Source organism: Plectropomus leopardus, chromosome 5 (assembly GCF_008729295.1).
Source record: "Plectropomus leopardus isolate mb chromosome 5, YSFRI_Pleo_2.0, whole genome shotgun sequence".
Taxonomy (NCBI): Eukaryota; Metazoa; Chordata; class Actinopteri; order Perciformes; family Serranidae; genus Plectropomus; species Plectropomus leopardus.
The window spans coordinates 18815796-18959974 of record NC_056467.1 but is presented as its reverse complement, the minus strand read 5'-3'; the positions used below and the strand labels follow the sequence as shown (position 1 = coordinate 18959974).

The window sequence follows — 144179 nt, the reverse complement described above, 5'->3', positions numbered from 1 at the left end:
TTGTTGGGTTTCATCACCTTCATGAATGCGCTGCCTGGCTGGGGATGGCCTGTCAGAGAATTTTCTTCACCCCATTATCTTTCTGCCTCTCCCCCTTTAGCCCTCCTTTCCACCTCGTCTTTACCTGGAGTGGTTACAGCCTTTTGTGCTGTCAAACTCATTCTCCTCACTGTGTCCATGAGGCAAATGTAAACACTGGACGAACCTTTGGAATCAGAATTACCTTTAGCAGCTTATCAGCTGCAAAAGCTAGGTAATATTATCTCGTTTGTTCTACTCAACCTTTTCTGTCTTCCTATCCTCCTCATGTGACACACCTCTCCCCTCCAGTGCTGCCCCATATCATGGAGGTGTTGAGTGGATGTGAGGGCTGCTGCATTCTGGTCTTGCTTGATTAGCCAGCGTGTGATGCTTTGGGCAGCTTTGTTTTGCTGCTGAATGGGCTGTTCCACTGAGAGCGCAGGAGACGACAAGGAGGGGATGGAGAGGAGAAGGGTGGAGTGGAAAAAAAGAAAAGCTGGAAAACGCTGGAGAAGAAAAGATAAAAGCAAAAGGGAAAGGATATGAAAGGAGAGGTGGGGAGTAGATAAATGAGATGGGAGAAAAGGCTGGAGCAGAAGGGGTAAGCAGAAATGAGGAGAGGATGGTGGTGCAGAGGCAAAAAAGAAATGACCTCTACTCCTGTGGAGAGGGAAGATAACTGTGAGTGTTTAGAAATGCTGAGGTGGACAGAAGCCATATCTTCCACCAACACAGCACCTGCTAGCATGCCTGCCCCCTCCCATTCATTGACCGACTTTCTGTTGTGGGTTTTTGTGTGCTTATGCGTGTCTTTGCACCTCTGGAAGTGTGTATCTGTGCACACACATTATTATGCATACAGTCAGTATACCATTTTTGTTTCAGCCCATGAGATAGCAGCCTGAGATTTTGTGCTGGAAACATGTTAATACTCAGACACGACAAACCCCTGAATCCCTGCACTGCACCACCTTAATACATGCATGCATTAATAGCTTTTTTTGTAAAATATGGAAAGAGGTCTGTGCGGTAGTTTCTCCCTTGGTGTCTGCACTTTCATACAGTTACAGATTTCTACATCAAATACAGCTTTTCTATAAACCTGTAGGACCTGTAGAAACTCTGATGGTCACAATGCAGGTACACTGAGTCATGGGCGTGGTTTGACAATAACAAACAGTGGTGACCACATAGTGAGGCTGAAAGATTTGACAAAGAACTAATTGAGATATTTCTGATCAACATTTAGATTCTTTAAATTGCGATTGCTCACCTTTTTTAGTTGGGCGATATGGAGAGAGTTAAATATCACAATATCTTTGACCAAATACCGCAATATCGATATTGACTATTGGTGCTTTCTTATAATATTTATTCGGTGAGATTTTTTAATAAATAATCACAGGTAATGTTGATATAATGACTAAACATGTGCTCAGACTACAGGAGTTGTGTGTCAATTTATCCCTGATTCACTTCACCTGACAGTCAAAGGAGAAATCCAGTCTGGGATTTAGGTCAGTACGGATGATCGGCTCAGATTATCTGGTCAAGTTAGAGGTTTACAGATCCTCTCTTAAACCTCCTAAACTGTTTACAGACAAATCAAGGCTCCCCTGATCATTTCAAACGTGTGATATTTAGGATTTAAAATCTGGATAATTAAGGTTATGATGATCATGATTATGGAGCGGCTAATGGTGTTGCCAAGCAACAGTAAACATTCTAGCCCTTGAGACTAACATTAGCTAGCATACTACTGTTAGATATTAAATATGAGTTAAAATCTCACCTCCAATTCTCACTTAAGAATAGACAATCCGTGTTTTTTCGCTGCAAAGCCACATTACCATTACAAGTAACAAGCAAGTTGTAACACCACACCGATCGCTGTTTTGTTTACATCAGATTCTCCATCAGACCACGCAAGGTCCTCCCTCTGGCATGATAATCCTAATAATATCCTTTAGTGTGTGTGGAGCTGGACTGTTTGTTAGGAGCGCTATTGGAGAATATATACCATTTGGGGCGGTTTTCACCACTGTAGGAGCAGAGAAGGAGCAGAAGAACTTCAGGAGTTTTGAAAGTACACTCTACACTCTCAACACTGAATATGAATATAATAATATAATTATATTTATATATTACCCAGCCCTTTATCCTAAAAATTAAACTCCAGGCCCATGGCCTACATAATAATATACCACAACTACTGCATCCGTTAACAGCCCTGCACCATAGCTGCTTCAGCTAACATCAGCTTCATAGACTGACAGGACGAGCTGCTCACAGCTTTGAATTCCTGTGAACTTTAAACTCTGATGACACAACCTTTGGCCAAGCTGAAATAGAACAGAGCTACACATTTTCTTGTTTCTCCAACTCACACAATTAGCAGTAACTGGCTGCAGCTGAGGAAACTTGCAAGTGAGTTTGTAGCCTCCGAAATAGCTGGCTTCAACTTTCACTTGCTTTTTAAGTCACAGTTAATTATAAAAGTTATAATTAAAGTTGCGGCTCTTGCTACATGAACATTGCACTCTTTCAATTTGTGATTTCGATATAAAACTAATCATTCAGCTTTACCATATTGTCTCTATTGGACCCAAGATGAAAGGTTACCAGCTTCAGGCCACCTAGTACATTAAATACCTCTCACATCCTCTGTCTGCCGCTGATGACCAGACTCCATGTTTATCTGTGTGGAGGCGGATGGAGTATGATGAGAGAGCCCAGAAAATGTGGGTTATTTTTTCATTTTAGTAGAAAAGAATGATTTTATTTTTGCTGTCTAGGCCTTTTTTCCAGAGATGTTTTCTGTATCAGAGTGTGTGTGTAATTCTGTCTGCCTGAGCCTGCATGTGTGTTATGTTTTCTGGAAACGGACTGCGTTGTAGATGGAATAAAGCCCACTGTGAGTGCTGACAGTATTGGCTTGTTAGCGCTGATGGGGTGGATGAATGCTGAGTACTGTGGGCTCGAATGGGATGGCAGATCTGCAGTGTTTTCTGGTACTGGATGTGCCTGAATTCCGCAAATCTCTCTTGATAAATTCAAGGTTTTACGCTAAAATGAAAATATGACAACGATAAGCCGCCTTTGAGCTCTCCTCTGCTATCTCCGTGCCTGACTTCCTCTTTCATTGCCTCTCTCTTTCTCTTGTTCCTTCTTCCTATATGTGATTTCTCTTTTTTGCCTCCTCTTATTTTTCCTTGTCCTAGAAACCCTCCTGCTGCCGTTATTGGTATCTCCTATATGTTTCCACTCCTCCCTTTAACAAATGGTCTGTTTAAAAGACGATTGGAGGAACACACACATGCACACATTCATCCACACACAAGCAAAGGACTGAAATAAAGAAGCCCCTTATCTCTCCTACCAGAGACACTTCGTTCATGTGCTTGCATGCAGATGAATAATATATGTGGACACAAGCGCACACACACTTGCACACACCACACAAGTAACCGATTGGTAGTGGTGGTGGTGATGCTGACATGGGCTGTTGTGTTCTGTGCTTTTTGTAACACGACTTGCATGCACGTGTAAGTGTGTGCTTTGCTGACTGCTGTCACTGTGGAGCGATGTAGAGTCTCCAAGGGCATGGTGATGAATGGGAGTGTTGTCGTCAGTCAGGTCCAGATGCCTTTGTGCTGTCTTTATGCTGCATGTTCTCCTATTATACCACAAGCCCTGGAGGAGCGGTGAGTCGGCGCATAGAGTTAGTAGTGATGTGTTAACATTGCTTAAATGAAACAATCCTTGCGTGTATGTGTGTGTGAACAAGGCTTTAACACGTAGGACATTTGATCGATGTTAAAAGCACCTCATCTTTGTCTACACCATGTGTGGACACCTGTGTGGATGTCACATCAGACACACAACTCATGCCTAAAAGCTTCATCTGCATGCATAATTATTTAGTGTGTGTGTCTTTAGCTTGCAGTAAAAGTGTGTCGCCTGTGCAAGCATGTAGACACGTCAAGTGTGTGAACAGCGGGCTCCAAGAAAACGCTGTCAAAGCAGAAGCTGAATAATTTGCCTTCAGACACATTCATGATACAGTGACGTGTGTGCATAAATTTGCCTTCCAGTAGACTTAGCTGTATGTTTTACAGATAGTGTGTTATATCAGAAAACCTATACCTGACTGTGGAGGTCTTTTTTTTTGTCCTACATGGATATTTGGTCCTACTGGGATTTCTTTCTTTTTTTCTTTTTTAGCAGACGAGGAGAGTGTGCACACCACACACACATACCACATCACACACGTGTATGTGGAGAGTTTTAGAGGATTTATGCCTTCCTCTGTGGTTTAAGCAGATGAATCAGGTTGTGTTCAGAGGGGGTGGAAGCAGGTAGTTCTTGGATGAAAGAAGTTAATGAAAGAGCCTTTTGGGAGCATTGTGGCTCCATTTTGACCAAACACTTATGATGGCAGGTGTGACTCCTTGATAACTCCTAGAGCATACACAGTTTTACACATATTCAATGTAGCGCCTACGTCATTTTCTTTCATATATAAAAAAGTAGAAGGAATTCCAGGACTACACTATAAAAGCTAAATGTAAATCTGAGTCCTCAACCATGCAATATGTCACTTGAGCAGCAGGATATTGGGGAAAAAAACCTGACATTGCAACTTTTTTATTTCTGTGATATATATTCCAATATGAAAAAAATATGTGAATTTTCCCGAGATGACTTAAATAGATCTATTTGGAAATAAAAATAATAATAGAGCTGAAAAAATTCTGAGGACTTTTCTAAGGGGGAGAAGGGGGAAATTAGGTAGTTAAACACACTAGTCAACTCAATATGTCATATTAATAATGCATGTTGTTGACCCTAGGCTCCCTTATATTGCTCCCGTTCTGTTTCTTGCTCATTTTCAGGTTGTGGTCGACTACTAGCATGGTGTGCTTTGGTTGTTTACCACACAGACTTCTCTTGTAGATTAAGGTTAGTGTCAACATTACCGAAACGACCTGACAGCTCCGAACTGTAGTTGGGAGACCTCTGGTTTGTTTAGGCAAACTCAATTAGCTTTAGCCCAGCTCCTGGCCAGTAATTTTACTCATTTAAAAAGAGCACCATGCTAATTTCCCTGTAGTGTTAAGCAGCAAAAAAGCACATCCTTTGATGCAGCTATTGCACATGTGCACATTTCATTGTCGATGCTGATCCGATACATCATGTAGCCCTAGGTTGTGTATGATGGTTGAGCTGAAAGGAAACTCTGTTCATGTTTTATCCAAATGTATGGATTCTGAAAATGGCTCAAGAAAACCTCCAATTGCTTGTAATTACTTCAGCAGTTGGACACAAAAGCCATGGCTAACCAGCAGACACTCAGAGGGACAAATAAAGTATAATTTGGTTGTTGGTTGGGTTTGACTGATCCCTAAATGTTTGCTTTGTTGGCCACAGTTTGCACAGTCAAAATTGGGATGGCACCATTTTGGCTTGGTATGTTTCCTCTGTCTCAGCAGTAAGGTGATGTGGTCAGAGCTGTTGGGTTCTGCATCTGTGGAAATAAATACAGTTGCCTGTAACACCACTTACAACATTTTATATGGAAGCTTATGTGGACAGCTCTAAAGGACACTGTGTCCCGGTAATGGGCTCTGGTTTCTAGCAGAGCCAATGAGAGTAAAGCACGACTGTGCATTAATGGTTGGGTTTATGGTCTGGGAGGCATTGCTCTGAGTGTCTAGGAGCAGAGCTGGGTATGTTTTGAATGATGTGTGTTGAGTCCAGTTTATTGAAACTTCTTATCGATGTAGATTCATGCCCTTTAGAAGTATTCTTAATAGAGTTTGCCATTCACTTTCTGCAAAGCCTACACTTTCTGTCTTGCTGTGATGGAAGTGTTAGCGAGCACTGTAGACCTTGAAAATGTAAAAGTATTGTGAAACCAAGAATACAGAGCCTCCAAACTGTGGTGGGGTTAAGTGCTTCGATGCAGACCTTTTTGCTCTTCATTCATATGGCAGACAAGAAAGTCCTCTGTGCAGCAGCCCGCATTCAAAACCATCTCTGGAAATCCGGTGGGTCTTAATTGTGTATCTTCATATATTTTGCTTCCAGTGCAGCTTTACCTTGTTGAGGTTGCAGAGCAAGGAAGGCTTGTCAAACACAGCTAAGAAGACACTGCATTTCTACTACACCAAATCCCAAGATATAGTGTGCTCACCATGCTCCAGCTTCCACATCCTGTCATTGTCCTTGGAATTAAATTCACTGGTGTCCTTGTAGCAGGCGCAGGGTAGCTTGAGACACAATTTGCATGTTGTACATAGTAGCCTGAAGTGGTGGGAATCTCTCGGCACCTCACATTTGATCACGTTTCAGAGGGCTATGATCCGAGTCTAAAACTATTATCGGTGCAGCTTGTTGCATCAAAATGTTTGATTTCTATGATACATTGTTTTCTTGCTGTATAAGTATTTGCTTCTTTTAAATCATAGTGTATTTGTGATGATCCATAACAATTAAAAAAAGATGAATTCACTTTTATTATCTTTTAGTACTATAATAGCAGTAACAAATGGAAGAGATGTGTCAAGAGTAAAGGCTCAGGCACACCAAACTGACATTAAAGAACTAGTGGTGACAAAGGCAGGCTTTTGCCTCGCTTTACATCGCCAGTTAGAGTTTTAACAAAGCAACCGAATGTTGAAAGAACAAAATATATTTACCATGCACTAGCAAAAAATATCACCAACAATTATGAGCTATTCCCGCCAAAGAGCTCAATGGCTAAAAAACAACTAAGAAAAATAACTTATAGAACAAGTTTGTTTGATCCCATGCCCTCTTGAGCCATTTGTTTGCTTTCCTCTCTTCTCTTCTCATACACTGAGCTGACCTGCTGAAGCTGACAAGGGCCAACTAGTGCCAACAATGAGGGACACACAGCAAAAACAAGGTTGACAGATGCTCACAGACGGCACGACAATGACCAGCAGTTGTTGATTTGGTGTGTCAGGGTCCTAAGTTTACATTTGCCAACATATTTCTCAGCATTGCAAAAATCCAATAAGCAAAGAAATAAAAGTGTGCCTGTAGTAGCATCCTTGTATCCCTCTGTGGTTGCTCACGCTCAGCCATCCTCACCAAAACTCAAGAAGTAGCCTAGAACGTAAACATGATGCAGGTTTATGTGTTACGCTTCAAAATCCATTTGGTACTTAAAGCAGCTGTAAGAAACTAAGCCTAACCCTAACCCCTAACCCTACAGCCGAGCCCCACAACATTTTTACAGTTGATCATAATGTCACAAATTAGGTTTTAAATTTTCGTTTGTTGGCTTTTCTGCATTGAGACATCTCTCAAGAGAGAACTGCATCTAGAAGCCCTCAATACTCTGTGTGAACACCCCACACCTGCCTGCCACATTACAGCACAGGATAACTGTCATTTTAAATCACTGACGGTTTCATTACCTTGTTAATTTCCGAGGATGATACTCTGCTGAGAGACAAAAGTCACACTAAACTCATTTAGTAGCACGGGTGATAATAACAAAATAACATCAAGGCTTTATGTTATTATTGGACACACACACAGACACACAGACACACGCACACACACTCTCACCTCCCTGTGCTTCTTCAGGGATCTAAATGGGAATCTGACTGGAGGTAAACATGTCATTGTGTAGAGCAGCCCAGCAAACAGACAGCCTGACAGGCCAGTTAATGGGGAGATGAAGGGATAGGGTTTAATAGGCAGCGCAGTAAGAATAGTAGATTTATTTAAACGGGGCAATATTTACCAGCCTGGACAATGTCAGATTGTGTTTAAATTGGCCTTACCGCTCCTCGCCGTGTCATTTATCTTTAATTTCTTCTTATTTAATTCCTCTCATTCATTACCATACTCCCCTGATTATGCCAAGACTTTGATTTAGCTTCTATCATATGTTGTTTCTACTGAGGCAAGAGCCTCACTTAAAAACCTAAACATCAGAGTGGATTGTGGGAGGGTAGCCAGGAGCAATCTGCTGCTACTGCCACTGATGGATTTTAAAGGTTATTGGATGCTATGAGCTAATATGTAGGTACATTGTTTTTAAATCAATGTTTATGAATAGAAAACGCTGAGAAATGCTTCTGGCCATTGTGTAGACTTCTCTAAATGAATCTTTCCTCAGTAATAAAGTTGTGAATTGCTGTAGTAGCAGGTTTCAGTTTGTGATTCAACTTGCCACTTTCTTTTTCTTTCACTTCCAAGGTCCTTTTAAAGCTTTCTCTTCCTCTCTTTCCATTCTGCCACCATAACAGCGAGTCTCCAGAGTGTAGTAGGAACAAGGCTTTATCTGGCTAAATTCGTTTATTCCTTTCTTTCCGGTCTTTCCCCTCTCCCAGTAGATTTTATCTTATTTGGATGTTTGGTTGTGCCCCACTGCTTTGTAGGTTGGCTTTATGAATGAGCCCACTCAAGGTCATTTGGTCACTGTGCCTGTCGAGACTTTGCACATGCAGCTCACACATACTTCCTTTATCTCTTGATATTAAAAAAAAAAAACTTGTTGACTGGCTTACACTTCCTCCCCCCACACTCCCCTCTCTCTGCTCAAATCCCCTTGGAGACAGAAGAGAAAGAAACAGAAGTGAGCCAGAGAGATTGTAAGCGAAAGAGAGAGATAAAGACAAAAGAGACAACCGTAATTCCCCCGATGTCTGTTGAGTGGACGCTGGAAAAATAATCCCTTTTTACTTTCACACGACAATTACGCTAATGACCTTAGGCTGCGATCATCAATAGACAGACTTGCATCTTCAGGGGGGACAGGTGAGTGTGTGAGGTGGTGTGTTTGTGTCTGTATGTGTGTGTGTGTGTGTGTGTGTGTGTGTGTGTGTGTGTGAGTGAGTGGCCCCCTCCTTTGTCTGAGATCAAGGATTAGAAAGGCTTAAAGATGGTGCGCATAGCTGGGTGTGTGTATTCGTGTGTCTTTGTGAGGTTAGTGTTATCTAAGGTGACGTCAGCACTTAAAGAGACTGGGGTTGCATTTGAAACACTCATCCCTGTGCTGTGAATGGGAAGTTTTAGGGACAGAAATGTATTCTTTGGTTTCATTTCTGCAAGTCATGATAGTCTCAAGGGGTCATTACGGACTTTAAAACAGCAGCACTTTAATTGAATCCCCTGTTTGCCATTATAGCAATATATTAAAACATAATATTTTCTATAAAGCATCAATTACTTGTTAATGTAATAGCTAATGAATAATTGACAATATCTTGGTCCCACAGAAAAACAAAACGGATCAGTGATCAAGTAATATGTTGAAAAGTTTATAGTTATAACAAGATTTTTTTTTAATGTTTTGATAAGATGTATCATGTTTTAACAAAAAAAATGTATTTTTACATTATTATGTTTATAATATTGTGACCATAGACTGTAAAAATACTTGATGTAGCTACCACGACGTCACACATTGGTTTGTGGACTCCAGCCTCTAGTAGCCGGTCAATGCGCTGCAGGTGTAAACTTTTCAGGTTATTATGCCATTCTCCTGCTTTCTCTTGGATGACAGCAGGACTCTTCTATATAACCTAGCTGTCATTATATTTAAGGATGATTATGAGCCAAACCTTGAAGTGCATTGTAATGTCCATTCATAGTTCAATTTACGAAAACTTTATTGTCCACGAATGTGAAAATTTGCCTTCAGTTTCATAATAAAGTATGTAAAAGACATATCATAAGAACATAAAAACATTTTAAAAAATAACCACAATTCATACACATGCACACTTTATTTACAGGCAGCATTGTTGGTTTGAATTCCATTAAGATATGCAGAGCTTGATGAATACAGCAATCTGGAAAGGTTCACTCAAGGTCTAGCAACAAGATTTCCTCCAGGAAATGTTCAGCAGCTTTCTTAATATAGAATATGGAGACATTTTATATGATTATTAGTGTCTTATGTGTTTATTGTGTATAACGTTGTTCATCATTGTCTGTTTTTTACACCAGTCGCAGAAGGTTATAGTTATAGTTGTAATCAAATATATTCATGAACACTTAAAAATGTCCTTATATCTGCTTACAACAACATTTTAGTTTTTTATTAACCATGTATTATCTGTTTACATGCTTAGTCAGGGATCTGTGTTTTGTCTTCCTCTGGTCTGTGATGTCAGAGAGAATTTGGAGCCATTTCAGCGAGCCTGATTGGCCAGTGCGCTCATATGAGAACCCTGGGACATGAGGTAGTGAGGAGCAACAGTACCAATCAAAGGCTTTGTTGGCTGCTTTGTAGAGGAATGAATTTAAGGGGTTAACAATTGGATTAAGGCCAGGAGAGCTGCCTTAAAATCAAACCCGATGCTTTCCTGTTTCAGCAGAGAGAATGGTCGAAATCTCACCCCCTGCCTTTTCCTGATACTTTCTCTTCCTCCAGGCCTGGAGAGGGAGCAGGGCAGGCACGGCATAGAAACAAGTTTGAAAAAGAATAAATAATATGGTACATATGTAACTTTTAGAAATGAGGAGGAGGAGGTCAACTAAGGTCAAAATCGATTATTTTTCCATATGGCTGCATCTGTGCTTGTGGTCTGCTGCTATATTTTTCACATTTACAAACTGTACAGCATCGCAGAGTACAGTGGCTTCAGACGTCTCTTCTAGTGTGTAGTCTCTCAGTCTCCATTGTGCTCCACAGCCTCTTGTTACAAATCCAGACCTCCAGTCCAGACTCTTGTGCCCGCTGATGGCCTCCAGCTGCCACTCTCCACACAGGCAAAGGTGTCTGGGAGGTGACAGACCTTCTTATTCCAGAAAGGATAAACCTGAGGCTGAACTCACTGATCATAAAGCATGGACAGCTGTTTTTATCGTCACATTTATCCTTACATAAGAGTCATCATATAAAGTTAAGAAAATTCAATAATTAGCCATCATTTTGGGAAATGCCCTTATTGGATATTGCCAAGACTTAGATGAGAAGATTGATGCCGCATGTGCTAATTGTGAAGCTTGAGACAGAGGAGGATCATCTTTAACAAATTTGAAAAACTGATAGCTCTAAAATTCTTGATTGTTTGTTTAATCTGTGAAGCAAGGAAAAATATAAAAACCACAAGTTGGTTTTTGAAATGAGCCAGGCTAACAGTCCTCACCCTGCTTCCAGTCTGGTATTAACATTGATATTTTGGCCTATTATAACACAAAACTATGAAAAACAAAATCATTTTTTGTCAGTAGAAAATACAAAAATAACTTATTGTTTTCATTTTGGTAATTCAGCCTTCATCAGGCAAATTTCCAAGCAATTTTGCATGATGAATGTCTAGTTACGTCACAATAAATTTGTTATTTTTGCCATTTAGACAGTGTGAAGGAGTTTGTCTGGAAGTTTTTAGCTCTCCTACACACCTGCTTTGAAATCAATGTGCAAAATTTTCTTTTGTTCTAAAGAATGCCGTCATGCTTTTTACAGTGGAAAAAAAATCTGTATGTTCTCATTTCTATTTCCCATAACACCAAAAGTGCATCTAACTTATTGTACAAATTTGATAAGCATATTCACAGTACTTCAGTTACCCCAGAATTACCATTTGTGAATGAAAATATTTAATAATACATCAAGACAAGAATTAAAAAGCAGTTTTGCATAAAGACACAATTACAGAACATCCTGCACCCGGCAAATTGCTTATCTCAGTGTGCTAAAAGCTGGACTCTTACCCTGAAAGGCTGCATTCCTCTGACTGTGATATAGACAGGACCAACAGGGCCGCAGACACCGCTAAGTGAGCCTCGGCAGGCAGAGCTCGGCCTTGGGCCCTAATACCGCTGCAGCTGCAGGCAGATCAGTGCAGAGCAGCAAAGTTTTGAGCTGTAATGGCGCTCCAGTGTCTATCTGGAGACTGATTTAAAATGGATGACCAAGCACAACCCCTGTAACCTCTGGACAAGCTGCTTCAGAGCCTGTCTGCTTCTTCCACTCAGACTGCAGAAGGAGCTCAGAGGCGACACTCCCACATGTGCGCACACATGCACTGCTTTGCGAGTGTTAAAAGGTGACGTATTTAGATATGCACACTTTGTTAGAGCTTACAACTGAGGGAGATATACTGTGTTTACTCACCATTTTCCCAACTCATTCAGTCATTCCTGCGCCTGAATTGGTTCTATTTCCTGTCACAGAAAGAGACGAATCAGAGTTAGCGGTTATTTAAGAATGGAAATGGTTTATTTGTTTGGCTTTCTAGTGCTTGTGCATGAATTGCACTTTGCTGGAGCTCATGGGAGGGCAGAAAGAGAGCTCTTGGAAAAAATGAAAGCAACGCAGGAAGGGGGGGGGGGGGTCTGCCGCCATCTGCCTTTGTGCCAACAGTTGGTTACTGTGGCAACCAGTAAAAAGTCATTATCTTTAATTTACACTGTGGCAGGTTCAGGTGTTTTCAATTGTATCATTAGGTTTTTTTCTCTCTCTGCAGTGACTCACCCATCTTTGGCAGCGGTCCTCCACTTCATTCTGGGGCTCTTCATTCTTTTTTCCTCTGTGTCATCCTTTTCCTTGTGTACCTTTCTTTTAGCTGCCTCACTGGCTGATTTAGGGCGTGTGTGTGGATCTAAAGCACTCGTTTCACTCTGTAAGGTTATCCTGTTCCTAGGGCATGCAGCATGATGCCACTGCGCTTTCTGATGGCGAGGGGTACTGACGGATGACACGATGACAGATAGAGCAAAAAGTGACGAGAGAACAGTTTGAAAAGTAAAATGACAGGAGCATAAAAATTTAATGGCAGCAGAGAGTGGGGAAGGTGGAGGGCAAAGAGGTAGAGAAAGTGGTTGTCTGTCCTTCTTAACAACGGCTTATTTCTTTCATGTTGAGGCTTGTCTGGGCGGCAGTGGCAAGAAGTGCAGATGAGCGATCGTAAAGTAGCCCTGTCTGTGTACCATTAGCCAACCGCAAGTACTAAGCACTTACCAGAAGCTGCTTGCGTTGACCTCCTCCTCTCCTCCTCTCCTCCCCCAGACACTCTCTCTCTCTCTTACCTCGCTTTGCTGGAAACTCTTCTTGTTCTCTCATAATATGTTCATTGCTTCGTTTATGATAACAAAGCCTCACTCCACACTCAATCCATCCAACAAACTTTGGTTCTTTTGTTTGGCTCATTTTTAATTCTCTTTCATGGCATGGGACGCCCCAAGTTTTTGAAAGGTTTCATTTACCGATGGAAAGTAATTTCTTTCTTTTTTTTTCTACCACTCAAAATAATAAAAAATAATTAACCCCCTCGCCCAACCTCACCCCGTAACGACGTCGGGTACCCCAACTCCCCCCCCCCCCCCCCCCCCCCCCCCCCCCCACCCCCCCACCCCCCCCCCCCCCCCACCCCCCTCCCCCCCACCCCCCCCCCCCCCTCCCCCCGATATTGCTCTGAAGCAATACAAACTTTCAAAAAACCATTTGTAGTTTTCAAATTCATTTTATTATAACGAGCTGTTTCTCGCCGCCATCACTAGCTCGGTCGATCAGTCTGTGGGTACAAAACGTCTCCAGTTCAATGAAAAAGTAATTACACCAACAAAGCCAGTACTGGGATGTTCTGTCTATAAGTATTGTTCGAAAGTAGCTCATGCCGTTAACTATTGAGAAGTCAGAAGCAGTTGGCAGCGTCCAGGCGTACCTTTTTATTACTGCTGGCTGCTTTATTAGCCGTCCACAGAGCGGGGAAAGATTGAGGGGATTGACTGGAGACGTGAGTGGAAGTGGCACCTATCGACAATTTGGCTTCTTGTGCTATACTGGCAGAATACAATGATGCTGTAAGGATACTGCCACTTAGGCCAGCCCATTAGCACCTAGGCTCCACAAATGAGAACATGACAAGAACAGACCACATACAGTGCAGCGATTTCACAGGCAGCATTGCAGTGATGCACCGTAGCTGCTGGAATACACAGTTTTCACAGCCAGCACTGTTTCTGAGCTTACACTTTCCAAGCATTTTATAAAAATTGGTTTATGTTATCTTCTATTTCCCTCTTGGCCCATCCTTGTCCCGTCATTTTTGTCATTTTCAGATTTAATTGGTCTCAAGATTCAGCAGCGCCTGAACATTTCTCTCGGCATAAAGGAGACGAAAAACACTGTTTGTTTAAACTTTTGCTATTTAAGAAGAGTGCAGCCGAGTTAGAAGGCATATGTATGTGTGAGATGAAAATTTGCCGAATCTGCGTTGGGGCATATGGCGTAGGTGTTGGGTGTGGGTGTTTTTGCGTGTGTTGATGACCATCTGTCACCTAGTAACAGTTCGGGTGATCTCTGGTAGATCTCCCTGTTGGGATCATAACACCTGATTATATACAAAGACAGGGGGTTACAAGCCCAGATGGAAAGACTTAACCAACATTATACTTATACTCTGTGCTGATCAGAAGGAAAGACATTTAAATGTAAGTCTTTCTTAATCTTGTGTATTTTCAGAGCAATGTTTCTTGGCTGTCATTTTTAGCAGATGGTGCAGTTTATTAGTGGCTCTCTAATTGATATATAACAATGCACACCTAGGTTAAGGCTATGGCTGATTGTGCTTGATCATAATTTTATTTATTTTGTCCTTTACAGCTAATTTCTCCAGAGGGTGAATTGTTACATAACTCACTCCTCTACATTTTATTAAGGCTTAAAATGTAGTATCTCTAAGGTCTGCAAGGTGTCACCATAGTCTGTGAGTCAGATACATCCCTCGCTCCTTCACATCTCAACCCTCCCATCCAAATTTGGTCACTTATTGCTTCAGAAACCAAGATTGCCAAAATTTCTAACTTGAGGCTTCAAAATGGGAGCCTACAAACCAATGATAGCCATTTTCCACCAACATGGAACTGGTTCCGTACCAGTTTACGCACCTAATTTCGAACTGTACTGAGCATTTTTACCAAAATTGTTTCAGAACCTGAAAAACTGGTTCTTAGTTGGAACCAAAAAATAACCATGTCTGTTTTCTTCTGTTGTGCTTTGTTTAGCATCCTCCATTGAGGACACATCCTTGGTCACAAAGGTTCTGCATAGAACTGATGGAAACTTGGGGTTGGGCTGGTTTGCTACAAAGCATCAAGTTTCCAAGAATCCTGAGCGTGTGAGCTAATTTGGTGGAAAAGGGGTATGGGTTAGTCCAAATAGAGAGTTTTAGAGAGTTTGAAGCTTCTTAGTGCCACCACATTAAAGTAAAAGCAAATGAAAATGATCGTGTATATTTTTGCAACTAGTTTGTGAAGTAAAATCCCAGCAGTAGCCATTTTGCATAAGCCATTCTCCCCTATCCCTCCACTACCCATCTAAAGCAGGAAGCTGGGGATGCGAAAAACGCATGTGAACACAGTCTTTATGCTGCATGATGGAAATTTTCTCTCATGGTAAGTCAAAACAATAGAAGCTTTGTGACTGCAATCAAGTAATTGTTGCAATCAAGACATTGCTGTGAATTTATTCTGGCCACCACAACCCTCGCAGCAGTAGATAAAGTGATAAAAATTAAACTCTGGTGGCAGCAGCAGCATCGCTTTGAGAGCATGCACAGCTTCTCTGTCTCGGTCACCATCTGGAAAACACACCCAGCACATCTATTAGACACCCACTCTAGCAAAGGATGAGCGCTCCACTGAAAATGGGTTAATAATGACGATTAAATTGAAGGTAATGTCAGCGGTTGATCTGTCGCTCACAAATCACAGTATTTTATGTGGATGGCTTTCTCTGCCTGGGTGTGGAATTGTGGTTTTGAATGAGTGCAAGTCACTGAGTCAAGTTATTGAAAATGTAAGAAATGTAGGATCAAGTTATTTGTTTTGTCAAGACACTCTCTCACTGCATGAAGCCTTTTCACCCAGAGGTCAGAGTGCAGATGTGTTTGCAGTACTAGCCAGAAAATAGAGATGAGAAAGTTTCTGTTCAGCAACTTTTCAGCCATACTCTCCCTTGAGCAGTATAAGAGAACAACTCCTTTTCTGGTTTACAAGCTCTTTTTTATTGAGGAAATCTATTATGCACAGTCTGATTTTATTTGTAAACAGAGAGGATGTGCTTGAAGCAATTTTCAGTTTACGTTAATGTACCAAGACATGAACACCTATATTAACACAGATAAATGTGGGTTTTTGTTTTGTTTGAAAAACCGGCGTAGGTATGAAAATATTCCTCAAATGATATACAGGGCTCGCTTTTGAAAGATGAAGGGCGTCCCCAGTTCTGAAATGAGAAAACACACACACACACACACACACACACACACACACACACACACACACACACACACACACACACACACACACACACACATACACACATCCCCTTGCTGTCAAACCAATTACTCTAGCAGTTAGAATTGGAGGCTCATTCAGGTGGAAGATTAGCAGCTGGGTCTGAAGACCGGCACCAAATCCCCCTCCACTAAGAAGCAGCAGAAATGCTGTCATATTTAACCACAAACTGGTTTGTGTGAGTGCGTGTGTTTGTGTGTATAGCATGCAAGCGCCCCCACCCCCCTCTTCTGCTGAGCGTATTGGACATATTTGCGTACCGTCTATAACTGTCTGCTTTGTAGCTGTTTGTTTATGCCGTTGCATTGAGTTTGGCTGGGAGGACAGGACAGCTGTATTGGATGTCTGAATGTGTGTATACAGTTGTGCTGATGCTGACAAGCCTTCGAGCAGGGGAGCAGGGATCAGATGTATGCTAATATCACCAGCAGACAGTCTGCTAGTCTGACAGGGGGCTGGGCCGCGAGGTTAGGTACTACTGCTGGAGAAGATGGAGCTGAGAGAGAGAGACGGAGCGCAGAAGAGACAGGCTAAGACGGAGGAAGACAGGAAATATAGGGAGAATTAGACAAGGGCCAGGGGGCACTAAAAGAAATGAGGAGTAAGGCAGTTCATGCCTAGCAGAGGGAATTAAGTGGGAGGGAGAGCAGAGGCCCACAGATGAGCTTTTGTGCCAAAGGAAAACACAGGCTTGTCTGTTTTTCTGACCGTGCATGTAAAGCAACACTTGTTGTTGTTCTTGTTGTTGATGTTGTGTAGCCCGTTGAACAGGGAATTTCTGGAGCAAATGTTACCAAAGTGCACATTGAGAGTGTTAAGTCTCCCAAATCCCAGGCATTTTTGCTTTCCAAGCCCAACATGACCTCTTTATATTACCTATTTTGTCTGACCAACAGTCCAAAACAGAAAGATATTAACTTTACAACTATATAGAAACGAGTATCACATTTGAGAAGCAGCAAATGGTCAGCACTTTTGCTTTATAAGTGCATTAAACAATGAATCAGCTGATTTTCTGTGCAAAACAATTAAAGGGAAACTTCACTGATATTCATCAGCTTTTTATCATTACAATGTGAGTCCACTGGGTAGTATGTGTCAGTGAACTGTGATAAACTTTCCTCCATCTAGCCAGTGCCTAGACACTCCCTCAGCGAAACACTGCCAGATGACGCAAACCATGTCATCCGGTGGAGTTTGGCTGGCTCCTACAGCTGTAGCTCTAATTACAAGCTGTATGTATCAGCTGGCCCCCAATGCCACTAGCGTGGACATAAAAACTACAGAAATGGACCGAGAGACAGACCCACCCCAATCTCATTAAAACGAGGTAGAGCTGATCTAAAGATTATATTACTGCATTGCCTATGGCTCGCCTAAAATGTCTTCAGAAACATATTTTCGGGCACTGTTTGGCTGTAATATGAGAATGTGTGAACAGGTGCCCATACTGTTTCCTCAGCTGCAAAAAAATGGAGGCAGGGAATACTGACATCAAACTGGAAAACTAAGCACCAAGATTCTGTCACTGTGTTGCGTATTTTACGTTTTTTAATTCGAGATTATTGGTTACCAGTTTGCTGCCTTTTTGTCAAATGGCTGAGTTTGCATTACGTCACCTACTAGCAGGAGGGTTTATGGGTCTGTTGCAGCACAGTTCATTCTGGTAGTTATATTTTTTTCCACCTCTTGAGCAAAAGCAGGTGCCACAGTCCTTTTTTTCTGTTTTCTCTGGTTGTATAGTACCAGTGTCAAAAGTATTTGCATCTTTCTGCAGCATAGACAGCCCAGTTTTACTAAAATACCATCTTTCCAGCAGTGAAATATCTCTTTAATTGACTGATGATTCCAGCTCCATCTGCATCCTATAGAAATTTGTTGTTATCACATATGAGCTTAAACAAATGAATGATGATGTTAGAATAAAGCTTAGTGACAGAAAATTACTACAAACTCGCATAAGGCCAGGGAGCTGTTGCAGTTGGCGAAACTGTTGCTGCAGAAACATTTCAGCCTCTCAATTTCACTCTCTTGCTTGTCAGCCTGGAGAGAAATGACCTTATCATTGGAGAAGGTACCTCACTGTGCGCACTTGTGCATGTGTGTGTTTGTAGGAACGACTTTATATGGCGGTAGTTCAAATTTATAGCTGTCACTGTCCATGTTTCCAGCACATTATATTTAGCTGTGCTATCAGTGAGGCCTTCTGGTGCAGTTGAAGAGGTTAAACCACAGCGAGACACTGCTCTTCTGCCCTTACCGCTCTCTCCCTCCACTCTCCAAATAGGCTGTCCATTCTTTCAAGATCCTCTCTTTATCTGACTTAAACCTTGCTCTCTCCTGTGTCTCCGTTACTTGAACTATTCAGTTATAGTCTTGAATTTCAGATTAGGCTGTATGGTCTTTACTGCCCTCTTCCTTTTGTCTTATTCCCAATATCTTGCATTTTCAGTTGTTGACTGAGTGTTTGTTTACAGTTTTTGTCGTTTTTTATCCTCTATTTTCTGCTCTTATCCTGCATCCTTCCTCCCTCTGTCTGCCCGTCCACCTCTCTCCTCAGGGGGTCCATCAGTAACTGGCCCTCTATCTCCGCAGTGCCAGGCGGAGGGAGGAAGTGGACATGAACTTATAGCCGAGAGCCTGGCTACATGGCAGTTAGGATACTGAAAACTGCAATACACAGATAACCTCCGCCATAACAGAAAAAAAACATACACTGTAACTAAAATGGAGCAATAGTAGAAGATATGGAATAGCTAATCATTTACTACTTGCACTTGTGTTTTTCTCAGTCAGTGCGTCTGCGTGCACATGAGTCAGTAGTGTGATAGAGCAGCCGGGGGGGAATTTTTTATCAGCGACTTTTTCATGCAGTTATATCACCATGCCATCGGATCATGCTAATGCACAGACAGCACAACTTGTGATCCCTCAGATGGAAAGATGCAAATAGCTCTAGCTAATCCACAGCATCCATAATCCTAGTCACAACTGACCAGCTCCCCTGGATCAGGACCTGGATATGTGATGGTCTGTTTGGTTGCAGCATTCACGTCCTTGTATGTTTGTGTGCCGATATGTATTATGCGTGACATAACACTTGGCAGAAAGCATCAGCTAAATGAATGTAATGACATGGGTTCAGGCCATGCTAACCTTTTTGTAGTTATCATTTTCCTATTCTAGTGATAATTCATTACTTATGGGTTTGCTGGTGTGATTTTGGTTATGTGTTTTGTGAACCTGACCACGTGTGAGATGCATTAGCAATGGGGCCATTGTTGTGTTTATGTTCTCTTTAGTTGCATGCACACAAACAGTAGATGGGGACTGATGGTTTTTCCTGTTTGGTGAGTCATACATGGATGTGTCGCATTTGTGGACAAGACAGATGACTTCTGTTTTAGTGGATAGACTGAATACACTGCACCACACAGTGCTAGTGTTAAATGTGGAGGCTAGTCTTTGGTGGTACACTATAATACATGGCTTCAACACAGCATCTCTATCAATTTAAAAGAAACCAAAAGATACCATCTGGATTTCTAAATACCCTGATATACCCTAATACCATGAGACTGCCTAAGTCTAGTGGAGGCAGATTATTACGTTTATTTTTTACATTTACTCTGTGAGTAATTTTTTGTGACTTACGTTGTTTTAAAAAAGGGTGTGTAGGATTCAGTGGTATCTACCTTTGGCCACTGCAGATTGCAACTAGCTGAAACTTCTTGCTTGTGCCAAGCATGAACTCCTAGTGAGGATTCCTTCAGCTGTACCTTGTTCAGGAGGTTTTTACCTGGAGCCGAATTATTTGCAGAAGTCTCCTCTTCTTCAAAACAAATGGACCAGGTTATTAAAACCAGTAAAAAAAAATAGAATAAAAAAAAAGCAATTGTAGAAGCACATTGAAGAAATCTGTGTTTTCCAATGCTGCTTGTTGCAGAGGGAGAGCTCATGACAATTACTGAAGCGAAAATGCGAATAGCTTTATCTAGAACCAGTGTTTGTTTTATACGTTCTCGGCCACCGTAAAAACGTGGCGGCGCAACATAATGGACTCCATAGACAACCTGGACCTTAGCCAATCTGCCATCTCCTGTATACAAATGACGTGACTTCCATTTTCCTTCATGCTCTGAAAAAGGCCGAGAGGCTGAAATGTGTTTGTTTGACATGGCCAGAATAAATAGGTGAAAATGAGATTAGTTAACTTCGTCCTTAAGATCTGTGTGTGGGCTACAGTTTTAACTTCGGGTATTCAACATTAGAGTTGTTTTTGATCCGTTTTCAACAGCATTCACATCTAAAATCCCCCTTTGATTCTGTACGCTCTGTGTGTTTATACCCTTGTTTAGCGAGGGAGCACTGCCTGAGCAGGAAGTAGTCTCGGTGTAAGGACAGCCTCAACCACACACACCCACACACAAGCCAATCCCCTGCCCACAGTCCTAGTTTTTCTCTATTGGACAACAACTCTCCAGAGAGGGGGAGAAAAAGGGGGGAGGAAGTGGGATAAAGTGAGGGAGGTGAAAAAGTAAGATGGGGAAAAAAAATCTTGACAGATGGAGATGGGAAATCTATATGATGATGATGATAATGTTGTGGGTGAGCACATGAGAGACAGGAAAATAATAAGTGAGAGCAGAGCGGAAGTGTGACTGGTTGCAGACTTACATCATGTAGAAGGAGTGAGAAACGGAGGGAAAACATGTTTGGGGACTAAAGCAAAGGGGAGGGCCAGCCAGCTCAGTGTCTTAGAGAATAAGAGCGAGAGAGAGTTTTTCCTTTCTGCCTCTCTGTCATCATCATCACCATCACACTGCTTCATAACTATTTCATGACCTTTGTTTCTGTCATCTCCCAGCCTTCCTGAGTGTATGGTACTGTACAACCAGAGGGCTTGCTGGGAAACTATGCAAACAGGTTTCTGTGTTAATCCTTTTTTTTTTTTTTTTTTGCAGTTTTCCATATGTACTGTAATGGGTTGAGTAAGAAATTTCATAATTCTTCAGTTCTGGAATTCTTTTGAATGAATTATTTATTTCCGTTTTTCACTTTCAAATATATTTTGGTCTATGAGGTCCAGAGTTCAAAGTAAAAACAAACAAACAAACTGAATCCCAAAATTAAGATTTGAAACTGCAAACAAATAAGGTCTGAAACTGAATGCATAAAATCTGCAACTAAAAATTTAAATAAAAAAAACCCCCAAAAAACCCAAATAGCAATATATATATATGAATGTGAAAAATGAAAATAAATATTTTATTCAAAAGAATTCCAGAAATGAATACAAATTATATTTAACCTGAAACAAAACTTTTCCTATAATTACTTTTTTTAGTTTGAATACATTTTTGGATTTTTCAAAATTCAAGATAAAAATTGTTCAAATTACCCAAACTTCTGGCATTGGTTTAGCTCCGTAATTGTCTACTTTGATCCAAAATTCCCTCAAAACTACTTTTCTTGACTTTGATTTTACAAGCATCTCATTTACTCCATGTGCACTCCTCATTTAGGCTAATATGTTTTGGTGTATCAAAACAGGCCTATCTTTTCTTCTGTGCTCTGTAATAAAAGGAACACGATGGTCTCTCCTCATGGGCAGTAAACACAGCCTCTTTCCTGCTACTTGCAGCACGTGTTATGATGAACTTCACGCCCTGCCACCCTAGCATTAGCTTCAGGCTGCACTCCAACACCCCACAGATGCATCCGATCTTCCTTCTTATTCTCGATCCATTCACTGACCTAGAAAGGGCTAGTTCAGTCAAGGCGGGATTTGCTGTCTCGAGTTTGTTTTGACAGTTTTAAACCAATAGATTGGTAAATTCTTGATAGAAAAAGTAAGGAGAAAAAGCAATGGGGAAATGAAGATGTGGTATTTGCTCTGCTTGTAATGCTTTTTGTGGTTAGGCAGGGCGAGAGTGATGCGACGGGTAAGACCCTGACCCTTAACTCATCCAGGCCTCGCCACGCCCTGCCCCTCTTCCCTGAGGGGATTCCAATGTGCTGCTCGCATGACCCAGGACACTGACCTCTCTCCCCTTCCCCTCATACCCATTCTTCTCCAGTATACCCCCACCCTCTCTATGTGCACTAACTTCTAACCCTCGGTCTCCTCCCCCCCAGTGCCTTGCACTTCTTCCTGCATCTCCTCCTACTCTCTCCCCCTCTCCGTTTCTGCTTACCCTCATGTTTCAGGGTCAGAGGCAGATGCAGTGCAGGCCCTAACCTATCTCTGCCTCAGCCCTAAACAGCCCTGGGCCTCGAGGCAGTGGTATGTGACTGGACATGCGCACCAGACACCAGCCCTTAGGGTGAACTGGGAGACTGGCTGTCTGAGTGCTCTGCAACTGGACTGCTGCACTGTAAGGCTAGTTTAGCCCAGGCAGTGGTGTCTTTATAGGTCTGCAAAAAGAGGAAATGTATTCCCTGAATGACTAGATCTATTGTGTATGAAATGCTGCACTTGGACTGGCAGTAGCCAGGTTGTTGAAACAAGCTGAATTGTTCAGTTCTTGTGTCATATATATTCTGCGTTTCTGTCAGTCATGAGGCATTTTATTTTCTTCCATTATACGCTGCTATTGTGTTTTAAACCAGTGCATTCTCACATCTCTTAAAATTGAATTCTGAGCTGTCTGTTTGCCTCTTGCTCTGACACGTCACTTGGACACATCAGGAGAAAAAGACAACTGCATTATTTCTCTTTTGTTTGCCATTTCCTTTGTGGTTATTGCAAAAATGCCCCACTTGTTTGTCACATACATACACACACATGCCTAACCTGCACTCTATCACAATGAGTGAAAGTGTCACAAAATGTTCATAAACTTGTAGAATTGAATACACATAGGAGCACTCTTAGAAAAAGATAGGTGGGGTCAGTGAAGCAGATGTTTACAATGCATCTGTGAGAGTCAGTGTTGAGCCTGGCTCGCCTCCAGGTCCATAGGGACTTTAGGAGCGCTTGACTTTATTTAATCCAGACACTCTCACAACCGGTCACAAACATGACCTACTTCACACATGACATGCTCATCAGCAGGATGTAATAAAGGATAAACAAGTCCTCCGTGTTTGTGTGTGTGCACTGTGCACATTCATGTGTGCACTTTTATGTGTTAGCTCATATAGGTCATTTGTGCTAATGTGATTCTGCACCAAGACCTCCGTACTTATCTGTATGTAACACCCTCTGTCAGCTCAGTAGGCAGCTACTTCGAGCATGTCATAACAGTTCAGTCTGTGCAGAGATGCAGTTCACAGCAACCTTTGCAATTGCAGAGCTCACAAACCTACCTGAAATTCCTGTTGGTTGACCCTCAGAAGGAAATATATACGTATTTAAATGCAGTAAACTGAATGTAAATGGTTTGCTTTACATGATTGTAATAGAACAAAATTAAAATGATTGAAATTAGTAAGGAACTATTGATAAATTTGCACACATATATTCTATTTCTAACTCTACATACTAGTTTTACACACTGTATCCTAGCATAAGTTACATAATTTTATATTTTACACACATAACATACAGTACTTCATGTTACATATTAACTTACTAGTGCTTAATGTATTTTCAAAATTATTTCTGTATTTATATTTTAATATATTTTGTGCTAGTACTTATTTATACTTTCTATAATTCTCTATGCTTGGCATAAGAGTGACTGTAACGAATCTCAATTTCCCCTTGGGGATCAATAAAATATTTCTGATCACATTATATTCGATGCCTCTGAACATGGTCAGTGTAGCACAGGAGGGACCATGCAGATAAAGTATAAAAAATTGTGATTATCAGGCTGGATAAAAGTTCTGTTTAGCCAGTGGAGCATGTCCATGGGGCAGCAGGTCATGTTTTTGTGGCTGATTGTAGTTGAAGCTGTCTGCTCTGTAATGCGAACATGACTAGGTCAGGACACAGGTGTGTTTTTAACCTGCTGACTCCGGCTGTATAGATCCCACACCTGCAGTTTTTCTCATCTGGTCAAGGCTATGCTCATCTTAGCTGTATATACTGTACTGTTTTCCAGCTGGATTTGTTCATATATTAGCTGGTGCCCAGTACACACGCAGACAAGAACATATACAAGTATGCAGTATACACACTTGTAAGAGAGTCTGAAAGGAGAAGGCTATGAATTATCCATAATTCCCAGGTCATATACCTATTCGAAATGTATCGACCAGCAAGTCTGGCAGAGCACACAACATGCAACTTATTAAAACAGAGGCTGGGTCTATCTCTGGGTGCCTTGATCCATTTTTCATGCATGCTTCCTCTACAAATATCAAAACACCAGACATTCTTTTTGATATTGATTCCTTTTTCTTGTTGGCACTTGGCTATACACCTGGTGCAGCACAGGGGAGGTCTCGCCTCTGTAATGTTAATTCACAGACTGATTGGAATTTGCTTTAGTGAACGTCAGGGTTTCAAGGCTTGGCCATAACTGTCGGCTTTGAACTTCGATTAGTTACACTCAGCTTTCAAGAAAAACTCAGAAATGTACTGTGTATGCAGAAATCAATACATGGCAGGTGCAAGGCTGTTTTTTATCTACAGTGTGTTCCTCTGTAGTGACTTACTTACTCCTCCTACCATTTCCTTTTCATTGTCTCACCCTCTGGTGGGCAATGTTGGGCTTTGAAGTTCATCTTTGCACATCCACAGTTCTCTGTTGTCTGACAAACTCAATTCAGCAGCAATGAAGGCTTTGTCTGCTTTTGTGCTCTGTCAAAAGAGCTATTCATGATTAATAGTGGTTTTAATGTCTGTTTTACTACATTAACGCCTCAGTTATGACATGGAGGGGGCGGTCTCATACTGCAAGTCTGTGTGCTGGCTGTCTTGGAAGATTTTTGTTCCTTACAAATTATGCTGTCAGAGAGGGCCATTCCATAAAGAGCACCCCCTATCCCTCATCCTCTCTCGTTATTTTTAGGTCGGATCTACTATTGGAATAACTGATACTGAGATTGGCCAGCCAACTAAGTTTCTGTACATGTTTCTGTGTGCACAGCACCAGTTTGTTTCCTGTATTGTAGGTAAATATGTTGAGACATTAATGATGGTACGTCAGCCAACTCTTATCTGTTGCAGAGTGCTGTATAGTGAGAAACATAGGAAAAAACATGTTTTTGATGGAGATGAGTCAGCCAACAGGCAGTGCAGCCTTTTAAAATGCAGATGGCTTTCCCTAGTTGGCCAATTAGTAACTTTAGCTCTGGAACACTTATCTGCTTTCATCTTCTTGTGTGTGTCTTTCATTTGGGGTGCTGGGAGCTTACTGTGTCTGTTTTCACAAGTGTGTGGTGGTGCGTGTGTGCATGTGTTTGTGAGCACATTCATGTGTCTGTTTTCTGCGATAGTGAAAACCCCACATAACTTTGTTCTACTGCTGCTGGCAGTGAGACGACCAGCCATAGTGTTAGATGTTGGATAATAAGCCAAAACACATACTGAGGCCCAACAAACAGGAATGAAATGTGGAAGGCACCACTGTTAGCTGTGAAGCCCTGGCAGTATAAAAATTAAATGAGTTAAATGGGGAAAAATTGCCTTTTACTGAGCTACAGCTGGGTTAAGTAATGTGCAGCATTCTAGCAGCTTTGCCGCTGACCTCAATCTTTTCAGGAAACATTCAGTGGAGAAATAGGATCACAGATTAAACATTATTAACAGCACATAGGCACGCTGTAGGAATTTAGATGAGAGACACAATAGCTTTCTAATAATAAAGCCTGTCATTGGAATGTATTTTTTTGTATTTCTCTAGATTAATTATATCTCCCCATTCTCTCTTTCTGTCTCTCTCTATCATGCAGGACCAAACCCCAGTGCACTGAGCTCCTCTTGCATGGAAACCCTTCTTCCCTGGCAGCCTTCTCCTCTCCCTAGAGCTAGTGGCCAGCATGGCAGGATGAGCCTCTGCCAGCGATGATGATGGCCAAAAAGCAAGATGTCCGGGCACCCACCTACAACCTGGTCGTGGTTGGGCTGTCCGGCACGGAGAAGGAGAAAGGCCAGTGCGGTGTGGGCAAGTCTTGCCTGTGTAACCGTTTTGTCCGGCCAAGTGCAGATGACTTCCACCTAGACCACACCTCTGTTCTCAGCACCAGTGACTTTGGAGGCCGTGTGGTGAACAATGACCACTTCCTGTTCTGGGGAGAAGCAGGGCGAACGTTGGAGGAGGGGCCCGAATGCCGTATGAATGTGGTGGAGCAGACAGAGTTCATTGATGATCAGACATTCCAACCGCACAGAAGCACGGCGCTCCAGCCTTACATCAAGAGGGCAGCGTCCACTAAGCTGGCTTCGGCTGAGAAGCTGATGTACTTTTGCACAGATCAGCTGGGACTGGAGCAGGACTTTGAGCAGAAACAGATGCCTGAAGGCAAGCTAATGGTAGATGGCTTCTTACTCTGTGTGGATGTTAGCAGGGGAATGAACCGTAGTTTTGAGGACCAGATGAAGTTTGTTACCAACCTGTACAACCAGCTAGCCAAAACAAAGAAACCTGTGGTACTGGTTCTCACCAAATGTGATGAAGGAGTTGAGCGCTATATTAAAGACTCGCATACCTTTGCCCTAGCCAAGAAGAACTTGCAGGTGGTAGAAACGTCAGCACGCTCTAATGTCAACGTTGACCTAGCCTTTCTTACACTGGTTCAGCTAATAGACAAGAGTAGGGGAAAACCCAAAATCATCCCTTACTTTGAGGCACTGAAACAGCAGAGTCAACAGATTGCCTCAGCCAAAGACCGCTATGAGTGGCTGGTCAACCGAATTGTGAAGAACCACAATGAGACGTGGCCTGCAGTCAATCGCCGCATGCAGTCTGCCCCTGAGTACAAGGACTATGTTTTCCTTGAGGGGACAGCTAAAGCCAAGAAGCTCTTCCAGCAGCATGTGCATAGACTTAAACAAGAGCATATAGAGAAACGTAGGAAGGCCTATCTAAGTACTCTACCACAGGCCTTGTCTGCACTGTTGCCAGAGTTAGATGAGATAGACCACCTGAGCTGGTCAGGAGTTCAGAAAGTCCTGGAGACAAAACGAGATTTCTCCCAGTGGTTCGTAGTGCTAGATGACACCCCTTGGGAGACCACACCACACATTGACAACATGGAGGATGATCGAATCCCCCAGGACCTCCTGGAGACACCTGCAGCTGAAACTATCTATGAGACCCACCTGGAGCAGCTAAGGAATGAGCGTAAACGGGCTGAGATGAGATGGGAGTTCAAGGAAAAGCTAAGTATGTCTCCTTTCATCACACCAGGCAAACCCTGGGAGGAGGCCCGTAGCTTCATTATGAATGAAGACTTCTATCAGTGGCTGGATGAGGCTGAATATCTGGATATCTACAACAAACACCAGAAGGAGATCATTGACCGAGCCAAAGAGGACTTTCAGGAGCTGCTTCTTGAATACTCTGAGCTCTTTTATGAGTTGGAAGTGGATGCAAAGCCAAGTAAAGAGAAAATGGGAGCCATTCAGGAGGTGTTGGGTGAGGAGCAAAGGTTTAAAGCCCTGCAGAAGCTGCAGGCAGAAAGGGATGCTCTGGTATTGAAACATATCCACTTTGTCTACCATCCCACAAAGGACACCTGTCCCAACAGCCCGCACTGTGTGGACAGTAAGATAGAGCAGATACTGGCCTCTACATTTCCTACCCGCTACCCATCATCAGATAGTTCGAGGCTGGATTTGGGGAGGGCTGAACGGATAAATCTTGTCATCCTAGGGAAAGATGGTCTTGCCAGAGAGATGGCAAATGAGATAAGGGCCTTGTGCACCAGTGATGACCGGTACGTGTTAGATGGTAAAATGTACGAGTTAGCCCTCCGTCCCATAGAGGGCAATGTACGTCTGCCAGTCAATTCATTCCACACACCAACCTTTACACCCCATGGTTGCTTGTGTTTGTACAACTCGAAAGAATCCCTCTCCTATGTTGTTGAGAGTCTAGAGAAACTTAGGGAATCAACTATAAGCAGAAGGGAAAGGGAAAACAGCTTAGCCCAACTCCCGCTGTCCCTCCTTCTGGTCACCAAGCGGGGGGTGGGGTCCATTGGAGACATTGGAGGGGAGACAGCTCAGACTCTTATCCAACAAGGGCAGCAGGTGGCCGGAAAGCTCCAGTGTTCCTACCTAGACCCTGCCTCTCCAGGCATGGGTTACGGTCGCAGTGTCAGTGAGAGGCAGATCAACCAGATGCTGAAGGGCCTCTTAGAATCACGTAGAAGCATAGGGAGCAGCTCCCCTCCCTTACCTCCTCCATCCTCTGCCTTCAGAGACTCTCAGTCCCAGCCAATGCTAGAGGCAGACCTGAGGATAGTAATGTGCCTGATGTGCGGAGACACGTATGACATAGACCAGCTCCTCGCTCCCTTCCTGTTGCCCCAGCATTGTCGTCCTGCCGCCAGCCTCAGCAGTGGCACCTCCGTTTTGCTGGATCTCAGTGTAGGAGGTCAGAGGCAGAATATTGAGCTGTCACTGCTCTCCTTCCATTCCTCATTCTCGCTCCGCAAGACCAAACTGGTCCATGGCTACATTGCAGTTTACTCTGCTCGCCGCAAGGCCTCTATGGAGACACTATGTGCTTTCCTGTGTGAGGTCCAAGACATCATCCCAGTCCAGTTGCTAGCAGTAGGGGAGAGCCAGATGGAGCTGTCAGACTCAGAGTCAGCTAAGGAGCAGGTCAGTCAGGGAGAGGAACTGGCCCATGAAATAGAGGCCAGGTTCAACACAGTAATATGTGGACATGGTGGGGTAGTAGGGGGGCTTCATAAGATCGACCTTTTTCAATCCTTCCTCAAAGAGGTGGTAGAGAAGCACACAATTGTCGAGGCCACACATATGTATGATAATGTGGCTGAGGCATGTACCAATGAGAGCATCAGCCCTCGCTGTGGCTCTCCAAGTCCAGTAAACATTCTTATGGACTCAGAGGATGATATCGAACCATCGCCACCTTACCCGACCCTGAGGGAGGATGGCAGTCTCAGCTCTCACTTGGGAAGCTTCAAGCTGCCAGATCTGGATTCAAGTGATACATTCTCTGTCATTTCTGAGCTTAGCACCTTTGAGAGCAAGCTGAACAACAAGGTTCCGCCACAAGTGAAGCCCAAGCCGGTCCGTAAGGTCAACCTCGGCCCCTACATGGACCAGCAGGGTGGCACCAACCGCCGCTCCTTGCCCCAAGCTGTCACCTGGGCTCCAGGTAGCGATGGTGGCTATGATCCCTCAGACTATGCAGAGCCCATGGATGCTGTGAGCAAACCTCGACCCACGGAAGAGGAGAATATTTACTCTGTACCTCACGACAGCACACAGGGCAAGATTATCACTATCCGCAATGCCAACAAGGGTCACTCCAATGGGAGTGCTGGGGGAAATGGCTCAGACAGTGAGGCCGACAGCAGCTCACTGGAGCGCAGGAGAAAGTTGTCCGCCATTGGGGTGAAGCCTAAGCTTTACAGAGATCGATCCAAACGGCTGGGCAAGTTCAGCAGTTTCAGGACAAGCTTCTCTATAGGCAGTGATGATGAGATGGGGGGTCCACCCAAGGCTAGCCAGGATGACATCGGAGCCCAAAAGGACAACTCCATCGAGGAGAGTGAGGACCCCAAAAGGCGAAATATTCTTAAGAGCCTGCGCAGAAATGCAAAGGTTAGTGTTTTTGCATATCTGTTTTTATGGGATAAGAGTGATGCATAGGTTAAATACACAAATATATCTCAACTCTGTTTTGTCACCCAAAAAAAGTGACAAATCTTAAACTGAGATTTAATTGATTTAATTTTAATTAGTTGATTCAACTATTCCCAAACACACCAAGTGTTCCAAAATTATGCCTATTTATTTAGGAACATTGCCCAAGTAAATCACTGAAGTTATTTTGAAATATTGAAAGTTTTCCCAGCCAAAGCTTAAAATAACCTCTTAACTAAGAAGTGCTATGCCCTTGTGTTTTGGCAGCCAAGTGTCACATATTTTAATAGTGGAAATTAAATTTTTAAGCAAAACACTTACTGAAAATTGTAACTAATGAATGACTCAGGATGTTGTGCATTTATAGAGCTTTTTTGCAGTATACATGCATTGTATTTGTTTATGGATAAAATTTCTATAATGCTCAGTACTGTTCTTTGTCTTAGATTCAACATCTGTTTGTTTTGGTTGATAACTGTGTGTTAAAAGTCAAGGAATGACTAATGAGTTCAGCAAAATCTCTCTACTCTCTGCAGTTTAGCTCAGTGAAAACATGCCATACTGTCAGAGTTCCTCTGAAAGCATGTCTGCTATATTTTTTTCCTGACCACTTTGTGAGAACTCTCTAAAATAGCCAGATAATCAGAGGAAAAAGAGACAAACTCCACTCCCTGAACTTCTGTACCAGAAGGCAGAAACTCTCAATGAATATGGACAGTGCCACAGTATTCACTGTGCTGTTTTATTTGTTCGTGCTCATGTGTTTGTCTGCTTGGTTGCACCAGGTTTCCCATGATATTAAAGCTGGCATAATGATGTTTGACATTTATTAGAGCAAGATTTTGAAAGCATCAGCATCCGTCTTACAATTCTCGCTGCAATGATACATAAAGAGGAATTAAAGCTAAAGTTATTTCTCAGCAAATAAGCTGTAACACTCCTGCTGTTCAGGAAACAGAGTTTACAAGCAAAAAATATGTGTAAGGATTTCAGCACTGGAGTCCTTCACTCCATAATTATAATTTACAAAACTTGATTGTGCAGTCACCTTGCTTTCAGCCTTCCTTGTATAGCTTCGCATTTGTTTACAACTTAGTTGCTGAAAAGTGTGGTGCATTTGCCGTGAGTGATCTAGTGACTGACATCAGCATCATCTAGTTAAGGCAGTGTTGTTTACTGTTGTGCTACTGCAGTGAAGCGTGTGCCAAGCCTGAGACTCCAATCTTTTCCTGTCAGCTTGTCTTTCTCTGCTTCCTTCCCTTCATCCTCTCATATTCACAGTGTTTGTCTGCTCTTCTTGCTGATTCATACTTTGTGCTTCTCACATTCTTGTCGCACTCTTTCTCTCTCCATTACGTTCTCCTCATATCTCTACTCAGCCTCTCTCTGGCCCTCTAATGTCCATTTCTGTGCTTGTCTCTCACACGTGTTGTGACGATATAGTTTTGACCTAACCCTGTCAGGCTTATCAGCCTGGTATGCTGTTCATTCACACACATGGCGTGGCACAGAAGTGTCAGCTGAACAGGAGTTACAGCTGTGTATGTTGTGCGTCTTTGATAATTACCATGGCTGTCAGTAGGGTGGAACAGGAGGGGGATGATTAATGTTTTCACACACTCAGTTGTGATGTCCTAGTACCTGCGTGAAGGCTGTCCTCTCACATAACTTCCAACAGCCTAAACTACGCTCTTTCCTTAAGGCAATAACTGACGTAGCACAAATTGTATTCACTGTCATCTGTCCTTTTTGAGGACAGACTGCCAGTGAATTGGACAGCTCAGTTCAAGCCCCCTGTTCGCAAATAAGCTCCAGTAGCTCTGACTTTTACTGACCCTGTATTCTAACCCTGTCCTTTAAGGAGGTCAAGGGATCAATAAAGTATCATATGACACATTATTAGCCCTGTGTCAAAACAAATTCCCAAGAAAATTGAAGCTAGCAGAATTTAGATCGGTGTCATCACCATTACTCTAATTAGTGCCTCTGATTTGTACCCTAAAGCAGGTCTGGGATCTGGATATCCGCATTAAAGGCCATTATTGCTTAATTGTGGTTGTAACAATGTGATCAAGTTCCATCACCTGTTTTCTAAGCAGCTGCCTCAAAGATAAGAGTCCATTTTCAATCTGCTGCAGCCTGAAACCCCTCAGGATAACTGGCATGTTATTGAGTTATTTGGTCATCTTAGGGAGGCGTGTTGTAGCAGTGACTTTTTATAGAACCAGCCGTTCCTATTATGCTTCTTTTCCAGCAATACGGAACGGGTTCCGTTCCGCTTCCCACACCTAATTTTGAACTGTTCAGATCATTTCAACCAAAAAATAAATTAGGCCTGGAACCGAAAAGTTGGTTCCCAGCTGGATCCAAAAAATAGCAGATTTTTCTTGACCTGAAGGGTCGACCATGACAACAGCAGTGGGCATATTTTACAGGCTGTAAAAGAGAGGATGGATAATGCAAGAATACAGACATTAAGTGAGAAATAATCAGAAAAAAGACAGTTCCCCAACATTAATGTTTTTGTGGTGGCCTACCGTGTATTTATATACCGTTATATATACGATACACTTCTGGAGCTTAGACTGTACTCTGGGCACAGACAAAGCGGTAAAACGTCAGGCACAGTGAAAGTGAAACTTAACAGTTTAGTGCGCTGGTTCTAAAAAATCTGTCACTCACCTCTGCAGGAACTGATCCTCTAATTTATCATTCTGATCTGATCAGCTATGATCAGATAGACTGATCAATTATCCAGCCGAACTCAAACTAAAAAGAAAAAAGTAACTCATGAAGAATTTTGTCTGTGCTGCATGCAAAGACCTCTGAATTTAGAGAGGGGACATGGAATGCTACGAAGAGACACACAAACATGAAGAAAAAAGTGAAGTTTTCTGATATTACTGTTTACTTCTGTTGTGCATTGTGCAACGCCCTCTGTTGATGACACATCCTTGATTACAGTGGTTCTGATCAAAACTGGTAGAAACATGGACTCGCATTAGAAAACATCAAGAATCCATGAGTCCTGAACAAAATAGGTTCGAGAACCAGAGATGATTTCGGTGGAAAAGTGGAATTAGTGGTTTGTCAGGGTTAACAAAAGTCAGATATTCAGTTATGGGTAAATGTTTAGATTAGTGCAGTGTAAACACTTTCCTGGTCAGAGCTTTAGGGTACAGTCTACCATTCTGAGTCATGACGAGTAGGAACAAATAATTAAAACTAGACTCTGAGCCTGTTTTAAAAGCCCCTTACCTCAGGCAATGACCAACTGTGTCTCTGTCCCGCCCGCCCTCCCTTAGCGAGAGGCCGGAAACATTTCCTCTCTCTCTCTCTCTCCTTTAGATTTTTTTCAAACCCTCTCAGCCAGTAAGATGAATGCTTCAAATTCCTCAGTCACCTAGTTCCAGTCTAGTGTTCTCTATATGAGAAATAAGTGGGGGGGGCAGCAATCAAACGAAAAGGAGAAAACACAACCACAGAAAGAAAATGAAATGGAGCCTGAGAAATATAAGTGTTATGATAGAGCTAGTATTTTTATATATTTTTTTCTGTATTGCAGCTTTGTGTTTCGGCATCCTACAGCGCACTGTGAATGTAAACGCTCACAGTGGTGTCTGTATGTTATTATTAAGGATGTGTTTTGTTTGTCTTTTGTGGCAGAGGTCTGTTTTGTCTTCTCAGTGCTGGCAACACATCCTGTCTCAGTCAGCAACTAAAAGGAGTGGCCAGAAGGCAAAACTGCAGGGGGAGAAGACAGTGAGAGAGAAAAGTGGGTGGAAAAGAGAAGGGGGGGAGTATAGAGACAGTCTGCTAAACTAAGATAGGGCATAGATATACAACACAGTCAGTGTGATAGGACACAAATAAATTATGAGCTGCTACTTGGAACTAAAACCCAAACTGGCACTAAGTTATGACAGCATTGCTCTCGACCACCACGGAGGCTGCTGCCTTGTAGCATCACATTACTCCCACTTCAATTTAATGAAACCCTCATGTGAGCGTTTTGTGTACATGTTAATACACACCTCACATGTATGTTCGCAGATACTCAGCTTAATAGCCACCAGTATAATCAATATGTTGAGAAAAGGAGCATCACAGAAGCAATTAGGCAGTGGGGGAGTTAGCTGCGAGTGATAAGTGAAGGAATTCCAGTTAGGATCAGCTCATGTCGGGCTCGTAATAGAAAGATAACTGGGCAACAGTTACTGATTTGCTGAGAAAGTCTGCAGTTATTTAACCAAGATGTGTTTCAACACAGACCCTCCGTCAGCATCTTAGGGGCCTCGCTGAATATGCAGACTCTTCCAGTGAGCCATTCAGTGTTAACAAGTTATCTCTGACATTTTGTTTTGCCAACACTTAAGCACCCAGTTGACTGGTGAAATAGCCACAGTGCCCTTTTTCTAGAGTTTATCATAGAAAAGCACCCCAGATAGAGAAGCCTGGATAATACTGAATCTTTGAGGCCAATATGTGAGTCAGTACTTGAGAAGAATATAACAATATATGAACCAACATTCTTCTGGGTTTTTTTTTAAACATAAACATTATGTGAAAAAGAGTTTGACTATATTTTTTTGCATTTGACTGATAGGAGTCAGTGTTTCCCACAGAATTAGATTCCCACAGAACTGATTTATGTGTGGCGGTAGGGGGCTGGAGGTTAGAAAACGTCCAGTTGTTTCTTGTATCATTATGTGTCCCCTGTCTAATTTCAGATGTTTTTGAGGTTTTTTTTTCACTGCAGCAGTTCATGAAGTTTGAGTCATGGGGTGGATAATTTATCTGTCAGTCCAGTCAGAGCTGATCAGACCAATAGAGGAGAAGCCACGTTGGTAGTGAAAGGAAACTTTTAGACCCAGCACAAATTCACAGTCAAGTTTCACTTTTTGCCTGATGTTCTACTGCTCCATCTGTGCCCAGAATACATTCTGTGCTCCAAAAGTGTGATAAAACTAATAACCGATTGGTATAAGTATTCTAATAGCGCTCTTAATTACCACTAAAGCTCCAAAATATATAAAATTAATATCTGATAGCAGATGCTATAATCATGGTGGGCAGCCAAAAATAAATATGTGGCCAAAATAAATGAGTATGTGGGAAACCCTATGATTTACTAGAAAACTTGACCATAATAATAAATATTGAATTATAGACATCATTAAAGGTCCAGTGTGAAAGATTTAAGAGCATACGTTGGCAGAAATGGAATATAATATTCATATCTGTTTATTAGTGTATGATCACCTGTAAAAAAGAATTGTTGTGTTTCTTTTCCTTAGAATGAACTATATATTTTATAACTATATCGAGCAGGTCTTCTCCCACGAGGTCTGCGGTGTTGTTTCTATAGTAGCTCAAAACAGACAAATCAAACACTGGCTCTATATAGGTTTTTCACATTGGCCACCATTGTTCTTCTATATGCTTGGCATATGGAGAAGTATTAGTCCTGCAATCCTACACACTGGACCTTTAAAATAAAAGTAATTTTGAACTTTATTGGAACATTTAAGCTGAGAAAAATTCAAGATAAAATGTACATAGAAGTGCCACCAATAAAATATTTAGTTTACCTTTCCATCTCTTTCTGGTATCTCCCAGTGCATTTGCTGTTAATAATTAATCTGATAACCACATATTAGCCCATGATATGGGCCTACAGTTGTATCAGTCAGGCTCTTTGAGTTGGTAATGAAAGCCAGCTGATGGATAAGGAAGATTAACAACAAAATAATTCTCCAAATGTTCAAACAACATGCAGTGCAGAAAAAGTCCAGGTGAGCTTTGTTGATCTGCTCAGTCTTAATTAGTGTTTCCCTGCTTGTTTCCTTGAGTGCGGCTGTGAGTTAGTGTGAGTATATATGTGCCACCAAAAATGTTTGGTGGAGTGCAGTGAGGCCAGTATCTGGAGCAGAGGGCACGCCGGGCTCCTTCTCTCTAATGAGCACTCCTCTGCTCCTTTCCTGTGTCTGTCTGTCAGACCCACACTGCTCCAAAAGTCTGTGTGCCCAGCCAACCATGCATCCCTGCCTCACCACCCAGCCTGCCAGGGCAGAGCCTCAGGGGGCTGACAGACTTACTAGAGATCCAGGCCTCAGGGGCCTTCAAAACATTCCCACTGAACACCATTAAAACGCAGTACAATTACTGCTGATGCCATAGCCATATGGAGGCAGGCAGAAAATGTTGCAGGAGTGCATTAGAGGTCTCTTAACAGGAGAATAACAGGAGTTAGAAAGTAATTAAACAATGAATAAGAGAGTTTGATTATCTGTGAGCTGCAGTGCAGTAGTGAGAGAGAGAGAGAAGCACAAAAAGCCGAAGGAAGGAGGGCAAGGATGAAGAGACCAGTGACGAAGGAACTGATGTAAATCTCATTATGCACAAAGCAGTCAGGAATGTTTGACGACTTATCAGTTTCAGATTTGAAGGAATGTGCGGGATGGGTGTGTGTTGATCTTTTAACTCTAACACAAAAACACAGTCATTTAAATAAAAAAAGGGCCTCATTCACAAACAGTGCGTGCGCACAAATCTGTGCTTAAACCGTGTATATGAAAATTTCTGTAGAAATCAGGGATTCATCAATATTTTCTTCCGTGATTGTTTCTGTACTCCGTGAACGAATGTAGAACTGCCTCAGACCATGCAGATGCACATATGATTAAGGCCTGTCTGTCTTAGAAAATGTAAACCCACACCTATTAACTAAATGCAAAGCATATTAAAACTGCATTCTTAAAAAAATACTTAAATAGACAATATTTAAAACCATAAATTTACTAAAATATAGACTTATTTCATCCCTACCTTTTATCCTCATCAATTATTGTCATAATTAAAATATTCCACAAAAAACAGTGTTCCATTCCTAGTTTACATTGAACTATATGACAATTGAATCTGCCTGTAATGATGGCTTCGCCCACCAAGTTTTAGTGCCATAAATTCTTCTTCTTCTTCTTCTTCTTCTTCTTCTTCTTCTTCTTCTTCTTCCTCTTCTTCCTCTTCTTCCTCTTCTTCTTCTTCTTCCTCTTCTTCCTCTTCTTCTTCTTCTTCTTCTTCTTATATAGAGCAGCGTATAGAAAATTCTGATCTACCTCTAAGCAGGTGTTAAGATGTCAAATCTAACTGTGCTGGAAGATACTGCAGCCCATGCCTTCAGGAGACAAGCATGTTTGAACATGTTTAAAGAGAGCAATGAAAAGCCGATGAGCAGTTTGCCACCGCCGTCACATTCACAGACACTGACTGATGGTCCCATACTGGTGTGTGCGGCCTTAATATGTATGTAGAAACGTCAGCACTTTCTCCATGATACACCTCTGGGCAAACGTATTTCCTTATACAGAGAAATGGGGGCGTTCCAGTATGCTGATTGGAGGTGGCGCATGCTGGTAAGAACAAAATGCGCCCAAGTCATGAATCTGATAATAGTTTTGCAGGTGCACTCATTTATGCATAGAGTAAGCACGTTTAAAAACACGTTAGTAAATTAGGCCCAGTGTCTCTAGGTTTTTTTGTCACTTCGGAAGTGTGTGCTTAAGTCAGCAGTGTTTCAGCCAGTCAGGCTCAAATAAGGTGTCTGATTGCTTGCACTAATCTGCTCTTTTTTCTCTCGATTTGTTTTCAGAAACCACGACCCAAACCCAGGCATTCTATCTCAAAACCCATCGAGAGCAACTACTTTGGTATGCCACTGTCCACCGTCGTCACTCCTGAGAGGCCGATCCCCATCTTCATTGAGAAGTGCATCCGTTTCATTGAAACAACAGGTAAGAATCTGTTATAAATTACATGATAAGGACTAGAGGTGTGCAACAGCATCCGGTCAAACACAGATTAGGCTGTTTTTTTCAATCGTTGAAGTATTAGCTACTTTGAAATTATTTCAAAGGATCCAATCAGCCTCTCCGTACTCTATACCTGTTTTCTTTGAGCTCTATTTTTCTGTTTCCCTATATTTTCCTCTTATCTTAATCCACCTCCCTCGTGGGATTGCTATGAACTGTGGTCTTCATCACTAAGTGTGTGAATTTGCTGTTCTCAAATCACACGCAGCCTTTATGTATATGTGCATGTGTGCTTTCCTTTGTATCTCCCTCACTCTTTGTTCAGGTTTGATAAATGGTACTGCTTTGCTAAGGCTTCATAGGTAGGCACCTCCAGAGACGTGAACCAGGTTGGGGTGTTAACTTACTTTTTTGACAGCCTAATAAGTTGTTTCCTAAAATGAAGCAAAACGAGGTGCGCTAAGATGAACGAGTGAAGTAGATTCACTGTTTGTATTTGCATGTTTAATAAATACTGTTTCCAAACGTTTGTGTGGCGACTCCCAAACTGGTTCGAGTAAAAGCATCAAGCAGATCGTGCTGGCTTCTGTTTCCAGTGGTTACAGTCACAGTGCTGACTGTAAAATGAGTCATCAGAGCCTCAGTCAGATCAATGTGATGATGAGAAAAGCCATGGGGGATTTTAAGCAGCAAATAAGTTTGTCACGGAGTATAATGTTAGAGCGGCTACTAAAATACTTTCATCTGCTTAGATTAACCTTGAATCTGGTGTGTGGATTAGAGCCTGTGCACAACTGTGTTTAACAGGTTTTCAGTGTGTTGCCACCAATCATCCACACCCCCCCACACCTCCTCTCCTCTCCTCCCTGGGAGTACTGGGAGCACAGATGTGGATGAATAGCGTCTCGTAACCTTGCTACCCTTTTACCCAGATGCCGAACCCCCTGCCAGGCTGCTCTGGTGCTCCACGCCCCCAGGACTGCCAGCTTGCCTCTTAGTCTGCCACCAGCTGTTACACTAAACCAAAGGCGACTTAGTGCAGAGTGGATGCATATATATAGATATTTGTGCACATCTCTTGGCACGGCTGTAACCACGATATTGTCACATGATCTAAAGTCATGGGTTGTCTCTCACCCCACTCCCAAGTTAAGAAACAATGTGTTAAGTAAGCTGTTTAATTGTATTTTCTGCAAGTTTGATGTAAATCCCTGTGACATTCTCAGCACTACAAACTAATATCTAGCTAAACAATGACCTGTTTAAGAAAACAGTGTCTCTTTTTTAACTATACCTAGTATCAGATTACATACTGTATTTCAGGGTTGTACCCAACTCAGTCACTTACATCAGTCCAACTGGATTTGGTTGTTCCATACAAATATTTGACTATTCATCCCATTATTGCATTTTCGCTTAGGGCTTGACTGCAAAAATCTGCTTTTTAGAAAACATTTGATTTCCTTTTTACCATCAGTTTTATTTATATGTGTAGCTGCAACAAAGAGAGTAATTTGTCTTAGTTTAGCAGAGACATTACTGTTTCAAGTAGTGTTTAACAGCCAGTCAAAGTGCGTGATGCAAAGTGCTGCACTAAGAAAGCAAAGACTTGATTGATTTCATAGGTCTTTAAGAAAAAATGTAAAAAAAAAAAAAAGTTTGAAAGTTTGAACAGGGTTCAGCGGGACACTCAGGGTTACAGTGCTGTCCACGTAATAGAGTAAACAAGCCAAGTTAGCCCTAGCTAATGTGTGCTGAATATGCTCACGAATTGAACCTTGAAATGTGCAACATTTTTTTGCCAACAACAGATATCTAATAAAATCCAAGCATGTTATTGTATTAAGTTGCTATGAGGTGTAAATTTACCACTTCTAAGCAAAAGGCTTAGAGCTCAGAAGATAACGTTATCTCGCACCCTGAGCTTCTCTTTCTGTTAGCAGCTGCCTCCATCTCACTCAGACTCACCCTTGCTCTGGGTCTGCAGCCTTCTGTGCCACAGAGCAGGGTAAAAGTGTGGAGCGCTCGCTCTGCAGCTACATCTGGCCCAAAGGCCCCCAGACCGCTGCACACTGACTGACCGAAAATGTGTTAAATAATAATCATGAGAGTGAAAATTATGTTTCCTCAGTGAGAACTTAACTCTAGTGAGGAAATACAATGACTTCCAAGGGCATGTGGGTGGACTTTTAAATATTAATTTTAATTGTTTATTAAATCTAACTGATTTGAACTTTTTAATCTAATGATTTTCATCAGTCCCACTGAATTCTTACTCAGAAATGTATGTTTTCAACCATATTATAGATTTGAACATAACAAATCATGAACTTCCTAGGCGTTTTAGAAACAGGCTATAAGTATAATTTTTAGCTTGTCACACAAGACTTGAATACTCTCTGTCGACGGAGGCGTGTCCCACTGATGATTTGAATCCTCAACTTTCAGGGGGGCAGCCCTGCTGTTTTTATCAACATAATTATCAAGAAATTACGGACCTGTAAAATAAAGCACGACAGTTTTATTTTTCACCATTGAGATCTAAATGCTGTTTCAAAGCTCTCTCTACGTGCTGCCTGGAGTAAAAGTGTGGTAGAGTAATACTGAATTACTTATTCAGTAATTTATTCATTTGAACTGGTGGCAAAAAATATTGGGTCTAAAAATACTAGACAAAATGTTTTAAACTGTATAGTGTAAGTGCCCCCACAGTTGCTAAACCCTTTAAAATTTCCCAAAAAATGCAGACAACAATAGCAGTCAATCATGCAATTCAATTCAGTTTTATTTAAATAGCCCAATAGCACAAATCACAGTTCGCCATCATACAAAACCCTCTGTTATTGGACCCTCATGGTGGATAAGGAAAAATGAGAAATTACCAAAGCAACTTCATCTTTAAGTAATGTTTAATGAAAACTTCCACACTCATAGCTTAAAACAGTCTTTTCATTTGGGGTGCCTGGCGGCTCAGTAGGTAGAGCGTGCGCCCCATGTACAGAGGCTGTGTTCTCGCTGCAGCACCCACGGGTTCGATTCCAGCCTCAGCTCTTTGCTACATGTCAACCCCTCTCTCTCTTCCCCTTTCGCACTTGCACTGTCCTATTGAATAAAACTATTAAAAAGCCCTAAAAAATAATCTTAAAAAAATAGGCTTTTCATTACCTCCCTTTAAAAGAGTTGCATGTGTTTGTCAAAACACTGCTGTTGCTTACTGACATGCCAGTGCATTCCACTGTAATCTCTGTCCTGATTAAAGACTCTGTATTTGTGGATTACTGCAAACATCCACCGCCTCCCTCGGTGTAGGAGTATAGGGGCAGAGCTAGATAACAAGGCATCACGTTAGATTTCACCTCCCTCCGTTCAGGTGTTAACTGGAGCAGTCACAGCACTTAGTTCTGGCTGAAGGAGGACAAAAAATTGGTTGAATATGCGTTTATATACACTGGTGTGTGCATACAGGAGGATGTTTTCCACTTTTTACCCTCACTCACTCCTTTAGTATCTCTCTCCTAATCCTCTGTTTCCTTCTCTCCTCCTTTTGCCCTTGTTTCACTACTTCTTTCTCCTGATCCAGTCATCCTTTTCCCTCTGTCTCCACGAGTACCTTCGCTTGTCAGATTTGATTTCTCTCATCTTTTGCCTAGCCCATATTTCTATTTCTCCCCCTGTCCTATCGTCACCTCTCTCAATTCACTGCGTTTTTCCTTCTGCCATCCCCTCCATCTCTTCCTCCCCTCCTTCATTGCTTCTTCTTGTCAGCATGCTTTGAATGTGTGTGTGTGTGTGTGTGTGTGGCGGGTGTGTTATCGCCAGGGGTTTGCCAGGTCTGTTCTGCCCCGTAGCTCCTTCCGTCCGATCAATATGACAAGGTAGGAAATTGGAAGAATGTCTGGGCTCAGCTCTTTCCTGTGTTATTTGTGCATGTGTGAGAGCCTCAGTCAGAACCAATAAGAGTATGAAACGCTTGTGTACATACTAACACATGCAGTACAAATTGGCACACCCACACAGAGAATTACTGCGACTGTGAGGGGGGAAACAAGTTACAATGTGCTATTTAGCTTCGATTGTAGTTGCTGTAAGTCAGACTTTACTTATCCGGTATCTGTGTCTACAATCTGTAGGTATAATGGCACTCATGGGAAATTACCATACAGTGCTGACACTATGTTTGTAACTATAGAGTGAGTAAATGATGAGTGACGTCGTGTAGCTAACCCTGGACCGGCAGCTTTAACCTACATCCTTCCCCTCTTTCTCAAACAAAAGCACTCATAGAACAAACCCAGTCTTCCTGTTTTTATTCTTATCGGTTTAAATGTCATTGATAATCCTCTTACAGTGTCCATATTTTCGGAATGATGACCTTAGTCTATGTGATAAAAACATTTTTTTTTACCCTTGGAAAAAGCCGTATTGTTGATTCTTGAGTCAGAAAACTGTTATTATTTTTTAGTCTTTATACGTTTTAGAGGCATTTGTATGGCAAACGTGTTTTCTGTTTTTAATTTCTATTCAGACATCTTATTTCTTTGTTGCTTGTCTTAATTGTGCTCCCCAGCTCTCTCCCTTTGTCCTGCAGAATAATAGGAGTAGATGTGGTATTTTTTGTTATTTTCATGCATTCAGAGCTTGGTAGAAAAGCAGCTCTATAAAATCAATCCATTGTGACTGCTGTTATCTCTCCTCAGCTCTGGCTTTTGGTAGCCACAGTGTGTTTCTGCTCACGGGTGCCGGGGTGATGAATGTGTGTTAGCGTGTGCGGCATATCTGCTGGCCTTAGGAGCCTCCATAGCGACGTAAAGGGCAGCACCCAGCCACCGCCTGTTTTCATGGTGAACTATGAAATCAGCCGCTGGGTTTGGGCTGATGTGGGATCAGCTGGAGTGTTGTCAGACAGTAGCATTCTGCAGGAGCGCAGCCGCTAACTGCAGGGGCATTTATCAGGCTCTTAGAGTTTGTGTGATTGCAGGTTTAGGTGTGTTTTTGCCTTCTTGAATGTTGTTAGAACCTGTGAAGTGACCATAGATGGCTTGTATTGCAGTGTATAAGCACTGAAAACTGCAAATGTAATATGCTCTGAAGTATAGGTTCATAGCTTAAAATAGTAGGAAGTTATTAAACTTGAACTTTCTACCGGGGCTTAAGAAGACATTGGGCCTCATGCAAGAAGTCGTATACAAACAAATATTCTTATTTTTACTCTTCTCTCTTACTCTAATTTTCTGAGTTGGGAGCATGCTTACCAAAATAAGAGACATCTTATTTTCACAGTCCACAAATTGCAAAATAACAAAAGCACATTTGCATTTAAAAAAATATAAAATATCATAAAATCTAATTTTATGATAATTATTCCTTTTAAAGTCAAATTCAATGCCGGGCTTTTATAGTAACAGAGAATTTTTACAGTGTGGTATTAACACCTTTACTTCCCTCACCTATACTGCTGATATGGCGTTTACAGCATCACACAGTGTTTCTTAAAAGAAAAATTAAGAGAAAATATAAGTGAGATGTAAGAGAATGTTGCTGCATGTGGCCCATTGTTAGAGGCTGCAGAAAAAACAACATTTGCATGCCCCATGTGCTCATATATATATGTTGACCCCTTGAAGCGCTGGTGCTTTGTTTGACCCCAGAGGAAGAGGACACTGCTGTTTGTTTCGGAGAGCTCACCTTTCCTAGCTATCACTGCAAAAACTCCTCTATTCGCCTTCTTTATCCCCTCCCAATGCTTCGTGGCTCCTCTTCCAATCTCATGCAGCCTCCATCTTTGATGCATTTTGTTGTTTTGAACACATTTCCTATCCCTCTATATATCCCTCCTTATCTTAATCCCTTTATTTTTTCTCATTCTCTCTTTCATCAGTCCTGACCCTCACTCCTGTGCGTCCTCACCCCCCACTATCTTTCTCATACTTGGGTGCTTGTCCTGTCTGCCTCTATCTCTCACACCCTCTCCTCACCACCGCAGCTACACTACTCCCCTCTCCCTATCTGTCCTCCCATCCCTGTTTTCCGAGTGTCTGGCTAGAAAAGCTTTTGTGGATAATTGATTGGTAGAAGGAGGAGATCGATGCTGTATATGCCTTGACTGAGAGCTCTCTCATTTCCTCCCTGCCTCTCTCTCTCTCTATCTCACCCTCTTTTTTTCTGCCACTCCCAATCTCCCTCACTCCCTCTGGATTGCTCTTTGTCTCCCTGAATCTCCACCAAAGTGTGAACGGAGAGAGAATTTTTAGGGTGGGAGGTGGAACCTTATCTTATATATTGGAAAAAATTGTTAATGGAGGAAAATGAAGTAAGCTTTCACTCACACCAGCTATCTAAGTATATTTCCTTTCTGTCTCTGTCCTGCTGTGACCTGGTTGTTTGTCTTTTCTATGTTTGAGTACTTGGAGCTATTGCGAAAATTTAAGATTAAAGGCTGTATTTGCTTAGCCTACAAGGGTGGCACATGACTCAATAAGGACGGCCAGATGTTTCTCCATAGTGCTGCAACCAAGCAGCAGCCTCTGAGGCTGAAAAAATGAAGCCAATGAAGAAGTGCCAAAAACTGCAGTTCAGAGAATGACCACTCGAGGCTGGCTCCAAAAATGAGTCAATCCCCACAGACCCCCATGTTAAAATGACCAACTTTATGGCAGAAATTAACTTGTTTATAGCCCGGTACAGAAAACGGATTTGGTCTCTATATCTAAGTTCAACATTCATGACAACTGTGCGAGGGGTACATTTTTTTATAACTTCCAAGTATACACTTTTACGTATATTTAAGAGCAGGCTGCTTGAGTGAGAGTCACGGTAGCTACAGCCATTATTTATACATTCTATGGCTGTAAAACATGTTTTTCAGTTAAATTAAATGCATTCGTTTTTAAGGATTCTGTTATTCTACAGTATCGAAAAGTATATGTATATTATTTTCCAAATAATTTCATTTTCAGTTCCAGCTTTACAACTCTCTTAAATTCAGTTGAGGGAGTATTTAGAAAGAATAATATATGTGATATTATATGCTAAACAAGATCTGATGCTGGGCTGTGGAAGACATGTTTTCTATAAGTGTTTTCAGCTGCTGAGCTTAAAATATCTGAAGGGCGAACAGCTTTGAAACTGCTATTGTGCCTTTTTTCACCATAAAAAGAATATTATACAGCATCTGCGAAAATATTAGCTTGCTCAGTCAGTGGCTGTCAGCTCAACAATTGGAAAGGCCTCACAGGGTTATAAAAATCAATTTGGGAGATTTTTGTTAGTTGTTAAAACTTTGAAACTGTGGGCTATATTAGATTATTAGATTATAATAGGATGGATTATTACTGTAAACAGATAATAAAATCCAACAAGCTTTCTAAATAAGTATTAAATTGGCTCCTTCAATCATATCGCACTCGACTGCACCTGCTGTGAGCCATTAGAAGTCTGGAAAAATGCATATTCAAGCAGGAAGCGAGAGAGAAAACAGGAAAGCAGAATAGGATGAAAAACAGTACTGTTACACTCCTGCTCTTTGTCTTGTATTATTATAGTGATAAATGAAGACCTCTTGTTAAGTCACCTTTACATGCTTCTTTAATTTGCTGCTGTGTTTTTTATTGCTGCCTCTAAAGTGTTTATATTGTCTAAACTAGTAGATAGACCAGAGTTGTCTATAACCCTCTCAGTGTGCTGGCAGTCTCATTAAGTGTCTGTTCAATAAAACAGCCTCCTCTGCTTCATTGGTCACTGGGTATATTTTGCACCTCTGAATAGAAATAAATCTGGTATACAAGAACTAAAACATGCACATTTGAGCCTCCTTTTTCCACAAAACCTCAGTGCGGCCCTTTAGCAAATATAGACGCAATTTGTGTTTAGTGTCTAAAGAAAGGCAGCAAATCCTCAGTAAATATCCTCCTTAGAATTAAGTTAGTTGCAAGAGGAAAAGCGCATGACATCTGCAGTCATTTTCAATTGTGCGGCTTCTAAGGTAGCCTCAGCTTGTCACAGCGCACCAGTGGACTCTTAGCAGCCCTGTAGGAATGCTTTATGGGTTTAATAAATAGTGCTAATAGTGTGTCTAGATGGTAGGGGACATAGGGAGAAGCCATTAGAGCGGCCTGCACTAGCTCTTCTTTTTCAGCCCTTCAGAGTGCATCTATGCTCCTCATCGTGACATATCAAAAAGTTCTTGAGGGTGATTGACTAGCTACTATAAATAGTTGCAAGTTAAACATGAAGACAAGCTAACAATGTTCTTTTCCCGCTCTCTCTCCGACAGGGTTAAGCACAGAGGGAATCTACAGGGTCAGCGGGAACAAGGCTGAAATGGAGAGCATGCAGCGGCAATTTGACCAAGGTATGTGACTTCCTGCTGGCAGTGCTCACACGTACAAGCGTTCATGGGCTCGTTCTCACTTCAGCTGTACACTTACCGTACACTGTGAAGAAAAGGCCAAAAGTGTGCGTGTCTGCCTCTATCTATAACGAGCCTGGATCCCCTTAATTAACCAGGGAGTATTAATTCTACAGAGTGAATTGGCCTTCGCTTCCTTTTAGACTGCAGAGCTGCCTCCTCAATCTTCTACCTGCTCCTGAGTGCTTGTGCATGTTTCCCACATGTGCCTGCACAAGCTCTCTCAATGTGTGTCTCCATGCGTGTGTCTGTCTGCTGTGGGCAGTTAATTACCTCCAGATTGGTTTGGTTAATGAAGCATGTCGCTGCCGAGATAGATAGCAGAGCGAGATGGCCTGTGTATGAGAGTGTGTAAGTGTGCGTCCATGCCTGGTTGAGGTTAAATCCAACTCAGGTAATCAGAGTTGAAGCCCCACATTGAATCATTCGACGCCTCCGGCCAATGGGACAAGACAATTACAGGTGAAACTATGGCGTAGGTGTCTCATAGCCATACTGAAGATGGCACTTCATCAGCCCCCTGAAGATTCAGAGAACTCATTACAGCAGAAAGCAGCATCAGAAGCACAACACTTTGGAAACTCTCAAAATGGGAGCTCTTCTCAGACTGTTCAAGAACTCACTAACCGTATCTGTATTACTTTTTCTTGCCTCTCTTCTTTCTACACCTCTGTAAAGTAAAAAGTTATCAGAAAATGGCTTTTTTTTAATTAAGTCTCTTGCTCACACACACACACACACACACGCACACACACGCACGCAAACACACACCACGGTGCTCTAGTGGTTTTGCTGTCTGGCTGTCTAAGCTGTTTCTCTCTGCTCAAAACTACATTACAGTTGTCTACAGATCATACTACTTTTATTTAGGTACACTAATTAAAGTGGTACTGTGCCCGATTTTCAACCAGCTTTGTATCATAACAGTCTGGGTAGTATAAGTAAATTAATTCCGGTAAACTTTCTTCTCTCTTAACAGTGCCAAGATCTCCCTGCTCATCTGTCAGCTCAAATCCGCAGGATGATGATTTTCGCGGGCTATCGCTCAAACTACAGATTGTACTTCTACATTTTCAAATGCCCCCCACCACAGACACAAAGACTATAGAAACAGATCGACAGAGAAATCTGCCGCTCCCTCTCTCTCTCAAACTAGCTCAAATTAAACTGTGAAATTAGGCATTGATGATCAAATATAAACCAAGATTTTGCTACTGCAATGCATTTTTTTTAACCTAAAATGTCTTCAGAAACATATTTTAGTGCACTGTTTGGCTGTAATACAAGAATTTGTGAACAGTAAGTGGGTACCATACCATTTCCTGCAAAAACGGAGGCTAAAAATAATATCAAACAGGGATCAAACAGATATAGTAATGGTAGCTTCCTGTAGTAAAACACAAAAGCTTGTACTTTTCGCTGTTTTCTCTGGTCATATAGCACCAATGTCAAAAGTTTTTGTGTACTTTCTACTGCATAGACAACCTAGATCTTTGAAAAGACGCCTTTTCCCGCAGTAAAAGGCTTCTTGACTTTGATTAAATGATGAATTTAACAGACCTGTTTGTGCAGATTTGTGTACAAGTTGTGTGCACAATGCAAAACAACCACCAACAATAAATTATAAGCGGGCAATATGGATAAAACCCTATAACAAGAGTGTAATTTTACATTGTAATATCTCATTGTGATTTAGTACATTTTTTGGGAAATCAATAACCAGACGAGCGTGTCAGTTTTTGATCCGGAAAATTTAATATCAGAGATTAAATCACATTGATGCAAAACTCATATAAAACTCCATTATTTCAATAAAACACTCCTGTTCATTGATTGGTCAAGCCTCCATGCTGTCTTGTTGAATGTGTGCAGTTTTATTTCAATTAGACAGACAGACAGGCTGATAATAATAATAATAAAAATAATAATAATAGACCAGCTTTTCATTGTATTCAAGGATATTTTACAACTCAAAAAAGCACAGGAAATATGAAATTGAAAGTCTCAGGCATGGAGAAGAGGTGAATTTTGAGACATCTTTTCACCTTTTTTTTCAACCCTCCTTTTATGTTTGTAATGGCAATATTCCAGACAGCTACCCTTGTGAAAAAATCAGCACAGTATAGCATAATCTCTTGACAGTTATATTGCCTCATGCTATGTTTGATTTCATAGCCCAGTCTATGGCTGAGTCAGCATTTCCAAAGCATTCATCTCTCTTATTTACTGTATGCATATAAATTGTGATATATATATATATATGTGTGTGTGTGTGTGATTTTGTGTTTTGTACTTTACTTTTCATTTCATTTATTTCCAGACCATAACCTGGACCTGGTGGAGAAAGACTTCACCATGAACACAGTAGCCGGAGCCATGAAGGCCTTCTTCTCTGAGCTACCTGATCCTCTGGTGCCCTACAGCATGCAGGGAGAGCTGGTGGAGGCCTTCAGTAAGTCCCGGGGCTCTGGTGTGAGGGCATGTGGGGGCACGGGGATGTGGGGGAGAGTTCTTCACAAAAACCCGAGGTGTATTGGATTCTGCCTTAAATCCTTTTCCCGTCTTTGTAACTTTTCTTTAACCTAACAAGCAAAACTCTTGCAATCCAAATCCATCCATGGGGAGAATTGGATTTGCCACTCAGTGAGGAAATGGAGGAAAAAAGGGATGGAGGAGAGAATATTTAAGGCTTCAGGAAGGAGGATGTGGGGATGATTGCATATGATGGAGGGATGCAGGAGCACTATGGGTAACGGGCTCTGGATGAAGTCATGAGAAAACAGTCATATGTTAGATAAACGAGGGTGCTCCTGCGCTCCCCACGGCCTCTCTTTTTCTCTTTGTGTCCTGTAATCTGTCGGAATGGAGATTTAAGGCATAGCTTAGTCTTGCATCGCGCCAGAGAGATTTACCCCCGGGCCGCGAGGCTGCTGTCACTCACCGAGCTGTGTGTGTGTGGGTTTTTTTTTTTTTTTACGGCCCCAGCGAGACCCTTCAGCCGTGACAGAGACCTGATAAAGCTCCTGCAGTCTGTGCCACAATAGAGGAAAAGAGAGTGAAAACAGAAAAGTGAGGTGGAGTTTAGAGACAAGAAAGCGTTCATTGGGTTGAAAATGGCATTTCTCAGAATTTTAGCTTTCTTGCTGACACCCAGACTGAGAGCTGGAGAGACAGAGGGATACAGAAAAAGCTGGGCGTGTGTATTTTAGCGCATATTGTCATGGTGACGTTACTTTAAATAAGCTGTAGGAAGTTAAGTTTTGATTATAGATGATGGATGTACAGCAGGAGGAACCAGGGCTGTGTTAAGTCATTACGCCTCCAATGTGTTTTTGATCCACACTGACCTCATTGTGGGAATACAAACTCAAATTCTCTGATTGTAAATCATGTTTGCGATGTGGACGAGAACATCTGCTGTTCCCACTGCTGCTCTCTGCCTCGCTCACATACACACAGGATGAACTGTGTTAGCTGGTGATGTCAGCTTTTCTGACTCACTCGCTGCCATCAGGCTTAACACGCCCAGTGTATGTGTGTGTGTGTGTGTGTGTGTGGGTGGGTGTGTGTGTGTGTGAGTTGCTGCAATCTGTAGGACATTGTGATGGGTGTATTTTTCTCCTCTGGAATGTGTGTGTGGTCTTTGTAAGGAGATTGTTGTTTTTTTTGTTGTTTTTTTTTTTTGAGAACTGTAGTTTGGAGTCTGTGCATGTCTTTGTGACAGCAATGTGTGAAACTTGTACTGTTGTAGGATGAAATCACTGTGTCCTGCACAGATTTTTTGAGAGCTGAGTCCAATTGCTTTCACTATGCTCTTCAAACTCTCCTCTTCTCCATTGTACTCTCCCCTCCTCCCCTCCTCATCTTAACTCTCACTCCCCTGACATCTTTTCCAGAGATTCCCCTAATCTTTTCTTTCAGCCACTTTCCTCCCTCCTCTAACCTCTTTCGTCTCTCTGCCACCATTCAGAGATCAACGATAGGGAGCAGCGCTTCCAGACGATGAAGGACATACTGCGCCGCTTCCCCAAGGAGAATTACGAGGTCTTCAAATATGTCATCAGCCACTTGAACAAGTGAGTGAGTGACGGGGTCAGAGTCAGCCTCTGACAGCCCTGCTGACTACACCGCTGGTCACCCAGTCAAGTGACCTAGTGGTGACATCACTGAAACTAGCACACTGACAGAACAGAGGTTGTTTTACGCAGGTTGAGTCATGATCTATGTTAATGCTGCAGTGATTTAATCTCTATTTGTATGTAGATGACTACTGTGCTTCAAAAATGCCCTGTAGTATTTGTAGTCTAAGTTTATACTGTCATATAGATCAGTGGTTCCCGACCTGTGGGTCAGGACCCTCAAGAGGTCCCAAGACAAATTTGAGATAAATAAATGATACTTTTGAAATGGATGTACTCAAATCCTATTAAAACTCCTGTGACTGGATTTATCTCATTTACACATGTCTCTTAAATTTTTGAATGTCTTAAATATTTATTAACTTGGCCCTGGCCTCCAGTCATTTTGTAAAAGTGGTCCCCGGGTAAAGCAAGTTGTGTGGCCCTGCTTACAGATTCTTTTTAAATTTTTTCAAAATGCAAACATTAGAGCTGCAACAATTGGTTGATTAGTCAGAATGCCGGGAAATTAATTTGCTTCTGTTTTGTTAAGCAATAAAACATTTAAGTAACTTTTAAACACAAATGCTTAACATTTTATTGGTCCATTTTCTGTTCTCTGCTTTATTATCTTTGGGTTTTGGACTGTTGGCTGAACAAAGCCTTACCAAGGACATAGGGGAACATATTGGCAAGTTAATCAATAATGAAAATGAAAGTTATTTGCAGCCCTCAGGACACAGTATACACCTGAATCGATTCCTCTATCAAACCATTTTAGAAAAAAGAGACCCTGATGTTTAAAAAGCCCACTTCATGACATATTGGAAGCAAAAATCTTTGTATTATTTAGCGTATGTGACCAAGAGATTAAAGGGCACCATCAGTTTTTAATCAGCAGCAGACCATTTGAAGCAGCCGTTTCATAAAATGTTTTCAAAAGAGGGTTATGATTTGTGGCCAGCTAAATTAACTTTTTGTTTTTTTGCGCAGGGTAAGCCAGCACAACAAGCTGAACCTCATGACCAGTGAGAACCTGTCCATCTGTTTCTGGCCCACACTGATGCGACCAGATTTCACCACCATGGATGCTCTGACCGCCACCCGCACCTACCAGACAATCATCGAGAGCTTCATTCACCAGTGCGCGTACTTCTTCTACAATCAGCTGCTGGTCGACGGCCTCCCAGGCTCCCCCACCTCGACACTCTCCTCTGGGGGAGGAACCTCGGCCTACTCCTGCATGGCCGGGGGTTACTCATCCTCGCCGACTCCGTCCCCGACTCCCTACGTCCTCCCAGCCACCCCTCCTGTCATTCCACACTACGGCCCTCCCATCCACCACCACCAACACCACCACCACCACCACCACCACCATCAACATCAGTCCCCACCCCACTCCCCGCCTCCTACTCCCCAGTCCCCGCTCCCGGCCCTGCTGCCGCCCTCGCTGCACCCCCTTCACCCCCCTACGGAACAACACACGCTGTGAACCAGGGATCAAGGAAAAGAGGGGAAAAAAAAGACTGATAACGAGATTCAGAGAGATTTAAGGGGTTTAGAATAAGAGATTTTGAAGTTTGGAAAGGAATTGAAGAAATTGAGAACAGGATGTAGGAAGAGAAGTCGGGAGATTGAGTGAGATGCAGTATGTACAGGGAGAAACCTACATGTTTGGGAGAAGAAGGGGGTGTTTGAGCCTCCGTTGCTTTTAGAAAAACGGACACACACACAAGGCAGAAAAGGGGAAGAGCCTCTGAACTGGCAGTATGATCCTTCTCTCTCCTCGCCACTTTATCCCTTTGTCTCTCACGTCATCTAGACCTGCCCTCCTTGCCTTATAGAGAACCTACACACAAACACACTAATGAGTGAGATGTTGCCAGTAATTGTTAAAGGGACTCAGGGAGGGACGGAAAGCAGAAAGGGGAATGTGAACTCTTGTTGGGATTGCTTCACCACACACAAAAACAGACACAAACACCCAGTGGCCAGTGTGCCTCCGACAACCATTCTCCTCAATCACTTAGCCTCTAACTGTGCTGGGAAATTTGGTGGACGGCACATGTTTTTTTGTTGTTCTTTTTTTTTTTTGCAATCTGACCCACCTACTGTACCGACCCTGGGAGGCTGTGGCTGGGACAAAGTGGAGCAGAGAGCAAGTCCTGCACACGTTTGTTTATTTCGCCACTGTACAGCAAGAAACACGTGTTACCACTCATCCGACAGGATGTTCTGTCCTCGGCGACACACACATTCCTATCTATCAACCCCTCACACAGCCACAGACAAATTCAGTTTCAGCTGAGGCAGTATGCCAAGCACAGAAAAAAAAATCTAAACCGACTGGATCCTCTAGGCAGCAAATTGGAGCAAAGGATTATGGGAACACGCTTTGCATTCTGGGAAGGCTCCTCCCAGTCTCCTCTTTGCTCTCTCTCTTGGTTTGAACTTCAACCTCATGCCCTGTCTTTGTAAACACATGAATTGGTCTAAAAAATTCTAATCTTGGGAAACACAGAGGCTTATCGCTCAGTGAGTGGCCTTGTGTGTAAGTGTCTGTGCAACTGTCTTATCTGTCTGTGTGCGCACATATCCATGCCTTTTTGTTTTACCTGAATTTCCCCGAATTAGGCAGATAGTGGGAATATTTCAAGTGTTGGACCTTCGCCTGTCATGTCGCTTTTTTCACGCTGTGGCGGTTTTACGAGCGAGTTGGGCGCTGCAGTCATCCACAGTGAGGACCTTGTTCAAAAAGCACTTTTCTGAGCACTTTGAAGGCACATTTTAAATTGGAGCTGCCATGACATGACAGCCACTATTCACTTTATGTCAGTCCACCCTCCTCTCTCTCTCTCTCTCTCTCTCTCTCTGGGAGCACACCACTGACATCTAGAGGAAGAAATGGGTATCGCAGCCATAACCTCACTTCCACTGCTGCATGGGCGTAGCACCATTCTCCTACTGTGGTTTTTGTAGTGTTAGATTCTCTTATAGGTACAATTGTTATCATTTTTCATCACTGTGTATCAGATAACATTAACTCATTAGCTCATGCAGTGTAGGAATGTAAAAATAAAAAACAGCAGTTTAAATCTGGTACAAATTAATTGAGATTATATAGATTCTCTGTAGCCACATGTGGTTTTATTGCAGTTGATTAGACGTGCAGTGATTAAAATTGCCTCTCTGTCTTTTGTTGTTAGTTTCCACTTCACCAAAGCACTCAGCCCTTTGTAAAGCAGTGCATGTCACTTCCCAGATGCCATATTTGAGTGGAAGGAAATGAAGATTGAGAAGAGATTGAGGCACAATGTAGCATTACGGGCCAGAGAGTAAGAGCTGGAAGCGAGGCTCACGCTTTGACAGGCAGGAGGGGAGGCTTTTTATTGTTGGAAATAATTGGTCACCACAGCTCCACGCCTCAGCATGCTGTCCTCTTAGGACTCAGCGTTATGCTTTTGGAAAGGAGACTCAAACCTGCTCTCTGTGGACTCGAAATACAGTTTACAAGAGTATAACCACTACAGCAGACTCCCCCCGCTGTCACTGTTATGCCACCACATCCCCGAGTCATTCCTAGTCCAAGAGAGACAGTTGGGTCTGGGAGAGACAGCAGACAGAACAGACAGTCCATTCATCCGTCTGCATGACTGGAACGGAGCATCACAGAATTCCTCAGCCCAGCCTGCTGTTACCGTAGAAACCAGCGAGATGGGGCTTGAGGAGAATTGCTGAGCCCTGATCGAAGCAGCTTTTGAAGTGTGTGTGTGTGTGTGTGTGTGTGTGTGTGCGCGCGCGCGCGCGCGCGCATGCATGTGTGTGTTTTTGCGAGAAAGTGTGTGTGCATGTCAACTTATGTGTGTTAATGTTAAGCAGATGCTTGCCAAGGTCACTTATTCTGTTTGACACTGAATTGCCTCTCTGCATGTCTCCCCAGACTGTCCTCTCTGCCCAAAAGGAGAAAGAGAAAACCTTTTAACCAATCACTGAACTCTTAAAGGAGCTTTTATCAGTCTACACTACCTATTTACCTTGTGTATGGGTGTATGTGTGTGTGTTTGTGTGTGTGTGTGTGTGATTAGAGGATAGAGGAATTAAGAGTGTGTGTTTGAGCTAACATGCTAGCAAGCTGTGCTTGGCAGGCAGCCAGACACCAGCGTGATCCAAATAAACGTGAAGGAGAGGAATGCAGTTCTCCTTGCGGTCATTACCCCGCTGTGTAACCCTGTTAGCTCGTCCAGATTACACACACTGATCCTCGGAGAAAGTGTGAGAGAGATGGAGGAGAGATTGGGGAGAGGGAGGGAAGACAGACAGCGAACGGGTGAATGGGATCATTATTTGGGAGACGGAGGGAGGAAGGAGGGGTGACCACTGGTACTTGTGTGTGAACGCCGGCCAGTGGCGTTCCCTGTGTATATCAATGTGTTAATACTGAACTGACTGTGAGGCAGCCAAAGACTGTGGAAAAAAGGGTCGAGGGAGAGATGGGAAGCAAAGTGACAGTTTAGAAGAACTATTGAATTAAAAATGTGACTTTGGTTCAGCGATAATATGTGGCTGCATTGCTTTTATTTTTCTTTCTTTTCTTTTTTTTTTGCAACAATGGTGACAGATGTCTGTTAAGTTAAAATGAGAAACAAGCAAAACTATATTCAAATGGTTGTTTATTGGTATGTTAGGGGGTCTAACACTTGGCCCTTTAGTCAGTGGTGATAGAAAAAAAAAGTTTCTTTTTATGTTTTATTTTAATAATTAAAAAATACAAAGCTTTTTTTTTTTTTTTTAACAATTTTTTGTGAACGATTGAGAGACCAGCCCAGTATAGTGCATGATTTCTTCCCAACCAAGGAAGAGGGCTCCACCACTCTCACTATTTAAGAGATGATAAAAAAAAAATATTAAGAGATAATGGGGGAAAGAAAATAATAAATAAAAAAAAATGAAGTACTGTAAAGTGAAAAGATAACATCAAACAAAAAAACTGTCATTATTTGCTGAGTATGGTAATATGTCTCAATGGGAATGGTGTATACAGCAAGGCCTTATGTGATCTGTATCATAGTTAATAAATCAAATCTTGTAAAACTTGGTGTTCTCGTCTCTTTGTTACACATCTGTGATAAGTGACGTATGGAACAGATGAGGAAATCCTGATTAAGTTTGAGAAGAAATGTGAACATCCCAGGATACAATCTGCATTTTGTTCATGCATTCTTTGCACTTTAAATGCATAAATATCTTTCATGAGAGGCAATCCAAAATGTCCAAATCTATTTTTTTTTTTTATCAGAAAAGTGTTCACAGTCAGTTCAGGTAATGGTCTATACAAAAAGATGTCTACATGAAACCCCTCATCAGCAGTTGTGCACAGTTTAACTAAATGTAGAGATTTCCCTTATTTTGTATAAAATTTTAGAGGCTTGAAGAGGGTCCAGTAATTCACTAGAAAGAAAATAAAGATCATGGGCACCCATTAGCTCACATGGTAGAGCAGTCACTCCAAAACAATTGACTTGACAAACTGCATACAGCCCTGGATGTAGATTTCAGGTGGATGCAATATACCTAAATAAATGCAAAAAAGTGCATTAAAGTTCACCAGAATGCAGGAAATTAAGTTTTTGATGCTCACAATATTCCTCTGCAGGACCCCCGAACCCCGTTTCATGTGTCCCACCCAAGGTTGAGATGAAACCTATGCCCTTACGCACCGCAAACATGTAGCAGCCACATGCAGGTTATTCAACATAAATTCACCTACGCTTGCTGAGTCACTGATTAAGCTTCATTACATTCATTTTGCAGATGGTTTTGTTTTAAATGGGAACAGTCTAGGGCTCTATAAAGGCCTGTCACAATAACTAAAAGAGACTAACTAACTGACTAAAAGAAATAGTAGCAAAAATGATATTAATGTCATTGTAAGACTTTTATGCCACTGATTTAATGATAATCCAACAATAATGCAAGTACACCCTTTAAGAGAACAATGAACTCTTAATTCACCTTGAAATGACAGCAAAATGTGTCTTAGCATAGTTTTTTTTATTCATTTTGCTTAGACACTGCATCCAGGTCTTAAAATTATCAGGGAAAAAACTGCTGTTTTTTCAGGCATCATATTGGCTAAAATTGTTGGTGACATTATTATATAAACAAACAGGCGTGTAACCACATGGGAAAAGTCTTACAATATATGGACATGACCTCCGTCATTTTTGCTGACCTCAATGAGTCGGCAACATTTTTGTTGAGACAGGCCTAGCTTTATGTCTGGCTCAAGGACACTTTGGCATGTAGACGGGAATAAACTGGGATCCTTACACACATGGCAATTACTGCTCTGCCATCAGAGGTATAGTTGGCTTGGATGTATTTCTTTGCAGAGCAAAGCAACCCTGATCTGTTTTTAGAGACGGGTCTTACTCATGCACACTTACTAGCACATACTGTACAAAAAAGGTCGGTAAAGGATAATATTAATCTATCTACTTTAACAGTTTAGATAACTGTATGAATTTAAATATTTACCGTCACAGAGGGACTTGTGTACATTCATTTCTAAATGTCCTAAAAAGTTAAGTTTCACTCGACATATGATAATCTTTGTGCCACAGTGTGTTGCTCTGTTCTCTCTGCACACTGTTGGAGGGCCACTGAAGCCACATGGGGGGACCAGACGAGGTCACAGCAGCCCACGGGACCCTTCTGGTTCTTGTGAGAGTGGCCCGGGAAGGGCCCCGCCTGTGCCATTTCCACAGTGATGTAAGGACCCGGGTCCCTGTGAGGGCAATGTGAAGGCCTCACTGCCATTTCATGGTGCCCTCATCTGACCTTTTCATTGAGTCAAACCAAAGGAAATCCATGTCCATGACCTTTGTGGTGCATCTCTCCATTCTGGCACAGGAAGAAAAAAAAGAGAGAAGCGGCTGATTGGGAATGAAAAGGGCAGGCCTGTGTGCACACAGGACACACGACCGTTGAACTCTAACCTTTAAGGAGTGTCACGAGGGAGAGAGTGGTGTGGGATTTGATTGGAAGTCAAATATGGGGAGCGTCAACATTGCTTTACAGGCCAAAGTGGGGATGAAACCACACAGGGTTGTCAGGAATGCTAGGATTATTTACAAATGTGAGAATTTGCAAATACAGCTATTGGAGCTCTATTGTGCACATTAAACCATTTAACTAAATTATCTAATATTCCCTTTTTCTTGGATAAAATGCCAGTTCAACAGGTTTTATTGGCAGTACAATTAAAATACAAAAAATGGAATTATATATAATTGATGTTTGTTTGAGGTCATTAAGAAAAATAAAGGAAAAAAACAACCCCTAAAACCCACGGGTAGAGAAAATAAAGTTAATAAAATAAACAAAGAGGCGGGGTGTGAGCTGTGAGGAGATGAAGTCCAGCTGTTAAATGTTGTGTTACTTTGCTCTGTGACATGCACTGACATATCTTGCTGCTATTATAGCGCTGGCACTATTTTCTCCAAGTGGATGTTACATTTTAATGTGGTCAGAGAGTGTATTAGAATTATAATTTTTTAATTTCTTCATTTGTATAAAGAACTTTGCTCTAATATCTTCATATGCGCTACACTGAGGCAGGAAATGTTGCTCTGTCTTGATTTGGGATATATTCTTCACGTTTATTGTTGCTTTTTCCTTGTGCGTACACAAACACACCACTAGGAGGCTGACTTGTCCCACATTACCCATCAACCACCGCTCTGCTGTATCCGGGTAAAGGAGGCAAACGTGGAGCATGGACCTAATTGATTGGGTCAAGGTTTGGATGTCAACAGTGAGACGACGCTTTAATCCCGCGCTCACGGTGAGATGAGTGCGTGAGACGCGCATCTGAAGACGTTTCTCATTGATGTCGAGCTGCACTTCCCCTCTCACAGTTTGAAGTTAGAGGAGGAAAGAGGTTTGACTAAACTCCAGAGATTGTGTGAGGAGTCGGAGGAGTAGGAGGAGGAGGAGGGTGTGCTCGGCAAAGTAAGCCGCGGAATAAAGACAAAGAAGTTAATTTGAAGTCATTGTTGCTCTGTATTAGAGGCGTGATGTGCTTCTTTAGTGCGAGGCATGACCAAAAAAGAAAAAAAGTTCTGAGGTAGACAGAGAGGAGGAGGAGGAGGAGGAGGAGGAAGGGGACATATATGGAGGAAAAGAGACTGGTCTTATGATGAGTCGAGGCACGTATCTCCGCTCAACCGTGTCTTTCTGGGCTTCGAGCTCGCAGCTGCGGCGGCGGGTATTGAATTCAGATGCGGCCTGTCTCTCCGCTCCGGCCGCTACAGGTGGAAATGCTCTTATCAATACGGACTGTCCGAGCCTGACTGCGGGCCGATCCGTCTCATTGATGATTTTAGGTGCCCCTGCCCTCCCTCTCCTCCCCGAGGAGCCCATTGATTAATGTCTGGGTCACAGTGGTATTTCCATATTGATGGCTCGATTGATGACGGCGCTCCAGGAACAAGCCGTATTGACCAGCAGAAAAGTGATACGTTTCAAACTGTTTGGCGGATGTATTTATGTATAATGGGCATAATGAGGGTTAGGCGCATGTGGCGGAGGCACATGAGATCTAGGGGAAAGATGAAGTGCACGTACAAAACGTGTAAATGCAGCAGTGCTTTGTATTCTGTGATTAAAAACATCAATATTTCTACAATAACAACCCGTTATACTCTCACTGCATCACTACTAATGTAGATTTCTTACTTTTTATAAGTATATTTAATTATAAAGAGACATTATGCTTTAAGGCAGTTTTACTAGTCCTTATTATAAGATTTACAAAAAAAGTTATTGATCACAAGGAAGTAAATTAACAGCAGCACAAACAGACTATTGAAGTGCAAATAACTATCAATAAATCAAAGTTAGAAAGCTATAGAGGTAATGTACCACAATATACTGTAGTGTGTGTGATTGTAAATGCCTAAAAAGAATTCCTATCCTTCAGGTCATTTTTTCCAAACCTGGGAGATGGGATGGCCTTATGTGTCACAGGATCAGTCTGAGGGGTTGTGAGATGATCAACAAGGTAAGAAAAAATGAACACAACAAAGAAAATTCTGCACATATTTTCCAACATTTGTCAGATCATTGCTTAATTTATCTATTTTTTATTTTTTATTTTATTCTAATTATTTTTTCTTAGCAATTTTGCCATCCAGGAGTCCAAACTATAAATATCGGAGAGGGGAACCTACTGCTATCATAGGTGTAGATTTCAGGGATATGAAGGCGACATGTTCTCCTTCAATATTTAGTATATTTACAAAAAAAAACAATAGTCACAGAGGACTTTTCATTTGACAAAATTAACACACCATGAATTGATACAGAAAATGCCCATATTGGTGCATTAAAAAAAAAAAAAAAAAAAAGTCAAAAAAAGTCGCCAGAACAGAGGAAATTAAGTGTTTGATGCTAAAAACTTTCTGTCTGGGAACCCCAAATTCTCTTTCAGGTGCGTGCCCCCACAATGTTGAAATGACATCTGCAACATGTGACAAGTGTTACAGAGGTACAAAGGGGTTTCATGGTGCCCTATGTTACAAATTTCACTAGGTCACTACTTTGATAAATGAGTTTTCAAAGCAACATAAGAGTTTCAAATAAATGACATTTTTACAGTGTGTGCAGAACTTGCAGATGCATCGTGAAGGAAACTGCACAGTTGTTTACCAGTGACCTGTCTTGTAAAGCATTACAACATATTCCAAAATCAGAAAAACAAACTATCATCAGAGTACTGTATGGTAAGTAGTGTACAAGGGTCTAGCAAGTGCTGCTTTTTGGTGTGCAACCTAATGTGACCTTTGCTGCTGTGTCTGCAATGGTGATTTAGTTATTTAAAAGTTGTTTTGTGGGGTGCTTACATGGTTTTGTCAGCTCTTTACTGCCGTGTGATCATATTGCTGTGATATTTCCATGCTGTATTTCTAAAAGTGTCTAGTTTTTCTTCATCGGGTCAAGTGTGCACACTGCATAATGCAGAACAACTCCACAGAGAGCCGAGAGTTGTGAACCCAATTTTGCAGACACCCTAATTTAAAGGACGGGCAGACAACAACATGATTCTGTGGGACTTGTTCTGCTTGTTGTGGAGATTACTTTGGAGGCAGAGGGCATTGTGTGGAGATGATAGTTGGTGTGAAAAAAAAAATCAAGCCTTGAGTAGAACTGATCCCACTTTACGCTTTTAGGGTCAGCGGTCGAAAAGGGCTCACGGCCTCCAGGTCCCCGCGACATGAATCAGGGGCCCCAATGTATATCTGCTGATTACATCTCCTGAAGTGGAAAAAATGCAAATAATAAATGTATGAGCGGCGTGCTTGTTTTTTTGCTTGATTAATTATGCCGTTTAATTCCAGATCCACCACGCCGCTCCACCGTATAATTTCCCAGTGGTCTTGGCTGTTTCTTCTCTCACATGCGCTCTCTCCTTTTTTTTCCTCATTGCAAAATGAATCATGGATCCAACCGTCTGTACCCGGGGGAGAGCTGCGAGCTGGCGAACGGGCTGACCAATCATGAGCATCAGAGGCAGACACACAGACGGAGGGAGCCTATTGTTGTGTGCTGCACTCATCAAGTTAGAAGACAACTACCGATTTGGCCTGAAGAAAATTAAAAGATGGAGTGTAAGGAGACAAAATAACCAACTTCATCTGTGTTTGTCGGTGTTTTTTTCCCTCTCGTGTTGCATTAAATCTTCTCTTTGCTCCGCAGCTTATCCTATCAGACTGGCCAGTGTGTGTTTATCTGAGTGGGTGGCAGAAACTCAGCGCCATTCATAATGTCAACTGGGACCATGACCGCTCCTCTATTCCCAGCCTGGCCAGCCCCCCTCTCAGCCTCCTGACAGTTCCAGGTTAGCCTCTCTCTCCTCTCTCCCCTGGCCCTCCTCTTCTCTCTCCTCCAGCTTTCCTCTCTAGCTCTCCCAGGGGCCCCACTGAGAATACTGCTCAGATCCAGGCCTCTGAGCCCCAAAGCCGGCCCTAATCCTCCGCATCGATCGCCCTGAGAATTTCCTCCCCAGCACAGCAGGCCCCGCTCCCCGGCACTCACACTTCTCGACCCTGAACAGCCAGCACTTCTCACTTAGAGAGACAGAGAAAATAGGGTCAGGCACATTACCTGTGTCTTCTCAACAGATGGAGCTTTTTGATGTGATGTGTGTTGTTTGGTGCTTACAGCAGGCTGCCCGCCGCTCCTGAGAGCGCCAATGTTGTTGCCTCCTCAAATACAGTTAGACTTGGCTGTGAGTGGCTCGGTGAGCGCCTCACAATGTTTTAAATTGATGTAGTCTTTTTCTAACACAAGTTGCAATCCGAAAACTGGCCTGGATCTCTTTGCCATTGTGTTCAGTGATCTCCAAGCAGGGATGCTTTTAGCTCAGAGGGCACTTTTGCAGTTAAAACGGGGTACTTTGAAGATGATTTAAAAATGTATTTAGAAGTTACACCACATGTTATGGTTAAGAATGTGTGAAATGTCTAACCAGTTAGCTAAAAGTTATGGATAAATGGTTGAAATAGTTAAAAGTGAATGACAAATAGTTGTAATAATTTGCTAAAAGTGATAGATAAATGGTTGAAATAATTGAAATAGTATGCAAAAGTGACGTGTAAATGGTTGAAATGTTGTAAATTGATAGCCTGCCTTGTAAAACTGTTGATATCGGAATACAGATCCCAATCTGAGTAGATTTTTGTTGTTGGACAAAATTTTGTCTTGTCTAAATTTCAATATATTTCTGCACAATTTAGTTGTGCTTTCCAGTAAACTTTATGATGGTCGATTTAAGAAATTGTCAGCCCTCTGGTAAAAGTCATTTGAAAATCTGCAGGGAAGTGTAGTTGCAGTTTTAGCTGTGCCAATAGTGCAAGGAGCAGAAATATCAGTCGTTTTGCTGCTCTTGTAAAGGCACGCAAATGTAACCAAAGTGGCCTAACATTAACAGCTAAAATGCATGAAAAATAGAACAATATCCACTTTTATATACGCATTAGTGTTAAATACATAGACTGTATAAAATAATGGATGTAGCTACCCTGACATCATCAGTTGCTTTTGTAGACTCCAGTTTTTAGTCCCTCAAGTTTGTGAAGTTGCATTTTCTCGGATAGTGAAGGACTGACCTGCCTTACTCTGCCTCTGATTGCCTGGTTCTCACTGCCTTCGTTGGTGGGATTGGTTAGGTTTGTTAAGTTTGTCTGGTTAGTCCAATGAGAAGCAAATTAAGGTAAAGTAGGGTAGATCATTTCTTCTTCATCCTGCGGAGCACAAATTTGCCTTGATTTTGGCATTTCGGCCATTGTTATCTTGGTTTTTTGGAGCCACAAATGACCATTTTTAGATAAGAGGCTGGAGCTGTGGAGGAGTGAGGGGTGGGTCTGACTCAGACTGTAGCAACGGCTCGCAGACAGTGCTCTAAATATGCACAATTTTAAGCTTTAATAAAATATAAAAGGGTGAGGTATGGTAAAATCCACCCCCAACCCCATACAGTTGACATGATGTGAAATTGGCAATAGAAACCAAAGTATTTTTTTTTTGTTGTTTTTTTTTAAACCAGGCTGTAAACATATTTACTTCTGCTGTGAAGTTGGGCATTTTAACACGGTGTCTATGTGGCCATTCAAAGAACTGCAGTTCGGCACTTCCACATTCAACATAGTGACAGAGTTTAAAATCAGTTCAGCCTTGTGGTGTCAGTGATGGCGTACTGGCTCATCTGATATGCCTGTGGGGTTAGATAAGTTAAGAAAGGTTGGAAACCACAGCTCTGCTTTGTAGAAACCCACATAAGTTTAAAATATATACAGTTAATTGCTAAAAACTCTGAGAAATCTAAACCGCAGATCTCCTGGCTTAAGGATGGGTTGTATTTCCATCCATCATGCTGATGAAGATGGAGTAATGGAAGTTGGTGTATGCTATACAAATCTGCTGGAAGATGAGAAAGCATCATTACTGGAGTCCTCCTGGGAGAGCTCCCAACCAACAGACTATCCCGCGTAACATACTTGTTCATAATTTATTTACACGGCAAGCTTCCCCTGGACTCTGCTGTATGCTTTTCACTGTGAGTGTGGAGGTATTCGAGAGGTATTTTCCTCTATCTCTGTCTTCTCCTGAGCAAGACCAGCATGGATATGTATCCAGTAGTGGATGATTAAACCTCATACTTTATTAACACATTTGCTGTGTGGTCAACACAATCATGAACAAGAGGGGAGGGAGGGATCTGGAACATTTGGCCCTGTTAAAATGCTGCCATGTGGACCAGTTAGTGCATCTCTGTCAATACTGGCATTTAAGAGCCAGTACAGATGGTAATGTATCAATACTCTGTTTAAACAGGGCTCCGAGCCACATTTCTAAATCAGCCCCAGAGATATTTTAGGGAAATGTGTTTCCAGTCCTTCTTGGGTAAATTTACAAATTTGGTTGACTTTTGGTCTACTGCGTTGTCACAATATACTGCAGATGCAACTTTAATCTGCATTTGGATTTTATTGCTAGGGGTAAATTCAATACTTATGTACCTTTTACTCTTTCTGGCCGTCTTCCTGAGCCTCTTTTCATTCATTAGCTTTTTTCTACCTGAGCTGACCCCTTAGCCTTTACACACACACACACACACACACACACACACTCCCAGACCTATATACTTCAGTGCGTCGCTCTTTCCTCTCATACTTCTCCTTCCCTGCCCTTTCCTCACGCCTGCCTCCTTCCTTCCCTCACTCTCTGTTCCTGTTATACTCCTGCTCTGCCTGCTCTCCTCTTGTCCGCTCCCTCCCTCCATCCCTCCCCTCCTTCTCTCCTCTCTCCCCTCTTTCTCTTTATTAATTTATTGGGTTGTTATTCTCCTTGCCTGGCTCTGCTAATGAAGGCAGGATGCAGATGAGGGCGAAGGTCGTCTCCGTAGTGATCGACCCCACCGCCCCGCAGTATGGCACTCTGACTGGCACAGGTCAGTGGCAGCTGTCAATCAAAACACACACACACATGCACATTCACATGCACTCATACACACACACACACACACACACACACACACACACAATCATTAAAATACATCCATATACAAAGATATGAGCCATTACAATTAACAATTCATAATTAGCTATGCAAATTCAAACGCTTTGGAGCATAAACTTTGCCAGTCTCGTATAGCGGTTTTGGATAATAATCCTTCATAATGAAGCAGGCAGTAACATGCGACTCCTAATCATAGTTTGTACATGTCTGTGAGAGTGTGAGCAGCTTAACCACTGAATTTTCCCTCTCTGATTTTTGCATTTTTAGAATTTATAGAGGCCCGAGGATGTAAAAATGTCTGGAATTTTAAAAAGAAAAAAAAAGCCAAGATTAAAAAGTAGAAGTCTAAAAAAAAAAAAAAACCAAACTGAATTTTGAGTAGTTTATTAGGTCAAGATGTCCTCTATTTAGTCTGCCCTCTTCGATTTAAACATGGTTGGACAGTTAGACAGTGTGCTAAAAAACACATAGGATGGAGAATATATACACTCAGTATAACTTTATATACAAGTTAACAACACTTCAAACCGCAGTCTCCAAAATTATCATTTCGTTGACACAATCAACGTGTCTCTAAAATATGATAACCTTTGTAAATGTAATAAAAAAATTGCAGGGCTGTTGTATCAGACTGCATTAGTTTAATTGATAAGTTGGTGATTGAAAGTATCATGTAATGTAATCCACATGTTTGATCCAGACTGAAATATCTCAACAACTACTGGGTGGATTACCATGACAGCGTTTTTTACAGACAATCATGGTGCCCAGAGGATGAATAATAAAGGGGACCTATTATGTTTTTCCTTTTTTCTTATGGATGCATGGATGAACAGATCTAGACAATGTCTAATCTTCATATTAAATGTGTGTTAAAAGTTTCAAATTCAAGGACGTTTTCTCCTTCCATGAGAAGTTGATGTTACAAGGGGTAAAGCAAAGAACACATCTTGGCTGCTGTTAATTCCTTCCCGATTTAGGATCAAATTCCTGCTGGAGCATGAATGAAACACAACGGGTTATGTTTGATGATTTTTTGCGGTAGATAGTGCAGCTATTCTCTTTAACAATCATGTCCCTGGCCAAGATAGAGGACCAATCAGAGGAGACTGGGCTTTTTGGGAGGGGATGTTGAAAGAGGTAGGCGCTAAAACGACACATTTCAGACAGAGGATGTATACATGTGTTAAAGCCCAGACAGTGTGAGGGAAATTAAGTGAGGTTTATCTTCTTATATAAACCCAAAATACAAATATGAACCTGAAAATGAGCATAATTGGTCCTCTTTAAAGAACTTGTTGTTCCTCTGACTTTTCCTTCAGGCCCACCATGAGTTTGACATTTCTGGTTTTGAGGGAAATGTCTCGGCTACTATTGGATCCATTGCCGTTAAATTTTGGTTCAGACATTTTTGTACTTTTAAGTATGAATTGTAAGCACCTTGGTGATTGCTTAACTTTTTATCTAGTACCATTATTGTTGGTTCATGACTAAATACCTGCAAAACTAATTGCATTCCCATCAGCCTCAGCTAATTTGTGTTTGCTGCTAATTAGCAAATGCTTGTGTGCCAACAGGCTTAAGTAAGATGGTGAACCTGGTAAACTCCATAAGTTGCAGTTAACTGTGTGCAGATGGGCATAAGTAATCCATGTTTTTGGAGTATCCTGTTTGTGTTCAAGCATGTAAACACCGTATTTTGTCTATGAGAAACCCAAATAAGCTAGCTGGAGCTACTCTGTAGAAACCGGGATGTGTACCCAAAATATGAATCGCCTGATTTCTCTCTGCTAATGTAAACACCATATCCCAAATATGATCATACGCTGCATGAGGCTGATAAACGGGTATTCATGTCCATGTAACGTCACTCATTGTGATCGTGTTAGCATGGTGAAGTTGGAATTTAAGTCAAAGCGTCACTGTGCCACTAAGTGTTGCTTCTTTTTGCGTCTTTATCTCCTTAATCATATGCATCTCTTTTTGGGTCCCTGACCCCCAAGATGGGAACCACTGCTATACAGAGCATCAAATATGTCCAAACGGCATCACCCAAACGCGTACACACACAAATACACTCACAGTCTTTCATTTAACACACATTAACCATAACACATTTGCGTGTCCACAGGTTGAAGTGTGAGAGGCAAAGAGTCTAACCCCTGCCCTGCTGTTCATTGGCCTCGACACGGTGAAGCCCTCTGAATTGCTCCTCCCTGCGTCCCATATCCCAGTGCTTGTAGCATTTACAACCTCTGCTCTTCATCACAGCATGTCAAGAGATTGTCAGTGTGCACGTGTTTGTAGATGCACGCTGCGTTCAGACATCCTGTATGCATGAAGATTTTGTTCATGGTTATTGTTGTGGGTTTATTTGTGTGCTCAGCCGTGTTCTTGAGTGTGTTCACCTGCATCTGGGCGTCTGTGAATGTGCATGAGCGCACGGCAACCACACACACATGCACACACACATATCTCTATTAGCAGTATAGTAGTGTTAACAGTGTTATGCCATGCGTGAACCTCCCCACCTTTCCCTCATATCTATGCAAAGCTGGGGTCCTGTCAATCAGTCACCTTGGTGACATAGAGCCCCACCTCCCCAATTAGAGCTGACAGGGCAGGATTAGGAGGGGGGCGGGCCCCCGCCGACCTGCCTACGTGTCAATCACGCGCCGGGCATCCACACGCCTGTTTACTGTCAGATCCCATCTCCGTCTGTCAGACTGCACGGCAACCGTCGCCCAGGGAGGAGAGGAGGAGGGTGGGGGAAGGCGGAGAGGGGGGAGGAGGAGATCTGATCAGAATTAACTATGCTTCTCCCCACAGACCGGCCGTGCTTTTAATTCATGAAAGGGATGAGAGGAAAGTGGGAAGAGAGAGGGAGTGATAGAAGGAGGAGAGCATTTAAAACCCAGAGCAGGGCCTTCTTTAGAAGTTTTCAGAGTGATGTTTCTTCTCTCCCTGACAATCACTTTTCTTCTCTCACTGACTCCCCCCCCCATCTCTCGCTCTCTCACTTAGACTTCTTTCGAAGGTGTGATTCATGCCGCCTTAGAGCTGCTACGATTTATCAACAGCTTTCCTCTCTCTGAAGTTGTTATTTGACCCTGGTTTTTTTAAAGTCGCACAAATATGTATTAGTGTTTTTTGAGTTAGAGAGTTAAGGTCAATTTATTTAGTTCTGCACATGCTCATGCAAATTTGTGTCTCTGTTTTGGTACGTGTCTGGGGATGAGGGTCCTGCCTACACACCTACAGTATGTGAATGCATAATGCTGTTATGCTCCTCAGACAGTGTGTGCTTTTAAGGCAGTGTCATGTGTGCAGAGTGTACATAATGCTAATGTGTATGTGTTTGCGTGTGCATTTGAAGCTCTGTGCTCCCTGGTGTGTGTGCATTTCTTCTTTTTTAGGGTCTCTGGTGGTGGCCTTGCTTTGACCCCGGTGCCCCTACTCTAATCCTTTAGCAAATGAGGGTTGTGAAGGGCTGTGAGGGGAGTTGGGGGGTCTGTGCCAAGCCACAGTTTTAGTATTAGAGGACTAAAGCAAAGGTCTTGGGGTTATGAGGGATGAAGAGGAAGGAGACAAAAGATAGTAGTAGAAGAAAAGGGAAGGATATTCTCAGCATTGTGTGGCCACAAGCAGTCTTGTGGGATATCTAATTATCTCCACCAAAGAGGTTGTTTTTGTCCCATCATATTTATTTGGTTTTTAGTTAGCAGGAAAAACTACTTAACAGATTTTCGGGAAATTGGTGGAAAGTTAGACCATTGTCGAAAAACAGTTTTATTGTTTTTGGTGTAGACAGCTTCACGATGTGGCCATTTATAAACCACTTTAATCTCTCATGAATTCCTTCGTTCAGCCCATTTTTGCCAGAACAGAACACTCTGGATTGAATCCAATCTTCAGTCCATAATACAAATGCATAATGTATTTTGATGCAGAAAAATTACTTACCTGTTTATTTTGATGTCATGTTTACTGTCGTGCCAAATTGTGGCCAAATTCTTGTTGACATGACCTGCAATATCATAACTGCCATTAGTTTTAAATGCATCATGCAATTACAAACACATTTAGATAAACTATGAATATCTCTACTGGAAGCAGTCCTATAAAATTTTATGCCATATCATTTATGGGTGGCGCTACAGGAAATGATCCTTTTAATTGGCCATAACTCACTGGTCATGAGTCAGACTTGGCATAATTCAGCATGATCTGCAAGGAGTTCATATGGCATAGCCAGACTAAATCATAAATGCAAGTTACTCTGGAACATCTGGGGTGTCATCAATAGTTGTAGACCAAATTGCATCTGAACACAGTTAAATAGACCCCAAAAACAATCAGAGCAACAAAACATGATATGGAGCTGAGCAACAGAGAAATGTTAACAGGATATAGTGTTCAGAGATGAGCTGTGATGGCGTAGCATCAGTATGTCTGTAAAAGAGTGTCACCATTTTTGCCGTCAGAATTTGACTTGAACACAAAGTTCCATTTTAGCTGTAGCCATATTGGTTGTTTTCAAAAATGCCTTAAGGGCACTCCTCTTTTCTAAATTAGGGTAACGCTCAGCCTAGTGTCAGCTTTCAATCACTGACTTTTGGGCCATTTGGGGGCAGCAGAAACAAGTTATTTACACTGACATATTATCAATCTTAGAGATGATATGACAAACTTGTTATTAAACATGTTACTTATTCACACATCCAGCAGTGACAGAGCAACATTATCATACACTTGATTTCATTTGCCATATTCACTCATTTCCCAGTGTTTTTGGACTCAGCCATCTCCTGAAGGAAATATTTGGCTCCATAGCTGCAAGATGCACCACTGTGTTCACCAGTTAGTTGCTAACTAAGCTGCCTGTTGTGGCCAAAAATGACTCTATGAGAATAGTTAGAGTGAAGACAGGCAGCTAAAAGACAGCTAAACAAAGAGCTCACTATAAATCTAAGTAAAGCAGAGAAGATCTGCAAATGCAGGTGATAATACCAGAAAACCATTAATTGTTTTCACATTGTCAGTTAAAAGTCAGTTAAAAGTTATAGTCAGTTTAAAAAAGACATTGAAAACATTTATTTAGTGCAGATCTAGATGAGCATAAAAAATAACATTCTGTGATTAAAATAAAAATATCTAGAGCATTGTGTGCAGCCTTTGTGGAGGTAGGAGCTCCCTGTGTTCCTAGTTATCTCTGTTTCTTGCTTCCACATTTTCTCTTGAATATATATTGTTTCATTTTCTCTGCACGATTGTCAAGGTGAATAAATAAATGTCAGTGTATTCAGAATAAACCGTTTGTTAGCCATCATGTAATATGCTGCTGACAGACAGGTATACATGTACCATGTCATTTTTGCTGATTGCTGTATGTTCCCAGTATTTGTTGGTACCAGGTGTATGTGGGTTGAACTGTGTGTGTGTGTGTGTGTGTGTGTGTGTGTGTGTGTGTGTGTGTGTGTGTGTGTGTGTGTGTGTGTGTGTGTGTGTGTGTGTGTGTGTGTGTGTGTGTGTTTGCATTAGAGATGCATTGCATGGTTGTGTCTGAGACGCAACTCAGGTGTCTGTTGGTGTCTGTTGAACGACCTCGCTGCAGGGAACAGGCTATCAGGCTTAGAGGGAGGCTATCATGTTAATTACTTTACACACACCCCGCCAGCCAAGCGTGCAACACAACTGCTGAGCTCACACACACACACACACACACACACACACACCTGGGCACAAACACTGTTAAGCACATGCACATACACACAACATCAGCCGTCTTTCTTTCATTTTGTCGTTTTTCTGTCTTCCTACTCCGGCTGTTTGAAGGCCTTGGACATCAATTCCCTTTTGCTTTCAAGAAAGATTGTTTTATATTCTAATCAATTCAACTCCGTCCTGTGAAATTAATTGACATTCATTCAATGATTTTACATTCCTCCGAGGCTGTTCTTTTGTTTCAGCCTGTCAGCGAGCTGCAAGTGAGATTGGGCTAAATGTTTTGTCATCTCACACTCCAGGGTAAGCCTGCTCCAAAGCGTGAGCCTGAGGTCAGCTTAACCTCCTCACAGTCGTCGTCTTTACTACTCGTGAAAGGGGGGGGCAATGCAGATTCATGATTAGAAACTTGGGTGAAGCTCATTCTTCTGTGGCAGCCTTCATATGTCTCCTCAGGAGGATTTTTTTCACAAATGTGTCAGTGGTTTTGAACGGCGGGTCCGGCGCTCTCAGGCCGAGGAAACAGAGGAGCGGTATTGGCTGGGGCAGGTTGATGCCTTTAGTTAAATGATGCTGGCACGCAGAGGGATTGCTTTGGGAAGTTGTCATCCATCATGATTTTAGAATGACTCAAAGCAGAACTCTGCTTTTGGGGTTATGGTCTGGGATTCATGATTGACGTGGAGTGGATGTGTGTGTTGGAGGGAGGAGTGAAATCCAGGCTGTGTGTATTTGTGTGCCACAGACTCGCTACTAAGTCCTTTCTTTGCTCCGCCTTTGCATTTTTACACAGGAACAGCATCATGCCACTCCAGTGTGTGATTTTAGATAGCATGGGGGCATTGTGGAATCAAAAGAGAAGTGACAGGTGTGACGTTTAACACAACAGTGTTGGCCTCCAGTGTGACATGTAACATATGCATCAGCAGCGCTTTACAAATGATAACAATGGCATAACATGGCAATTACAGTATTTTACCATCTCCGTTGAATGGTGGCTAATCTCGTTCTCTGCTCATAGAGCAATTCCCCGACCCCAGTACATGAGTGAGCACTGTGTGACGGCTACCTTGCCAAGCTGCTACGGCTCATATGTTTGCAGTGTTCACACTGACAGTGTTGTTGCTGCGGCGCTGCAGAGCTGCCTTCTGCTGCAACTGCATGTTTCCTTTCTAACCACTAAAGGGTTTCTGTTGACAGAAGTATTGTCAGAGGGCTTTTACTTTTAGAACAGAAACAGAAACAGTTGCGTAAATACAGTATATATACAGTTTATACATATATATGTGTGTGTGTGTGTATTTCTTAATGTCTGTGACAGATATAGATATCAAAACTATAGTGAGGGGTGGTATGATGCCAAAATGATCATCAAAAGGCCACAGAAAACTGCTCACATGGCACAGAGAAATCAGCAAGACTCAGAATCTCTTGATGTGTCGCAGCTTGTGAACAGCGCTGCTCATGCTACCAGTGTGTCTGCTCTAACCTTTTAACATGTGCACTGAAATAACAGGTTCCGCGATGCACACATGCTGCTTATGCAGGCAGTGTGTCCTGGGTGTAAGGAGATCTCGGACCTCATTGTTTACCAGTTTGTAAGCATTTCCTGGTCACTGGTCTCCTTCTTTCAGTAAGCTGTATTCAGTTACTAGCTGTTTTTTATATATCCCAGGGTGGGTCGCATACATAACACATTGACAAAATGTCACGCTCGTCCTGCTGGTTGTCCCCCTTACCCCAAACCTTTGATACAGAGCAGTGAGGTGGCGTTAAGGTGGGATATTCCTGCTTTAGACAGGGAGTGTAAAAGGGGCTCAAGTAAAGGTAGCTGTTTGGTAAAGTCTTCCTCTGCAGAAGTGTGTTTTATTTTCCCTCTCCACCTTTATTACATGTTTTCTTAAGCAAGTTAATGGAAGCTCCGCTGATTAAAGTCACTCTAAATCAGATAATAATGATCAATGTAACATTTTGTGAATCCTGCCATGTGGCAAAATGCCTATACCCATTTATCTTTGAAGGAGCTGTGATTTCTTGCACATCTTATCCCCATTTTGTACGTGAGCACCCGTGCGTGCGCCTGGATGCACCCCTGTGTGTGCTTTATTGTATTTCTTTAAGCTAAGGCATTTTGTCTGTCTTTGCCTTTCCCCCTATTCCTTTTTCCAGGTTCAAGTCTCACCAAAGTTAATTCTTCAATTAGCGTGATCCCGATATTCAGGAGAGATCATGGAGGGAGCCCCACAAATCGATGTCCAATTAGCAAAGGCTCCCTGTCCCAGAGAAGAGCGGGACGACCGCTGTGGTCATTTTTAGAGAACGGGAGGCTGGGGTGGGGTCTGGAGTCAAAGGTAGAGGTTTAGAGAAGCCAAGATAAAAAAGGAAGGGACGGAGGAGAGGAGAAGAAAGCATCTGAGGTCTGTGAGTGGGTGGAGGTGAAGCAGGAGCATCGGGGTCTGAGGAGGTGGGGTGTAGATGTTAGATGCTCAATCAAGCTGTGTGAGGACAGTGTAATTAATCCATTGAAGATGTCTGATTGCAGATGACTTTGGGAATACCAGAGTGGTGGCTGGGCCTGGGGGGAAAAGGGGGGAGGGCAGGAACAAGATGGATGCAGGGATGCAGGGAGTGGAAAAGCGGAAGGGCAAACACAGGGAGAGAGTGAGATTAATTGAGACAAGGGAGATACAGTACCTTTTAAATGAGAAGGATGAGTTTCAGTGACAGTATAAGAAAAGGAAAGAAAGGGAGGAGAAAAGAGAGAATTGATCACGCCAGGGTTAGGTTTAACCATCGCTCACATCACTGTAGGAATAAAGACCTCCACCAGATGTCACATGTATGTAAAGAAAGAATCACGTGGCCTGCTAACTCATCCTGGAGTTTCTCGCTGCTAAAACACTCTCCTACGAGACAAATGAGTGTCTATCCTGTTCTAATGCTAATATGCTTTTAAGGCACTATTAGCCGGCAGAGTTTTGCTTTTATTTAATGGACTATTAATTTGTTTGAATGCATTTCGTCTCGGTGGCTACACTACAGAGTTGGCTTGGCTTTAGCTCTGCTCCTGAACGGCACATGATTTACTTACCCACAGCTATTTGGAGGCTAAGCCTTTATAATCTAATTAAATTTGATAAAGCAGAGTAATCATCAGAGTATTATGGCGAGTACTCATCATACTGATATGGTAATTTTGTTCTATCATGATTGAATGTTTTCATTAAGTGTTTCCTTTTTTTGCATTCATGTTTGAGTGTCTTTACAGCCACTTTGTTGCGGTTGATAGCAAAGCTATTGTTTTCAGCGAGAGAATGACAGTTGATTGTGGTGGATAGTCACAAGGCTCCACCTTTAGCGCGTGCAGTTAGAAAATGCTGACAAAAGTTGAATTCTCTGAGTGTTTGAGTTCTTTCATGCCAGAGGACACAGACTGGATCTTGACATGTTGAAAAGCACTTTTTCCCTCTCTTGAAAATTCAAGTCAAGTGGGTGCCTACACCTGTACAAACAGTGCGGTCTGTAAGTAGAAGGACAGTGACATGTTTTTGTTGTATTGGCTCAGTACTGTTTTTATTTTTTATTTGTTTATATTTTCATTCTCGTGTTGCTTCTGTTTTATGTCTGTAGCTTAAAAAATAATTGTAAAGAACCTGTTAGGAAGGTGCTGTATAAGGTTTAGTACATTAACATTTGGACCAATAACGGAACTTGTTGTGGTACCTGGAATTTGGTATCGGAACCCAATGGTACCTTTTTGGTATTTTAATTTCTCACAATCAAAATTATGACTATTTTTAACAAGCTGTAGAAATTATGTAGTAGCCTAGAATAAAATACAATCAGACATAGAGTTAATCTTCTGTTCTGTTTCTATTTGTCTGCTTGTGTGTGTATGTGTGTCTGCTCGTCCAGCAATAATAATAGTCAATTAGTTAAATAATATAGTAAAGAAAATAGACCAGACTCTCCATGGTCTATTTCCCGGCTTTGGGGCCCCTCCATGTCTTGTCTGAAGTTGAGCCTGGCAGCTCTGCGGAACTCTGTTGTCGGCTTCAAGGCTTTTGGGTGCTTTGTGGGACTTCCACCACTTGTCTAAACCTAGCATTCTCACTCAGATGTGCTGTCAGGTACCGAAATTTGGCAAAAGTAGATTTAATGTGCATCGGTACTCAGTAGTATTGATGTAATTTAGTGCAAAGCACTGAGTTTGGTAGCCAACCCTAGTTCTGTATTAAATCTAATTAATCTGGCAAATAGGGTTTTAAATAAAGTTAGTTCCTAAAGAAAATGTACACATTAAAAGGAGGCGTATGTTACATTGTGAGCATATCTATGATTCAGAGTCTGAACCGGGATTGTCTGCACATGGCTGTCAACATGGAGGTGGCTGAGCTAGTGGCTAGCAGCCAAGAGTGCTAACAGTGCAAACATTGTTAACAATGGAAACAGTGCTGACAGAGCAAAGGGTTGTAATGCAGTGGAGAACCAGAGGGTGGGTGCTGACCGGCACTAGCAAGCATGCTAGGCCTGACCACAACTATCACAAAAAATGATTCGGAAATATCCACAGTGTGCCTCCACAATGCAAAAACAAGAAAATATTATGTCTTGGCATGTGGAAAATTAAAGTTAAATTTGGAATCTGAACTAAACTGAAAACTTGTTGTTGTAGCTGTTTTTGTCCTATCTTTCTTTCTTTTGAACTATTCTGCATCTTTGAGTTGTCCAGGTCCTAGGGGTGGGTAAGGGAAGAGGGTAATAATAATAATAATAATAATAATATATTACACTGTATGCTATTATCACTCTATAAACACAGCAAGACTTTTCTATCACAGCATTGTAGGTTAGACAATTAGACGATGACACATGCGACAGCGACTTCTCTCACCAGCAGAGAATGGTAACGATTCCGACTATTCACCTGATATGGATGTAAACACCAGTAAAAATTCAAAAGGTCAGCTCTTGAACCTCATTTGAAATCAAATTCTAATTTTAAAAAAAACGTACATTTGTCCACTTGCTAGCATGTTGTTATAAAGATTATGTAGAATTGAACATCTTTTTTCCTCAGATTGTACAGCCTGAGAAAAGAAGATGAAATTTTATGTTCATTTGTGGCTGCACTCTTCCATTTTCCTCCTTGTATTCATTCACAGAAGGAATTACGTTTAATAATTAATGCAAAAAATGCAACCTTTAATACATTCAATGAATAATTGAAAATGAACATGATACTATTTAAATGGATTGCTTTTTATGTATCTGCATGCAAGGAATGGTCAAGGCTTGTGTTTATTAAAATTACCATGGCAACTGTTAGGGAGTTTGCCTTTTCACTTAGTTGATATGCTACAACACTGACCCGCAGGACAATTTACACTCGATGACACTGTTGAAAAATTTAATTTTAAAAATACATTTAACATTTTAACAGACTGATCTAATGAAGTGATTATGACAGAAATTAATTGTAAAACAGTGTCTGTGCAGCAAAGCAACTGTGCACAAAATGCATGTCTGTGCACGCGTGAATATGTATTTATTTACTCTATGTATGCTGTTATTGATAAATAAATATGTTATGTTGCTAAAGAAAAACTTATAAGTGCACAAACATACCTGCCAACATCATGTTACGCTACGCAGCTTCATGACTCACCCCTGGCAGTCATGGCTCGAGCCGCTTTTCTCAATAGCAATCAATATAATTTCTGGTGGAGACTGCAAAGGCCACACGAGGTCTCGATTGGAAATAGTATGAAGAGAAAGGAGGCAAAATAGAAATTAGTGGGGAGAAAGATAAACAGAAAGATGACAGTGTGAGATAGAGCGATAGGCAGATACAGGAAGACTGCAGAGAAAATTGTCCAGAGTGTAGAAAAACAGTGACAGGCAGTGGCAGAGTGGAGGGAGAAATGTAACAGACAGACTCAGGGAGAGCGGGGGAGAGAGAGACAGGCAGAGACAGACAGCGCGAGAGATAGACAGTGACAGAGGGAGAGATAGACGAGCTGTGTGAGGATGCAGAGAGTGTCCCCCTCTCTTGGCTGCTGCCAGAGGCAAACAGACAGCCTCTCTGCTGGTGGAATGCTAATGCAACAAGCTGCTCCTCTCTTGTCTTCCCTCCCTTCTTTACCTTTCTTCTTCTTTAACTCTCCTCTGTGCAGAAAGTTTAGAGACTATAGACACAAGCATAGACTTTGATAATGGAGACCCCGGCGCTTTTATATCATTTGCACTTTGCAGATCTGCTCGTGTCGGTTCTGCAAATAGGGCGCAGGGAGCGTCTACTCATCGGAAAACAAAGATTTTAATGGGAGATTAGTTTTGTGTGTGTGTGTGTGTGTGTGTGTGTGTGTGTGTGTGTGTGTGTGTGTGTGTGTGTGTGTTGAAGGGAATCTTAGATGAGATATTATTTGACCTCCGTCCTGAACCCCCACAAGTCTTATACTGACATCATGTTTGTCTGCAGCTCAGTAGCCATGGCTACCATGGTGTCAGTGGGGGGTCGCCATGTCACGGGCCAATCACAGGTCAGTCAGTCGACCTTTCTCTGTCTGTGTCGCAGTCGGCTGACCTCTGACCCCCCCCAGCCCAAAAGAGAGACACAAAGCAGTTGTTCAGGGACGATAAATGTCTCCTGGCTTTATCGTCCAAGCAGGTTGTTAACTCCCATCATTTAAGACATTCACATCACACACGAGTCAAGACGCCGGTTATTTTTCCTCCCCAACTCACTCACATTTCCCCGATGTGGCGACAGTCATCAGTTCTCAACTTCAGGCAGGACATAACCTTGAGTGGAGCAAGCCGGCTGAGCCTGTCTCCCAACTCCCCCTCCACCCAGTCTGTCTCTCTGTCTGTCTGTCTGTCTGTCTGTCTGTGCGGAGATGGCAGCTTCTGAGAAATGGCGGCACACTCTGAAGTGTGATCCATTTAGATAGTGGCGAGGTTCACTCCCTGCGCACACGCACACATGCCTGCACGCCGACGCTAAACACACACAACAAACAAACACACAAACCTGTGTGCACGCCGACACAAAGAAACAGAAACAGATCTCTCTTCTCTCCACGCACACACACACATACACACGGCAGTCTCTTGACATACACTTGCTTGGTTGACAAGTCATCTCAGATAAGCCTGAGTGACAGGTAGGGAGTGTTGACTACTAGTGTGTGTAGAGCGCTCTGCCAGATATCGGCACCTTATGATTATTGTATTATACAGTATTTACTTAATCAGATTATTTACTTTAAAATAACAGTAATTCATTTCTGTCAGATGCAAGCACATTATTTTCTGTGCTCTCTCTGTAAAGTTCATCTTGTGTCGGCTGTATGTTTTTTGAGATGCGGCCTCCCTCTGTTTCATTGTGGTTGTTAATTTCCCTGCCACCTTTTTCTATCTCTGTTCAAACATATTGCACTGCCTCCATCATCTAGAGAGAATCTTGTCACTTTTTTTGGCACCAGATGTATGTTCAAGCTATATTTTGAGGATTCAGGCCTGGTATACCCGCTCGCTTACACTCCCTCCCTCCACTCCTTCTATATCCCCAGGCCTCTCCGCGCTCCATTCCTCTATTTTCTTATCTACTTTCTTCTCCTACTTGCTCCTCTATGTCATTGCCAAATCTCTTCTGTCTGCTCCTCTCTGTCTTCTCTTCTCCCTCCCTCCTACCTCTCTCTGTTTCTTTTACACACCCTCTTCTCTCTCTATCAGTCTCTCTATTCTGTGACTGCTCTGGCTGGTCCCCCTGTGGCACACCGTGTCGTGTCCCTAATTTATTTATAATTAGTGCTCTTTGTCGGGATGCGCGGGGAATGTTAAAGTACACGCCACCTCGCTCTGGGTACAAATGGGCTGGTGTTCCTCCATCCTCTCCGCCCCGCCCGCCCCAACTGCCCAACCGACACGGCCACTGGGATGGACAGACCTTACATCCCAAACCCAGACTTTTAAAATTATAACGACTCCACAGAGGAGGAGGCTGTGCACTGCAAGAAATCTCCATCTTATCAAGTCTATAAAGGACTCCTAAAAAGCTTATTTTGTTAGAACAAGTTACTGCGAATCATTCTGTATTGAATTTTGTAGTAATTTTCTACAAGCCAGTGTTTGTATCAAGCACTTTTCTGCGCAAAAATCAAGAAAATGCAACTTGATTATGGAAAAAAAAAAATCTTCGCTTTTCCTCCACTTGCAGATTTTTTGAGAAAATAAGAAAAAAAAAATTAATAATAAGGAGAGTTTAAGGCCTGACTGACACCTGCTGAGATACAGATACACATTGTCAGTGCACTCACCTGTGCAACGTCTGAATGCAAAACAGAATAACAAGATGGGACAACATGTAATCTAAAAGTGTAATTTATTAAACATCCTGTTGAATTTTAATGGCCATCACTTGTAAAGTTGAGTTGTTTGGGGGTTTGAGCTGCAGCAAAAAAAATTATATTTTTTTATCGCACAGCATTAACGTCAACGCTGTCTTTACACATAACGTACATGACCGGGAATGACGGCGCTGACAGGACTCGATGAGTGTGTGTGTGATCAGCCAGGAAGAGCTTTTGTCCTTGGGCTGAGAGGGCACCTGGCTCCTCTTCCCGTCCTTGTGATCTCTCTGTTCCCTCTCTCTCGTGCCGTTCTATCCCTTCTCTATCTGTCTCTTCCTCTCTTCTCTCAGCTCAGATCCCTTCATCCCCCCATCTCGCGCTCTCCCTCTCCTCTGCCCAAGGCGATGCCGTCCTGCAGGCTTTGATCAGGGGGCCAGGGAGGAGAGAGGAAGTGGGTCAGAAAGTTGTGCTGGAGACTGCAGGAGAACAAGGCTGGAATATCGAGTAGGTGAGGCTGGGAGAGGGAGAGAGGGAGAGATGGGGTAATCTAGTGAGAAAGTGATAGAGGGAGAGAGGGTGAGATTGTGGGGGAAAAGAGGAGGGAGGGAGTAGGTATAGAGGAAGAGAGGGAGGGGTGAAATGGGGCAACCGTGAGAGGTAGAAGGAGGGAGGCGGGGGCTGCCTGAACTAAAAGAGTAGAAGGAGATAAAAAGAAAATGAAGAGAGCAACAGGAGGAGATAGAGGAGAAGGACGTGGGAAAGGAGAGGTGTCTTCATTTACTGAGAGGGAAAAAAAGACAACACATTTGTCTTGAACGTGATGCTCAGCATTTTAACAGCAGGTTGGAGGATAAAGCCCTGTTTTAACTAATCTACACATTGCAGGACAGATAGTTCAGCTCTGTGTGTGTGTGTGTGTGTGTGTGTGTGTGTGTGTGTGTGTGTGTGTGTGTGTGTGTGTGTGTGTGTGTGTGTGTGTGTGTGTGTGTGTGTGTGTGTGTGTGTGTGTGTGTGTGTGTGTGTGTGTGTGTGTGTTGGCCTTTCTGTGTATGTGTGTGTTGCCGCTATATAGTGCTCGACTGTGGCTCTTTGTTTTTTTTAAAGATCATTAAGATGCATGGTTTATTAATATTCAGATCAAACCATTAATATTCGCCGAGTGTTTCTGCTCTCCTTGTGTCGTCAGCTCACCTGGGACTGGGGAGGGCAGAGGGGGGAAGAATGGAGGAGCGAGGTGGGGTGGGGTGGGGTGGGGTGGGGAGGGATAGGAGGAAGATGGAGAAGGGGTGGGGGCAAAAGATGGAGTGATTTAGTGGGACTTGTGGAGATGAGGGGAGCAGAAGGTACAGTAGAGGTGGTGGAGGTCCTGTGAGGGGTCGGGAGTATTGTGATGGACAATCTGGCCTGGGCGGGGCTGCGGAGCGGGGGGATGGAAGGTTGAGGTGTTGGGGGGGTCCACCGCTGGGACTGTGAGGTGAAAGGGGTGAGGGATTTTAGGGGAAAGCAGGGGAGCAGAGGGGGTTTGGTTCTGGAGTAATTGGGCCAATGGGAGGCTAACCATAACACACACACATGCACATACATTAAACAATACAAAAACGCACATGTTTATGTGCACTTTTAGATACACACATACAGATTTATATGCACACAGTCACACAAATATATATTTGTATGTGCAAGGGTGTAGACTTCTTTTCAACATTAGGAGAGGACACATGAAACGGGGGAGTTTGGGGGTCCTTAGACTTAATTTTCTGCTTTCTGTTTTTATGCACTAATTTGTGCATTTTCTATATCAAATTAGGGTGTAAATGCCTTTAATTTAAAATAAAAACCCTCTGATTCTTCCATGTTTCTATTCAAAAGGATAAAGGCACATGTTGTAAATATTGTGGGGGACATGTCCCTTGTGTCACCCCCTGAAATCTACATCTATGGCTAAGTAAATAATAAATGCACACACGCACATCCACACACACTTTACTTGTATTTCTAAGCACATGCAAATGTCATTGAACACAAACACTTAGTGACTACATGCCCTCAAAAGCTTCATATACCCACATTTTGCACTGCAACTAATGATTGTTTTAATTTTTGGTTAATTTGTTGATTATTTTCCAAATTCATCAAAAAATTTGGTTTAAAACAAAAAAAGTCAGAAAATCACGAAAAAGGTTTGTCTGACCAACAGTCAAACAGTCAAAATATTTTATAGCGATACTTGGTCAGTGGCCCTAAATGTCAAGCCACAGTGCTCTTGGTACCTCTCCAGTGTTGGTTTTGGATGTTAGGGATAGCATGTCAGTTCTCATTACATCCATTGTGTCTTTTCAAAATAAACTTCCTTTTTCACAATAAATACACCGTTTTGGCCCGTTAAATGCATGCATATCTTTTCAAAATAAACTTCAAACGTTGGTAAAACATTACTTTATGGGTTTACTTCCTTAGATTTTGGCAACAAAAGTACGTGGTTAGGTTTAGAATATTTTAAAATTTTTTAAAAGATTTTAAAAAATCCCGGGTAAAGGTTAGGATTTAGGGTTAGGGATCGGGGGGAGTTAAGGTTTGTAAACAAACGTAATGCAGCATCCCATGACATACATCAATGACTTCACGTGACATACTACACTTGACTAACATGCTACACATAGTTGCACACTACTTTAGTAAAATAACTATTTTCTTTTGGTTTCACACAAGAAATGAACAGCAGACTCCCGGGGGAAAGTCCGAAGTTTGTTTGACCCATCCAACACACCTCTCACCTGCCCTAGGCGGACTTTCTCACTTTTTTCGTGATTACCGTTGCTGGGAACATAAAAAAATGCCACTGCCCACTGCGTCCTATACTGCTGCTGAAGGGTCCCTCTGTGCGTCAGTATCTGAAGCCAAGGGTCGTTAACTAAGCGTCGGTTTTTGACAAGTTCAGAGTAGAACCAGATTGAAAATCCTCACATTTAAGATGCTCCAACCAGTACTTTAGTTTGATAAATGACCTTTAGGACGATTAATTGGTTATCAAAATCGTCTTTTTATTTTGTCTATCTAATAAATGTATCAGCTCATTGTTTCAGCTCTGTACTCACATTCAAGTACACGCACTTCATTGCTCTCTGTAAGCATACATGTAGCCACGCACACACAGCGAGCTCTCCAGTCAGCTACAGATACACTCAGGCATGCACAAAAGCGGACAGCAAATTAAAGTGGTAATTACTTTTAAGCTCAGAAAGGTGAAGGATTGTATGGCAGGGAGCAATGGGTCACTGTTGAATAGAGAATAGCGGAGCAGGCAGACAGTGTGAAAGGCCGATATGCATCTCAATGAAATATGGAGGAGCATACTCAACAAAAGGCGAAATGGCTCCTTAATGGCCACATGCCCTCAAAGAATTATTGTCTGATAGATTTGGAATATTATCTACTCTATGGCAGTTATCTTTAAACACCCTTTTATACTTATCATATGTGTGAGCTGCTGAGGGGAAGGTGAGGAAAACGTTGTGTTCTGCTAGGCTAAATTTTCATAGTCTTAAATACTTCCCTGACAGCAACCAGCTGTGGAGAAGTGTTTCATTTATCAACAGAAACAGATGAAAACAAATTATTTTTAATGGTGCTGGAATTACTACATCATATCAATACCATCAAAGACAAACATTATTTCAAACAGATTTGTATCAAGGTTTCCTTTGAATTTAAGGCTATTCCTCCAATCTATCCTATGTTTTACTTCCTAGTACAAGAAAAGATAAAACAATACTGCATCCTACACTTCATATAAAGTAACCTACCTTTATTTTGGTCTAGCAAGTACTTCCCAAGATTACTAAACTGATTTTGATGTGTTAAATTGGCAGCCTTCCCCTTTAAATTGCCTCTATGAAAATATACTAATTACTATGTGACCATCAGGAACAAATCCTCTCTTAATTATTCAGGAGTTGAAATATTATTTGGAAAATTGGTCAACTTAAACTAGTCGATTTAGAAAAGCGGATCTGACGAGAATGCAGTTTCATGTGGTATTTTATTTTCCTCAGCCAAAAGAGGATTCATTTTTGAAATGTTGACTGGTTTTTCTTTGTGTGGTCTGTAAATTCAGTTTACTGTATGTTAAAATCAATCATCAATATGTATATGTCTGATGTAGCAGGGTCTATTTTGGGAAGTATTTCAGCAGAGCGGCATCATTTTCATTCACTGCACAAACACAGAGTGTTTTAGCTGTAAAGAGTCTGCCAGTTTTCACCGTGTTTACTTTCCACAGACACAGACAGCAGTCTGTGGTAGTTCAGAAGACACAGAGTAAATGTGATTAATGCTGAACATTAAACTGCCACATGTAACCACATGACTAAATGAGTCACCTATGAATACTTAAAAAGACCTTTTTTATTTATTTGAAACAAATTTTTAACTTTGAACCGCATCTTATATTTTGCCAGCTCAGGCATCATTGTTGTATTAGTTAAGAATGTATTTAATTTTGTTCTACTACTGTTTCCAATAGCAAAAAAGATCATTACAACTTAATTTTTATTCATTCTTTAAAATTCAGTGCAGTCTTTGCCTACTTTCAGAGGTGGAGTAAGTGAGTAATACTCGTAAAAGAATATTTGACCCCCCAAAGATCATTTGTATTTCAAACTACTCACCCCATGTTACATTGAATTTGAGAAAAAAAAGCCTCGACGATAAACGAAGAAACCAAAACAAAAGCAGTACTTGATGAATTGCAGTAAATGGGAGCTACTTTTAACAACAGTATTACTACATCAAAACATCTGTTTAAAAACCCTCATACGGTTGGTTTATTTCACTTACAAACAAATATCTAATGAAATACAATGCTTGTATTGATCAGGCTGTTCAACAAAATCCACAGTAGTAACAAAAGCTTTGCCTTGTTCAGCTACAATTAGTTAATAATAAGAAACCTGAAAAGGGCTCCCCTGCAGAATGAGTCATTTTAGTTTTAATTATGTTTTACTTTGACTACTTATTACTTTTACTTAAACAAGATTTTAAATTGTGGACTCGTAATTGAATATTTTTGTGTGGGCTGTTGGTATTGCTTCTTTATTGAAGTCAAGAATCTAAGTATTTCTACCATCACTGGTCTCTTTGAACTGTTTCTGAAAAAGGCAGTTTGCTGTCACTACATCGAACTGACCACAGCCGATAGCATGTGTAGACAGGCGGAGAAACAAGGCCAGACATGGGTGTGACTGTCTCGCTGACTGCAACAGTCGTCACACGCTATTCCACATGCATGTGCAGACAGACACACACACACACACATAAAAACACACACACTGACTAAGGATTTTTCCTCTTATTTACCCACTCGGTTCAATTACATTTCTCATCCATCAGGCCGGGTTAATTCACCAGCCTGAGGTTGTAGTTTTTCTTACTTCGAGGAGCACCCTGATTTGTGAAGGGAACACCTGTAATACTGCTCCGCGAGGCAAGCCTCCGGTACTAAACTAAGCCTGTGAGGGCTCAAACACACACACTGACACACACACACACAGTCAGATATTCCCTGCAAGTCTCCTTCAAGGACGCCTGGGGAAGACTTGGAGGACAAAATCACACACTCCCTCTCCCAGTGTCTCAGACGCGCTGCACTTCTAATGCAGACAGAAAGCCTCCTCCAAAGAGACTAGGCACACACAAACTCTCTCCCGCGCAGACACACAGTTACACTCACACACACTTAAGCACACAAATACCCTGAAAGGCCCTTCCACCTTCCCATCTATGTGAGAAAAGCAGGACATTTTCTGTTTGTGTTGTTTCTCTTATTGTCGCGCTCTCCTGCTCTCAGCTGTTTCAAGCTGTTGAGTGTGTGTGTGTGTTTGTGTGCGTGTGTGTGTGTGTGTGTGTGCGTGCGCACAAAGTGGCAGGGGCTCACTGGGACTCTTTGACGACCTCATTCACTCCCTTCTTCTCCCCCTCGGCCTCACCATAGCCGACATGCCCAACAATGAGGCGGGAGGGTGGGAGTCGGACAAAAAAAAAAAAACACTGAATGCGTCTTCATTTGCCTGAACTTTTCACACGTCTTTTCCCTTTTGTTGCCCACTGCTCGTTCACTACAGTGCTGCGAGCCGCTCGGTCAGTTTCCGCTGGCAAGACAGCCAACCAAAGTAGCACCCCCCCCCTCCCCTCTTCTGACACCCCTCTTCCCTCCTTTCCACAATGTTAAGCCCATTTTTAGCTTGACATAATCTGAAATGGTACTTAAGTGAATTTATGTCTACCTCAGTGCATTAACTTCTGCTATTTCCTCCTTTATGTTGCTGTTTTTTTTTTTTTTGTAGTGGGTGCAGCGACTGGAGGGAGCAAGAGGGAGGGAGAGATTTGAAACTCAGACCACGGAGTAGACAGCCTATCAGTATTCAGTAGAGAAAGTGAGTGATGGAGGGAGAGAGAGAGACGGAGAGGGAGAGAGAGAAAAAGGAGGAGGGGGTGATGTATCAATATTCTGAGTAGTGTTTGAGGGCAAGGGGAGCGAACAGAGGAGAGGGGGAAGGGGGAGAAGGGGGGGGAGATTGGTGGGAGAGAGAGTACTTGAGTGAGTCTCTGAGTGTGATTATTTGTTCACGTATATGCTCGCATGTGTGTGTGCGCATCTGATCGTATGTGTATGGGATTGTGGGTGTGTGCACATGTTGACTATAGGTTGTACATGTAGTACATACAGTCAGCCAGTGGAGGAATGTGATTAAATACAATTACTGAAGCGATGCGCAGTATTGAGGTACTGTACTTTACTTGAGTATTTCCATTTTATGCTACTTTATACGGTATGTCAGAGTTGAAAATTTAAACATTTATTAGCAGAACCCATGTTAAATATGTTAGACCATCAAGCCCTACTGGCCATTGCTAAGAGAGGTCGGCCTTTTTTTATTCTTAAGTAAGGGCAGACAAATTATGCCTCGAACGGGCCCATCTCATTATCAAGTTTTATCCAAAGTTTTGTCTTGTATGATTAAGAGGACCAATTAGGCTTCATGTAAGGCCACAGCTCATGCATAAATTAATATCATAAGTTGACTAAATGTTTCAGATGTGTCAACAACAAGTAGTGGGAGGTTTTGTGGTCTCTTTAGATGTGAAGAAGAGCTTAGACCAATTCCAAAAAGCATCTTAAATCTAAAGGTCTCTAAGCCAATGGTCAGCCATTGGTGAGCACCTGTTGCCCTAGTTTTTGCGATGTGTCCCACAATATTGCCACTGGTTAGCCACTGGTTAGCCCCTGTCGGCTTATTTTTTGGCTGATTCAGCATGTTCAGCTGAATTGGCGTCAAACCTGGAGGAGCTCGGTGATGAATGACATCGCTCTGCTTAGTACATAAAAGGAGAAATGGAAGTGAGAGGAGAAAACAAGCGGCTGAAATCAAGAGTGGGTGCAACTGAGACAGATTTATTGGAAACATGATGTTTTTAGTCATGGAGATCTTTAGCAGAAATTGTTTGTAATGGTTTGTTATTGTTCGCTAGCTACATGGTAAAGTATCCTTTGTTTTTTTAGCATCAGATTGTGTTGTTAATTTAAGTGGCTAAAAAGCATCTTAAATTTGTCCTGTTGGGTTTCGGGATATCCTTTTTAACGATGAATACAGATAAACGCTGCCTGCTGGTTTGGAGTTATTCCTCTCATGCAGGTGCAGAACATGCTAACTGGCAGTCGGCTGAAGTCTTTGTGGTGTGTTTAGGTGCAAATTTTTTGCAAAGACACAGGTGATGTCAGACATAACAGTCAGCCTTCGTCGCCACAGGTTCACTGATATAAGTTTGGGCCTTAAAGGTGACCTGTGGAGTAAAAAAAAAAAAAAAAAAAAAAAAAGTTTCCATTCATTGTCACTCACCAAAATGCACCGTGTGAATCCTTGAGCGCTGACAAATGTGTTTCCTCCATCATAAAAGTCACGCCCTCATAAATTCAGCATTGTTTACATCCATGTTTACTAGTTTGCAGCCTTCTTCCTCTCTGCCTTTGTTGGCACATTGCAGCATATCCTGATGTGTTATCGCCACCTGTAGATTAGAGGAATTGTGTGAAACCTTTGGAAGGAGTCTACGGTGACATCAGCGTGTGTTGAAGGTTCTTTATAGTCATACAATAACAGTGGCAGACACAACCAGTGGTGTTGGTGATGGATACCGACGGTCCAGAAATGTTGAGGTTCTGAGTGGCATCAGATCAGAGTGCCCACTGTCTCCGCTGCCGTTTGAACTAACGATTTAGCCATTAGTTGAGGTAATAATTTTTGTTTTCCCTCAGAAGTAAAGGCAGAAATAAAAAGACATTGCTGTGTCTCAGTTTGAATACTTCTGTCAGCACACATTCATGTAATACACTATGTATGTAATGTATTTGTACTTTGCCTAGTGCATGAATCTGGATAGGGTATTGTCTCAAATCAAACACTGTTGTTATGCACTTATCAGAAATGTCAATTGCAACAGTTAACCTTAACTTCCTTTTTGGACGGTTGGATGGAGCAGTATTCCAGCAGCATTTGTCACACACTAAAATATCTGCTGGCTTGTTTGCTTGTTTAGCAGAGCAGCCGCAACTGCAGTCACTATTTCTCAGTCACTATTTTCAAAAGTTTGGTGATCCCCATCTTCTTCTATGTAACCAAGATAGCGACCATTGAGGGTGAGAAGTGCACAGTGGTCCCCACTCAACTCTCTGACCGTTATGATTACACCACGTGATTGTGACATGAGGGAGTGACTGTCACATTTGGTTTTCTACAGACAAATTTGTTTTTTTCTTTTAATCTTCTTGTGACCTTTCTTAACCGAGTAGCTGCTGTGACTACATCTAACTAAAGCTTGATATTGGTCGCAGAGTTAGTGTTGGTTGACTTGGATTGGGTGAATAAATTGAACCTTGAACAGATCACAAACCGGTTGATATGAATTAGGTCTGTAACACTTTTGTCAGGCTGACTGACTGAATGATATCAGACTTCCAACAGGGCATCAGATACGGGTTGTTTTGGAAGACAAAGAAAGATGTTGAGTTTTAAATTTAGTCCGGAGAGTTTGCCTGACAGTACTTAACATTTTTCTGATGGACCCAAATTGCAAAGCCCCATTAGTCAGAAAAATGTCCAATTAGACTGAAAGCCCATTTTTCTTACAGCTTACCCCCCCCCCAAAAAAAACGCCCATTGCTCCTAAACCCCGTTTCCTTAACAGTACACACTCCCTGCAGTTAGTTTCAGTTTTCCAGCAGCCTCTGAGCCACCAAACTCACCGAACTGTACCCGCTTTTCCAGCAACTTTTGTGTCACCAAATGTGGCATATTAAGCCAAAACATATTCTTTTACAAACCATTAGTGTTTGTTTTTTTTTGTTTTTTTTTTTTAGGTGCAATGGACGTTTGTTTGGAGGATAACAGATTATTAGACGCTACTGCAGATTAATGCATCTTAGACATTTGGGGCAGTCAAAACTTTGAGCAGTCCCCTGTTGGGACAAAAATGTTACCCACAGGGTAAAACATTAAACTTAATGATTGAAACTTTTTTTTTTTTGGTTAGTCAGAGGAAGTCTCCAGGAATTAATGTAAATCAACGTGATTGACAGAAACAAGTTTCTGTGTGTTTTACTGGACAGCAGTCACAGTTTACAAAACATGTGGATGTGATGGAATCTCCCACTTGTTTCAGTGCCCCCCCCCCCCCCCTCACTTTTACTCTGGCTGCTAATCAGCATTTGAAAGGCAGCTTTGACAGTGAGAAAGAAAGTGAGGGGGACACAAGGAGGTGGGGGTAAACGAAAGCATGAGACACAGCGAGTTAGGGAGCGAGAGCCAGAGAGAGACTGAGGCGAGGGGCTGTACAAGCATGCCTTTTATATTTACTAGTGACTGAGAGAGAGAGAGAGAGAGAGAGAGAGAGGAGAGAGAGAGGGAGAGAGGGAGCAGCTGAAGGCAGAGACAACTGGTGTGCACGGCTTTCCCAAGAGGAAATGAAAAGAAAGAAGCTCAGCGAGGAGAGTGAATGAGTGAGCGGGAGAGAGGAAGGGTGGGAGGGAGCATGCCGACTGGAGAGAGGCAGAGAGAGAGAGACGTAGTGAGGGAGAGAGAGCGAGAAAGAGATTCTCACACTGGCTGTGTCCTAATCCGAGTCCATCTCCAAGAAGCAGCGGAGCAGAGTGTTGGTGAAGTGAGTCTGAGAGCCAAGGAGAGCTACATCAGCTAGCTCCACTCACACACAGAAACGCACACACATACACACACACACACACTCTTTCTCTCCCTGTCTTTCTCTCCCTCTCTCTTACACACACACACACATGCAACGGGAGTCCACGATGTGTCCGGCTGCACGGCCACGGCTTTTGTGAAAGTGAGGGGATTGACGCTGCCCCCGTCCCAGCCCCCTCGGCTCACACACACAGTGTTTGTTTGCTGTGTTTAAGCCCAAGGTGCTGTGGAGGTGGTGTGGTGGGGGGGCACCGCCAGGGCAGAGCAGGGGCTTCGGAGAGGAGGAGGAGGAGGAGGAGGAGAAGAAGAAGAAGAAGAGGAAGAAGGAGACAAAGTGGATCAGATCAACAGCGGCAGACTGAACGCTGGAAATGCCCGTCAGGTGAGTAGATAATGGATCTAACAACTTATGGTCAACACACACACACGCACGCATGAATGTACGCACAAGCTCTCGCTCTCTTGCTTGATTTTCTCACACACGTGCTGGACACACACACATGCATGCATGCAAAGCTATAAAGTTATCACCTTTTATCCTTAATTTTGCTGTTAGTTTAAAATGATGTGATTGTTACGTCTTAAGAAAAAAAATCCCGATAAAAGTGAATTTGTGCTTTTTTTGGTAACTTGTTAAATTTACATCTGACATGTTTTTCTTTTTCCCTGAGATAAAATGTCAGCATGTATGCAGCGGCGTTAACTTTTTGCTGAGTCTTATTAAGGACTGAACAGACGTAATACACAATTATGACATTAATTTGATAAAATTGGCATGTCAGGAATTAGAAGTAATTTTTTTTCTTAAATAATTTTTAAACTGAGAATAAAGGAATAAGAGATTTGTTTACTTTACTTAATAGTGCCTCTTTTTTACTGTTCATTTGAGTACAGAAAATACAAAGATAAATGTACCGATTTTAGCATAAAAGTATATATTATGATATATTGTAAATCAATATTGATTCTTCATTTGATCAGATAATTAGACCAAATGTTTGCTCCTTCTTGAAAGTACCATTACTGCTTTTAAACAAAGTTCTTGATGAAACATTTTCACTGCAACCCTTTGCTTTGCAGATAATTATCTAAATTTATGTGTTGTGCTCACTGACTGCAGTAATACCGGCCCGACACTTTCTTATAGCTTTGCATGCATGTGTATGTGTGTGTGTTTGCATGTGTTGGACTTTTGAGATACCAGAGGCGGAGAGTGGGAGTCTGCATGTCCGTCTCCACCTGCAGAGGCAGAATTGGTCACAGTTTACTGGCTTAGTAACATTCGGTGCCTTCAGGGTGTTTGCAGCAGGTGGTCCAAATTGGCAGAATGACTGTGACAAACGCACAGTGTTTTCTGCCGCTGTAAAGTAAATAACAACATCAAACCATCACATAGTGATTTTGAGTTTTCCAGGTGTTTTTTTCTTTTTCATAATTTGCAGTTATTGTGGGTGGAGGATAGTCGCATGAACTAAAAGCCAGAATAGTTGTTTTCACAAAGGAGAAAAGTGTGTGTTTGGGTGTGTGCAAATGTTAAGGTATTTGTATGACTTCCTGCAAGATTCCATATTTGCAAGCGAACATCTGCGTCTGTCCATATGTAGATACTTCTGATTCAAACCAGCTGAATGTTTCTCTAAAATCTGTGCTATAAATTCTGCTGTGTTTCGTGCACGGCCAGCAGCATCATTTGCACACACACCTGCTGAGATAGCAGGTGTTTTAGATAAATTCAAACCAAATGACTACCTGCAGCACAGAGTCACTCTTTCAGGTGTCAGAGTGTTTCTGTTCGGGAAAGGAGTAACTGTCCGTACTTTTATGTAATCCTTCAGTTTTTAGTAACTTACTAAAAAACAAGCAAGCAAAAGTTGTTTTTTTTTCAAATTCTTTTTCCAGCTTTTCTACATTTCTACTCAACTTTCGACATTGCTTCAATAAAGAGAAGCAAAGTAAGCAATGCTGACACGAAACAGGGTCAGACCGTGTCATCACATGTCCGTGGTACAGTTTATACCCCGGCACGCTGAGCAACTAAGCCTCTCCATCCGTTCCAGTTCTTGCATGTGCAGGACGCTTTGGTCGTGACCCGAGTTTAGGCCTTTTTATTCAACCCAGACGCGGGTTCCTTCTTTGGCTTTTGGGTTTAAGGAGCTTCGGTTCATGCCAACAGGCGACTTTGTGACAGAGCCTGATTTGGATTACTTTGTGAGAGTGAGAGTGTCGGCAGCAAAGTGTCCCGTTTGAGGACGGCAGATGAAACGCGGTTAAAATTAATTTGAAGTTAATAAAGGTTGTTGGAGCTGTTTTTCTGTGAGCGAGTAGACGCTTTTATTTTGCTTCACCTTGAAAGATGAGCGTTGACTTGTTTCTATGCAGTTAGATGAACATCTGGTTTTCTTTGCCAGTTAGTAATATTTTCTGCATTGATTTTGTGTGAATGTTGATCACAGGAGCATATAAATTAATATCAGTATTGTATAAATGTATCTTTGTTGGCAGACAGTCACTTTGCATGACTCATTGACAAGTTCTCAGGTAGACAGATGCCTCACCTCTCCCTCCCTTCCTCTTTCTCTTCCTCTCTTGATATTTTTGTCTCTCTCTGTTGCTCTCTTACACACACACACACACTAAGGTGGTCAGTGTCTAGCGTGTTGACAGACAGCCGCTCACACACGTCTTGCTCCCACCGTGCGTGCATGTGTGTGTGTGCGTGAAGAGCGTTGACAGACAGTGTGTGGGTCTGTGACAGAGGGTGTCAGCGCAGTGTCAGGGAGATGTGTTTAGTGTCACACTCTGCTGACCTGATCTCCGGTCGGACTGTCCACTCCGGCCCCGCTGTGGCTCCTTACATAACCCCCGCTGTCATTCACACGCCGGCCTAAAGGCATCCACCAGGCTGCGCACACGCTCACACACACACACACACATACGCAGTCTCAGTGGCGTGCACGCGATGTATAGGAATCCACAGTCACTTTCCGTCTAAATGGAATGACAGATCAGGTGCAAATACTCCTCGCAATCCCGCTTTCATGTCTTCTTGCCGTGCAATAAAGCACAAGTTTCATAAATTATCTGTAAATATTCAAACAAAGCGTCCAGCTCTGAGCAGTGTGTGGGAATACAGCGTGAGGCCAGCGGGTATCCTGGTTTCCCCAGTGTGCTACAAGACACCTACACAACTTGTGCAACTCTTATCAAGAGTTTGACTCTGCTCTGAGCTCTGACATTTGCACCATGCTAATTGATGTCTGTATTAGCATGTGGACATCTCCGTGCTGGTATGCAGAATGAGAGCGTGCTTTCAAGTCCAACTATTCAGTGCAAATGTTGGTGTGTGTGTGTGTGTGTGAGTGTGTTGGAGAGAGTGAATGACCCTGTGTGCTGTGCTTTGGCCTGTGGTTATTTGGAGGTCAGTGCTGATGTGGTCTCTGCCTGCAGGAGTGGATTTACCATCCTCTGCCTTATAGAGACCTGCATCCACTTAGCTGACTCTTCCACAGTCAGAGGGAGAAGTTTCTGCCGTCTTTCAACCTCTCTCTGTTTGTTCACAAGAAACTTATAAACTGTATATTATCAGTATTCTCTTTTACATGTGACCGCATCAGCACTCCTTTTATGAAAGTGCACAAAACAAGAAGCTTTTATCGTTGACTTTCCCGTAAGTCCCGCTTTAGTCACCTTTAGCCCAGCCTCACATCAGGGTCAGGGTATTTAACCCCAGAATAGATTACAGCTGTTATTTTGACCCAGAATGTTTCCTTTCAAGCAGGAGAGTCGATGATGGACTGAACCTTTATCCTTTGTGCATTTCTTTTTATTGTTTATTTGATTCTCAGAGTTACATACTTTTAGTATGTTGTTCTTTATTTTGTATTTAGACATTTTAGGTGGCCTCAGGAACCATGTTTAATGCTCAGCTCTTCATATTGTTAGGGTTAGGGTTTAATTTTTGCCCCTATTATGCTATAACTCGTACTGCATCTCTGTATAGTTGTTAACCCTTTGAAACCCACGCAAGTTGGCTTGATTTCTGCAAATTATGGCAGGAAGGCAATGAGCAATGAAATAAGAAATGACCCAAAAACTAGCAAGAAATTTGTAAAAAGTACAAGGACATAACCAAAGAATTTAAAAACTAACAAACAAATAAACAAACAAAAAAGTAAATCACTTGGAAAAGTGCTAAAAAACTACAATAACTATGTACAATAATTTCAAAATAATTATAATATTTAGAAATGTAGTTTTTCCTAGATTTTTTCTGTCACCTAGACATTTTTCCCCAGCTTTTTTAAAAAATGATTGTCTAAATCTACCAATTTCTTTAAGCTTGCAAAAAATGTGCTACCAAGTTACTCAGTGGCATTTTCCATGTTTTTAAAGAAATTGCACCAATTTTCACCACCAAAGTTTCAAAGGTTTAAATACTTGTTAAAGGTGTAAAAGCAGCACAACGAAAGTGATGCTGCTCCAGGTTTCAAAGGATTGACTAATGTGCAGTGCTACTTCTGATACGGGGTTAAATCATTTAAGATTGATTATTCTTATGATGCAAATAAATTACTATTGTTGTCTATTATATTTGAATTATTTTGTAGATCCAGTCACTCCAAAGCTGACAAATAAGACCATGTTCCTCCTTTATGTTCTGCAAAAGTGACTTGCTTGTTGCTAAAACTGCCAGATAAAGCCTGCCTCCTTCTTCAAGTTATTATACTTGTTATGCAGCTTAAATCTTTTTCATCGCTTTAAATATTGCGTGAGGAATGACATCCAGTTTATTTGAGAAAAATCACTGGAGAGCAATCTTCAGAGAATAGGTAGTTTTTCTGGTAAACACTGTAAATATGGGATTCTGTGAGCCAATACTTTCAGTTTCAAATTTAATACAGCACAGGTGAAGTGGAGCATTTCTTTTGTGTATACTCAGGCCGAGGTAGATGGTAATTATGACAGGCATGGATTGGATTCTGCGTAGCTCCACGCCCGTGAGGAGTGGACATCAAAGCAGCGCTCACCAAAGCCCTCTGTAATAAAAGAGGAGGAGGAGAAAGATATTGATTACCAAGGGTGAACATTAGCAAATCTCTTTCTCTCTCCTTTTTTTCATCTATGTCCTCATCCGTCCATCATTTCTCTCTCTCTCTCTTACCATCTGATTTGGCTCCCTCTGCCTCAACTTATGCTCTCTCCCTCCCCCATCCGCCCTCCATCCACCCGTCTCCCCCTCTCTAATCATTTATTTATTGCTGATCTCTTTATTCTGTATTCTTCCAGTTTAGGGACGGTCCACTCTATGACTGTTCGCTCACACGAGCTGTTATCATCATTCCTTTACACCCTTTTCCCGAACCCTCCTCTTCCTCCTCATCACCGCGGAGATACCTGGGGGCGGGCGGGGTCACTCTGGTCCAATCTAACGCTGTATTGATTCCATTAGATAATTAATGACCCAGGCACGGGAAAAGGGTGTAAAGGAATGATGATAACAGCTTGTGTGAGCGAACAGTCATAGAGTGGACCGTCCCTAAACTGGAAGAATACAGAATAAAGAGATCAGCAATAAATAAATGATTAGAGAGGGGGGGGGGGGGGGGGGGGGGGGGAGTGGGGGGGGACGCCAAGGCCCTTGAGAGTTGGAGAGAACCTTGGGTTGGGAATGATCCAGAGTCGTCAAGGTCAACCGCAGCCGGTGCTCCGATACGGAAGCAGAATGCCGAGCGAGTCAGAATATGGAATACTGATAGAGAGACGGGGGGGGGGGGGGGGTTTTCATGTCCAGCAGCTGTCGATTGATCAGCGGCTGAAAAATTGTACATTAAAAAGTCTTTTGACTTCCAAATCCTGAGGTCCAACCAGGGCCGTAATGCATGATAAGTAGTTTTCAGCCCTCCAACCAGAATACCAAACTTCCAAACCGCGGACGCTCCAGACACTCATTTACAACTACTCGACAACATGAAAGGCCAGATAGAAAACTAGCTACATCAAATATTCTGTTCATGTTATTTTCAACCATGTTTTCTACATCTTCCATGATATTGAACGTTGTCCGTTTGATAAAATATTATTCACAGGAATATCTTATATTGCTGTTGTATGTGTTCTCCACTTTTACCTTTAGATAGAGATAAGTAGAGACGGGTGGGGGTTGAAAAAGAGAAGAGAGCTGTAAAAACTGTTAACAGAAAAGTGTTTTTGAGTCAACGCTGGAAAAAAAACAACATTTTTTTGGCCTTTATTCAATAGTGGACAATTGAGAGATGACAGGAAACATGAGGACAGTTAGACGGGGTGCTGCTTAATGAGGGTCCCGTTTTGCCATTTTCCAGTTTGATTTGGGAGCAACGCTTAAAGGCACGTCGCAAATTGTGACAGCATCATGTTTCACAAATGGTTGTCGCTCGCAAATTGAAAATGAATAAGCCCTTCAAGGCTCTTGCCTGATCACGACTGGATTGAAAATATGGAGTTTGTTTAGTAGGGAAACGTGTCAAAATTGTCTAAAATTGTAGCTCACATGTTGCAAATTAAGTGAAACATAACTAAGAAAACATGCTTATTTTCTGTGTTTTATCACTTTGTTAACTGAAGGCAAAAAGATGTGTGAACAATTTCCTAAAATCAAGATCTTTCTCAATAATAATAATAGTAAACTTTATTTATATAGCACCATTAATAAGACATGCAGCACAGTGCTTTACAATAAGAGCATTACAAGCACAGAGTGCTTCACATGAAAACAGACAGAATGAACATCAAACAGTCCAGCAAGGAAATTTAGCATAAAAGGACATTTAAAAACAGTTTTTAAAAAATGAATTGGATCAGTCATTAGATAAAACCACAAATCATAGAACCACTTCAGATGCAACATTTTAAAAGAGTTGCAGCAGTCTGACGTGCAAAAAAGAAGAGTTTCAGAACTAGTTAGAGACTAGAGTGAACCGATGTGTCTTTAGCTTTATTTTAAAAATATTTAGTGAACTGGCTTCTCTGATATCGAGTGTGTTCCATAACTTTGGGGCGTAATTGACAAAGGCTGCATCCCCAATATTCTTTCATCTGTTACTTGGAACCTGGAGCAGCAGATGATCGCAGTTTTTGTAAAGGTAAATTAGGCAAAAAATAAATAAATAAAAAAATGTCAGAATTGGAACTATTCTCCTCTTCCTCCTGTTGTACATAGCAGAGGCTTGATCCCGCTCTTCACCTTGCATGATCGCAGTGTGCATGTCGTCTCCAGTGGGCTATGAGAGCTCCTCTGCCTCCACATTCACAGTCTTGGCCAGCCTCTGTATTGGGCCCCAGGGGTTGGGGAGATGAGGCATAAAACAACCATGTCTCTACCTAGGGGAGCTGGTGGCATGGCAGTGGGGCTATTGTCTGTCTGCGTGCTGTTTGACTTAAATGTGTTCATTTGCCTGATGCCCCTCACTCCCTATGGGGAGGTGCGGCTCGGGGAGAGGAGGGGCACGCTAACGAACCTCTGACAGCTGGAGGCCCTAATTAAACGTCCCTGCTGAAAATAAACAGAGCGGGAGCCAAGCGAGCAGCCAGAGAAAAACGCACGGCAAACAGCGGCTGTGAGCGCTCGCCGCAGTGCCCTCCGCTCTGTTGCTGTTGAGGCCGTGCCAAGAGAGCACGGCTCTATAGGGTAGGGGTCTCCAACACACACTCACATATGCACACACACACGTGTACACCACACTTATGAATATGTAGCACTGCAGCAACACATCGCGAACACCTGCGGTCACACTTGATACAGGTTGATCTCTACAGCTGTGGGCGCAGTATATTTTTACACTCAGTGCACTCAGAAGTCACACTTTCCTTTTCTATATATTTCCCACTGTGACATTACAGAATAAGTCGACTCAGCTCTATTGAGCGGATTGTTTCGCACACGCTCTAGATGACACTTCTGACATTCAGCCTGTTGTGCTGCTAGCTAGCCGGAGCATTAGCAGTCAAAGTGGCGGGGTCCATTTGGGTGAGTGCATTAATGGGCCGCCCAACCTGCGACAAGGTTATGAGGCTGATTGAATAATTACTGTGGAGGCCCCTGTCCATTACGCCCCTGTGTCTGCCCAGATAGAGGGAGATGCAGAGAGTGATGGAGAGATTGTTCGAGACAGAAAGATGGAGGGAGAGATTAGATAAGCACAGATAGGGTCAATTAAGAGATAAACATTCAGGTATGGGATGGAAAAAGGTTGTGTGTGTGTGTGTGTTTGTGAGGCAGTGACAATTTGGGAGTAAATTGTTTCCTTCCTGTGTCTCCTTTTGATCTTTCCGTCCTACTGTACGCAGCCCTAATTTGGCATGTAGCGCATTTATCCAGGTGAGATAGAGAAGGTGACAAAGGTGAAGTTGTTAGACAGAGGTGCGCTGCCCTCTCCTCGACCCTGTCTTCTCTTCACCAGACTCTCTCAAAAGGGGACTGTCAGAGTTGCAGGCTGGAAACTTGAGAGGGAAAAAAATATAGGTTTCCTATAGTTGAATGAAGCCTTAGCCTTAAACATAAGCCTCGGACAAAATATTCTGTCAATGTAAAGGCCCTGGGGAGAGGTTAAATCAAGGACTGGAATATTAACCAGATTGATCAAGTCTCACTTAAATTTACTTATGTGGCAATCAATTTTAAAGTAAATTCTCTGAATCGCATACAATATAAGAGCTACAGCAACCACTGATATCTAATCAGACATTTAACTGTCCAATCGGCAAACAGTTCAGTCCAGAGGTCCAGATATTTTAATTAGCAGTGAAGTAATCAAGTGTAATTTGACAAAAAAAAATATCTGTTACAGTTTAACAAGTGTATGTCTATGCCTGCCCAAGTTATGGTAGGATTGCTTTATGGATGGCAATGTTGGTCAATCCACCACTTTGCTCCAAAGCCTGGGTCTTCAACAGGGGGTTCGTGACCCAGAGGTCATCCTAAAAAGCCACTAAAGGTATGCCACCAAATTATTATTTCATAATAATAATTTTAAAAAAGCATTTTCCCCATTGTAAAAAAGATGTCTGTAAAACTGCTAACAAGACACCTCAAACCACAAAGAAGGTCTATTATAAATCTTTCTATTACGAACTTTTGAGTCATGATGGTTTTATGTTTATAAAATGTACCTCAAGTCAGGATAAGTGATTTAAAGATGTGTGACGTCATCACAATGTAAAGCGGGAAAAACACTCCTGCGCACATTCAGTGGACTGCTTTCCACGGGAGTAAACCTGGAAGCTCTTTTTTTTAGTATATGTGCCAGGCGAGCTACTCCATAGGAATCAATAGTTGCCATCTTGGCTTCGGGTTTTTGGTTATTTTTACGAGAAAGATCTATGCTGTGGACTCTTAGTCTAGTTAGGTAGAAGGTAGATTTATTGGTCATTTGTTTAACAAAGTTTAAAAAACGAAATCACACTTATCCACAATCGTGCTACATATTTGGAGTTGAAGGTTGAGTTGATTAAAATCAGCAGCTACTAAGAAGATTCCATCCGGTTGCTTGGTGACGTTGCTGCTGATGGCATCGTTCAGTTGAGTGTGCACTGAGCTTTGAGCGCACTTTTTAAGCCTCAATAATGAAGGAATTCTGATCAAACATTGCATGGTTTGAAGGAGATATCGGCATGTAGATATTCTCTTCAGCTACCATAGAGGCCAATCATTTTTTCACTGACCTAGGACCATTTTAGCAATAGAGGCATACATTTTTGCTCGAATACGGCTGCTTAAAAGTACGAAAGGTAACCAAATGACCCGAACTCCCCTTTCAACAGCTATTCTCTCTGTGTTTAATCCCTCATTGACTCGGCCGCCTTTGAAATGGGTCCAAGAAGTTTTCATGCATACATTTTAATGTTGGCTGTTTTAGCCCAGATTTGTGAAATGATATCTGCCAAACCTGCTCAGCTTCTACTGACCCCTCTTAGCCAAGGTCAGCATAGCCATGCTCAAACTCGAGACATAATCCATTTTCTACTGCCCCGGCAAAGCTCTACTGACTTGATTGTGCTGACCCAGCCGGGCCAAAGAGAGAGAGAGTTAAAGAGTGAGAGGCAGTAAGAGAGAGAGAGAGAGAGAGAGGGCATCTCAGGCCCAAGGGCATGACACCGTGGTGCTCGGGGCCACACTAGCCCTTTAAATGTCAACACAGCACAGAGGGGAGGGAGGGGAGAGGGATGGGTGAGGAGCAGTGCTCTGTTTGAGGACATGGAGGAATATTGGCAACTTCGGCTACAGGAGGGGAGAGTTGGAGGCTGGCAGAGGGCGGCGATAGATGTGGAGGAGTCGGCAGTGGACAGCTTTGTCTTTGGAGATGTGTTCTTTAATCTCCAGTCGCGGACAAGTTTGAATATTCTCTCAGGGATGAGGGGAGACATTTGGAGATCTGTGATTTTCAGCTTAATTGTGATCTCAAAGGAGGCTCAGTGTTTTGTCTTATGTCTATTACCTTGGGAACAGTTCTCTGACCTTTATGTGAGGAAGTACATACAGTACCTAATTGCTCTCTCTCTCTCAACCTCGCCGCCTTCTTTCTTCCTTCCTTCCTCTCTCTGTGTTTCTGATAGATTAAGTAAGAAATAAGAAGGGTTTTCATCCGAACATTTGAATGCAAATTGTATTCTATCAAATTAAAAGGGCTGAATGGAAACTGAAAATGGAGATAAAATGCCATAATTTTCTTTATTGAAAAAAAGGCTTCTCTCCAAGCTTAAAATGTATTTCATTGAAAATTATGCAATATGTTGTGATAGAAATACATTTGCTAATTACCGAAAAAAAAAAAGTGCAATTCAACATCCCAAAAATGCCATATGAGCTGTCACTTATAAAAGTTAAAGTCGTTTATGGCTTTTTTGTTACTTTTATTGTTGAATAAACCAACCTCTTATGATTCACTGACTCTTTTTCCTCTTTTTTTTTACTTTTGTTCTTTCTCTGCTGTCTTTCTAGGTCTGAGTCTGTCATACTCTCAGCCAATCAGAGCCTTCGTTAACAGCGGCGTCGGCACGTGATTGGGAGAAGGATGGCAACCATGCCGTTTGTCAGTGAGGGGAAGTGTGTGAGTGTGGAGTGGGATTTCCTACAAGGACTGCTGGCCAAGCCTCCCACCCTTCCCTGGTGAGACACCACACACAGACACACACACACACACACACACACACACAGGCTGATACTGTATAAGCCTCCATGCATGCCCATGAATTAATCTCTGCAAGGTGAAATCCATGCATTAACACCCTTGCACACACTGACAACTCGAAGAAGAATTTCCTATCAATGAAAGATAGGAGACAATCCACGAGACATAAGTCTGATCTCCTCAGTGCTACATATAACCTGTATTGTTGCCCACCTGCCAATCCTGTCAGAGTGGTGAATCCCCTCCCCTTAGTGGGAGATTAAGTAAATTTGGCCGGAATTATTAATGGGCAGTCATTTACAGCCGGATATAAAAACTAAGCAGAATCAATGTGTGTGTATTGATTGTTCTCGGTGGCTGGGGTCGAGGCAGTATAATAATGAGATGTTACAGAGGGCTGGCAGCGTGAGTCCACAACACACACACACACACAAACACAAAGAGAGAGAGAGAAACACTCACTGTTTTCACTTATTAGCGAATAGCAGGGCAAAATACAACAGCTGTGTCAGCTGATTAAGATATAAACATATGTACACACATTGTGTGCAGCCCTTTTCTTTGTTCTGTTCTTTTTCTCACTCATGCATGCACACACACACACAAACACACACCACTGGTGGTCTTTCTCAGGATGAGAATCAACAACACAGACACGAGGGAGAGAGGCTGACTCTCCGTTCTCCTCTAGTTCTCATTCTCTCTCTCACTCACACACACACACACACACACACACACACACACACACACACACACAGCACAGCACCGACACAAATTGTGAAGTGGCTGTGACAACATAATTCCACCACTCAGGCCCCATTGAGGAGAGTCAATACCCAATCAGAGAGACAGGCTACCTGAGCCCCGGCCCCCCTCTGTCACTCTGCCCCTCCCTCTCCTATTGATCCCTCAATCACGGCTTCAGCTCACTAGCCCGGGACCAGATGAGAGAGAAAGAGGGTGAGAGTGAGGGGTTCAGAGGGAGGAAGGGAGGGAAAGTGAGAGATAGGCAGCGAGAGATTGTGTGTGTGTCTGAGTGTTCACATATGGATTGTGGAGCAAATGGCATTATTAGGACTATGCTCTGCCAGATAGAAGAAGGGAGTTTGTCTGTAATTACCAGACCAATCTGCAAGAGAGAATGGAGATTGTTTCACTTGAATTGCAGGAGCCATTACCATCATATGTACTGTATTTATGAAATGAGTTTTCTGGATTGATACTCAGGTCATTTATACGGAGCATGAATCAATCAACAGGTGGTCAGCGAATGGCTGTTATGTGATACAACACCTTACCAGACAGTCAGAAATTCTCCTTTGACAAGGCTCAGCAATTCCCATTTTAAACACATTAAAAACACATGGTATAAAAAAACATAAAAAAGGGATTGTTAAAACTGCAACTGACACTGCAGTGTGTGTTTTAGATTGTTAGGGGTGAGGGATCGTAAAGTTTTTCTCTTAGATGTTTTTCTGGGCCAGTGGAACTTCATACCGTCTGCCTGGTAAATGGGAGGAGAGGTGGAGAGGGTGAGACGGGACCTCTGTGATCAGGGTGACTTTCCTGGTCACAGTTTAGACAGAGGAGTTAGGGGTGAGACAATTATTTTGCTGGCCTGGTTAGTAATGCGGGAGAGTTTTGTTGTGCGTTTGGTCGTGAGGGAGTTGTACCAGGATGAAATGTTGTGTTCAGTCTATGATGTTCAGACTCTTCTTTTGTCTCCTCCATGCAGTCATTTATTTCTTCCATTACAATACCTTCCCTTGTCCGCCTCTCAGTCTCCAGAACCTGCGTAAGGAGAAGTCTCGCAATGCGGCTCGATCACGCCGGGGGAAGGAGAATTTCGAGTTCTTCGAGCTGGCCAAGATGCTGCCTCTGCCGGGGGCCATCACCAGCCAGCTGGACAAGGCCTCAGTCATCCGGCTGACCATCAGCTACCTGCACATGCGCACCTTTGCCAGCCAGGGAGACCCGCCCTGGAGCCCTCTGATGGAGGGAGACAGCAACTGCAGCAAAGGTGAGCAAAAGGGAAACAGCTAAAAACTGTAAAGAAATAGTGGTATGCAAATTGTATTGCTTCAGTCAACCACTGGAGAATTTTTGTCTGATTTTTTCATTAACTTTGCATGCAGTCAGGCCACCACTAAAATAGATCTGCGTCCGGTCTGAACATCAAGTTAGTAGAAAGGAGGGTGGTAGCCACTATTGAGGACTCTGATCTCGTGTTCTCTCTACTTCCTCTGAGAACCTGAGGTTTTAGCAACATGGGGAAGTTAACATTCTGTTTTATATAAGCTGATTCCAGTATATTTTAGACTAATTATACTTAAATTTGATTAATCTAAGCACAATAAAGGATTTAAACTTTAATTTCCCCACCAGATTTTCATTTCTGGTAACATGGAGAGGGCTGGAAACAGTATTTAGGCCTTCATATTGAGTAATTAAATTTCAGTAAATCAAATAAAAGTCCACATAAGAAAAAAATATAAGGGCCTTTTATTGTGTGGTCAAATTTGTCTTGGGGTCAGGGAGACTTTGACTCATGATATCAGTGCTTTTAAAATACCGGCTACAGCCCTGGTAGGAACTATTTTATAATATGTGAATTATTTACACTTCACAGATTTTGTGTACAGTATGCAAAGTATACAAAGTTAAATGATATCTGTGACAGATCATTCCTTGGCTCAGGTTTCACACAATAGACCGACATAAATATACTGATGTTTGTTGCCAATGGACACAAATTGCTGAAATCCATGCGTTCAACCATCTCTCATCTCTGTTTCAAAGTTGTACGATCTGCCCACTTCCTCCCGCCCACAGAGACACACCACGCCACAAAAATTCAGTTCGGACCAGCACAATTATGCAGTCCTCTTAGTGACCGTAATTACTTGTGCTGTGTATGTGACACAAACACGTGTGCATTCACAAATGTGTAAACATACATGTGCATTCAAGGACTTTCCATAGGCTTTAAATGTATGTGTTGTGTGTGAGTTTTTGTGTGTGTGAGACAGAAGCACAAAGAGGGAGGAAACTATTGGTGCGATTTGTAATTACAGAAATTAACTATATAACAAGGACAGTGTAATTATACAGCCTGTCTAATTGCTACTATTACTGAGGGGAAACGATGCAGCTACAGTACAATTAGAGGTGTGTGTTTGTGTGTGTGTGTGTGTGTGTGTGTGTGTGTCTGTCTGTCTGTCTGTCTGTCTGTCTGTCTGTATATGTGTTCACGCCTGTTCTTGTCTAATTTGAGAAAATGTGAGCAGAAAATATGTTTATAGCATGTTTGTGTGTGTGACTGTGTGGGGCTTGCTTTAGCACAATACTGTATTTGCCACACATTCCTCATAATATATAATGGTTTTAATAGTATAATAGATTAGGTTGAATATCAATAGAGGTGCCAATGTAGCTGTTTTTTTGCTGCCAATACCAAAATAATACATTTCTCAAAATCTTTTTTTTTTAATAAAAGAAAGGCTATGTAAAAAAAAAAAAAAAAAAAACTGGGGGTGTGGAGCTTGAAGGACATGGTATTTGACAGTAAGAGTTTTTCTACTGCAGAAATGCTACTGGCTGCGTTATGGGAAATGTAAGATCCAGTAGTTTTGGTTAATACTAGAAGCTAACAGTCAGAATATCTTGGCCTCTTCTACTTTCATTTTGACCAACATTTTTAAATCTGCCTCCTGTAGTGTAAGTAAGGCATGCAAGTGTGACAGTGAGCTTGCATGGACAATACCAGGACTTGGAAACTGAAGCATCCATCCATTCATTTTCTGTAACTGATTATCCTCTTAAAGGTTGTGGGAAGGCTGAAGCCTATTGCAGCTTACATTGGACGAGAGGTGGTAAAACCCTGGACAGGTCATCAGACTGTCACAGGGCTGACACATGAGCCCCTTTTCTATTACACAAAAAAACACTAAGACCTGCTAAAATCTGGCTTTTTAATACTATGGGAATGGTAAAAAATCAGTATTCACACTGGATCAGATGACTCTGCAGGAGTTACACATATTTATCCTTGGCTCTGACTCCGATTGGCACTGATGGACACGCAACACCTGGTTAAACGCGTCAATTTTAGCCCCTCTACCGCTAAGATGCAATGACGGGCCACCACTAATTACGTCCATCTTCTCCTAAGCAGCACTCAAACATCAATCCAAATTACTTGGCACCGAGTTTAATAGATAGACTAAATAAGTAAGAGCTATATAAAAAGAAGTAACCATTGTAGTTTTCATACGCCTCCATCCATGCTGTTTTTTACTGTTTATTAACCTGTCTTCCGGCCTGTCCGTGATGTTGAATATGACACACCGAGAAAAAAACCACACACGTGCTCATCCGCTGTAGAGCTGTGCACACAGCTCTGCTCTACTCGCAATGGGAAAGCAGTCTGTAGCCTGTTTTTAACAGGTTTGCCCGTGTTTTAAAAAAAAAACAAACAAACACTTATATACTCTTAGACTTGGACCTGGATCAACTGATTAATCATCCACCCTGCAACTCAGTCTCATCAACTCGTCAAACTGCTGCTGAGGAAAAAAAGAACTCATGACAAGTTCTACCCACACTGCATTCATCGGCTGGCAAAAACATCTGAATATAGAGAGAAGACAGAATGATAAAAAATAAGGGGACACACAGACATAATTAAAAAATGCTTAGTCTATTGGGTGCTGCTCGACAAGATATTCACAATTATCCCGATAAAGGGAATTAACAAAGTTAATCTAATTTTTTTACCCCTATTTTCAGATTGTATATCAGCCCATCCCTACCTGAGCCACAGCATAAGAATCTCATTGAGTCTCTGGTACTTCTTTTGATGCTTGACAGTTGTCAATATTTGTTTCATACTCTTTTCAGCTGGTACTTTGAGGTTGCCAGCGATAAGCATCTCACCATTTAATACCAATACATCACTGTAAACCAAAAGTATCCCACTTGGAGAGCTCATATTGTATAATATGATGAGCCCTAATCTATTGCCACATTATCAGAAAATATACATTATTATGGGTGCACCCATTGGGATCCATCGATATCTAATCAGCCATGCAGCACTGCACGTTCTGAATGTCTGAGTGATATCCATACACTGTAGTCCACAGCCGTGGCCTTGACTGAGCTCTGCACGTAGTGAATTGTTTTGCCTCGGTGTTCCAGGCATTTCTCTGGCCTTGATAGAAAGTGCCTGTTTAGAAAAGTAGCTGTGCAGGTAGCCGTGCTGTCCTGTGCATGAACTGGAAGTGTGGTAGAAAGACAAATGTGAGGTATGCTGCATACACTACAATGAGAAGCATTTCTTGTACAAATGTGAACCATGACTGTAAATATATAGAATCCTGCAGCGGCTACACGAAGGTCATAGAAAATTGTGAGGCACTTGAAACACACAATGAATCGTGCGTCAGCTGTGGTCGGTATTATAGTCTGAATTATCTTGACATTTGTTCCACCGTTTCAGGGTCTGATATCTGGAGTAATTTATTAAATGTTTGGAGATTTTTACAAGCAGGTCACACAGTCTCAGCGGGGCCAAGGCTGAAAATGCGATGCTAATTTGGACATCAGTTCGAACAAGTCTACCCACAATGCATTGGCAGGGTTTTAAGTGTGATGCATGACTTTAATTCCGTTAGTGGAATGTGGTCAGAGATCCAGCTGAAAGGGAGAGGAGGACGGAGAGGAGGGGAAGGGACAAATGTAGAAGGAATAAAGAGAGAAAGAAGAGAGGAAGGAGAGGAGTGTGAGGAGAGAGGGGGTAGTGCGAGGTTGCATTCCTCCACTCTCCCTCTTGTCCGAGGGTTTTTGGACGGGCGAGGGCCAGCGGAGAGGGAAGGAAGGTGGAGGGTGGAGGAGAGAAGAGGGATGGAGGGAAGGGGAGGGGCCGGTGTGGCTTTTGTCTGCTTCCCACGTTTCAAAGCCAGTCTTGAAAAATGAATAGACAGAGGAAAATCAATTGCATGACCTTCACAGAGAGAAAGAGAGAGAGATTGAGAGAGCAGGAGAGGGGGAAAAGAAGGAGGAGAGAGACAGATTATGGAAGGAGGGAGCAGACGAAAAGGAAAGGCTGAAGGGAGGAAAAGTAAAATGACCCATGATATTCATTCCCATTCAGTGAGTGTGTGTTTCTATGTGTGTGGTGTGTGTGTGTATTTGTACCTGTTTGCACAGCACATTGAAGGACTAAACCCTTTTATTTGAAACCATTTATATTTCAAAACATCTCTATATTGAGTAAATTTTGCTTTGGGGTCCAGTTTTTTTTTTTCTATTTTCCTGCCTTTAAAAAAATGTCCCTTTGAAGGATTACTCCAGTCTATTTAAACCAGAGCCCATATGATTGTACTGGGGCAAGAAACATACATGAATAGGGTCCAAATTGTTCAAAAATATTTAACCTGGATCAAAATTATCCAGATTTGGAATTCTCATGATTTAATACAAATGTGCCAGTTTTTGAAAGACACATTCAATTGGATCATCCTGATCCAGATAAAAACTCTTTAGGATTACCAAAATCTGGATAACCAGTGCTCTAAATGGGGATGCATATCATAATGCTACTAGCTATGTGAAAACCAGGCAGCCTGGGGTTACTTTTAAGTGTTTTATTTGAAAAGACAGAAAACAGCATCGGGGATGCAATTGTTAGAAACTACTTTTTGTTTGTGTCTTTGTAGATACATAGTGATATGAAAGTTAAAAATTAAAGTAATAATCTAAGACATTTTCATTTAGATAAATGAATGTTAAAGGGGAACCCTTAAATTAGGAATAATATGTTATAATATGTTATTTCCATGGAGAGTTTAAACAGTATTTGTGAATATGAGCTACTCTGTCTCAAAACCAGAAACTAGAGAAGTAAGTCTCAATTTTGTGATGTCATTAAGTATAAACTGTGTAGCTAGTCCACAGACAGTGACCGGGGGACTTGCGTTGTGTATCCACAGAATTTTTCTTTTTTTTCTTTCATATCCAAATGAGCTTTAATCTGCTGTAGAGGTCACAGTTCTGAAACTGAAAATGTACCCAACACTCAAACATTTACCTTGGCTGCTCTCAGTGTCATCTAGAGAAATTTTCACAATTTATTCATTCATTCGACTATGGAGCAGTTGCAAAATTCATACCCTATGACATCACAGATTTGAATTTTTATCATGCTGGAGTATTTCGACCATATTAGACCATAGGAATAACATGTATGACTTTTGAAATCAGGCATGGTTACCCTTTTTTTTCTTTTGAATATCCCATTTTCAAGATTTGATCCAATCTGTTAGCCCAAATCCGATCAGATTACTTCTGAACAACCGGGCTCAGAGGAGCAGACGGGTTGCAAAGAAGCTAACAGTTTAGCCAGATTAGCAGAACCTAATTATTTGGTTGTAAAAACACAAGTAGGCAGTAATAACCCCTGACTGCACAGGAAAACTGTGCACACAACTACACTAAATACAGTAGATCAAACAAGAGTTGGAAAGTCATTGTGATGTCAGATAGATGTTAACACTGTAGGTTTTGGCGATAACACCAAATAATTTGGAGGTTTGTTTAAAGATTAATCTTACACAGGCTGAACAGCAGCATTTCACTGCACTCTCATTTGAAAAAGTTTGAGTTGTGTTTTACCTCTGACTGCGCCAAACAGTGACTCTGTACTGACACTCCCTGGAGTACATTTCTATATCACTTAAGTGATTTACATTTAAGGTTGCATAAATTCTCTCTTCAAAAATTTGTTGCATCTCAACCTTTAACAGGTGCAACATGGCAGCCGGAGAACCCCTCAGTGTTTCACAAGATACAGTACAACGACAACTCCCTGCCAGCAACAGGGCCAGCTCAAGTGTTTTACTGTCTCTGTTAGTGAGGTCAAACACACCTCTCTCCTCCCCAGCGTTGGTGACATTGACTTTCATTCCGCCTCCACTCGCTCCCTCTCTCTCTTGTCTCCTTTCTTTCATTGCCTATATCTCCCTCGCCTCCCTCCTGTCTCCCCCACCTCTCTGCGTTCTCCCTGCATCTGCCTCCCCTCTAATTCACGGCGTTTAAAGCAGCCGGGGCTTTTAAGGGAAGTTAATTGCACTCAAATTATGTTCGACCGCGAAAGGAGTGAGGGAACGATGGAGGAGAAACGGAGAGATAGAGGAGAGATAGATGGAAGGAGGGAGAGATGGATGTCAGAGTGAGAAGATAATTGCGCCAGAGAGGGACGCTGCGATTAGGGTCACTCTTTCTCTCTCCGTCTGTCGAACAGCCGAAACGTCACATTTGGATGGTAGTAAACAACTTGGCAGGTGATCAGGCTCTTGTTTTGAAAGGGTGAAACTACGGCAGTGGAGCCAAACTTGAGAGACAAAGACGGATAAGAAGACAGTGAGAGGGAGGGAGGGAGGCAGATGGAAAAAAAAAGAAGGGTTCATTGCGTCTGTTATCTGTTTGGTTCCCATGGTAACATCCTAACCTGGTGTAAAAGGTTGACATTATGGGGGTGGAAGGGAAGACAGTGTTCGTGCATGGTCATGTGCATGGAAGTAGGGGGATGTTTAGGTGTGTGCTCGTGTGTGTGCAGCCATTACTCATGGACTTAACTGGGACTAAATTATGTATTAGACAGAGGTATAATGAAAATCATTCAAATGAAATTTCTATCTTTTCTTCTCGTTGAGCGCTGGGAAGACCCCAAGAATTGACCTGCGAGTCAGACCATAATTAACGTGTCCGATCGCGCCCCATCCCATTCTGTCTCCTATTCCCACAATGAAATTAAACCTCACAGCAAAGTCCTGGGGAGCTAATGAAATGGGAGTGTGACAGATCAAAGACCTCAGGTGCACACATGGGTCTGCATCCAGGTCTGTACACAAGCATGTACATGTTACATGCATGTACGCAGAAGATGTATATTCACATTATCTAAAGACATTACCTAAGGATAATGTTGGTCTATTGCATCTTGAGTCTTATTTTCTTGTTCTCTCAGACTATTTCTATAACATTGTACTTGCCGAAGTAGTTGCTGAGATGTGGGAGCATGGCAATAACATTACTGCAAAGTCAGACGAGGTAAGGAATGAGTCGTCAGTCAACACCTGATAGCCCGATTACCTGTATTGAAAGTCAGTGCAAAAGGTCGTTGATATCCCATATTATTTATATTACTGACACATAAGTTTTATGTCCAACTGAGTGCCATTACATACATTTCGGCACTCATAGTTTTATTTACTAAAATAATATAGCTGCTAATATAGCATAGCTACTGTGACATCATTCGGTGATTTGTGGACATTTTAAAGCCTCGAGATTGGCAATTTGTGGTAGTTACGTGGTGTAGTTCTGTCTGAAAGCTGCTACAAAAGAACCAAGATTCCACTGTAAACTGTCTTTTTAGACCCCAGCAGGTAGCTAGGGTAATTTTGCTGGAATTATATGATGCAAATAAGTTGTATATCACAATTTTTTAACCCTTAAATTTATGTTATGGAGTTTTTGACTTCAAGGCAGCAAGATAAAAACCGCGAGCTAAAAGAGACGGATGTAAACAATTGACGACTTTATTCATAAAACTTGCTTTGCAATTTTTTTCACAACGAAGGTCATGCATCCAACACTTCTTTTCCCACCAAATTAGCGCATGTATGCAGGTTTTTGTTAACCTGGGAGAACTTGTAAAATCAGGAAACCAGGTTAGTAAACAGTAGAAAGTGCATGGAGGCCAGTAAAAATATTATGGTGGTTACTTTTTTCCACCATCTTTTATTTATTCAGTCTATGATTTAAACTCTGCTTAGTGCATCTTGAATAATGTTTGAGTGCTGCTTGGACGGGGAGGGATGGTACTTTGTGGCAGTTTGTCATTGCACTAGCAGAGGGGCTAAAAATAGCACATCCACCCGCTTGTCATAATTACATCACTGCTGGTCAAAGCTAATTGGAACTGGAGCCGATAAATACCCGACTACTTCGGTACTTCTGTGTCGCTCACAGGTCAAATGACTACTTTAGAGACATTTGACACTTTCCATTAAATATAAAAGCCAGATCTTAGTGGGTGCTAGTGAGTTTTTTGTCTAGTCGATAATCCATATAATGTATTTCTTGCTCCCATTTTATGCACTGTTTATTGCACAAGAAAACTGTATATATGAAACTACGTAGGTCAAAATTGAACCAGCAGGTAAAGTGTGATTGGACAGTTAGGCTAAAACATTTATTGTTTGTCTTTGTTTTGTCTTACAAATAAGCTTTAATGTTGTCACATCTGAATAAGTTTAGGTGACATGGCAGCATTTGTAGATCTCAGCAACTGACTCTGTGACTACAGTCACCCATAGGAATGATGGCCAGAATTGCATTAAATTAACAGTACATGTTTTTTTGTTGAATGAGGAACTATTACCAAGATTTTGGATGCGCTCATTTGCAGTTTTATCTCCAAAAAATGTTTAGTTAATCTGACTGCACTGCCGGGTTAACACCTGTCTATTGAAATCTTCCTTTAGATGACAAGACAAGATATTATAGAGGTGATAATATATAAGAATACAAACAGAATCATGCAGGGCCCTCACACACACACACACAGACACACACACACAGACTCACACACACACACACACACACACACATACATAACACACATATATATAAAAGTAAGGGTTCACAGCGCCACTACAGAAGGATCTTTGTTCTCAGGGTGAGATACGAACAACAACGCTGTGAGACTCTCCTCACATGTGCGTGTTTGTGCATGCATCCACACACACGCACACTCTCTCACACACACATACACACACACACACACACACACACACACCAGGTCCAGTGTTTTGGTTTCCTGGCTGCTCTATTGTGCACTGGCAGTCTTTAATAAATGGTCCTCTGTGTATTTGTGTGCGTGTGTGAGTGTGTAGACTCATCCGTCAGCCCTCCTGGCCTCTTGTCACATCCAGCGTTTCCTTCGCCCCGCTGACACTACTCAGGGCTACTGATCACCCGCCATCACCTTCACTCCTCCAGGGATCTGTGGCATGAAACTCAAGACACACACACTCCATGTATTTCTTTTCAATTGTGCATGGGGCATGCACAGACTAACATCACGGCGTGTGTGTGTCTTGTTTATGATTCATTCTCATATGGTCATGATGGGGGTTGCTTCCCTCAGGCTCCCCAGAGCTGCGGCTCCATCGCAGCCCCACAAGGGAGCCTGATAGGCAGGCAGAGAGCGAGATGGGCTCCCCATCCCCCTCCGTGCCCCGACTGGCTAGGCTGAAGGGTCCCAGCACCAGACCCCCTTTCATAGCCCTGAATGGACTTGCCTTATTTATATTCACACTCTGTCACACAGGGGGACCCCAATCTCACAATGCCACTGTGGCTTTGTCCGGCAACTCTGTATTTATGTGTGTGTGTGTGTGTGTGTGTGTGTGTGTGTGTGTGTGTGTGTGTGTGAGAGTGTGAGTTTGAGTGTGTGCGCGGGTATTTGTGTTGTTTAATCGGAGGGCATGTTGCTGCTGTGTAGTCTGTGCATGAGAATTCATTGCTGTGTGTATTCCTGATGTGTGTGTGTGTGTGTGTGTGTGTGTCTATAGCTCTAATGGAATGCCTCCCTCCTCTATTCACCGAACCCACATCACAAGCAGGCAGCTGGGCAATATAGTGTGATTGTGTGTGTGTGTGTGTGTGTGTGTGTGTGTGTGTGTGTGTGTGTGTGTGTGTGTGTGTGTGTGTGTGTGTGTGTGTGTGTGTGTGTGTGTGTGTTCCGACCCTCCCTCTGTGTTCAGTTGTAACCCAGAGCAGCGCTTTCATTTTCCTGTCATAACGTGTATTGATTTCCCTCAGCCTTGCAGCGACACACACACACACACACACACACACAGATATCCGATGATCCTTAAAGTTGTGCACACACATGCACACATTCATATGCGCTTGTACACACACATTTGGCGTGCACACAAACATAGTTTGTCTCCGCCGGATAAGGAACATTGTGTTCAAAAGCAGCCCTGTTGAAGTGAGATTACTTCTCATGTATGGTCACCACTTTTGCAATCACACACTTGCAGGTGCGCGCACATACACACACACACCGTCACATACTCTTTTTGACATAAAACAGTAAATACAGCTGATTGCTAAATTAATCTTCCACGTCACTGCAGCCCCTCATGCCCGGGTTTGCTTGGGAGAAAGTGATCACTCTCGCCTTCCTTAGTGTTTTCTCATTTTCCCTGCCGTACCCTCTGTGCTCCTCTCGTACCTATCTTCACCCCCCCCCCCCCCCCTTCCTAACCACCTCCAACTCTATTTGTATTGTAATTGCCTTGGTAAACAGCACCACTTTGGCACTGAAGCAGCTCTGATAGCTTGTGTTTGGGATGCATTAAGAGTGGCGATGCAGACACCATGGGTGTGTGTGTCTGTGTGTGTGTGTGTGTGTGTGTGTGTGTGTGTGTGTGTGTGTTTGTTTGCGTGTCTGGCAGCAATTGAGTGGTGTGCGTCACATAGCACCCCCTCCGTATGCTCTTTTTTTTGTTGTTTTTTTAGACACACAGCCGTCTCGGTCGATTCTTCTGTTTATCAGACATGATTTGTTCGAGTTTAGCTTTTCATTTTGGTGCAGATTTAAAGACGTCACAGAAATGCAGCATTAGTACAAACCCTCACCTGAGACCAAGTCATATTTACAGAAATTTACTTTAATCACAAATCTGTCATAGCGTTATTAACCAAATCTAAAAGTGGACTAAATTTGTTAATACGACCTTGCTGAAATGTGAGCTCAGAAGGCCTCACATTTTAAAGGATCCGTCTTTTTTCATGCCAGATTTTTCTTAAACCTTCTGCCATTCTAAATGGATTTTGAAATGTTTAAAAATGTGGTGAGACAAATGTTTTTCGAGAGAGGATAAAAATGAAAATTGGAGAAATCCTGAACCTTTACCGAGCATTTGAGCCACATCAGTTGATTTTATTAAAAAAACTGAAGGCTGTGATCTGTAAAAAAAAGACTGCAATTCAAAAATCAAAACTTTTATTTAGAAAGATGGTCTTCTGATATATAGTACTTAGCAAAGTACACATATTGTAAGCATTTAAATGAATAATTTGGGATGATGCTGAGATTAATTTATAACTTCGTTATAGACTGTTTCACTGAAGTGTGGGTTCATGTTTGCTCTCTGACGGCTGATGTCACGTATGCTGCGGGGCATCCTGGCAGGAGATGCAGAGAAACCTTTTTAGAATTTCTACACTGTCACATTTAAAATGCTGTTTTTGCTGATTTGTGTATGCAAAGTTGTGTGAGACTTACTGTCAATGGAAACATTTTTATAAATGTTGAAACAGAGGAATGGAGAAGCACAAAACTCCACAGTGGGACTCAAGCTGAGGACATTAGAGTTTAGGATTCTTAAACCCGTAAAAAAAAAAAAAAACTCTTTATACAACTTTTTATCTTGTGGTGTAGCAAATGATTCCATACACGTTAAGAAATATTTCATTTAACTGCAAATGTGTTGTCTTCACAGTGCAGTATGTGGTAGTAGTTGGACAGATATAATCTCAAATATTTAACATGGCAAACTAAAATTAGCATCCTAAAGTTAAGAGCAGGGTTCCTGCAGTCGTGACAAACCTGAAAAAGTCATGGAACTTCACCGTATTTTTTTCCAGGCCTGGAAAAGTCATGGATTAACTAAAAATCATTGAAAGTTAAGGAACAATTATGGAATTTTGTTGTGGGTGATGAAATTGTTACAATAATTTTCTATAGATACCCTTCATGTAGCATAACAGCAAATTTATTTTCTAATATACGTTAACGTGCAACGTTTTGTGTATATCATGTAAGTTTCTTCATTTTCTCTTGTTCCATCCTTCCCTCCATGTATGCCAGTTAGCTGAAAGTATGTTTTTCAGTAGTGTTTGAATCTAATATGTTTGGAAAACATTGAACAAGGGGGGGCAGAAACATAGATATTATGAATATGGGTCCTTCCATATTCATAATATCTAATATCTTGGAACATTTTGAAATTTTGTCCATGAAAATTAATGGAGAACCTGTAAGAGTGATCAGGAATATTATCATCAGTCATAAAGTTTGTTAAAAAAAAAAAAACAACGAAAAAAGTAATGTCAAGTAAACGTTAATCCTCTCTTCACTGGCTCCCCATTAAATTCTGCATCCATTTCAAAATATTGATGCTGATTTTTAGAGCCTTGCATGGTCAAACACCCCAGTACAGTGCTGACCTCCTCCTCCAGTATTCACCTAATCGGCCACTTAGGTCATCTGAACTCATGTTAGTGGCTGTCCCTCATACCCGCTTTATACTCCGAGGTGGCCGTGCTTATCAGGCTGCTGCACCCAACTTTTGAAAGGCTCTCCTTCATTGCTGCAATCCCTCAAGAGTTTTTTCTAGAATACATTGCCCACTTTATTTATTACCTTTTATATGTTTTATTCCTTGTTTGTAAATGTGTGACTTTGCCCTCATCTGGTTTCTTGTTGCTGACATTTAACTTGTCAGCTCTGTGCTGTTTGTCGCCGTTATTTAATTATTGTTTTTATATTGTTTTCATTATGTATCATTCTTTAAAGTACAGATGATTTGTGATTTGTGTTCTTATCTGTGAAAGATGCTATACAAATTAAAATTACTTACTTAAATACTTCATGTCCATCAATTTCTCATATATATTTGTCTACTTTGTCTCTGCAGTAAGACGATCATCTCATTCTCTGGCCACGGACATGTTTGAGCAGCACCTTGGGGCGCACCTCCTGCAGGTAACAACCACAGCCCCAGCACCCTCCTCCTCCTCCTTCTTCTTTATCTGTTATAAGTATTATGGTATGTAACTACATGTGTTTACATTATGCATTTGGGATGTTTTCCGTGCAGCAGATTTGTGATCTTTCATTGCTGTCCTGTGAAAGCTATGTCTCCAAAAATGTCAAACTGCCCTGTTTTCAACTTTGTGAAAATTATCAGATCGTCCAATGAACTTTTAATTAGTTTATCAAGCTTGAGAATTAGGAGAAATTAAGGATGCACAATAATATTGGCACAGCATCAGTATCAGCAGATTTTGGCCAATATTGGCAGATATATTGGCTTTAAAATGACATATCAGAATCTGACAATAAACAAAACCAAAAATATCATTTTTTGATATCGGCAGGAATCAGAATGTTGGCGGAGTGAATATGTTCAAAAAACATCAACCCTAAGTTGAAGTATTTTTATTGTTTTGAATGAATGTTACATACATTAAAGAGTATCGTATGTTATATCTCTATCTGCTGGTGCGCCATCATGGTAACAGTTTGCATAATATGAAGGAAAAAAAGTGGATGTATTGATATCGCTATTGGTTTATTGGCCAAATGACCTTTTATATTTCAGCACATCAGATATCGGCGAAAAATCCAATATAATGCGTCCAGAATTAGAATTTTCTTAATCCCTCCATTAACCTGAAAATCTAAAATCTACATAAAGCTTTGGACAGTGAGGCTTTAATTTTTATGAAGGGAAACTTTTGCTTTTCAGAATGAATCACAAGGTCAGTTTGATCCAAGCACGCTGGTCTCAAAAGTGACTGCACTGTGCCACAGTGTGTCGGTGCTTGCTTGTACAACTCAAATCTTCTTCCTTTAGACTCTCAGACTTACATTTCCAAGTAAACTCCTATCGCATGCTCTCACATTCACACACATTGACTCCCACACACCTCATGCACCTCAGATGCTCGGACGATACCATTGGCTGCTAAAGAATGCCTCTCTTTGCACTGACAGATGAATGGAGCCTGAGGGGGTTTCTGGGGCTGGAGGGCTTTAGGGATGACGAAATGCGGGATGTAGAGACAAAGAATCAGAGGAGGCATAAAAAAAGGTAACACTGCAGGTTGTGGTTTAGGAGGCGAGATGGTTGGGAGAGCAACCAAAGCAGAGAGGATATAGAAAAACTTGAAGGATCCTAATGTCTTATGTAGAGCACTTTGAATTGCCTTGCTGTTGAGATGTGCTATACAAATACATTTCCCAAGCAGGAAACAGGTAGGAGTGGGAACAGGTTAGAAAAAAAGAGAATTTAGAAGTGAGAAGGTTGTGATAAAACAAAGAAATGTTACATATGTCTGCTCTCCTCTGGCATTTTAAAGAGGAAGGGAGGCTTAGGGAATGGCGCTGATAGAAATCAAATTAACGCTCCAGAAAAACTGTATGATTCTTTCCTCCCAGCCGTCCTCCCGCCGTAATAGCCTGATAATTGCACTTTAGTTCTCCGACATTCAGGCGGCTGGTTTCTCCTCGCCGCGACACACGACGCCCCACGCCCCACACCCCGGCCACGCATTTGCATACTGGATGTGTCAGTTGCATAAATTACCACTGCCACTTTAAGCACTGGGCCGCCAAAATAGCAATCATTCTTCTAGAGCAAAGTGGCCATGGTCTCTGTGTGTGTGTGTGTGTGTGTGTGTGTGTGTGTGTGTGTGTGTGTGTGTGTGTGTGTGTGTGTGTGTGTGTGTGTGTGTGTGTGTGTGTGTGTGAGAGAGAGAGAGAGAGAGAGAGAGAGTGAGATGCTGTGTCGGCTCACTCCTGGATGCTTGTTATGACGATTAATATTATTCTCTGAAGCAGTCCTCTCTAATGGCCTGGCTGTATACCTTTCACTTCTCATTAGAATCACTGCAGGCTGTAATGACTCTGGTTTCTATCTGTGTCTCTGTCCGGACCGTTGTCTGGGCGGGTGTTTACGTGTCTGTCTGTGTATGTGTGTGTGTGTGTGTGTGTGTGTGTGTGTGTATGTGGCCGGAGATCCAGGATGACGCTTTGGTTCTGAGTTTATTACAGCAGATTGAAACAGCTCTGGTCTATAAGCTCAGTTTCTTGTGTTTCTTTGCTCTGTTTTGTTTATGTATGTTTGTGTGTGTGCTTTTCTCAATGTCTTACTGTGTGTGTGTGTGTGTGTGTGTGTGTGTGTGAGTGTGAGTGTGTGTGCATGCACATGTGGCATTTCTGTCTCCATGCTGCTTTCTGTGTGTGTTTAGTTATGCAGGCCTTGTTGACAGCTGTTGTGTGTAGCTACAGCTTGCATCTATGGGAGTTGTTTCATGTCTTTCACATTCATGCGTGTGTGTGTGTGTGTGAATTGAGAGACGAGGCCACGAGGTGACGGGTTGTTTGTTCTCTAGCTCATTGTAATTTGTTCGATACACACTAATTGCTCTAATTTGTCTGTCTTGTTTCTGTTTGTCGTTATGTGTGTGTATCTGTGGGGTGTGATGTGTGTGTGTTTGTGTGTGTTTTGTTTTTATGCGCACAGTCTCTGGATGGCTTTGTGTTTGTGGTCAGTCAGGAGGGACGTTTCCTCTACATCTCAGAGACAGTTTCTATCTACCTGGGACTCTCACAGGTAAGGCGACCTCATCACACACACACAAGCACACACGCACACACACACGCTAGAATAATCCTTCGTATACAAGCGCATTTGCACACATGTGCCTATCTGCTTACGCTTTCATATCCCCTCCCAGGAGTGTGTGTGTTTGTGTGTGCGCGTGTGTGAGTGTGAATATCTTTGACTGCACTCTTCTGCTCATCTCTGGAGTGCAACTCTCACGGGGGCAATGCTGCTCTCCCTCTACCTCTCTCTACCGCCCTCCCTCCCTCTCCAGGTGCTCACCTCTGTTGATTGCCTGTGGCCTCTTGTACTGTGAATGTTAAGTCCTGCCATTTTGCCCAGATGCATAAATAATAACAGTAATTACTGGCCCAGCAATCAAAGTGTCGCCCCAGCGCGCTGGGCCTGTCTAGGGGAACAAATCGATAGGCATCTTAAAAGCCACATTGATTGTAGGGAGGGGGAAAAACACCAAGGGGGATGGGAAGATAGATAGAGACAGCCGGAGAGAGAAAGAGAGGGGGAGGAAAAGAGGAGAGGTGTGATAAGAGAGAGATGTTTCGAAGTAAGAGGAATCGGTACAGCATGAGAGAGAGAGAGAGAAAGAGGGAAGTTAGTGCTACAATAACAGAAGTCACTGAGTGTTTTTTTCAAATGTGGAAATTTGCTGTGATTGAGTGTCTGCCCTTGGCAACATTAAAGGATAAGTTTGGTTTTTTTTTTTCCTATTCTGTCGAAGTACAATATTTGCATACTATATGTACATTAAAAGAGTCATTGGTCACTGTTATCATTTACTCCGTCTATACTGGATGTGATGCAACATCCACAGTTGTTGCTCTGTGTAGAATTGTATTGTAGAGTCAAGTGGATAGATGCTAGAGTTAGTCATTTTAGTGTGACATGACTGTAGTGTATGAATGTCATATGGGAAGTTCTTCCTCACCAAGCCATAGCAGAGGGAAGCTTCCTGCTGGCTGCATTAAGTTTTGTTTCCAGGACACCACATAGTGAATACACACTTGATTTTGTCAACACGTTGTCACTCCAAACTCTTCAATGACAGCAGCTTGGTCAGTGGCCCTACACTTCCAACTAGGATGCTCTAGTTATCCCTCTAGTGTCAAATGTCGACACTCTGAGCCAGCCTGTCAGTTTCCTCGTTTCATGTCTTGGTCTTTTCAAAATCAACTTTTGTGTCGCACTGTATCACCCAAGAAACAGGTTTTGTAACCAAAACAACTCGATGTTTGGGCAACAAAATTAAATGGTTTGGTGTAGAAAAAAGGTTCATGTTTTTTGTCAAAAAAAAAAAAAAAAAAGGTCAGTTTGTCATGTAACATAAATGTTAACAAATATGTCACATGATGTATGTCAAGTTATGTAATTACTGTAGTTAAAAAAAAAGTTTAATCCATGACATGAACAGCAGTTTCCTGAGTGAAAGTCTTGAGTTTGTTTGACCCATCCACCACTCCTCCTCCCTCCCTCCTGTCCGGCCTACTTGGACTTTTCTCTTCATTCTATGTCATTGCTGCAAAATACATTAGAGTTAGCTGAAAGCCTGGTACATTTCATACAGACGTCAAAGTGTGCCTTGTGCATGGGAATCAGAGGTCTACGGCCACTGAACAAGCTGTCGTATTTGACACCCTGGGAATGAGAGCAAGCTTGATTTGTTTAGCTCAAAGTGCTGAAGCCTTGTATTATTTTCAGCTTAACTTTAGGATGCTTTAAGATAAGCAAATAAGATAAATTCGTGTATGACACACAGAGATGATGCGATTAACGTTTTGATTTATAGTTCAAAGTTGAGTTTCACCCATTGATGGCACCCTTGCAACACCAGATGAATGCATTATGCAGGCTATATTGTCCTTTAATCATATTGTCCACTGTAACTGTGTTGCATTCTATCTTAAAGAGCAACGGCGCAAAGGTTTGCAATGTTTCATTGCATAATAGGAAACCACAGCAAGAACTGCTATGTTCAGTCATCGTTTATGAGTTTTTTTCACGGACTGTGATGCAGAGCAGAAATTGCTTCACATAGTTTTGCATCACAGATGTCTTTCTTCTTTCTGGCCCTTTTTTGGTTAACTTTTCAAGCCTGTTTAATCACTGATAATAATTTTACCATATGCCTTCATTTACTTTTCCAGATATGTCAGAGTTTTTTCAAAGCATAACTTAAATCACTTTCTCATATGAACTCTGGACAAAATCTAGAGACTCAGGTCCAGAGCTTGTCCAGAGTTTCTCTTTCACACACGTAGCACACCACAGGAGATTGTCTGTGTCAGAAGCATTCTCACCTACATACAATACCCCGTTTGCTTTAGGTGAGGGGTGGCACCTTGATAGAGTGAGCAGGAGGCAGGACACGCAGATTACCCCGCGGTCACGTTGACGGTTTGCGATTTGGTCATAAACAACGGAGTCTTGCTGTTTGCTTGAATTTGTCTGACATCAGCCCTTACCGATAAAGGTTCCCGGATTGTCGTCATCACTCCAGTAAGACATTTTTGTGGGCGTCTTTGTGTAAATTACTCTTTTTCTCTTGTTGCGAGTCACATGATAGAAATGTCTGTTTAATGTCAGATCAGACATTTGCATTCAACCATACAGCTCTTTTTGGTAATGTCTAGGTAATTTCATCTTTGCTGTGCATGTGTGAAAGGGATTTTAGAATGGGTTCAGGTGTGGTCTGTAGTAACCACATTCAACAGTTATATCACAGTGTACTGATGCACCCTCGAGTACACCTGTATATCACTGCAGGAAGGTGAGAATTTAAACCTAGGAGGTCAGGAAAAAATGTTCTTAAGTTACTCTTTAATGTTTTATTCAATATCAACAGTCTCCACCGGCATAAGAAACTTCGAAGAGAAAACACAAGCAGGTCACACTGACTAATCTTTGCGATCTCCATGTGGTATTTTCATAGCTGCCATAGCTCTGATGTGTACGTACATTTTTGAGAAGAGGCAAACCAGCTTTGGCAGCTACATGCATAGTCTTCTCATCAGCTCTCTACACAGTCAGTATGGAGAGGATAATAACTCTTTTAATGTACATATGGGCATGCGAGTGTTGTATTATGTACGACTTAATTAAAAAAACACAAACCTGCCCTGCTGAATGGATAGACGTGGACAAGAGTTGTTTGCGCCTGAGTTTATTGGGTCTTCACTTTGCAAAGACAAACACGAAAGAAGGATGAAGTGGTGGATGCCTGCAGACAGAACAAAAAGGAAGATACAGAGAGACGGAGAGAAACATAGAGAACCAGACAGACAATTACGTGAGAGAAAGAAAACAAAGGAGTGGAAAAGGGGAGAGGATGAGACAGTAGTAAAGAGGAGAGAGAGAGAGTGTGAGTGTGTAAATAGAGTTTAAATGTGCAGTAGGAATGAAATTCGCCTTGGGATTGCCTAGGTAAACAAGACAGCCGAGGCTTTGGTAGAGATGCTAATAAAACAGAGCTGTTCTTATCAGCTGAGCAGATGGCCTAACCCATCACATCTACTCAAACAGGGCCTGAGCCATCAGCATTCTAATGAAATTATTTATGATCGAAGATTACGTTCAAAACCTTGAACATACAACGCCACGTTTACCTTCCTGAAGAGATGAGAGCGGGCGAGGATGGAGGGGGTTTATGATGAGAAAGAGAGACAGCCAGAGAGGGCAGAGAGAGTTGAGATGAGTTAGAGGGAGTTGAGAGTTTATGGACACATGCAACGAGAGAAAAAGATACAAAAAGAGAGAAAGGAAAGGTGGGAGGGAGAGGACAAAAACACTTGGATATACTTTGTCGGCGAGTGGAGGCGGACACAAGGGAGAGAGGAAGGACAGACAAACAAACGATGTTCTGAGTGGAAAAGTGTAACTGGTGGTTTGTTTTAGAGGACATGTTGCCCCTGTGGACCGCCCCTGCCCTGCCGTCTCCTGTCCCCCCTGTCTGACCCCTCTGCCCTGGCTTACACCCTGGGCTTCTCCCCTGACAGGGGGGTTGCTTAGCCGGCTTAGCCCAGGTCAAGCACCTTGACCAAGGGCACAGCCTGCCGCCCACTCCCCTGGTGCCTGCAGGTATCATTTTTCTTCTCACTGGGTCTCCAGGCCGGAAACACAGGGATAAACCTGGGAATGCCACAAAGCAGATGGGGGGAGGGAGGAGGTGAGAGGGACTGATGGAGCGGAGGAAGAGGAGACAAAGGCTGGAGAAGATGAAGAATTGGAGGGAGGAAAGGATGGAGAAGTAAGAAGAAGGGGCTGGGAGGAGAAAGAAAAGGGATAAATGGGGTAAAGAGAAGGGAGGAAGGATGGTAGATTAAGGGAGGAGAGAATTGATCTGGGAATGGTTAGTATGCAGCCCCCGCTCCCCCTCCCCCCTCTCCCCCTCCCTCCCTCTCTCCTCTCCCATCAGTCAGTGAGGGCTGAGGGCTGAGAGTGTGTTGTGGACCACTGCCCGGATGCCTCATACATATTAAAGCCCCCTGCTATTATTTATATCATGTCTCTCCTTCCCCTGCTAGCTGCCCTCCTCCTCCGCCCCCCTTCATCCCCACCGCACCGCCATACATACATGCACGTGCATCCCTGCACATACACACACACACACACACACAGGTTCACGCAGGTGCACTGACAGACAACTACTCACACAAACAATGACACACAATAACGCGTGGAGACACAAAAACAGACAGTCTAGTCACATACGCAGGGAAACAGAGGCGCGCCGTGTGCTTGCATACGCACAAACACACGCGCGCGCGCACACACACACACACACACAAACACACTTGGAGAGATTTGAATGATCTCGGTCTCTCCTCACGTCTTCCCTTCGCGCCACATTCTATACCTGTTTTTATGTCTGAGCCTGACTCATCCTCTCAATCGCTCCGTCTCTTTCTCATCTTCTCATTTCTGTCTGATCTTTTTTCAATCCCTCCCTCCTGCCTGTGATGGAGTGATATTATTCGGATAGGTCTTAAGCCCGGTAAAGCCCATAAGGACCTGTTTGTCTCTCTACCTTGTTTTCCAATACCACAGGGCCAGGGGATTGTGTCTCTTTCAGATGGCTGGTCCAGTGTTCTGAGCGGAGGTGAATTTAGTCCTTGTTTAAAAAAACGACAAGAATTCCCTTTGCAGAGGAATTCATAAAACACACCCTGACCACAGACAGACAGACGGACAGAGAGGCATATCTTGATATAATCACTGATAAAAGATGCCTGAAGCAATGTTCATCCAGAGTTTTACAAACCAATCCCAGTCTATTTACTTGTCAAACAGCCGTCCTCTTAATGTGTAGATGTGAACTCTTAATTTTTAAACATTAATGAACGAGTCAGTTTTGATGTCAGAATCAAAAGGAATGCGGCTGAAAAAATCCAGCACCTAGTAATTACTCTGCTGCCGTTATAGTATCTGCATAATGAAGAGAAGACAGATCAGAAAGAAAGAAAAGAGAAAATAACTGAAGATGTTGTGAAGCTTTCCATGTAACCCCTTTAATATACAGGATGTTTTTTTACAGGACCTTAGACATTCGAAACCACTACATGTTTTATAAAATGAAAAAGAATTTGCAGATGCACTTTTTCTCACAGTTACCTCTCTGATTTTTTCCTTCTTTGTCTTACAACCATTACCATCAATTGATGATGCTATCTATGGTTAATTACTGACAAAGCATCTTCTTATCACTGCTCTTATGGTGTCGTTTTCAGCTGCAGCAGGCAGCTCTTTTCGGTGACAAAGCTCCAAAAACATCTGCATACTGCCTGCTCTTGAAAAAGACCAAAAGTAGAGCAAAAAGAGAGCAAATATTGGACTACGATTCACCAGATGGCCAGAAACATGACTCCAAGTAAAGAATAATGTTGCTCCATTACTTCTAGATGTTTAATTAAGCAGCTGTTTACAAGAAAGACACTTAAAAGCTGACGATATGTCAGTGTTGTGTTCGTTACTTGTTTCCACTGCCAAAGTGGAAAGTGGCCAAAAAAATCTCTCAAGGGGAAATGCTATTTTCTCTCTACGAATGTCCAAAAAAGTTTCTCATTGCAGGTTTAAGTCAGTGAAGGGGAAGTTAGAGTAATGTGACAAGTGAAATGGACTATGTGAGCAGGGTACAGTTACAAAAGGAACTTAAAGGAATACTTCACTCACAAAATGACCATTTCTAAATAAATTTGCCATGCTATGTTACCTCGGATTTGTGAAGAAAGCTTTGTTTTTCTCAAGAAAAGAAGGGAAACACATTGATTTATTGGGGTCTATGTTTATCAGTAAAAGTATCTCTAAATATACATTTCTAAACTGCAGTATAATCCAAGTCTCATTCATCCTGTAGTGTTGCAGCAATATACTGGTTTGGAGGTATACCTCGATATGAAAGCTGATGATTATCATACTGTGTGCATTTGCTTATCTGTGATATTGAAACAAAAGCAACTGGATGGAGAATCTCACCTTTAATTCAGTTATTGTTAAAAGGGAGACTTTGGACACATACTTCCATTAAAATAATTTGTTTCAATTCTTAATTATGGTGATAAAACATTTGTTCAGCCACAACTGACCCTTCTGTTTTCCTTCCTTGAAGGGTCACTCTGAATGATAATAAAAATTCTGTAATACTGTGAAACTGCAATATTTTTTTAGATTATTATTGAAATCTCATATTATCCAGTCATATGCTCAGTACCTACCAAACACATGTATTTTTGTTAAAACCTCAGTTTTGGAGTCTGGCTTTGAAGAGAACAGAGATACATTTCACACTCATTTCAGTTTTTAATATTAAGGTTTTGGCAAAAATGCATGCGTTTGTGAAGTACTGAACATATTACTGGAAAATCAAGACTTGGATTATACTGCAGAAGTTTTGTGAGAGTTAATAAACGGATGCTTTGATATGGTTTTGCTGTTTTTAGGATAACAACACATTGACTCATTGTTTTGCTGATCATGATCAATGATCATTTTGTGGGTGAAGTATTCCTTGAAATCTTACCAATATATTGCTCAAAAGTTAAAAAATCTAGCATGAATGGGCTCCAGTTAAAAAGTCACACCTCCTGTTAGACAATTACGAGGGAGTGATGAACACATTAGACTTCAACCACATTCTTAAAAAATATATACAAAGTTTTTGACGGCGGATATCTAAACTCACACCTCCTACTTCGATATTACTCTGCTTTTTCCTACCAGAGCTTCTCTTTATTACTGCGGCACTACAAGCTAAAGGTGAAATGCATTTTTGAAGTTTTATGATGGACAGGGTTAGCTGCTGTCACTTCAGATCGACTTGATGCATTTCTTAAACCAGTTTAAAATAAGTCAAAAACATTCTTAGGGTTCTGTTGTTTTTTTTTTTTTTAAAAAAAAGAGAAAATAGAGACTTGGATATAAAATGACAAAAAAAATCTTTACCACATTTTTAGCAGATAACACAAGAGAAGGAAAAACGACTACAGGGATACTCGAACTTCATTGTGTTTTTAAAACGGTATAAAGACTTACAGTATGCAGTCTTTGTTCGGTATTTGAATTGATGAGGCCTATAAAATGTCAAGTGGTTACATTGGGAACCTTTTTCTCTCTCTCTCTCTGTGTTTCTTTTTTTTTATCTCTACTATCTCTTTGAAATAGAGAAGAAAAAATCTTATTTATATTTTGACCTAAACAGATATCAAATCAGGCACATATGTCAGTTGGACATTTTCTCATTTTATCAAAGTCTGACACATTTTTTTCAGTACGTAGGGAAATTTCTCCATATGGTGCTTATTAAATCTAGTATTTAATTATATGTTTGGTGAAAAACTTCCAAAATAACAGGACATCCCTCAAGAGATTAAGCCCTGCATGTCTGGGACTAACAACCTCTATCCCTTCACTTATCCTCCCTCGCTCTGTGGGGTTTCCTCCATCTTTACCCCTCTCCGTTCACTCATCGTCCACCTCATTCCTCCGCTCCCGCCTTCCTCGTTCCCGCTCCTTCCTCTCCCCCGGCTGTGATGTCCTTGAGGGCCTGCTGAAGCTCCCATAAAGCCTGCAGTAAATGGCTCTAATCCGGTAATAAATGGCTGTGTCCTACAGACAAGGGTGTGAGGCTGCTGCAGCCACGGCTTTATCAGATGGAATTGTATTGGCACACACATGCGCACATACACACACGCGCGCACATTCACAGATGTAATAGAAGCTGCATGCATGTGTGTAAGCATGCATCCTTTCTCTCTCCCACAGCTCTGCTTCTCACACACACTCATTTATAAAGCTTCAGATGGAATCACACCTGCTCCGATTGTGCTGCTTTTATGGATGCCATGCAAGAGCAGCGCCATTATTACCTTTAAATGATTAGAGATGCGACTATGATGCATTATGATGATAGGATCATATAGAGCTGTATGAGCTGTTGCGTTGCTCTTTATGTCTGCGGGGACAGACTGTAACTGAATGAAGGAGCAGGGAGGGACGGGGGAATAAAAAGAATAGTAATGTGACCTTTGGAGATACTTGGAGTTCACCTGTTTTTAATCAGCAAATACAATTGATTTTTATCTCCCCTGGTTTTATTTGTGTAATACTGTAGTCACTTGGTCCTCTGAGACTGGACTTAAATGTATGTGCATGTGTGTGTCGGGGAATGTCTTACAACCTCCACACTCCTTGTTGAGTTGTAACCCAGAGCAGTGCTTTCATTTTCCTGTCATAACGTGTATTGATTTTTCCACTGTGTGTGTGTGTGTGGGCGCTCATGTGCAGGCATTTGAGCTCTAAGCTCTTTTTTTTTTTTTTTTTTGATCACTGTATGTGTTTCTCTTCAGGTGGAGCTGACCGGCAGCAGCGTGTTTGATTACATCCACCCAGCGGACCACGTCGAGATGGCAGAGCGGCTGGGAATCAGGCCGCATCTGAGGGCCGAGGCCGGCTGTCACACGGGTCCCGAGAGCGCCTCCAGCTCTGCGTCCACCTCCTCCCTGGCTGGTACCCCTGAGCCCGGTACTGATTACACTGTCAATTTATATGTATTTATGTTAAATCTACTGAACTTAACGTATGGCATCAAAACAACAACAGACATTAAAATTATGATAATTTCTCTGGGGTGGATGCGTTCTCATTTTTCTAGCTTTTCTTCTCTCATCCTCGACAGCTCCGTCTAGTCCTCATTCTCCTGCTGACGATCCTCCCGACCGCGGCTTCTTCATCCGCATGAAATCTACACTCACCAAAAGAGGCCTGCACGTCAAGTCTTCTGGATACAAGGTACAAACATCTGACAATCTCAAAATTTGCAAACACACCTATTATTCTGCATACCTTCACCATTTACCTGCTTGTTCTCGGTGACAGTAAAATAACAAGCGGTCCCTGTCATTTTGTTTTGCACGGCCAGTGTTTCATAGCACTGTTAAGGTGGTTGTTTTCAGTGTGTTTTATGGCTGTGACCTTATTTCACACTGGACCACTGTGCATAACGGACAGTTTACTGCACTCACCGCTGTAATACCAGAGGCTGCTGCATTTTTTAGCTCAGAATCTGACTGTGTATGGTTTTTATGTGAAAAATATATTCATAAAAGATATATTTTCTTTTGTTGTTAGTGTTATTTTCTGCAGGCTGGATTTTGTTACTGTCTTGCAATGCCAAAATGTCCTTGTGTGAAAGGCATTCTGATGTGTTTGTCAGGTAATCCATGTGACAGGACGAATCCGCTGCCGCCCTGCACTCGTGCCGGGCTCCGCTCGCTCAGTGCGTCGACCGATGGGTCTGGTTGCACTGGCACACACCCTCCCGCCCACCACACTTAATGAAGTCCGCATGGAGAGCCAAATGTTTGTCTTCCGAGTGAACATGGACCTACAGGTCACGTATTGTGAGAACAGGTGAGGACTTTGTGTTTTGGAGTTTAGAGGTTTTGGAAATTGAATATATACAAATATTTTTTTGTTGCATTTCTTTATAGGATCTCAGAGTATATGGATATGACCCCAGCAGAGGTGGTGGGACACACCTGTTACCACTTCATACATGTGGAAGACCTGGAAAACCTTCGGCAGAGCCATGAGGACTGTGAGTCGCATTGTATATTGAATTTATCCCCATGCTCGTTAGTCTACACAGTGTGTGAACTTGGGGGAGAGCCTGTCAAAATTGAATTCTGTCCTGTTGTGATAGGCGCCCTCTGCTGCCATCATCATGAACTGCAAAACCAATAACGGACTTCTCTTGTCCTTTCTCTGGTGTCCTTTCTTTCTTTCCACCCTCCGCTTGTGTCCACTCAGTGCTGAGGAAAGGCCAGGTGGTGACCGGTTACTACCGCTGGCTCCAGAGGAGAGGAGGCTACCTGTGGATCCAGTCCACTGCCACCGTCTCCATCAACCACAAAGCTCCCCATGAGCGAAACGTCATCTGGGTCAACTATGTCCTGAGGTCAGTAGAGCCATATTCTGTGCTCCAGGGTTGCTGATATGAGCTGAGTTTATATTTGAAGGCAGCATACTGTGCACAGATCCTTTGAAGGGATAGATAATGAAATGCAGAGGGATTATTGGAAGAGTTTCATTTACTCCAACATGTGAGAAAAGTGAGGATTGTTACTCCAAATAGTGACATCAAAGCAAACCACAGTTGTTTGACATTTTATATTTGTATTAAAGATAACCAAAAATTAAACTAAATTATAACGTGGCAAAAATTAGGTGATTTCATGTTTTTTTAGATTTTAGATACATATTATTATTATTGCTATTATTATTATTATTATTATTTTAAATTAAATTAATAAATGTATTTATTTATTTTGTACCCCCAAATAGACTTATACTTAGTGAATCTCTTTTTATTGATTTCGTCCACTATAATGACTATTATATATTATATATAATATACTATATATTAAGTTAAAGTCATTTTTCTTGCAGACTCTGTAATGCTGTTTAGCTCTGTAACTAGCAGTGCAGCATTACGCCGTCCCTGTTTAATGTCTGAATTGTACAGACATGATCTAAGAAGGTTTTGATTACAAAAAATTGAACACTCTGCACCTTTTGTTTCATTTAGGTTTAAATGATCCTTCAAATGTCTTATTACTTTTGTTTAAGGCTTTATTTATTTACTCCGCAGCCACAACAACTGCAGTTACCTTGACAAAATATGCTTTCCCCTTTGTTTCCCTCTTGTACGCACACACACACACACACACACACACACATACATATTCACCCAGACAAGGATGCAGATATACTCAGAAGACTCATATATGCACACACACACACACACACACACACACACATGCACACACACGCATGCACAAACACAGTTCATAGCACAACGGCGGAGCAGTCAGACAAAAACAAGAGGAGTAGGCTGAATTTCAATGCTAATTGGACTAAAGCTATATAATTACAACAAATGGATGTCAGAATTTTGGGGCTGAATGGTGTTTTAGTTAATTAGTGCTGTAATTACAAGAGCTCATTAACTTCTCCAACAGCCTCCTCCTTGTCTGAGCTTAACTGTGTATAGGTGGGCTGCTGAGTGGGGCACTGTGTGTGTGTGTGTGTGTGTGTGTGTGTGTGTGTGTGTGTGTGTGTGTGTGTGTGTCTTGAAGGGCGGGGTCTGCCTGTCTGTCTGTTTTCGCATTGGTGCTTGTGTATGTGTGATAAGGGCTGTTGTTTGGAGAATTGGGTGGATGTGTTAGGTGGAGGTTAGAAGGGTTTGAGGCAGTTTGGCTATTTGAGGTTGCTATTAGGCTGATTATATGTTGTTTCCATCTCTAAGTATTCACTCAAATCAACACGGCACTAGTGTTTTTTTTTAAGTGGCTTTTAAGTGGCAGATGATCATTTGTGTATACGTCCACCTTTTCTCCTTTTCCATTTTCACATCTATCATCCATCCATCCAGTCGAACAGAGCTGCCTGACACTCCCCTGGATCTGCTTCAGCTACCAGAGAACGTACGAGCGGAGCGGCTTCGTGTTAGCTCTTCCCCCACCGACAGCTCCCCACAGGCCCGAGGTAGGACGCTACACACACATTACTTCCTTCCCGTGATGCCCACTGACACACACAAACACCTGACTGCACCTCTTTTTATCATAAAAATCTCCCTCCCTCCTCAGGCTCGCAGCCAGTGAAGAGCTCAGTGGGGAAGGGTGACCCCGACACTAAAGGCAGAGAGAAATTCACCGCCGTCGCCATCCAATCAGAGGACAGGAGAAAGCGCCTGCTGAGGTCTGACCCCGAGGGCGCTCCTCCTGAAACCCGTCGCCGACTGGAGGAGCTCCGTCATGCAGAAGAGAGTGTATCGGCCTCCTCTGACCTGGCGAGCGAGAGCGAGGGGGAGGAGGAGGAAGAGACAGAGTGGGACCAGGGGGGAGACAGTGACAGATTGAAACAGGAAGATGGCGGGGGAGCGGGTAAACATAGTCGAGGAGGAGAAACCCCCACTAGAGGAGAGAGGGGGAGCAGGGTGCACAACGGCCGGGCTGTGATCCAGCAGCTGAAGAGCGTGGTGACCCCGTCTCCCCTGCCCGGCAGCCCCAGCATCAAGACTGAACACGATGCCCTGACCACCGGGGGGCGTTGGGCGTCACACACACAAACCTCCACCTCCCTCACACACACCACCCAGCCCCAGCCCTCACACGCACACACGCCCTCCAGCAGCCTCAACGGCGACAGCCCCACCACCCCGATCCCCGACTCTTCCTCCAGCAGTGAAGCCCCCCCAAAAGGATTGTTCACTCCCCCGTCCCCAGCTCTGTCTCCCGCCATGTCCGTGTCCTCCCCGCTGCCCCGTGAGGACAGAGTCGTGTCGGGGGTGGTGAGTCGGAGCAGCAGCGGTGCAGGTAGTGCTCCTGACTTTGAGCTGCTCCAGAGACTGGCTGCAGGCGGTGCAGCGGGGCGGGTCCTCTTCCACCCCCTTGCCCTCGGCCCGCAGGGCCCTCAGAGCCTCTATGCTCCCAGCACTATCCGCTACGCTCCACCTGAGCTGCCCCCCTCCCATCACCACAGTGCAGGACACAGCGATGGCCTGCAGCTACGCTCGGACCACCACAAGGGACCCCCGCCAGCCTTCTTCCCTCACCTACAGCGGTTGGCCGGCTTGCCACCCTTCAGTGGTTTCTCCCCGTCTGACAGCCCTTTCTCCTCCGGCCTGCCCTTCTGTATGAATGGACTGAGGGGGGCTGCAGGCTCCGAGGAGGACTGAGACTCAGAAGGGAGGAGGTGAGAGGAGAAGATAAAAATGAAGGACGGAGCAGAGTGACAGACCAGAAAGAGAGACACTGAAAAGGGCAGGAGAGACAGAAGTGGCAGGACATTAAGCCTCTAAGGACGTTACTAATTGGACATTGAGTTGAATAACTGCAGTTTTAGAATATGTGACAAGTCACTGCCATAGGGAATTATTGTGTCTGCCTATCGTGGACAAGTGACAGTGACTCTCAGAGAAAACGGGACGTGGAAACTTTTGACTGGTCGTCCCTCAAGACTTTCCGTCTCTACAACAATAATGAACTCTGCTCTGTGTCTTTCTCTCGACGATTGTGTTGATTTCTGTGTCTCTTCCACTCAGAGAAGCCATATTGTATATAGAGACAAAACCATAAAGACCCTCAGCTCACATCCTCCTCACTGTCACTCCAATTAACCCGATTAACCCTAAAGCCAGTAGAAAGAGATGGACACTTACACGTCGGTAGGAATGAAAGCGACTTTGGAATATAAATTTTTATTATTGCAGTATTATACAAATCATCTCTCATGCTGAGATTTCAGGTGAGAGTTTGATTTAAGGGTTTCCCCTTAAAAACTGATGGAGAAAGCCCTCTGGTGTTTTTTGTATTGAGATTCAAAATAATAATAAGAATAAAAAACAAGTATTCATCAGTCAGCCATACTTAAAGCACACTGTTGGGACAAAAATATGAATAATGTCGTCCCAGACATTCCATTATATATAAGGGAAGAAAATGCAATGCAGACAGGACGCTATTTCTATTGTTTGATTATAGAAAGGTCACTTGTTTAACTGAGTATTAATTATAGTATATTCTGTGTGATGCTGCGATTGGGTTTGTGTATGAAAGCCATATTAATTTTTTTTTATTTGATTTTTTTTAATGGAAGGATTGTGTGAAAAATGTGTCTAGACAGACAAACTAACATTATTTTATTGGATGTACAATATCATCCAAACACCTTTTTTTATTCTCTGAAAAGGATGTTTCTGAAAATGTTTTTAGGAGGGAGAAACAGTGCTGGACACAAGTGTTTGTTACCATTTAAACCTCTGTGTTTTTCCGAGCACTTACTGAAATTTGTTCTGGTGTGAACTCAAAGCACTTCATCACTTAGCACTCGCCGTGTGATCCTGTTAAAACAGAAAAAAAAGAAAACAATGCAAGAGTGGTCACTAATATCATAGCCTGACCCCCGCGTAGATAAGGGGATAAATGGTCATTTAAAAAGGCAGGTAAATAAACAGACCACATGTGGTCATTAAAAATCGACCATAAGAGGTCAATAAAAACTACCAAAATTATTCTGATATTGGTTTCAGTTTAATTCAGACACCTGGGAGAGAAGTTTTAAATTAAAAAGTGGAAATATAAAACACTTTAAATTTCTGTTTTCACACTGATTGATTTGGATTCCTGTCAGGACAAAAGGAAAAAAAAAAACAAACAAATACAAAACACTTTTTTATGTGGAAAAAAGAAGCAATCAGTGCATTTGAACTGTCACAAACAATTTGATGATTTTCTAAAAGACACTCAAACAATTGAGAATGTTAACATTTGCTCCTTTTTGGACAAAATGTTTATATTGATACAGCCCAACACATCATTGAAAAATTGTGACAGCAATACAATATAATCAATGATATACACTCTCAGAAATAAATGGCAGAAAACTCTCTAGCACTTTGGGAAAAAGTCCTTTAAATGTACATGTCGTGTAATAAAAATAAACTGAAATTTCTATCATCTGTCTTCAAAATGAGGCCATAAAGCCAGTCACCATATGTACGTTGCTTTTTTTTTGCTTCCGAATTCAGATTAAAGTTGACTGCCTGATTTGAGGGCTTAGTTTATGTAGAAATCTCTGATGTCTGACAGAAAAAAAAAGAAGAGGCATTTCTAATTGTTCGGCTCCGATGTGCACTACACACCCATACTGAAGCCGTCACATGCAAATATGTGTGAGCGCACATCTTCTCGGGTGTTTAATGGTATAACGTGTGTGTGTATGATTGCGTGCGTGTGCTTGTACAAGTGTGTATGTTTCCTTTTTTTTTCCTTTTTGTTGAATTAAATAGCTAACCCCCCTGCCCATCACTGTGAATCTAACGTTATCCCCCCATCTTTGTGAATACTCCACCCGCTCATCGAATAAAATGATCAAATGTAAAGAGAAAAACCATGATACAGATGACAATAACAATAAAATATTCCAGTAGAGGAGCACAAGTCAAGGCTTTGTCGTTTTCTTTTCTTGTTTCTGTGCGGCGCATGAACTCAGCCTGGCATGACTCAATTTATTTTTTAGAATTATAATTTCATGTGTAACTCAAATAGATCATGTGGAAGACATATTTTTAAGTAGGCTCTATTTGCATGCTGAAGATTTGTTAATATCAGCTGCTATCATGCATCTCATTCACAAAACATTACTATTTCAGGCTTATTTCAGACATTTATGAACAGCCTCTCACTATACATGCAAGACATAAATTCAAGCAACACACAGCCAAGAAAAACAAACCCAAGGAACAAATCAGCAGCAGGATAAACAGAGAAGATGTCATGTTGTGCAACAGCAGATAGTTATATGTCATCGACAATCACATGGGCAGTCTTGCATATTCCCAGAGTTGACAATAAAACACAACAGTATTGATCCTTACTAAAAAAGTGAATTGTGGATCAGGTGAGAGTGACCCTGGGACGAGGTGGGACGTTGCCTGAGTGCAACAAATTTGTCTGAAATGAACATAAAAGTACAGCGAGTGCACAGAGAGCGTCTCACTTATGAGAGATTATATGCGGGCATGCATTACCATGTGTGTACATATGTGTGTGTGTACAATGTTGGTTTGCTCGCGTGTCTGTGTGCGTGTGTATGCGTCTCCATGAATTTGCGAGTGTGTGTGCGTGTGTGTTGTCTGAAGCAGCCCCAGGGAGGGGCTCTGACATTGAAGACGGGTTAAATCCTGTTTTACATTCAAGTGGCAGGCCCTAGTTCATTAGAGTGAGGATCATTCCTCCTCAAGACCAAAGGAAGCGCATACTAAACAAGAGCAGTTGTTGGGGAGAAAATGCCATTGTACGTGCAAAACCGTATGTACTGTATAAGTGGATGTGTGCGCGCTGATGTGCTGGGAACACAACAACCTCCGCTTTCGTCTTTATATCTTCTTTTTTGTGGAGTACAGTTTAAGTAAAGATTTGTGTCAGTGTGCATTTGTGTGTCTGTGTGTGTGTGTGTGTGTGTGTGCGCGTGTGCAAGTCATGGCAGCTCTCCTGACTGTCTTCTACTCAGCCTGTCATTGAGTCACCCATATGCCCTCTCTGTCACTGACTTTGATGGCTTATCTTACCCCCTGAATTGGAGTCGTGCTCCCGGGGGAAATACCTTAGCACATGTAAATGCATTTGAAAGAGTAAAAATATGGGTAGGAATAATAGAGTGAGGGATGCAGTGAGACACCCAGACAGCCTCCACCTGACACGGGCTTACTACACCTCCACAACTCTCTCTTTCCTCCGTCCCTCCTCTGCTGCCTCTATTTTTGTCAATGTTGCCCAACAATCTCCTGCTTTCTCCTCTCAGCCTGGAGAAGGCCAATCCATACTTAATGCACTTCTCAAGGCAGATCCTTTGATCCATACACATGGCATTTAACACCTGAGAGCAGATGAGCAATCTGCTCTCAAAATAAGCAGAGGTTAGGGCTGGGGAGTGTAGATGTGCAGCTCAGGTTTCGAGATGTATGAGGTTACCCCTGGACTCGGAGCTGCGGCTGGTGTTGTGGTTTCTGTAGCTGCTCGGGTCTGGGGTGGATGGTGTTTGTCAGTGAGGGCGCGTCTCCTGCCTCTGGGCGCCCTGCCCTTTAGACGCGCCAGGCCTCAGGAGCCTCCTGCATGCCAAACAGACCTGTGCAGTCAGATGCAGCCGCGGACGAGAGATGAGGAGCAGAGAGGAGAGGAGGGGAGGGGAGGAGAGGGGAGGAGAACGTGAGGAGGAGTCCAGAAAGAAACGACTGGAGGGGGAAAGGGTAGAAGAGGATCTGAGGGAGGGAGTATTGGAGGGAGGAGAGGGGCTCGAGGGGGAGGAGGTGGGTGCTGGTCACACTGCAGCAGCCATCTAGACACACCCTGCATGTGAAACACAACTGCACTGAGACGCCCTGGGAATCAGCGAAGGAGAGGTGGGAGGAGAGGAGAGTGAGAGTGAAGGAGAGAGAAGGAGAGGAAGAAAGGGTGACTCTGAGGTGAGTCTCAACAGCAACACTGTGTGTCGATGGCCGCGAGATATCACAGACCTTCGCCCTAACCCAGTCAGTGATAGTTATCACAGACAAAGCCCCCCCATCACTAACACTCCCACACATACACACACACACAACAGCAACCACATGCTGCTCCACTCAGTTCATATATTCATACATGCTTGCAGATGAGAAGCTCATTATAAAAATTATGCATGTGCAGCATGTGTTTGTGTGGACAGTTTGTACATCTTTTGACTCCTACTGTGAGGAGAGTTTCTACTCCGACAGCACTTAGATATTAAATTGGGCTATGTTGGCATAATCAAAAAAATATAACTTCTCATGAAATATTGGGTTACAAGGAGAAGTCTTTATTTGTACTGATAATTTGCTGCAAATTAGAGTTGTTTTATTTAAAAGATCTGGCAAAGAGATCTTTGCATGTTTTGTCTCAATTTTTGATGAGAGTGTATTAACAGTGCATTCAGAAATTAAATAGACCCCTTCAATTTTTTTGTTGTTGGCATTTTGTAGCTTCATTTGCTTAATTCATTTCCCCCTCTCATGAATCTGTGCTTGATACTATCTCAGGTGTTTCCCATTTCTCTTAATCATGGTTGAAATATTGCTGCACCTTGCTTGGAGTCCACCTGTGTTAAATTCCCCTGATTGGACATGATTAGGAAGGTCACACACCTGTGTCTGTAAGATCTCACAGCAATGCATATCAAAGCAAAAAAGCAAGCCATGAGGTTGAAGGAACTTCTCGCAGAACCCAGAGACATGATTGTGTTGAGGTGCAGATTTGGGGATGGCTACAGAAAAATGATGCTGGCTTCAATGTATCTTACATAGAAAAAGTTTTGGAGCAACTATGACTCTTGCAAGAGGAGTGATTTGGGGAGATGGGCCACGATAATAGAAGTGACCACGAATTCAATGGTAACTCCAGCTCCTGAGACTTTCTGAAGGACAGCCATCACTGTGACACTCTTATGGCAGAGTGGCCTCAGTAAAAGGCACATAAAGGCTCCTAAAGGATATGTACACTTCAGGACAAGAATCTCTGATCTGATGAAACCAAGACAGAACTGTTTGACCAGGATGAGGGCAAACACGCAAGCTCATTACCAGGAATACTTGGTGGTGACAGCATGGAGCAAAATACATAAATCTTTGATGAAGACCTGGTCCAGAGCGCTCAGGACATCATACAGCGCAGAGGGTTCACCTCCTGACATGACAATGACTCTAAGCACACAGCCAACACAATCCAGCAGTGGTTTAGTGATAACTCTGAACGTCCTTGAGCAGTTCGGCCAGAGCCTGAGCTTCCACCCAGTCGAACATCTCTGGAGAGACCTGAAAATGGCCGTCCACCAACAGTCCTCATCCAGCCTGACGGACTTTTAGAGCATCTGCAGCAAAGACTGGCTAAATATCTCCGGGTGTGCCAGGTTTGTTGCATCATACTCGAGAAGACTCAAGGTTGTAATCGCTCTCAACTGTGCTTCAAGTACTGGGGTAAGTGTCTGAATACTTCAGTTTATTTCTTTTGAATGAACTTGCAAAACTTAAAGATATACTGTGCAGGATTTTCCCAATAAACAATGTATAGACTCTTACAGAGGTAATGCCTCTAAATCATCACTTATGACCCACTAAGGGTCTTTACAGTGTGTAAGTCTTCCCTGCACCAGTATTCTCTTATGTTTGTGTTGGGGATGTGTATTGGTCTGTAGCGTGAAGCGCTACGGTGAGGTCAGGGTTTTATAAAAGGTAGCGATCAGGTGAAAGACTGCAGGCATCCAGGAGATAGCGCTGGAAAAAAATGCAAATACAGCAAGGTAAAACATTAAATAAGAGTGAATTTGGGGTTTAACTCTTACTGTTACGCATGTTTATCAACAGTAACTGATAATCTTGCATATACTTTTAAAATCTTAGATGTAAATTTAAGATCCTTTTTTTTACTTTGTCATTATGGGGTATTTAGTGTAGATGAGGGAAAAAAAAAAGAATTTAAATGATTCCAGCATAAAACAAAACATAAAACAACTGAAGGCTTTGGAAAAGTTTAAAAATGCACAGTATGTATCCTGTTGACTTCTGTCATGTACAGTGTTCACAGTGAACAGCAGCATCATTATGCTCAGAGATCAACAAAACCCCGTAGTTTGCGTTCATTTTATTAAACTCAAATTTATCCAGGAATATGCACGAGGTAAGCAGAATGTAAACTTAAAATAATTTGTGTAATTTCACCCTCAGGTCTCATTTAGGAAAAAGGGCCGATTTAAAACAGCAAATGGGATGTTAAAGTATTAATATATGAATTAAATAAATAAATAAATATATACCAGCATTAATGTTTCATCACAACTCATATCGTGTCATTTCAGTTAAAAAAAAAACATGGTTAAGTGTGCAGTATCTCCTTTAAGATTACATCATAATTTAGGATCCACTTAAGTGGTGCAATTTCCCCAATTTGGAATTAAATTACCAAAAAACAATGGACCATAAAATGGCTCCAAACCTTTTGGCGCTAACACTTTTTAAAGTGAAGAAAAGTGTGGTATGTGGTATGGTCATCCTGTATTCCACTTAGGAGCGCTCTTGGTATAGAAGTTAAAAAATATATGAACATCATTTATTTAACCAGCTAAAAAAAACAGATTAAAAATCATCTTTTTCAGTTGTTACTGGGCTAAAAAGGCAGCAAAGTTTTGTGGAGTGTGCATCGATTACATTCATGTAATAAAAAACAAAACAAACTGAATCGTACAGAGCATTAACTACTGTCCATGCATTAAAAAAAACATTTTTTTGCAGAGATTTAAAAGAAAACTCTCTTAGTCCTTGGTCCTAAACCTCTTAGTCATGTCATAACCTTCAGACCTCGAAAGGCTCCTGAAACCCTCAGATTGGGAGCCACTAATCTACTTAAAAGTGAAAGCAAAACAAGCACACCGGATTGACTATCAGCATGGATTTCTTCTAACTTTATTACTGTATGTACCGCAGAGTGTACTGAAAGTGGTGCACACAAACAAAAGTAAACAACAGTGAACCCAAATTCAAGCACACAAACTCAACTTTTCCACACAATCAACTTTTCTTAACACCAATTAAAACAGCAGTTGTAGTGAAGTGACGACCAACTGATGTGAAATTCAAAAGATCTAAAAGAAGTCTGGTGAGAAACAAAAAAATGACAAAAGTGCTATTTCTCTTACAAAACAAAATAAAAAAAAAGACTTCACGGGGTGGTTTAAACCTCTGTATAAAAAAACCCAAGCCTTTATCAATGAAATGAAAAACAGAAAAAAACAGGCCTGAAACATGCACATGGCATGTTCATTCTTTCTCACAGCATACGACAACCAGCTTATTGTTATTCAAGACTTTAATGAAAACTTCAAGTAATCATTTGCAGTTATTTATGTTGAATAACATCATAAAACAAACAACAACCAACAGTTCAACTGCTGGCCTAAAATGATTGCATACAGTGTTTTAGAAAGTCTTTGCAGTGTGTCTGTAAATGTGAGGATGTAATTAAGACATTTCAGACCGATGATAATGTACATGCAGCAGTTTTGACTATATCTGATAAGAAATCTTACAAAAAAGGCTGATTTATTCACCAGAAGTGAATGTGGTCAAACTACCAAAACGTCAGCATTTTCTGACCAATTTTCCAGAAAACGTCAAAGTCTTTCTCCTCCTAAACAATAATCTTTACATCAAAAAAAAAACAATGAACAGGTCTGTATCTTCATAGACTCACTCTCATGCGCTCACACATATAAGGGAAGCCCTGAATTAAAGCAACACACACACACACACACACACACACACACACACACACACACACACACACACACCGTCCAACATCTCTACTTTTTGGGCCCCTTGCTGTCACTGTCCTCACTGTTCTGATGTCTGCTGTCGTGGGATCCTCGGTAACCCCGATGCTCACGTCTCTCGCGGCACTCCCGGCACTCATCCTCATCCTCCCCCTCCTCCTCCTCTCCCTCGTGGATGATCTCCACCTCCAAGCGGCCGATGTATAGGGATACCGCGCAGAGCCAGAAGAGGGCGACGCTGGCCACCGTGATGCTTTGGGCCAGCAGCGCTGGCACAGACAGCAGCATCATCCTCCGCAAGGCAAAGAGGCTGCCAATGTACGAGGCGCCGCCAAACGACACACACACACCTCCCAGGATGAAGAAGGCTGAGGAAAAACAGATTGACACAGCATTATTGTGGAGATCCAATTAATTTTTTCACTGTAATTAAATCTTGGATAGAGGCAGGCTGGGCCTAAATATTATCTTAACTATCTGAGTGAAACTAGGAGATAAAATAGAATATTTCCTAAATGATTAAAATTGAATATAAGATCTCATCTTACATGTAAATTCATGACTTAACTACTTACCAGCTATGTTACTTTTTTTTTTACTAGTTTTCAGACATTATTGTGCATAAAACTCCAATGACTTTAATATCTTTCTGAAGGTCTTTATTTAAAAACAGGAAAAAAAAACCAAAACTGGCATTTCAGGTAACCATGACATTGGTTACAACTATATACCAAGGATCTCGGCTCCTTTATTATTTACTCAAGATGATTTCATTCGGTTTCAAAAATCCTTGTGAAATTATTCATTGAAAAAAATCTATTACAAGGTTCTCTTAGAAATTGATTTTAGGACAAAAAAAACAAAAATTCTACTTATTTCATGGACATTCATTGATTTTCAAGCCTTTTTATTTTTCTAAACTCCACTATTTTTAAAGAATTTAGGACTACAGCAAGTCTTTGTTACTGTGCTTGAATCACAAGCTGCTCCTGTTATTGCACCACCGTAGAGCTTTCTTTGGCTGCGAGTGTGCCGATTTGCAGCTCTGCTGTACATAAAAAAAAAAAAATTAAATTAAAAAAGAGTTGTTGGAGCCCGTACCATATCCTGCTTCTCGCCCCACTTCGCTCTGGACAAATGCGATGACTCCGATCCCAGTTGCCAGCAGACCGTTCCTGAACCACGAGAGGAATCCTGCAAAATGGCGAGAGCCAGAAATTAACAGCTGACATGTTACAGCCTGACCAGAAATCTATGCACAGAGCCAGAAGCAGTCCAGTTTTGCTATTCTAAAACTTGTGATAAAAAAGTGCTAATCAATAACAAACCTACATAAGAAGCTGTGTCCCAATTTCAGACTAAGTTTAATCAAAATGTCAGTACACAGATTAAAAAACACTTAACTTTTTCCACAAAGCACGGCATAGAGGAAATTGAGGAGCTCCTCTAAGTTGTAAAACTTTTATGCAAATTGCAAATGTTGATATGAAACAGCTCAAGGATGATCTTAGGCGTTAAAAAGCAACAAAAAAAACAGAAAATCTTGCTTTCTGTGTTAAGTTTAATTGGCAGGAGAGCTTGGTGATATGGAGAAAGTCATTTATCACAATGTTATTGACCTAATACCTTTATCAACTACATGACTATATTGTGGGGTTGACTTTTTGTGTTTTAACAAACTATTGACACAATGACATTTTTTAAAATTATCATCAATAATGTGGATATAATAACTAAGTGGTCAAAGGTAAATAGCAGAGCAGCTAGAACAGTCGTGTAACTTTAGGAAATTACACCACTTTATGGTAAGGCAGCCTTTAAGCCGGAGCGACAACACTTATAATATTAGGATATTCAATATTTTTAAAAAATATTATTATAGTCTCATATCCCGATATCAATACAATATTAAATATTGCCTGACCCTAACTGGCAGTAGAGTTTGAGCGTTGCAGTTTGATGTCCATGGGCAAACATATTCCAGCATTTCCTATTACTTAAAAAAAAAAAAAGGCAAAAATGATAAACTGTCACAATTAGTATTATTAGTTCAAACAGTATATATTTTACATTTATTATAGTGTGTACTGATACAAGCAACTCAGAGAGGTCAATGTTGCAAAATTTACAGCAAAACTTGATATAAATATCTTTTTTGTGTTTCTACAGTACGTCTGATTGACTGAAGTTAAAGGCCCTGCACATCGATATAGGCATTTTCACTTTGGCTGAGTGGAGCTCTGCTCAGGGCGTAGTTAGGTGGCGTCACACAGGGTAGAGCTGCAACGACTAATTTATTTTCAGCTGTTAAATTAAAGATATACTGTGGGGAATTTTCATAAAAAAATATGTATAGATTCAAATAAAAGTAATCCTTCTCAGGCAGAAGTGACTAACAGTGTATTTTTCTGCAGAGCCTCTGCCTTCTGCCTGTAGTTTCTTATTTCCTGTGTTTGTGATGTTTATGGGTGTGAACCCCCACAGCGCTCAAGAGAGCCAGCGCAGAAAAACACTCAAATATAGGGAGGAGAAATGCTACACGAGGGTGAATCTAAGGTTGACTTTTACGTTCACTTTCACTGACAAGTGTATCAATAAACAGCAACCGAAAAACCTGCACAGTATACTTTTATATTAATTTGATAATTGATTAGGTTTTTTGTTTGTTTGTTTTTTTGAGAAAGAAAAAACTCTGATGCCAGCTTCTTAAATGTGAATATTTTTCTTGTTTATTTACTCAAACAGAATATCTTTGAGTTGTAGAAATTTGAGGATGTCATCTTGGGTTTTGGGAAACACCAGACATTTTTCACCATTTTCTGACATTTTTTTAGACCAAACAACTTATCAATTAATCAGGAAAATAACTGTCAGATTAATAAACTGTAAAAAAAAAAAAAAGTCCTAATATATAAGAATTCAAATTATGTGACCAATCTCTATGATAACAATATAATAAAGGTAGTAAGGTAAATGTATAACATGCCCCACCTTTTAAGAACAAAACTTGCTTTAAATAATAATTTACACCTAAATAATAAAGCAACAGCTTATGTATAAAACTGAGTTTCCATTTCTAATTTTTATCTCAGTATTCCAAAAGTATAAAAGTACGTTCTCTCTCTCTCTCCCTCTTTTTTGCGTGTCCTGCCTGCGCATCACTACACCCACGCCTCACTCCTCTCTCCCTGCTGCCTCCTCAGAGCTAAAATAAAGTTTTAACTCCAGTCTCAACCACAGTGTCGCATCCCATCACTGTGACGGACTGAAACCCCGTCAATCAAAATATGGCTCAATCATCCCTCCACTAAAAGATACATTTCTCACTCCTTCTCACTAGAGCTGCAACATCCTGACCCTAGATTAATCAATCGATCCAAAATTAATCAACTATTTATATAAAGACGTTAAACATTGTCTGGTTATAACTTGTCATAAGTGAGAATTTGCTTTTTTTCTGACGTAAATGCAGTTACTGGGGTTTGTACCGTTGATTGGACAAAAGAAGCAAACTGAAGATGTCACTTTGGGCACTTGGAAATTGTGATGAGCATTTTTCACATTTTTTGGTCATTGTACAGACTAACGATTAGTCATGAAAACAACTGAAATATTAACTGATAATGAAAATAATCGTTAGTTGCATCCCTAACTACCTTTTTGTCAGTGCAACCTTTTAATGGCTCTTTTATTGCCCTGTTATGTCATAATTGCTAAATAAGTCTGAACTGAAATCTCTTTGAAACCTTTAGGAAAGACTATCTCTGGCTGCATGTAAATAATGATGCCACACCAGCTGTCAAAGGTGAAACAGCTGCTACATCATCACTAACCTGGATGTGTCATTAAAGGCAACATACTTTGAAGTTTTAACCCATAAAAGGCAACTGTTGAATAAATTTCAGTTTTGATATATGAGGGTTTAAATTAGTTTATTATCCAGCATACATTTAGTCAAATTACCTGTCTCGTGGGACTTTCTCAGCATCTGTAAAAAAAAAAAAAAAAAAAAATGGAAAAGAGTGCTATAATGAACACAGACCTTTTAATTTGATCACTGCTGTTATTTTTAATCAAGACAGATATAATTTGGATATACAATAACACCAATTCTCAACAAATAAGATTCAAAATAGCATCCGTGATTTTTTTCACCGTGTCGCTCCATGATCAATATACAAAATGTTCTTACCAAAGCGTCCGCCTTGTCGAGGTCTGAGAGCTGGTACTGCTGCTCCGGCCCTCGGCTCTTCCCCCACGGTCCTCCCTTCTCTGTGAGCCGCAGCCGGGCCGAGCCGTGCAGCCTCCGCAGCGGCGCTCCGGCGCAGGGAGGCCGGAGCAGCTTCACCGTCCGGGCCAAGTGACACACTGCCGGCGGCAGCTGCCTTCTCAGGAACAAACTCAGGAAAGCCATCACATCACGACGATTCCCAGCTGGCTAAAAAAAAAATATATACGAGCTATAAGCAAAAGCACAACACGACCTCTGCGTGCCCTGTGAACTCTCACATGGTCAACGACAAACCCGGAAGAGTAGAGCACGAGACGTAAAAAGGTGAGCGGAGATAAACCAGCGCCATCGTGCGACCGACGAGAAACAAAGGCGGGGAAACTGTTGAAGAGTCTAATTAAGATCATTTTAAACCCCAGTGTATTTTTATCTTAATATCTTTTGTGTTGCTTAAATATAAACATCGTGGTTTCCCTTTGAAATCAAGTAATATTACCTGCAGTTGCATATTTACGCCACAAGAGGACGCCAGAGTACAAGACTATAACATGTGCGAATGCAGACAAAAAAACCAAACAAATAAAAAACAGGAAACAAGCACTAATAATGCTACATATGATGTAATACTATATATATATGTTCCCATCTCGATTTTTCTGCATTGGGTATTTTTACTTTAATACTTTACATACATGTTCCTGATATCCTACTTCCATACTTTAACCTAAGTGACATTTTCATTCAAGTTTGACTAGCAACAGAGTGTTTTGCCATATGGTATTAGTACTTTTACTTAAGCAGAGGATCTTAATAGTTTTTCCACTACTGGAGGGATGTGTCCACAAGGAACAAGCTGATAAGTGTGCAAAACATCAACAACAAGAAATTAAAGGGGCTTAATCAGGAGTTTGGGTGAGACGTGAATAAGTAATCTGAGATTTTAAAGACGCACGACTACTGTTCTCCTCCTTTCTTTACAAATCACATCAAATAGGCTACACACACATACTAGTACTGTATATTTCCGTGTGTATAGTGAACTTGTGTGTGTTTGAGAGAGAGAGGCTTGTGTCCTCAGTGAGGATGAGTGGACGGCCTCT

General features: G+C 42.0%; 3 protein-coding genes across 3 annotated transcripts; 2 read left to right on the top strand and 1 right to left on the bottom strand.

The window, feature by feature from the left end:
* Window positions 1-26160: 26160 nt before the first annotated feature.
* arhgap35a (Rho GTPase activating protein 35a) lies at window positions 26161-54190 on the top strand. Its single transcript, XM_042487309.1, has 6 exons — window positions 26161-30010; window positions 37704-37845; window positions 46136-46213; window positions 48591-48722; window positions 50241-50346; window positions 51382-54190. The coding sequence occupies exons 1-6, from the start codon at window positions 26273-26275 to the stop codon at window positions 51878-51880; spliced, it is 4695 nt and encodes a 1564-aa protein (XP_042343243.1). The 5' UTR covers window positions 26161-26272; the 3' UTR covers window positions 51881-54190.
* A 34919-nt stretch (window positions 54191-89109) lies between these two features.
* Window positions 89110-131595, top strand: npas1 (neuronal PAS domain protein 1). Its single transcript, XM_042486740.1, has 12 exons — window positions 89110-89180; window positions 99774-99941; window positions 101745-101983; window positions 114747-114814; window positions 117360-117449; window positions 126296-126470; window positions 126625-126737; window positions 127162-127358; window positions 127439-127545; window positions 127758-127905; window positions 129382-129494; window positions 129599-131595. Exons 2-12 carry the CDS (start codon window positions 99847-99849, stop codon window positions 130687-130689), a joined length of 2436 nt encoding a protein of 811 aa, XP_042342674.1. The 5' UTR covers window positions 89110-89180; window positions 99774-99846; the 3' UTR covers window positions 130690-131595.
* Window positions 131596-137953: 6358 nt separating this feature from the next.
* On the bottom strand, window positions 137954-143351 carry tmem160 (transmembrane protein 160). The gene is made up of 4 exons (XM_042487093.1): window positions 143041-143351; window positions 142812-142836; window positions 139950-140042; window positions 137954-139216 (listed from the first exon to the last, which is right to left on the bottom strand). The coding sequence occupies exons 1-4, from the start codon at window positions 143260-143262 to the stop codon at window positions 138879-138881; spliced, it is 678 nt and encodes a 225-aa protein (XP_042343027.1). The 5' UTR covers window positions 143263-143351; the 3' UTR covers window positions 137954-138878.
* Window positions 143352-144179: the final 828 nt, after the last annotated feature.

Bases quoted from the DNA above. Each gene is read 5' to 3' on its own strand.
- arhgap35a (XM_042487309.1), top strand. From the start codon at position 26,273: ATGATGATGGCCAAAAAGCAAGATGTCCGGGCACCCACCTACAACCTG. The intron at 30,011-37,703 runs GTTAGTGTTTTT...ATTTGTTTTCAG, and splicing joins GCCTGCGCAGAAATGCAAAG to AAACCACGACCCAAACCCAG. The intron at 46,214-48,590 runs GTATGTGACTTC...ATTTATTTCCAG, and splicing joins GCAGCGGCAATTTGACCAAG to ACCATAACCTGGACCTGGTG.
- npas1 (XM_042486740.1), top strand. From the start codon at position 99,847: ATGGCAACCATGCCGTTTGTCAGTGAGGGGAAGTGTGTGAGTGTGGAG. The intron at 117,450-126,295 runs GTAAGGCGACCT...GTTTCTCTTCAG, and splicing joins TCTACCTGGGACTCTCACAG to GTGGAGCTGACCGGCAGCAG. The intron at 126,738-127,161 runs GTACAAACATCT...TGTGTTTGTCAG, and splicing joins TCAAGTCTTCTGGATACAAG to GTAATCCATGTGACAGGACG.
- tmem160 (XM_042487093.1), bottom strand. From the start codon at position 143,262: ATGGCTTTCCTGAGTTTGTTCCTGAGAAGGCAGCTGCCGCCGGCAGTG. The intron at 142,837-143,040 runs GTAAGAACATTT...TTTTTTTTACAG, and splicing joins TCGACAAGGCGGACGCTTTG to ATGCTGAGAAAGTCCCACGA. The intron at 139,217-139,949 runs GTACGGGCTCCA...GTTTTTCCTCAG, and splicing joins GGGGCGAGAAGCAGGATATG to CCTTCTTCATCCTGGGAGGT.